Source organism: Armigeres subalbatus, chromosome 3, assembly GCF_024139115.2.
Source record: "Armigeres subalbatus isolate Guangzhou_Male chromosome 3, GZ_Asu_2, whole genome shotgun sequence".
Lineage (NCBI taxonomy): Eukaryota > Metazoa > Arthropoda > Insecta > Diptera > Culicidae > Armigeres > Armigeres subalbatus.
This window is the reverse complement of record NC_085141.1, coordinates 143,029,664-143,133,309: the sequence shown is the minus strand read 5'-3', so window position 1 is coordinate 143,133,309 and position 103,646 is coordinate 143,029,664. Positions and strand designations below refer to the sequence as shown.

Genomic DNA, 103,646 nt, shown 5'->3' with positions numbered 1-103,646 from the left:
ACTTAGGTACGTCTATTGATTGTGCTAGCTGTTTCTTATATGAACTCTTAGGATTGATTAGGTCCAACGCTGTTTTCGGCTTGTATTTGAAAATCCTTTCCGATGGAAAATCTCCTTCAGTCAAACATGTGTTCCGGTAATTAAATAGGAAGAAGATTAACTTATCAGCAAGATCTAAATGTCTCATATTCTGATCCAGTAAAAACTTTTTCAACACATCTTTTGCCACTCTCACCAACCGCTCAGCTTGCCCGTTGCTCTGTGGGTGATACGGGGGACTTTTCAAAACACAAATTCCTTGCCTCTCAAGGAAAGAGACAAAGTGCTGAGAATTGAATGGTGGGCCATTGTCAGTTACTACAACATCCGGTAGCCCAAACCTAGCAAAAAAGTTAGAAAATTGTCTAATAACCTTGTCAGCATCAGTACCATGTTTCATCCATTTTATTTCAAGCCATTTGGAGAAGCTATCGATGATTAACAAAAAGGTATGGCGCTCAAAAAAGAAGAAATCTGCGTGAACCCTACTAAATGGCCGGGTTGTAGGAGTCCACTTTGAAGTAATGTTTTGTCCTTGTCCAACAGCCATTCTTTGACAAATACTGCAGTTATTCAAATGATCCTCAAGGTCCTTATTTATACCAAACCAGTATACGCTCCTTCTAGCCAGTTGCTTCATTTTAATTAATCCTATGTGATTGGCGTGAAGAAGCTTGAGGACCTGTTGTTGTAGTTTTTTAGGGACCAATACTCTTTCTTGAAACAGCAAACATCCGTCTACTACTTCAAGATCATGGTGCTGAGAATAGATATCTTTGAGATTTCTATCGATTCGCTCTGGCCAGCCATGCCTTATATACCAGATTATTTCTTGCAAGAAAGAGTCAACTTTAGTTTCTTTCGCAATGGTTGAAAACTCTATTGGAAACTCTGGTGAAAAATTCAAGCTATTCACACTGGGAACTTCATAATGCTTGGGAAGCTCAAGATTCAAAGGAAATCTCGAGCAGAAGTCAGCGTTACCCATTTTCTCTGAAGGCCTGTAACAAATCTCAAAATTGTAAATCGCTAAATCCATGACGAAGCGTTGGAGTCTGGTTACATAAATCGTATTCCTTCCTGATTTACCCAAAATTCCCAAGAGAGGTTTATGGTCTGTATAGACAATAAACTTTTGTCCATACAGGAATTTGTGGAATTTCTTGATGGTTGAAACGATTGCTAGAGCTTCAAGGTGCAGGATCGGATACGTTTTTTGAGCTGAGTTGAGCGAGAAAGAAGCAAAACAAATAGGCCTTTCTGTACCTTCAATTACATGGGATATTACTCCCCCCAAACCATAGGAAGATGCATCTGCACTTACTACTATCGGTAGTTTAGGATTGTACAAAACTAAAAAATTTGCCTCAAGCAACTGATTTTTACAACCATTAAACGCTTTATCACAAGCACTGTCCCACACGAATTTGGTGTCCTTTTTTAGCAATCTGTAAAGGGGGCTCAAAGTTGAAGAGAGATTTCTTAAAAATTTTCCATAATAATTTATTAACCCAAGGAAGGCTTTTAATTGAGTTGTGTTCTGTGGAATTTGAGCATTTTTAATTGTCGCTACTTTGTCAGGGTTAGGTGCTAGCCCCTTGTCCGAAATAATATGACCTAAATATGGTAAACTAGTGACAAAAAACTTACATTTGCTTAAATTTACTTTTATGTTTGCTTTTGACAAACGGTCTAAAACTTCCATCAATCTTGAACGGCATTCTTCTACAGATCTGCCAGCAATTAGCACATCGGCCAAGTAGCAAAATACAAATTCTAAATCTTTCAAAATCGTGTCCATTACCTGCTGGAAGATCGCGGCGCTGGACGAAGCTCCTTGAGGGAGCCTGTTGTATGTATACAGTCCCTTTATAGTATTAATAACTACAAATTTCTTAGAGTTTTCAGAAAGTTTCAGTTGTGTATAGGCATTCGATAAATCTAAGGAACAAAATACTTTACAATCCTCCAACGAGGCAAACAGATCCTGAGCCGTTGGCAAAGGATAGGTGTTTGGTATTAACACCTTATTAATTGAGACTTTACAGTCAATAACTAGTCTTAAAGACTCATCCCTCTTAGCTACCACCACCACTGGTGAAGCCCAAAGGCTAGTTTTGATTGGTGTAATAATTCCATCTTTTTCCATTTCATCCAATAAACTTAAAAGTTTCTCCTTCAAACGGTAGGGAACGTCATATGATTTTTTAAAAATTGGCTTTTCTTCGCGAAGGACTAAGTCTGCCTCAAAACCGCTGATGGGAGTAGAAATGTTACCATCAAAAATGTTAGTATATTTTGCTTTTATTTCATTTAAAATTATTTCGTCACGAGTCTTTGCGCCATTTATTGAGAAAACATTACATAGTTTCTGCCTCCATCCATCACAAAAAATGTCCAACCAATCTCTTCCTAACAAAGGAATGAAATGGTGGATAGTGTTCAAAACCACAAGCTCCATATGAGCTACTCTTCTGTTGAGCAAAACTTTTACCCTCGCGACTCCAAAAATCTCTAAAGATGATCCATTCACCACTACCAACTTACGGTGACTAGCTTTTATGGGAAAATTTACAAAAAGGTTGAAAAATTCTGTTTTGCCCATCACAGAGACGGCTGAACCACTATCTGCCTCCATTTTAACAGTTTTTCCCTCAATTTCTACATTAAGGAGACAAGGTTCACTTATGTGAGTAATAGATTTGATCATCATACAAGGGTAATCACCTGTAGACTCGCTCCCTGTGTCGTATTCTACTCGCAATCGTTTGAAATAATCGTGCACGCTCTCCGAATCCGAAACCCGGTCCGAACTTTCCTTGACGAAATTCACTGTACCCTTCTGACTATTCTTGAAGCGGAAACAATTCCTTTGTACGTGCCCTTTCTGCAAGCCTTTCTGCTTACAAAAGAAACACGTAAAGTTAGCGTATCTTCCTTTACCGGGAGATCTGTAATTCGAGTCAGAACGTCCACGATCATCCCTGCTATAGTGATCCCGATTTCTGCTTCGCGACCTGTCACTCCTTCCATATGCATCAAATCTCCTTTCGTATCTAGTATCACGCCGGCCTAACCGAAATCTAACGGAATTCACAGTATCCGAATTGATCGCCATCGCTCTAGCTGAGACAAGATCCCGGTTCTTAATCAGTTTTTCCGTCGATTTCAAAATCAAGTTATCCTCATTCAATAATTGCCTCTGTAAATCCTTGTCATATACACCGTAAATCAACTGGTCGCGGATTGCAGAGTCACGGAACTCACCGAAATCGCACTGCTCAGCTAACAACTTAACCGCCAAAATGTAATTTTCCCCGGACTCCGACGGACTTTGAATTCGGCACCGAAATTTGTACCGCAACACTACTTCTGATTCTATTCTGTCAAAACGCTCCTTAAGTTTCTTTGTTATTTCTGCATAACTCAGAGTCTTTAAATCAGTGGCAGGGTATAGCAATTTCAGTTCATTGAAAACTGCCATACCACACAAATTCATGAATAAATCCTTCTTTTATCCTCCGCTATGGCATTAGCCGATAAAAAATACTCAAAATGCTCTACATAATTGGAAAAAGAGGTATTAAGAACGTAAGGATCAACCACTCCAATCAGCGCCATGCTTTGGCTAAGTATTACTCCGTCTCAAAATCCGAAACAGCTTGTATTGAACTGTTAGCAATCTTTTCGCTCACCCCGGTAATCTTCCAGAACTGCCGTTAATCGTGTCGCTATGGAAGCGCTAGACACTGGTATCACAATGGCGTCGCTATCGCCCGGCTATTTCCACAATAAATAAAACACCATATGCAAATTAGTCACGAAATAGGATAATGGCTTCTTTCAAATCAATCTCTATGCTCTATTGTTCACCAAACAATTACTTTGCAATTACTAATATCAAGAGAGGTACTTCACTCACCATAAAGCTAAATAATAGCGATCCCGGTTCGTGACTACCCTGGACAGCACCACCTCTGTTTCCAACAGGCTTCCTATGGCTCGACACTCCCAATTCCCGCGGCGTTCTCGACTAGCCAGCAACGGCAAATGGCAGCACCAGCAAATGGCAGCAACAGCAAATACCCCACAAACTCTCCGGATTTCAGTAACTACTTTAAAAACACCTTTTTAAATTATCTTGTACGCGTTGTCAAACTTCACTACTTTAGTTTATCCTCGTCGCCACTATAAGTTTTCTTTTCTGAGATAAAATGAACCGTGTTGTTACTTAGGCAGTAGACGTTCAAAAGAGAACGAGCTCTATATTTTTAGCAGTATTTATGTCATTTCCATGTGTACTACATATCACACTCTTCTTCGTTTATTATTGTGTATTTCAGCGAAAGGGGTTCGGTTCTTCGAGATCGAATTGCAAAACATCGAACTGTAAATCTTACAGCCTGCACGAGAATAGCGGCCATATATAGCATCCTTATGCGGGTAAAAATGAATACCAATCTATTTTTACATTTTATTTACTGTTACTAAGAAACAGGCAGCTAGTTATAGCAATTCTATGATTAGAATCATGCTTGCTAGCAATGCGAATTTGATTTGCAAAGAGATTGAGTTATATGATTAACGAAATTATCTAATAAGAAAATTGGAAAGGGACAGGGATCGAAACCTTAATCTCCTGCTTATAAGGGATCAGAAGCATTGACACAAGGTTATCAAGCACCCCCTGCCAATCAATAGGTGTCGGATACAGAGTAAGAACCCCGGACATTTGAATATGGCAAGTAAGGTATTGTAGCAGTAAAACAAGCAGTTTTGGAAGAGTTATAGCTATTGATGTCGGATAAGCAACTAAAGTATTAATAACAGATTCAATGAATGATGAATGGCGATAATTTTTCGAGCAATTTAAACGAAGAGTTACGTCTGTTTGAATGTAATGATGAATATATTATGATTATTTAGAGCTTTTTATAATGGAATGTATTCATTTAAGACGAGTTAGCACTATCCCATTTATTTCCACCACTTTCTTGTAACTTAACTGATATGTCTTCAGTGTTTCGTGCTTGGCTCGGATTAAGGCGTGTTAAAGTAAGTTACAGAATTAGACCGAATGAAGGTAAGGATCGAGATCTAAAGCTAAAAATTGAAAAAATATGAAGGAGTGTATGTACCTAAATTGAAAGATTTTTGTAGAAGGCCATGAAGATATTTTTTCTTATTGACTTTTTATTCCAAATTTCGAAAAGTTGTTCAAGAAGGATGATATGCAGACGATGGTCAAAATACATTTATGTACAAACCGTGTCGTTTGTTATGATACAGTTCCCGCACCTTTGTTGCTTTTGCTCAAATAAATTTATTCATATTATGGCTGGACATGCCAATAATTCATTATAGTTCTTAAATCTATTGGTGGATACTTCTGGAAGCCATCAAGGTGTTAGAAAGAACATCGCTTCGGGGTGGAAAGTGAAGGCTGTGGTCGGTGTGGTGATAGCATTTCTGGTGCAGTTAGGATTTATTTTTCATACTAGCAGACCCGACGAACTTCATTTCGCCTAAAATTTATGTATACTCTGATTAGATCTCAAGTTTTGCAGAAATTTGTATGGGACCCCCGCCTTTCCAAAAGGGGGAGGATTTTGAACCACCACATAAGCATATCTTCCCTTCCAAAACATCCACATCCCAGATTTGGTTCCATTTGCTTGATTAACCCGTAAATGCCCAGGACGAACTTTTAATTTTGAAAACCACCTGTCATAAGACGAGTTTATACAATCCCATTGAATTCCACCACTTAATTGTATCTTGACAGATACGTATTTCGACCTCAAAAGTAAGGCCGTCTTCAGTGTCTCGTACTTGACTCGACCACCATATATCTCTGAGGTTTTTAGAGGTTTTTACTCGGAATTTTCACTAAAATCAAGGGGAATAGTTGTACTTTTGGGCACATGCAAACCCTCCCCCTCCGGATCCTCCCCCTTTTTATGGTTGAGAAAACTAGGTGACCCAAAAGCGTAATTTTAGGCAGTGATATATGAAACTGGCCATATTTGGAGATTGAATAGTCTGATTAACAGTCCAGTTGAATAGTCCATATAAGTCCTAAGAGCCCATGCGAATGCTCCATCATTGAAATAATTCAAATTCAGATGTTCTAGGTTCTCCAAATTGTTCTCGAGTTGATTTCAATTGGTCTACCAGGTCAACTACACCTGGTAAAAACAAAAAGCAACCAAACTTGCCCATTTAAGTTCATTGAACCTTAGCGAATGTTTCGATATTCAAATAAGTCCAAAGTAGATGTTATAGATCCTCCAAATTGTTCTGGAATTAAGGTCAATTGGTCAACCTCGTTAACCACACACAACCATACATCGGCTCATGGAAGTTTGACTGTAATACATGTACGGATAATTCCCTAAACTCCTGCGAATGTTTCACTATTCAAATAACTTCATAATAAAAGTCCTTGGTTCTACAGATTGTTCCGGAGTTGAGATCAATTGGTCTGCCAGTTCGAGTATGTCTGATACAAAACCAAAAGCAACCAAGCACGTCCATAAAAATCCCTATAAACGTAACGACTGATTGACTATTCAAATAGGTCAATTTCAGATTCTGAAGTTCAGATCATCTGGTCTACCTGCTCAATCAAAACTGGTTCTAATTCGAAAACAACCCATCATGACATGGTAGGCCAATTGAACTCAACTCCCGGACAATTTGGAGAACCTAGAACATCTGCGTTGGACTTATTTGAATGATGAAGCATTCGCATGGACTCTTAGGACATGACACGCTGGGTCGCTGTCGGTTTGATATCAGGCGTAGTTGACATGGTAGACCAATTGAACTCAACTCCCGGATAATTTGGAGAACCTAGAACATCTGCGTTATAGTTATTCGAATAATGAAGCATTCGCATGGGCTCTTAGGACTTATAAGGGCACGCTGGGTCGCTGTCGGTTTGATATCAGGCGTAGTTGACATGGTAGACCAATTGAACTCAACTCCCGGACCATTTGGAGTACCTAGAACATCTGCGTTGGACTTATTTGACTGTTGAAGCGTTTGCATTACCAAGGACCTATATGGACACGCTGAGGTGATCTCGGTTGGATACTAGTCGTAATTGACCTGGTAGACCAATTGAACTCAACTCCCGGACAATCTGGAGAACCTAGAACATCTGCGTTGTACTTATTTCAATGATAAGCATTCGCATGGGCTCTTAGGACTTATATGGACACTCTGGGTCGCTGTCGGTTCGATATCAGGCATAGTTGACATATTAAACAAATTGAACTCAACTCTCGGACAATTTGGAGAACCTAGAACATCTGAGTTGGGCATATTTTAATGTTGAAGCATTCGCTCGGGTTCTTAGTACTAATATGGACACGCTGGGTCACTGTCGGTTTGATATCAAGCGCAGTTGACCTGGTAGACCAATTGAACTCAACTCCCGGACAATTTGGAGAACCTAGAACATCTGCGTTGGACTTATTTGACTGATGATGCATTTACATAACCTCTAAGGAGCTATATGGACCCGCTGGGTCGCTGTCGGTTTAATATCAGGCGTAGTTGACATGGTAGACCAATTGAACTCAACTCTCGGACAATTTGGAGTACCTAGAACATCTGCGTTGTACTTATTTGAATGAAGAAGCGTTGGCATGGGCTCTTAGGACTGATATGGACACGCTGGGTTTCTGTAGGTTTGATATCAGGCGCAGTTGACCTGGTAGACCGATTGAACTCAACTCCCGGACAATTTGGAGAACCTAGACATCTGAGTTGGACATATTTTAATGGTGAAACATTCGCACGGGCTCCAGGGACTTATATAGATTTGTTCGATCACTATAAGTTTATGCTTCAGGCACATAAAATTTTTATTTATTCAGAGCAACTTCACCACAATATGCCAGATGTATTGGAGGCCTTAAAAAAGTTTTTGTTACATTATTTGCACAAATCTCATTCAATTGAATCATATTGAATAGCTCTGTGTATACGGGCTGTTAAACAGACTATTAAATCTTCAAATATGACCAGTTTCATATATCACTGCCTAAAATTACGCTTTTGGGTCACCTAGTTTTCTCAACCATAAAAAGGGGGAGGGTCCGGAGGAGGAGGGTTTGCATGTGCCCAAAAGTTCAACTATTCCCCTTGATTTAAGTGAAAATTCCGAGTAAAAACCTCTAAAAACCTCAGAGATATATGGTTTTTAAAATTAAAAGTTCGTCCTGGGCATTTACGGGTTAATTCTCGAGTTATGAAGAAATTGATGTTTCATTTGTATGGGAGCCCCCCTTTCCAAAGGGGAACAATTTTAAGAACCTTCCCGGTCCCAAAAACCTCTGCATACAAATTTTCACGCTGATCGGTTTAGTAGTTTCCGAGTCTATAAGGGTCAGACAGGCAGAAATTCATTTTTATTATATAGATTTATGAGAATATCTATAATAATACTAGCTATATTATTCATATACACCCCTATTCTTGTTTACGGACGAACGAAACTTTCGAACGAATGCGCTTCGTTCAAACCGTTTCTCCATTTGATTTTACTGGCGTAAACGAGAATGCGGATCAAAGTGCATTCGTAAGTAAACAAGAATGTGGGTGATAAACACAGCCGATCCTAAGACAAATCAATTAGCGAGGAAATCTTGCAAATCGGTCCATCCGTTAGTGAGTTACATTGCCTCAAAGGAAATGCAAACTCATTTTTATATAGATAGATAGATAATAATACCATGTTTATCATTTTCATTCACCATAATTATCTCAAACTCTGTGGAAACTGTGGTAATGCTAATATTTGAAAAGCAGCAGGCCAAGCTCCAGTAGGAGTATAGAGCCATTGAAGAAGAAGAATATTGCACACAACATTTAAAAAAAAAACGAGAAACCCACCTAGCGGTGATGGTGCCTTTCTCATGTATTATAAAACAAGGAAATACATGAGTAACAAGAAAAGCACATAAGAGAGGTCAAAATTGCACTTTATGGAGATAGATTCAGCTATTTTCATCAATTTACATTTATTTGCGTTCATTTGGATGCATTGCAGCAGTTTTTGAAAAAAAATCCGTTTTTCCTTGGGAAAAATAGGGGAAAGTTTTTTTAATAACTCCGGAACGCAATGGCCGATTGGGCCAAAAGCGAAAAATTAGGAAGGATTCAGCATCGAATGCAACCTGTTGCAAGCAAATCGGATAAGGCTAAGTACAAAAAAGTGTGTCACATTTTTTTGTACACACACTCATACATACATACATACACACATACAGGCATCATCTAGGAATTGAGCTCAATTCGTCGAGCTGAGTCGATTGGTATATAACACTATGGGTCTCCGAGCCTTCTATCAAAAGTTTAGTTTTGGAGTGATTATAGCCTTTACGTATACTTAGTATACGCGAAAGGCAAAAATGCGTCTCATTGTTCATCATGCTGGCGGAGAACCACAGAGATTTATTTTTTGATAATTCACAGGAAAATAAACTTTGGAATTATTTCCGAAAACTATTATAATATTTTTTTGGGAAAGAAAAGTGTCGTAATATAGATGAATATGATATTCCAACAACAGCTTAGAGTATTCCATACAAAATGAGATTAATAAACCGCACAACAGCGGGCCGAACCGATTGGCTACTTTTCACCGCTTGCACAGACACATTTCAATTGATCTATGGTCATTTTTTCTGTTCCGAGCGCAATAATGCGGTGTTGTAATATATCCATAATGCTACGTTTTGACAGGGCAAGTGAATTGAACAACTCAGTTGAATTCAATTGACTTGCCAAAAGTTGAACATGTTCAACTTTCTTTTCGTTCAAGTGAATTGAATTAAGGTGTTTACACGTTCAGTTCGCGTTAGATTCAAGCGACTTGCTCAATTCACTTGCCTTGTCTAAACGTAGCATAATGGATCTAACATGCTTGATAATAATCTTGTATGGGGCCGTACACTAATTACGTAAGCACTTATGGGGGGAGGGGGGGTCGGCCATATTCTTACGCTCCATATAAAAAAAAATTGGTTTGTATGGGGAAAATCTTACAAGGGGGAGGGGTTGAAAAATCCACAAAAATTGCTTACGTAATTAGTGTACGGCCCCTATTCAGCAACTGAAATTTGAACTTGTTCACATATTAAGGCCTACACGTAAAAAAAAATAATGTTGTTTATTATTAATATTTCTAATACTTTTTTGCCAAAGCAGGCGCTTAATGACAAGTATAAGAAAAAACTTATACATCGCAGTCACATACATTCGGAAACTTATACTTTTCATTAACTTATGAATGTTATTAGCTTTTTGATATGGGATCATTCATAAGGTAGCATAATGAAGAGTATAATTATTTTCGAATGGTTTTTTGCCATAACATATAAGGTTATTTTTTTACGTGTAATATCTTGCTCTGTGCAGGTATGCCCATATTGCCCCACACGCTTAGATCAGTTTACCTATTTATGGGTAATCATTTCACCCATATTTGAGTATTGTATACTTCACTCTTATTATCGGTAAAATTTACTAATAAAGTTGGTAAATTTCACCCATATTATTGGTACACCGCGCTTTACTTATTTATGGGTAAATGAGTTTACCCATATTTGGATGAAAAAAAAAAAATATTTGGATCCTTCAAAGCAGAAACTTCATCTGTATTTGTTGCGAAGGCATTCGTTAACCATGGTTATTGCAATAATAGTTAGTAAAATACGACCTCTTATATCTATTATGTTTCCTGTACCATGGATGTACCGCAGCTAGTGTGGTCCCCAGCGCAGCGGATAGTGGACATTGAACTATTCAGCAACCCAACCCCGGAGCTGTGAATCCAGTAGGTAAGTTTTAATAAATTTCACTAATTTGAACAGTGAACACCTTTGTTCCAATCCGTATAATGGATCATTGAACCACAGGCGGAGGTTGAGAGCATAATGTCGCTCAGTACCAGCAGACCACCAGTTAGCTGTCGGGTTCTCCAGCGGCCCCAGGGACAATGGCATGCGGTGGACAACTGGCTTCCAAATCTGCAGTAAATGAGCTCCCCTTATCTGGTAAGTTTGAATATAATTCACATCTATATTCTCACAGTGACAAATTTTATCCTCGCAACAGTTGGTTCGACAATGAGGTCTTCAAAACAGCTGTTTTCATGCACCGTGGCAACCATCGATATCCAACTGTATCTGCTATTTCAACGCGTTCCAACGGGCGTTGGTTTTTATGAACAAAATGCCCTGTATACGAACGGATTATTGCTGGCGAGATTGTTGGTTTATGATCAAGCAGTGCTGGATTACGAGCACCCGAAAGGTAAGGTATTTCTTTATATCGAACAAAAACAATAATGGATTGCTTTAAAAAATAATCCTCAGGTATTCGACAGAACGGTTCCCGCATACCCGATTGTACTGAATCAGAGAATATGGTCGCTATACCTTGAGATTCTGGAGCAATTATTTGATGTTCTGATTCCCTTTCCAACGCTCAGATTCGGTCAGTTCCTCCATCAGTTCAACTTGCACCGACTGGTCCAGTACAACGCTAGCTGCCATTCCATTCTAGATTATATCATGCTTAATTGTATTTATTTCATGTATTGTAATAAATTTGTTTGTTTTGTAGTTTCTATTACTGTTATTTATTATAATACATATATATTTGAAAGTACATTCTGAATGTAAAGCACAATAAACGACGAAAAAATTACCCAAATTTGGGTGAATTTGACCAATAAATTTGTCCTATTAAAGTACCTATATATGGGTGAAATCGGTTCACTCATATTAGAGTCCTATAAGAAGAGTAACGTCATGTGCCACGTTTGACAGGTCTCCTGCTCGTTTGGAACGCGCATTTGTATGGAACTGACAGACGATTCTGTTCCAATTCTGACACTTGACGACACTGTTATTATAGTCACTGTAACTCATATATGGGTAAAGGGCATTTCACCCATATCTACACACAAAAAAATAACGTTAATCGAATTAAAAAAACCGTTGGTTAAAACAAAAAGTTGCGTTGGTTCTTTTTCGTAGAGAGTCGCGCATTATCAAAATAAAAGTTTATTAACTTTCGATTCATAAACGGGCTGCCATATATGAAATTAAAAGTTTGAACTTTTAAAAATAAATTTTAGAACTGTCAAACCGAAACTACGAAAAATGAAAGTACGCATACTTTTAAATTGAAAAATAGTAAGTTTTATTTACAAGTTTTTAATATTGTCAAACCATGATAGAAAGAAATTGAAAACTTTATGGATTCTTTAAATTGTTTGCCTTTATTTTACATTATATAATATTTTAACTTACATAATAATGAATGTTTAGGAGTTTAGTTCTAGTTGTCCATTACTTACTCCGCAGATATGTTGATGAAATATACTGCAGGTAAGGCGGCCGGTGCAGAATAGTTCGGCGTTCGATTTCGCCATCCCAATCACAGAATGGAGCAAGATTTTCTGTCCGAGACGAAAAAGAAATTAGTCACTGCTACTCTTGTACGGCATCTCTAGACATAATCTTTGAACAGTTCAAAATAAATGACGACTTACCTTATAATTGCGTTTCCCGCCGATGTTTTGGAACTGTGTTAGCATTGATGAATGTTATTATTTTTGTTTTGACATCTGATCTGAGCAAAGATTTTTGTTGAATCTTTTCGATCGATTTGACAGTTCTAAAGTTTTGAAGCTGAAAGGAAGAACTTTCAATTTCATATTCAGAACAGACGTGAAATACTTTCAAACCAAGCACAACACTTTCATAGAAAGTTTTTCAACTTTTATTTCCAAGAATATGTACAACTTTTCAGTAGTAAAGTGCATAACATTCAATTATGCCAATTTTCGTTGTTTCTGTGTAGGTATGTGCACTTTTTGGTGATTTTAGGTACTCTTCATCCATATTTGGGTGAACTGAACTAAGCGTGCATATTGGTGGTTTTGGACAGAGTCTCCAGAGACCAAATTTTTAGAATTTTTTTTTCCAAAAAAAAATTGTTCGGATCGCCCCCCCCTTTTTTTTGGCTACGCCACTGCCCCGTAGAGAGTGGTTTTGTAAAAAAAAGTTTTATGATTAATTCAAATTTGTATCAGTACAAACATGTGTGCACAATATTCAATTATAATAGATCTTTTGATTGAGATAAAATTTTGACCTGAATTTTAATCAGTTTTGTGTCAAAACCTTATTTGTAAACTTTAAAATCGACAATTTTAATCTTGAAACTAAAATATCTTTTGTCACTAGTTACTAGTTTGGAGATGGCGCTAACGATGTGGAAGTAGTGGTTGCTGTGGCTGCTTTTGTTGCTGCTCCTGATTGCCATTGGTTCTCAGAGCAGTTCCGTTTCCATTCAGATTATGTCCATTTGTTGGCTTGACGTTCCGGAGATTATTCGTTTTGCCGGAATATGTAACCGATGGGCTGGAAAGCACCAGAGATTTTTAAAGTCATAAACACAATCTTGACAATTTCAGAAGTAGCTCAGAATATTCTTTATGAGAAACATTAATTGAGGATGACTAAACTACAGAATTATGACTAACCTTCTTTTGTAGCTCGCCTGCAGTAACTTCCCATCACTGCGGTTTCACCTTCCTCATCGTCTTTATCCTCACCGGTGCGTTCGTGGGAGTCTTTGGTCAAATCCATCCACTTCAAAACACTTCAGCGAGAAAATTAGCTCGAAGATTTTGTCTTGATCTACAAAACAAAGAGGTTTTCCGGCCGCATTAACTGTTACAGCTTTGTCCTTTATCCGTTTGCTGGGCGAGTTCAGGTGTGTCAGCCTGCTGCTACCGGTGAGGTAGCTCAGAGCATTCTGAATGCGGTTGTTACAGTTCCAGATTGCAGAGGGCCGGTAGCTTGGAGAAGCTCCTCTGTGACACTTTATGAGTAGCCCGACGTTAATCGAACTGAGCGCTTCCAGCGCTTTGAAGCTATCCGCAAGGCCTTCGATACTGGTGTGGTGCAACAGCAGTTGTCCAGGGTGAGTTCGGAAATCTTTTCATCAGGTGGTGCTGGCGATCATCACGACTTCGTTTTTCCAGAGCCATTCTATTTTCAATTTTTTGTGTGACGTTTTCGATTTACTGAGAGTCTGTCTCATTTGGAGAATTAAACTTAAAAGTGACAGTTCGAAAATTAAAAGAATCACCCGTCATAAGAATGGCTGATGCTACCCAGCAATTCCAATATAGGACATCGATGGAAAATGATTCGATATCTGTCAAAAGTAATCTTGCTCTGCGAGCAGGGTTATTCGATAATTAGCGAAATGTCACTTTTAAGTTTAATTTCAGTTTAATTATCCAATTGAGACAGACCCTTAATGCCCAACTATAGCAACTTCCTATCCACAAATTACTAAGACGATCCCCACCAATGTGTATCCAAATGAGTGTCTAGTATAGGAACGAAATGCGTTCATATTTTATTTATGCACTTCTCGGGAACTTTTTCAAATCGGCGTATGTAACATTTTGATCAAACTGAGAAAATGGACTTGGAAGTTTTCAGATTTTATTTTTATTCCTATTTAGAAATTAAACACATTTATCACAATTGAATTCACCTCAACGATACATTATGGAAAGGTTCATCGTCACTGACTCTGAAATCTGCACTGCGTGTGAACATTTCAGTTATTTTGATAAAAATATATGTTACAACGTTCTGCAACAGATAAATCACATACGTCGTTTTGATACGTCAGCATGACCGAGGTCATGCTACTTTCGTCGAAATGTTACGCTGCTCCGTACGCTGCATTGTTGATACGTCGAAATGTTGCGTCAAGTTGAAACGTTTCACCGCACATGCGACAAAAAATTGCAACACTTACAACACGACGTAACTACATTTGCTGCAGAAAAACAACGTAAAATGTTTTTCTTAACGAAAATCAGAACATTCAAGCAACATGCTTAGTTTTGAAATCAGTGATGAAAAGTACAAGCAGACGCACGTTTTAAACTATTTAGTTATTCGAAAAAACTTTTTAAAGTACATTTTCTGCTAAGCGGTGTATGTGCAATATTTTCAACAAAGATGTTTGTAAAAAATTGATTTACACTTTTAATAACACATTTTCATGTAGTTTTGAAGATATACACATTTTTAGATGAATTTAATGCCATATGCTGTTGAAAACGGGTTTGTTTACAATTTGCGACATACGCCGTTTTGAAAAAGTACCCGAGACTTGTTCTCGCACCGGTTGTTTCTATCAAGGTTGTTGAAGTGCAATCATGCTTCGCACCGGTGGTGAATATCCGGTTGCTATTGAGGCAAACACGGAAATAAATAAAATCAGGAAAAAAATATTATTTATTTTCAGATATTTCAGAACGCGCGAGCAACTTTTGTAATATAAATATGTGCGTAATACATTTTGTGATTATCAGATTAGCTAGACACACATCTGCTAGGTGGCGCTAGCTTATATGCAATAATTTAGTGAGGTGGATATCTCGAGATCTATAAGACTTAGAAAGATTTTGTCTTCTACAACGTTGTTCGTGTAACCATAACATTTATGATGGAGACTAGTTTAGTTTGGAATTCATACGCATAGCGGCGCTAGTATATGAGAAATAACATGTTAGGTTAAATATTTCTAAATCCGTTAGAGTTAGAAAGTGGCCATCTTCTACAAAGTTATCCGAATTATCTGTTAGGTTGGTTATTATGTAAGATTTAAAAGGGGAGTCAAAACCAGAAGTTTAGTTTGAAACCGCAATACTCGTTGGCGCTCGAGTTGAGTCGAATCGAGTCAAGTACGAGACACTGAAGATGGTCTTACTGTAGTATCTGTCAAAGGTACAACCAAGTGGTGGAATTAAATGGAATTGTACGAACTCGTCTTATGGCAAGTTACTTTGTAGAATACGGCAATATTATGAAAATTCCAGATTTTGAGATATTTAACCTATCAGTTTATTTTTTATACTCTAGCGCCGCTAAGCGATTGTGTTTAAAACTAAACTTGCTAGCATCATGACGGTTTTTACCATTGACGAATACATAGACGGAGTGGTGGCCATTTTTTCGGGCACCACTATATACCCCTGGGGAGTGACGGATTACAATTATTACAATCACTCGACCATTGAGAAGCCCCTCAATTCAAATCACGTCAGTTTGACAACAACTGTCATTTCCATTTTTGTTTACCTCCTGTTTCTGATTCAAAATGTTCATGCACGGAAGAAAAAAAGTACCCAAAATTGAGTATTTTTAAACTTACTTTTGAGTTATTTTTTCTCTTCTCTTTCATCTGGTTTTGTCAAAAACAAAAGAGCCAAACAATCCAACGACGCCAGTTCAATACGGGAAGCCAATTTTGAGTTTTATTACCTGAGGTCAAAATTGAGTGAATTAAACTTACATTTGGGTAAATAAATTTTCCGTTGGGTAATTTTTTAACATGCGGTAGTAAAGGCAAACTATATAGTATACTTCGATCCTATACTTACTCAATTTTGGCTTCCCGTACCCGGTAAAAATCGTTTACTCATTAATGGGTACTTTTTCTTTGCTATCTCTTTCCCTCTGCTGAAAAATTTACCCATTTTGAGAGAATAAGTGGATCTACTCATTTAAATGAGTAAATCCACTTATTCTCCCAAAATGGGTAAATTTTTCAGCAGAGAGAAAGAGATAGCAGACAAAAAGTACCCATTAATGAGTAAACGATTTTTACCGGGTACGGATGTTCGAGGTTGGGTGAATTAAACTCACTATTGGGTAGTTTATTTCTTCCGTGCAGAGTTCAAACAGGCATTCGCATCCATTTTCTTTGTTGATGTTTACATTTCTTGAGAAAGAAAAATCGATTAGAAAATGACTTCGCAACCAACAATATATGGTATTCAAAGTACAGCAGGGGCTGTTCCTATCCGAAACCCGAGAGGTAAGCATTAGCATTGATGACCCCAACTATGTCTATTGACTTGTGACTTGTAGGTGAACTGTCCATGCAAAAGGTGAAAGTTCACCGATATGTATCGGGAAAACGTCCGGAATACGCCCAACATTCCAGTAGCGAAGAGGAATCTGACGAGGATGATTTCATCGACAATCGTAGAACGGCGAAAGAATCCTATCGCGAATCCCGTCGCCACGAGGAAACGGATGGAGGAGATGACATTCAGGGAAATATGGACGATCCTCGTATTCGGCGCTTGCATGCCATACGGAGTGCAGCGGAAGCGGAGGAGATTGAACGTGAGCGTAGAGAGCGTCATCGGGTGATTCACGAACCGGAACTTGTTCAATCAGAAGAAGAGGAGGAAGAACTTGGCCAACATTTGCGTCACCGACACAGACCGGAGGAGTCGGATGATGAAGAGGAAGACGAGAACGTACCAGGATCTGGGGAAAATCTCACCAGGATGCGGCGCATTTCCATTGGTTCGGAGTCGGAATCGGATACGGAACTGAGCGATTCCGAGATTGAACGTAGGAGAAATATGTTGAGACTGAAGATGTTACAATACAACAGAAAAGGAAGAGGAAGTTCTTCAAAAAAAGGATGAAGGCCAATCGGACACATCGGAATCGGAAAGTTCAGAATACGAAGAGACAGAGAGCGAGGAAGAGAATGAACCAAGGTAAATCAAAGGTAAAATCTGGTCTAGCAAATTGGTAGGGGGAATGACGGCTTTGGCAGGTTTTGTTCTATTATTGGCAGGGGGTTTTTTATGACTGACTAGGCTCAAATTTGGCCTAAACATTCTTTGCATATCAAAGAATATTGTGGCCAAATTTCATAAAATTTGGTCGACAAAACCCCCCTGCCAATAATAGAACAAAACCTGCCAAAGCCGTCTTTCCCCTAATTATTATTATTTTTTCTAGATTAAAACCATTGTTTGTACGCAAAAAAGATAGAACGACGGTGATCGAGAAGGAGCGCGAAGCCAATAAACAAAAACAACTTGAGTATGAATCGAAAAAAGCTGCCAAGGAGCGTCATCGACAAACCTTGAAGCTAGTTGAAGACAGCATCAAGAAGGACATGGAAAAGGCCAAAGTGGATAATGAGCCAAATTTGAACGATGTCAATACAGATGATGAGAATGATGAGGTTGAATATGAAGCGTGGAAACTGCGGGAATTAAAGCGTATTAAATGAGATCGTGAAGAGAAGGAGTCGCTTGAGAAGAAAAAACTGGAAATAGATCGAATACGAAACATGACGGAGGAAGAACGCCGCCAGGATCAACGACTCAATCCCAAACAGGTTACAAACAAAACTGTCAAAGGAAAGTATAAGTTCTTGCAAAAGTACTATCATCGCGGTGCTTTCTACTTGGACCAGGAATATCAAGTGTACAAGCAGGACTTTTCCGCTCCAACGCTGGAAGATCACTTCGACAAAACCATCCTGCCAAAGGTCATGCAAGTCAAGAACTTCGGGAGATGTGGCAGAACCAAATACACCCATTTGGTGGATCAGGATACCACAAAAGCCGAATCACCTTGGTTTGCAGATTCAGCTAATAATATTAAAATTTACAATGAAGGCTGGAGGAATGCGTCAAGTTTTTGACAAACCATCTTCTTACAAAAACAAACGTGACATCTAAATATTTAAATACATACAATATTATCTTTTTGTTGTAGTTTAAAAATGGTATATATATATATATATATATATATATAAACTTGCAAAATAACAGCACATTATTTTATACCGTATTATTCGCTATTTACACTACAATCATGATATATATCTTATCTAGTATCTTGATATTGAACGTCATATGAAACAAAAATCCAATTTTCATGATCCTTAAGTTCGTAGGCGATAAATTACTAAATTTATCACGTGATAAATTTGGTGGTTATTTTTTTACGGTGAGATAAAATGTTCAAGACTGTATCCTATTCAGTATTTTTAATTATTACGATTATAAATTGATACATCACAGGTATATGGAGTTAGACATCAAGATGATTATGATTAAAGAGATAAGATCTCGTTCGCCGGAATCGTGAATAATCAATAAGGATAAACACGATGTTAGTTTTTATTACTACTGTGGCTGTGGGAAGCGTGTGAATAAGCACATATATGCCGATAAAGTAGCCTGAAATCTAAAAATAACATGAACATTCGGTTTTGCAGAATGAATATTAAGTATTGCTCAAAAATGCTTATAGATGTCGCTGCTGCTTGTATTCAAAAACACTACCAATCAACCAGTCAACCAACCAACCAACAATGAAGTAACCAATCAATCAACCATTCTTCCAAATAACAAATCAAGCAGCAACCTACCAATCCTAATCGTACAGAATGTAGGCCTGGGTGTCCCCTTTGTTATATTCGATCTTTTTGATGGCACCAAAACGGTCGAACTCACGCTCCAACTGAGTAACCGAAGTCCATGCACCAAGACCACCAACCCAAATTCTGGTCGTCGGAGTAGCTTTACCGTATCCTATCTTGCACTGGAACTTGCCAATGTACTGACCGGACAACTCAACCTTAGCTCGGTGAGCCATGTCCAACGTTTGGTAACGAACAAAAGCAAAACATTTCCAGTTCCTGGCGGTGGACGCTTGTTGTCGATGTCCTCAACGATACCATACACGCTCGTCCGGCTGAACTCAAATTTGGGTCAGATTAACTCAAAATCGTAAAAACTGGCTCAAGACAAAATTGAGTTAAGGCCCCTTAACTCAATTTTGAGTAACGACGGGAGATATGAATTTTGAGTGACGTTTACTCAAAATCATAAAATCAAATATTTAGAATTTTGAGTTTGTCAAATCTAATAAAAACAATCAGGCGCAGTATAAAGAAAAGCTATTCGAATTAGATTCATAAAACAATTTAACATTTATTACAGCTTAGTATAATGAGAGGTTATAAACTACAGAGAAAGGTCGGATCCTGGGTAGGAACATCTGTTGCTGATTTGTAATAGCTACAATAGGAATTACATTGCAAACTTATGTGCCCAAGTATGTACCCCAGGAACGAACTTTTCTCACTTTTCTCTAGTTCATATCCTCTTTTATAATAACACATTTTTAAACTATTGTTTTATAATAATAAATAGCGGTCCTCAAATATCTCCGGCGGTCGCTTGTGATGGTACGTCTGGGAGCTCGTCTGGAAGTTAAAAAAATGTGATATAGGAGACATTCTCTGCTATGGTTCTTAGCGCGGACATGGACAAACCAATAACTGCCTGAAACTTCTTACCTGGTATAAGATCTCATCTATATTGTTGAATCTGACCACAACTGGTAATTACACAGCAGAAGAAATTCACGAGGGCAATGACGAAGTCTTGAAAACTGATGTACACTGTTCTAACATCTTGGTAATGCTCTTCAAAGCTCAGTTTTTTCTGGGGTGTTTCCAAACGTTGTTTCGAGCGTGCACTTGTCCTCGTCCTCGTCGTATAAAGCTGGAACGAGAAATGGATAAATAATCTAATATTTAGAATTAGATTAGTAAATTAGATTTAGTAAATCAAAACTTACATGAAGATCTACCAGCGACCGTTGGACTTCTGGAAATTTTCACGGTGAACTCATTTTTGAGTTCGGGAACTATTTATGCAAATATGAGTCAAAGCTACTCAAAATCATAACTCTCAGTTACTCAGAGTTTGACGTCTCAATAGAAGTTATTATTTTGAGTTATGCTGACCCAAAATTGAGTTCAGCTGGACGAGCGTGTACTTCCCAAAAATGCGACGCATTGTCACGTCATGTTTTCTATACGGATTCATATTTTTATGAACGATGCAAAACAAAAACGACGTCGCAATGTGCGAGGGAGAAAAACAAACAGACAAACTGTCAAAACGTCAAGAGGGGTAAGTCAGCGCTCGTAAAATATTTATGTATAATGTAATTCGTCACCCACGAGGGGTATTTTCTTCAAAATGAAGAAGAAGACATGGTGCCCGATTTTCTGATGGCTTTGTACCGGACATTTAGGTCTATGTATTCGTCAATGGTTTTTACCATCCGAACAACTTTGTGGAATACGGCAATATTAAAAAAAATCAGTTTTCGAAATATCTAACCTAGCAGGTTATGTCTTATACACCAAGCGGTTAAATCTTAATCTAAACCTGCGTTGGTCATAATGGTTTTGACCACCCGAACAACTTTGTAGAAGGCGGCAATATTCTAAAAATTACATATTTTGAGATACCTGAACTATCAGGTTATTTCCAATACACTAGCGCCGCCAAGCGGTTGTATTACTAACTAAACTTGCTTTCGTCATGATGGTTTTAATCATTCGAACAATTTTGTAGAAGACGGCAATATTCTTAAGATTTCAACTATCGAAATATCTAACCTTTTAGGTTATTTCCAATTCACTAGCGCCGCCAAGCGGTTGTATTTCAAATTAAACTTGTTTTCGTCATGATGGTTTTGACCACCCGAACAACTTTGTAGAAGACGCCAATATTCTAAAATTCCAGATTTCGAGATATCTAACCTATCAGGTTATTTCATATGTACTAGCGCCGCCAATCAGTTGAAATCCAAACTAAACTGACCTCCATCACAATGGTTTTGATGATTTATACCCGAACAATTTTTCAGCAGACGGCAGATTTTTTATTTATGGGTTACTTTATATTTCCGTGTGATGGTTTGGCAACGGTTGGAGCGGGTCGCCAAATTTGCCAACTCGCTATTCACCGAAGGTTGCGTTTACATTTCCCAAACCCGTTTACCAACACGCTTAGTTCAGTTTACCTATAAATAGGTAACTGATTCACCCATATTTGGGTATCTTATAAGGTACCTATAATATGAGTGAAATTTACCAAGAATATTAGTAAAGTTCACTAATATTATTGGAAAATTTCATTTACCTATATATGGGTAACTTGATTTACCCATATTTGGATGAAAAATAAAACATTTCAAAATTGATACTTGACAATAAATATCAATTTTCTTCCGTGATATTTTCCTGACATAGAGTGTGTAGTTTTAACAAAAAATAGTTCCATTATATGCTAAAAAAAGATTATACGTTCGCTTGAGTTATTGCTGCAGTCGTTCCCAGAAGATTGAGAACGAAAACGGCAAAAAAACATATCGGTATGGAAAAAAGACTCTTGAAACTGGTGTTGGCCGAATTGAAGAAATGCGTGATCTATATGTTGTTTACTATATCGGTAAGTGGGTGTAAATTTACTGGTCAAAATTATTGTTATTAAAAGATCAATTTTTCTTGTTTTCAGATTATGTTGAGGCAACTTTTTCGGAACTGCACATACACAGCGATTTGTTTCCCTGATGCTCGTTTCCGGATAGCATCAAACCCGCGTTGATTTTACCGACCTGTACGTACACCGGACCGGTGAATGCAAGCTCATCTGGAGATCTTTACAAGCAGAGCTATCGATAAAAGAGCTACAAACTGATTAAAGCGCTGTGGACGCAGAATGCCGAAAATACGAATCTTCTCCGGAACCTGGAGTGTTTGCATGCAGTAAGAGGAGCTACAGGTTGTTTCCGAGAGAGCACACCGTTTCGGACTTCACAGAAAAAGGAGGAAATCTAAAAGTAAATCGTGATACGTGAAGCTTGCGTAACCCGTCGTGTTTTCATAGGTAAGTTTAATTTTTCGAGAAAAAAAAATTTCGTCTAAAAACTGTTTCGTTTGTTACTTCCAGTTCATCAATTCCATCTGGGATGAGATCGGCACTTATTCGGCATACCAGCCGATCTGCTAAAATCCGGAACTTAAACGAAAGCATCATCTGTAGAGGCGTGGAAATCCTTTGCGTAGTGGGTCTTCAAGCGGGAATATCCGGCAGTATAGCAGCGGTGGCGTAATTCCCATTATTCTGTCATCAAACAGGGTGAAGCGCCTTTAATTGTGTTTCTTGTTTACATTGTTATTAAATAAAATCAAAAACATGTTGAATAAATTATATCAATTATAAATATGTTGTAAATAATTTATTATTGCAAAATATTTTAAGATCCCAAATAAAAAACACGAAAAACTAACCCAAATATGGGTGAAATTCACCTATAATTTGCTCGTATTAAATTACCCAAATATGGGTGAAACCTCGGGTGAAACGAGTTTACCTATAAGTAGGTAAATGTCAGTTTACCCATAAATACGTATGTGCACTTTTTGATGATTATAGGTATTCTTCACCCATATTTGGGTGAACTGAAGTAAGCGTGAACGACCGGTGCGCGTTCGCGTCATGATAGAGGTTGCTAGTTTGGCTTTATTTACGCACTGGTGGGCATCGTCTAAGGCGACCAAAACCATAATCCGGAATTTACGGCGACAGTTAAAAACAAATTAACAGATTATACGGCGCACAGTAGGTTGCTTCCGGGCGGAACCACCAAGGGGTCGTTCAACAATGATGTCACAGGTTTTAGGGGGGGAGGGGGTCTAAGATTTTGTGACACTGCATATACTAGGTATACAAAAAGCATGACAGAGGGGGGAGGGGGGGTCTTGAAATCTCAAAAAGTAGTGGACGTCGTATTTGAATCGTCCCCAAACTCAAAATATTGTGTTGTGCGTTTCAGATAAAACGTAAATAATAAAACGTACTGCAGTTGAGGTTAGGAATCTGTCAAAAAAAGTCTACACTTTCCAAAACACTTTCAAATAAATTTACCATGATGTGAGTAAAATACACTAGCGCCTCTGGCGGTGCTGGTCTCGTCAGCTCATCTGGGTTGCATGAATTTTAAATCGGTTCTTCGGGACTCCGATGTCCCGGTTATTAGTTCCTGGTTTTACTGTATCGACAAAAGATAATCGTTGAATTATTGAGTGAAGATTAAAATAACTGCCCCCCATGACGACAATCATTCAACGACGAAATGTTTCTAAGATGCTGCCATACACACTTAAAATTCTAAGTTTACCGATTGCCGAGAATCCAACAGCCGAGATATTGGTAATAATTTCGACGAATTTCGGTAAAAAATTTACCGAGATTTCGGTAAACTTTACCGAGTCATCGGTAATCGTTACCGAGATCTCGGCAAAAAATCAACTTTGCCGAATTTCGGCAAAATATTGACGAAATTTCGGTAAAGGAATTACCGAATTTCAGTAAAAAATATTACCGAGATCTCGGCTGTTGGAATCTCGGCAAAAATTTTGCCGAGGTCTACAAAATAATTTAAGTGTACCACAGTGGTGATCGAGGTGAGGTGCATCAATCAGAAACTTTTCACGCAGCAGCAGAGTCGCCATGTCTGCATAACTTGTGGAGAAAAGGAGAAATTTGCGGAACATTATCACGGTAAGTCAGAAGCGAATAATATATTTAAATAGTGATCCGGAATCGTCAACTCTATCAGCAAAACATTTATTTATAGGAAAAGTGCATCATGTGTCGTCATAGCGGCAGGAATCATGAAGACAGGTAGCATCGAGAACTTTCAGGACACCATCATGGGAACAGTAAGCTGCATACTCGCTACTAAATATCGGGCCAATTTATTCAACAGTGCACCAAGAATAAAACACCGAGTGATTCACTAATTGCTTATTTGCCAACGGTGAGCATACACGATGGAAACATTTCATCGCCACTTTAACAATCATAATAGCTTAAATGTCACCCGTTAGAACAACTCTATAATGTACATATGTAAAAACATGAAATGCGTGTATAAAAATAAAACAATAAGAAAATAATTATGTGTTTAATTTCTTTAGATTCATCCTCTGATTCACCTCTATTTCTAGTAATCGAAAAAGTAATCGGCTTGAAAGATTCATTCCTTCATTTTCGAATTATATTCCTTTGAAAGGCGTTTGCATCACACTCAAAAACAATGTTTCTTACCATACAGTTCCAATAGGAAAATCTTCCGATTCCCATATGACTGTCTTATGAATGTGTGTCATCCACCATCAAATCAAACGAACGACTATCATCCCGAAAGCGGATGACAATCGTTAAGGGGCGGGGGCAATACAATTTTCAGTCGTTCTTGAGCGGATGTTTTGGTTCAGTGTACCATGGTACTTGTACCACGAACTAATAACCGGGACCTGACACTCGGAATTTTTCGGTGTTGCGCTTAATTCTAAATCGGTGTGTAGGAGTCCTACACGCTTACTTCAGTTCACCCAAATATGGGTGAAGAATACCTATAATCACCAAAAAGTGCACATACGTATTTATGGGTAAACTGACATTTACCTACTTATAGGTAAACTCGTTTCACCCGAGGTTTCACCCATATTTGGGTAATTTAATACGAGCAAATTATAGGTGAATTTCACCCATATTTGGGTTAGTTTTTCGTGTTTTTTATTTGGGATCTTAAAATATTTTGCAATAATAAATTATTTACAACATATTTATAATTGATATAATTTATTCAACATGTTTTTGATTTTATTTAATAACAATGTAAACAAGAAACACAATTAAAGGCGCTTCACCCTGTTTGATGACAGAATAATGGGAATTACGCCACCGCTGCTATACTGCCGGATATTCCCGCTTGAAGACCCACTACGCAAAGGATTTCCACGCCTCTACATATGATGCTTTCGTTTAAGTTCCGGATTTTAGCAGATCGGCTGGTATGCCGAATAATAAGTGCCGATCTCATCCCAAATGGAATTGATAAACTGGAAGTAACAAACGAAACAGTTTTTAGACGAAATTCTTTTTCTCGAAAAATGAAGCTTACCTATGAAAACACGACGGGTTACGCAAGCTTCACGTATCACGATTTACTTTTTAGATTTCCTCCTTTTTCTGTGAAGTCCGAAACGGTGTGCTCTCTCGGAAACAACCTGTAGCTCCTCTTACTGCATGCAAACACTCCAGGTTCCGGAGAAGATTCGTATTTTCGGCATTCTGCGTCCACAGCGCTTTAATCAGTTTGTAGCTCTTTTATCGATAGCTCTGCTTGTAAAGATCTCCAGATGAGCTTGCATTCACCGGTCCGGTGTACGTACAGGTCGGTAAAATCGACGCGGGTTTGATGCTATTCGGAAATTTTCCCTGATGCATCGGGGAAACAAATCGCTGTGTATGTGCAGTTCCGAAAAAGTTGCCTCAACATAATCTGAAAACAAAAAAAAATTGATCTCCTAATAACAATAATTTTGATCAGTAAATTTACACCCACTTACCGATATAGTAAACAACTTATAGATCACGCATTTCTTCGGCTTCGGCCAACACCAGTTTCAAGAGCCTGCTTTTTTCCATATCGATATGTTTTTTGCCGTTTTCGTTCTCAAACTTCTGGGAACGACTGCAGCAATAACTCAACCGAACGTATGAACTTTTTTTCAGCATATAATGGAATTATTTTTTGTTAAAATTACACACTCTATGTCAGGAAAATATCACGGAAGAAAATTGATATTTATTGTCAAGTATCAATTTTGAAATGTTTTATTTTTCATCCAAATATGGGTAAATCAAGTTACCCATATATAGGTAAATGAAATTTTCCAATAATATTAGTGAACTTTACTAATATTCTTGGTAAATTTCACTCATCCCGAATAGAAATAAATCGTTCGCCGAATGGTTGATATCATTAGCTTTCCATTCCACTTATCATCATCATAAACTTTATGATAGTTGTACAATTATATGATTAATAAAAATAACAACCCGATTATATGCAATAATAAGCAGATTATACATGTTTTAATAAGCATTACCTGATATCATTCCATTCACACTTAAAATAAATCGCAGATTTCTGTGAAATTTCACCGAAATCTCAACAGCAGAACTGTTCGGTAAAAATTTTACAGATTTTTTGGTAGTTTTGACAGTTGAACAATGGAAAATATCGCAGAAATCGGTGAAATAATTACCGAACAAATCTGCTGTTGAGATTTCGGTGAATTGAAGCAAAATTCACCGAAATCTGTGAAATGATTTAAGTGTGTTGTAAACGTATCTTACCATGAATAATATAGAAAGATATTTGGCAACTTTATTTTTCAGTGTAGTAGTGGGAATTGAATCGGAAACAGCTCCGACTGCCATTTCATTTTTTTCTTCCGAAGTCAACGGCGGTGTGGATAAAGAATTGTACCATTTGTATTCAAAATACAAAAATAAAATGGATCAGACTGCAAGTAAGTGCAAACTATATTACACAAAATATAAATGATATATATATTTATTGTTTATTTACAGAAACTTCTACGGGAAAACAGTACGCTCTGAAAACCGTATGCCATGGAACGGGTGGATTTGGTTGAGCCGCGGAAAACAGGCTTGTGAAGGTAAGAATAGTTTATGATAAGCTTAATGTATGTGATTCATAATTGATCCGATAATTGGACAGTATTGCGACTGGCCGTATCATAATCCATACATTAATGATTAATCTATACAAAATGACTATAAAGGCACGTTTCAGATGGAAATAATTATGAAGCAACTACTTATTTTCAATTAAAACGTGCCTTTTTAGTGAACATGCATTCAAATTACTTTCATTGATGCTGAGAGGCATAAGCCCTCAATCTAGCAACAGGAAATGAGATTTTCATCCTCAAACAAGACCATTCGTATGAAAAACAGCGCTGACGTTATTATTATTTCTGGGAGTCATTAAACATGAATAATGCTCATTCAGGACTCCATATTTATAATTTAGTCATTCATTATTTTCTTTGATTTTTTTTATAGGAACAAGTGGCACCATAGAAATCTGCGAAGAGTCACGGGTGAAAGAACATCAGATCTCATGGACATGGATAAAGTAGCTCAATCTAAGTAAGACATAAAACGGCAAAAAGTTTTTAAGTGACTATGAGGGCGAATCCCAATGAAATATGAATTCAACGTATATTTATGGCGAAATTTAAGGCCTATAATTCCCCAATACAAAATTTTTGTTGTTTGAAAAACTACGTTGTAGAGATATTTTCAATAATATTTAGTTTTGCTCTAGGATGTTTTGCTTTACCAAAAACTTGCCAGAAAATTGGAAAAAAAATGAAATAAGAGGCAATAAAAACATAAAAATACATAATTTATCAAGATACAATTAGATATCTGATGCAACATAGATAATAACAATATAACAATAACAATAAACCTGGTGATTTTTTCGAATAAAATAAGAACATTATTTTATTATTATATTTGGAACATTGTAATTTATATATAATAAAAACATGTTTTGTGCTTAATTATTTAATTAAATATAAAACGAAAAAACATAATTAAAGAGCAATAGTAGTGACCTTTAACTATCTTATCCAGTATCATAGTTCGTAAAATAGTATTATACATCCTATAATACAGTTATCATATAATTGAATGTTTATTATACATCTTTCGATTTGAATTAATCACTGAATCATTATTTCATCTCCAATTCGATTTGAGAAAATCATACTATTAATCTTTTCGTTCGAATCAATGATAATCCCAATAATAGCTTTTGAAAAGACATGATGATAAGCTAATGATATATGGTAAAATCGCTTAGCAAAAATATATGGAAAAGTTAGCTTTATTGAATAATAACGATACTTAACAACCCATTCAGTGTATCGTTCAATACCAAATTATTATAACCCTATCGTAAATATTATTCATGGTATAATTGTTGTTCGATATTTTTTATGATTCCATTAAAAATTCAATTACAATTCACTATAATCAAAAAACGATAACTAGAAAAATACACGTATAATTTTAATCTATTCGGGATATTATAGGTACCTTATAAGATACCCAAATATGGGTGAATCAGTTACCTATTTATAGGTAAACTGAACTAAGCGTGTAGGTATACAAGTGAAAAGACACTAACCAGATGCTGTCAGTTATCGGATTCCGCATTATTTTTACCGTGCACGCATAACTGACAGCATTGATGGTTTGTTTTTGTTTTTCTTCCAAACTGTCCATAAGTTTTGTTCGTTTTGTTAAATTTGGGAGTGAGATGCTGTTCAGAACCACCAAATGGAGCCATTTGAATGCCAAATCCGGGACTAAATTTGTTGCTAACATCTGCCTTGCACGAAAACCTTCGTCACCGACCAGATGCGACGGCACTATGATCTTGAGCACGGGAAATTTTCGGCAAATCATGGACCTGCAGCGAGCAATTTGGGTCCAATTGAAGCACAATCTGTTCCGCCTTGTGTTCCGCCATACGGAGCAGTATTCGCACCGATGTGAGTACGGTGTTAAGGGTATTACTAACCATTGCAACATCAGACAAATCACGTGATTCGTGTACGTCGCGGTGGACGGATTTGGTCGCTCATCGGAAGCGGCAGCACATTTGGACATTTGTCGGAAAATTTCGCTCGAGAAGAAACCTCAAGCTCACGTCCGGAAATACGCACGCAAAAACTTTTTCCCGTTGTCGTACTGGTGGCTATATCTCTGCGATCAGTGGTGGTTCGCTATAGTCTTCTGGAATTGTCACAATCGGTAATAGGTCATTGCGCGCAGCAAACCTAACCTCACTATTTTGACAGGTACTGGTCCTGTTGTTTACGTTTCGGACTTAGAATTTTTTTGATCCAAATTAAATTTGCATATTTCACGATGTTGAAGACATTCCGTACATTCCGCATTCAAATATTGGTAATTATCGATGAGCTCAGGTGATCAACGATCAGAAAATCCAAAGAATGATAGAAGTATCTCAAAAATAAAATGAAGTCGTCTGTAAACAACAGGACCAGTACCTGTCAAAAGTCGTGTGTGACGTCACTGTGCAATGGAGTATTGATTATGGGAGCAGTGCCATATTTATTGATTTTACTTACCTTCAGTAGAAAATGAACACACCAGCTGGTCCTCCATAAAGCGGCTTCTATGCTCCTTTGGGCTGCAATATCAAGAGATTAAAACATGTTTTTGGCTTTATGGGGATACTTCAAGCTTATTCTTAATACAACTTACCTTTAATATCCACAACGATTTTCCGGTTATTGCAGATTAATTCAAATTTTAGGAAGAATGATTTTCAAAGTCCTCTTTCTTTATGTCCTCACTTTGATGACAACTTAAAATTTTCACTCAATTTATCTTTTCTGCATTCATAAATAATATGACTATTTACTACCCAATTAATAAAATTAATTTACTCATTTTTTGACATATGACGCGAATTTACTAAATTGAGTAAAAGTTAAACATGAATTGAGTGGAATCTAATGGGCGTGTACATTCCGAAAAGCGTGTAAATTTTTATGAGTGTGGATGGTTCTTTTCAGTTTGGTTTTCACTCACACACAACTGCTTTGTTTTCGCGCTTTCTTGTTTTCACATGTTGACTGTGTTTAGAAAGTTTAGTTTATCACAATCGCAACAACTATAAACCGGTACTTTAAATATAATTCTATTCAATTCTAAGGCAAATCCTTTTAAACAATATTTTTAGGAGATGTTTAAAAATCGAAAATCGTCTTTACTGGCAAAGAAATCTTCTGATTTAACGACAATCCGTGAGAACATCATTGATACCACAGTCCGCTCCACTTCGCCATGGCAAAAGGTACGACGATTGGAAAGTGCGCCTGCACAGGCTGCTGAAGCGGATGAGCCCTTCGGGAGCAGTCAATTTTCCGTACCGGCGAGCCAGATAAACAGCCAGCGAAGGTATCTTTCACAACGAAGTAATCTGCAAAAGTCACAAAGCGCTCGGACTTCGCGCCGAATGCCTACCAACTATTTTGAAAGTGTCCTACTCAAGTGCCAGCTAGAGTTGGACGATCCGTCGTCTATCGTGCTCCGCTGCGAACCGATTGGCTTTGTGCGAACGCTGAGGACCCTGCTTAGAGGAAGTGGGGACTATCCGAAGAATCTGAAGGATTTCGTGGCTGGGGTTGAGCAGGTGAGTAGGAACAGGGATGCTTTTCGGAAGCTGCTGGAATGCTGCCAGTTGCAAAGTCAAACCACCGGGGAAGTGAAAGCGATTCAGGAGAGTGTGATGAAGATGTTGCTGTGCGTGGAGTTTATGCAGGAGGATTTGATCCGGCTGCTGTTCGATTATGTAGAGCGCGCGACAGATGAGGAGATCGGAATGAACATGATTGGCTTGGTGCTGTCCCAGATCAAATTTATTGACCATAGTGTACATGGGACGCTCGTATTTAACAAGTATTTTGAGGTGCTTGGTCGCAAGAAGAGTGCGCAACTTTTAAAGGAAGCGATTGGGGCACTGGAGGATGTCATCGATGTGTCTAAGCAGAACATGGCCTTTCGGAAAATTTTAGAATTGTTTTCGGTTTTGGGTGATCTTTTCACAATAGCGAACGTGACTGTATTTTGTGAGATGAGTCTAAGCGGGACAACACTTAAGTTGGCCAGGCAGAAGATGGTAGAATTTGTGGAGAGCGGATGTGGAGCGGAAATCTATCCGCTATTGGTACGGTTTATGCTGAAATTCAATGGCAATGAAACTGATAGTCTTCACGAGAACATCCGAGAAATCCGTTTGGTCATAGACAGTCTAGTTCGAATGGGTAACGATTCAACTGTAAAGAAGAGTCTGCGAGAAATTTTCCAAATCATCTACCAAACGTTGACTGTATCAGCAGTACTGTACGAGGCGTGGGTGAAATTTTGTCGACTTTTAACCGACGAGGAATCTCACATGGCTTTGGATCTTCTAGTCCTACTTATGATGCTTACCGTTAATGAGATCAAGAGTAGTGGTATACAAAAAATGCTGATCAACAAAATCAAGAAGGGTCATTTGAAGATTGCGCAAATGCAGTCATTGACAGAGGATTTCGAGTCTGTGTTGAACGCCCATATGGATTGCGTCTTGGACTTCGTAGAATCATGTCTTAAGGAGAAGCAAGCAGAAGTTTGCGAATTCGGCGTATTGTCTATGAGATATTTGTTCTCGGGGAACAACCTGAACAATCGGTTGGTTCTGAACAAGCTGGTTGGCTTCATGTGCGAGATGGCGTTGATAAACGAAGGCCAACGTAACGATTATCTGATTGCTACATGCATGGATGCCCTGTCCAGCATATACGAAAGCTTTCCAAGCGACATTCAGAACAATGCTCATATTTTACTGAAAATAATGGATATTTCAATGGACCTAAATCTGCAGCAGTATCGAACTGCGGTCAGTCTGATTTGCGAAGCGATTCATGTTCCGAACAGACCTCTATCCGACAACGAAACATGGGATAGTCTCAATATCGTGATCAAGAAACAACTACTGAGTAACAATAAGGTCGTCAAGAAGAAAGGAGTGATCGGAGTGGTTCGATTGATTAGACATCTATTGAAAACATCAACTGAAAATGAAGAACTTACGAGCAGCTTCGATTCTGATCGGACGATTGATACGGTTAGCAATATTCCAACAGCAGCTGGACGAGAGATCGGTAATATGATCAACTTGTTGTTCACTTCGTCCAACGAATCTTCTGATATTTTAGCACTCTGCTACGATGAATTGGCAGAAATGCTACAAGATTTTGAAAGTAATGTTGGCAAACCTGAAAGAGCCTTCTCTGTATGGCTCTGCGATGTTCTAACAAATGATTTCCAGAATTTTTCATCATTGAGGAAATCCCATCCGGTGAAATCGTCCAATATTCCAAAAAACTATGCATCAACGACGCAACCGAGCTGGAGAACACTAATGCAGAGGCATACGCAATAGCGGTCAACATTACGGAGAACATGTTGGCCTATAACAGTCGTTACTCCACAATGTGCTTCTTTCTGTCCATGTTCAAATTGATGAAGGTGCTGCAACTGATCCGCTACAATGGAAATCTGGAATCAATCAATGCTCTGTTGGGATGCGCCATTGTTGTGCCCACTTTTACGCCGAGCCCGATGAGAAGCATCTCGTTGAAACATACGAAGAAGACATCTGCCGACAACTTCTGGATGCGTATTTTTATATCGCCAATTGGTTCCGTGAACTGATTAATGCCTTCCTTCTACAATCGGACAAATTAATACATCGGAAAGTGATCGAACGGCTAACTGCTCTGGTTCAACTCGAACGTCGTCTAGCGGCGCTACTCCGAAATGTGGACTTTGATTATCAACCCCCGATTTGTGACTTTTCCGCCGATACCAATAAGAAGGCCTTGCGATCAGCTAAACAGTCAACATCCAAATCAAATCTTACACTAAATGCTACAAGGAAATCGCAATTTGATGCCACGACCAAACCTCGCTCATCAGAGTCTTCCGAGTTCGACACCGAGACGCTTTTCGTTCGCTATCGGCGTGGATTTAGAGCCATGGACAGCCAGGTAATAAAGCTTTTACGTGAACCGGTTTTACTGTGCCACACATTGCCGATTGACAAGGTCGGGGAAAGCCTAGGCCTAATCGAGTATCGTTTTTGCTGGAAACATTTGTCACTGACATTGAATCGAAAACAGGAACTCGCCTCAAACTCGATGATCTGCTAGAAATTGTGCCTTATGCCGTTAAAATTATGTCAAAATTAACACCAAACGACAGGACCTTCATACTTCTACAGAACCAGAACTTCAAACTGATTATAAAGTCCTCACTTGTTGTTCAAATCTGTCCCTGCGAATGTTTACGGGTGTTCTTCTACTACTCAGCAAAGCAAAGCATGAAGTACGCCACAAAGCCTTGAAGGTCTTTGATAAACTCGCAACTTCCCCAGACCAAAGCCGGCAATCCGAAGCAGATAATGTCGAGGTGATCCTGACGACCGAGCTAACACACAAAAATGCTTTCAAAAATCTACACAACGCTCATTGTCTCTACAAGTTTGGCTGCGCTCTGCACCTCGTCTCTCCAAACTCAGCCAACACTTCCATAATCGCCTCATTCTGTCAAAAGTTCATCTGTTCTCATTTTACCGCTAAAACCGGAAATGCCGTTGAGTTATCCCAACTGCTTCAAGGAATTTTCATTGTGGTCGACTTCCCGAAAATTAAAAGACTGACAAAAGCGCTTGCTGATGACCTGACGTCCTCCAAGTCCGATGCAAAACTCTACTCCGGCCTTCAACGATGCCATTACGCTTTATTGTTCAAAGAACTCAGCAAGGCCTTTATCAAATGCATTCAATCGGAACTCCGCTTCCGGAGCACTACCGTCCAAAGTTCGTGCTTTGGGAGCAGTCCTCCGAAATCCTCAAGCAGTTTTCCGAAGTAGCGAAGCACGCTGACAACTCCAAAATCTACTCGTGCTATATGCGATATTCCCACACCTACCTGAAGCTCTTCCAGCAAAGCGGTCTGAAAACAATGGAGGATATCCTCAAGGTCACGGCCGATCGGGTTAGCCACCTGCTAAGCACTCTGCAGCACAACACACGTTACCTGCACAACATCTGCTGCCACTCGAAAAACACTAAGGACAACAGTCTGGTGGCGCAGATTCCCTTCATTCGCGAAACGGTGGAAACTCTAATCTATAGTGTGAAGGCCGTCCTGGCCGCGAACAACTGCTCCTCGGTGTTCTGGATGGGGAACCTCAAGAACAAGGACCTCAAGGGGGATCTGATCGTTACGCAGCTGGACGAACTCGAGCAGGAAAGTGAACCGGAGTCCGACATAGCCGATTTTCTTAGCGATGACGACGAGACTGAGGGTCGACCGGTTCCTGCGGCAAGGTTGGGAAAGGTTTCCGAAGCCAAGACATCGCAAAGCAAGTGCTTCTAATGGGATGACATGCCGTAAGTAAAAAGGTACATAGATAGTAGCTGAATGCAATTATCGTTTGTATTCCTCTTTTCAGATTATATTTTTAAACATAGGGGAATTGTTCCTTGAATTCATACCATGTACCCAAATCAATACCACTCGAAAACAAAGAATTGGTGAGCTAGTTGTTATATTTCTCATTTTTGTGAATTTTTTCAGCAGTGAGCACGCCGGAAAACAACAAAACACGACACAAATTAAGCCTGAATTGCCTGTTCTGCGAATGTTATTGATATAGGAGCATGTTATTAATAATGGAACAGATACCCTATTTCTTGTTATGTACATATCTAATTCATGACTGAAGAAAGTTACAATATTATTCTTTTCTAAAGTAAGGAGAATTTGGATACTGAAACGTGAAATAAACTGATAGCGCAATGGAAGCTGGACTGGAAGATAAGTACAAATAACGAGTCCTTGACGACCATTTTGAGTAATTATCATAATCCGCAGTTATATCACGCTTCATCATACTTCAAGATAGCCTAAACCTAGTTTTGTCGTCAAACTATGAAACAGTTCGGATAAAAGTTACCTACCTTGTCAAAATATAGAAATAGCTATGAATGTTTATTCACCAGAAACAACGTTCGATTCTGACTTCACTTCAGCATCATCATCTTTTGCTTCCTTGTTTTCCGTTTTTTCCTTCTTGAACTTTTTGTTTTTGAAGTCAAAATCGTCAACGTCTTCCTCCTTGCAGTTACCGTCATTGGAACCCTTCTTGTTTTTCTTAGAAAGTTCGCGAATAGTCTTCGAATAATGTTTGTCCAAGTGTTTGACGTCTTCAGTAGAAATAGTCCACTCCAACGAACACGGTTCCGCTTTGGTGGGGTCCAATTCCTTTGTGTAGTTTGGAATTTCCACTCCTAAACGTTTAGCAATCTTCTCGATAATTGTGTCTACATAGGTTGATATTTTTAGATCGGCTCTCTTGTCCTAAAACGATAAAACGTGTGTGCCTAAATCAAACATTGCCTGTGCCTAAATGCTATGTTTGAGCTTATTCTCCACAAGGAAAATGATAAGAGAACATCTTATGTCTACAATCAAAATTACTCACATGCTTCGTCGGTTGCAAGTTGCATATCACTAATTTACCACCATAACGCTTATTCCGAAGTGGCAGATTGCCACTAGGAACGATCTGCAGCGTTGTCCCGAGGCAAATATTCAAATCCGCCAATGTGGAATGCATAAATGCCAAATCCAGATCACTCTCCGGTAGATCGTGCTCCCAATCCAGAATGTTGTCTATGAGATTGCCTCCCCGGCATGCTCGGGAGTTCTTTGTTCCCTTGCATAGCTCCCCGGTTAGTTTCTTCCCAACGGTTGGTGCCGGTTTGTTTCTGACATATTGCCGTCTGCATTTGAGGCACTGCTCGATGAACATGTTGCCGTGTAACTCAGCCAGATATTTGCGTTGCAGTCCTGACCGCAGATGCAGCCCATCGATATTTTGGCTGATGATGTATTTCACGAATCCAGCCTCAACCAGCGTTTTGAGTCCCATGTGAGTTTTGGTAGGCAGAGCTTCATCGAAAGATACATTTATTGAAGGTTTTTCACCCTTCTTTTCCAATGTCCATACCCTTTAGGTCCCGGAAATCCGGAATACCAGCACTGGTACTGATTCCAGCTCCGGTGTGAACCACAACATGTTTGGCACTCAGAATTAATTTGGCCAGTTGTTCACATTTTTTTCCACAATTTCATCGTCGTCGAATATCTGTGAAACATAGATACATATTGTTTGATCTGGATTTATAATAAAATTAACTTACTTCGGGAACTCCCAGGACACCTTTATTTTGGTAATCGGATAGTCCATCAGCATAATTACATGACATGCTTATTCCTGTAACGAAGCACAGAAGTAAACTGGGAAAATTTATGTTTTAGTTATTTTAATATTCGTAATATTACCCAAGATTTTTTTTATGTACATTTATGTACATAAAAAAATCTTGGCGTGAACTACAACAACAAGAAAGAAGGGGGAAAAGCGTAAACAAATGAGAAGCATAAAACATAAAACTCACCAATGTTAAGAACAAAAATTGCTACAAAGCATCAATGTGTTGTTAAGAACAAAAGTTGTAATATTTATCAGCATTACACACGGAAGAAATAAACAACACACTTAAAATAAATCGCAGATTTCTGTGAAATTTCACCGAAATCTCAACAGCAGAACTGTTCGGTAAAATTTTACAGATTTTTTGGTGATTTTGACAGTTGAACAAAGGAAAATACCGCGGAAAATCGGTAAAATAATTACCGAACAAATCTGCTGTTGAGATTTCGGTGAATTGAAGCAAAATTCACCGAAATTTGTGAATTGATTTAAGTGTGAACCCAATAGTGAGTTTAATTCACCCAACCTCGATTCTCGAACATCCGTACGGGAAGCCAAAATTGAGTAAGTAGGGTCGAAGTAGTTTGCCTTTACTCCCATGTTAAAAAAGTACCCAACGGAAAATTTATTTACCCAAATGTACACGGTAAATAATCAACACGCTCAATTTAACTGTTCTATCTATTGAATGTCCAACCTTACAATCACTATGATTGGTAGTGATATTCTTTTGATTTCAGAGTGATGTCACACATTTCAAAAGTGTATTAAATATAGACAATTCCAAAACAACAACACTATTGATCAAAGTGCTTCTCTCTGGGAGTTGAAATGGTTGGCACTTCGATCAGCACCAATAATCTCTTCACTAGATTTGGAAGTGATACGTTATTGAATTCAGAGGTGAAAGGTTATTGATTTTAAAGATGATCAATATTGGTGCAGTTCTAAAAATAGATGACAGTTTGTATCAACTGTTCTGCTTTCTTCACAAGTATATTCGAAGTGTGAGATGGAGTCATGGTAAGGTGTAGGACTTTCAAGCGACGGTACGCTAATCAAATCTAGGCTTCGGTGATTATTTTTTTATTTTCCTAGTTTTACAATCAAAATAGTGTGCACGTCAAATGGAAGTGCTGGTCTTTGAATTTGAAAAGGTCAGCTATCAATATTGATTGGATTCTGAAGTAGTGCAAATTCAAATGTAAAACAATTCTCATGGACGTGTATATTTTTTAACGTGTAAGTTTAATTCACTCAATTTAGACCTCATAGGTAATAAAACTCAAAATTGGCTTCCCGTATTGAACTGGCGTCGTTGGATTGCACTGTGCCAGCAAAGTACTCTTTAATGGGTAAAAAAGTACCCATTTTGAAGTTAAATAGTTCAACTCATTAAAAGAGTAAACAGCGTTTACTCATTAATGAGTAAAAGGCATGTACGTCAAATTCGGGCGTACTTTTTACCCATTATAGAAAACCAAATTTTTGTGGAAATGGGTATTTTTCACCCTTGATTATTTAAAAAAATGGCCTTAATGTAATGGTTTTCATCGAACAAGTGACGCAATTACAAGGTATATGTAAAATAACTCTTTATTTCATTTATTATTTCCGGATGAAGATATATCATATACATAACAAGACATATTTAGAACAGCAACTTTGTTTTGTTTTGCTCGCAAATCTTCGGGTCGCACCGAGGAACCAATTGGACGAAAAGATTCCGCAATTAAAGGAAGAACGCGTTTTATTCGTGGGTTTTCCCACGGAGGCCGCCTCTGGAACCAGTCAACCAAATCGATGGCATTGTGCCAACCATCTCTAGCTATGTATTTCCGATCGTCGCAACTACGGAATCGCCAGGGGAGTGCGTATTTGAAGCTGGCATCCTGCAGACTGTGCACTGGCAGTACCAATTTTACATCCTCGATGTACCCAAGCACGACACAATCCATATATTAACGCGGACCAATCCATCACTATCCTCGTACTGCGGCCTGCGGGTGAAAAAAATAATTATTTTGTGAAGGGGGCCGGGTTATGAGGAACTTACATTGTAATCACTTCCAAAGTCCGATTTTCCTGTAACATTGTCGGATCAGTCTGGATGAATACAGCAGCATATCGTTGTTCCCCTTCATCACGAGCAGCATCAAATGTTTACCGCAGTCCGATGATACTATTCTGGAAAGAAAAGTAAAATTAAAATGGAAAGGTTCGGCGCATCCAGCAAGCAACTTACAATCCTCATGAAGGTTCTTCTGCGATTTTGGCAATCCTTGTCTTGGGAATCACCACATGATGGAACAGCTCCTAAAACCTGTTGGCTTATGTGTAAGCCTTGGCCATTCATGACAGGGTACCGCGCGTAATAGTATATTTCTTAATATTTTAAATAAATTACCCAAACAAACTAGCAAATATGCTGCAATCGACAAATCGTTTGTTTGAAAGTATATTTTGTTTTTCACTCATTAAAGGGTATAAACAAGGAACTTGAAAATGGGCATAAAATACTCATTATGCAAAAAAAATAATCACCCATTTTTTTGACAGTTCCATATATCACCAGAAAAGGGGTGATTTTTACTCTTTAAAGAGTATTGTCGGGTTTACAGTGTGTTCGGCTATTTTGTTTTTGACAACAAAAAAAAAAGAGTTAATGAAAGAGAAGAGTAAAAATAACTCAAAAGTAAGTTTAAAAATACTCAATTTTGGGTACTTTTTTTCTTCCGTGCACGCTCATTTGAATCTACTCAAAGGCTACTACTAAGGCATTTTATGAGACAGATTGAAACAGCTGTTTTTCTCGTGTTTACTTTTACAATTAGTGGGAGCCCGTTTGTTTGGTTAATACGCGCTGAACATTCCAATGGGTCGGATCATCAATTCTACCTATTTTTCTTTTCGGTTTCTAGAGCTTAAGAACAAAGCTTTTCATACGATTTCCTATACGTGTTGCTAGATTATTCATACTATTGCATTGTTAGCATAAAATACTGAAGAAAACATGAAAGTAAAACGTTAGAAAAATTATTTTGTGTTTGGACCTAACGAAATGTTCACGCAGAATCATACCAAAACAAAACACTAAATGTAAATAATCGGGCCGCCGCGAAACGTCTCATAAAATACCTAAAATACCTTCTTCAGCATCAGAGTCTATTATAGATAGTGGAATCTATACACACCAAATTTTCATTTCTCAAACCAGCAATTTGATTTGCTGGATATGTCCAAGCATCCATTGAAGTTCTTCGTGTCCAACGACAACCCAAAATGTGTTATTTTTCATCAACAAAGAAATCCACTCGTGTATCAATATTCATTTTTTCTACAATTATGTTTATTTGAAACATTTTAACTAACGAATGTTTTATTTCAGATAGTGTGATGATTGCGTAGTTGTAGGGCAGCGAACGATGATCTTTTTCAATGCTGGTCCTACTTAATATCTCTCTACTTTACCCGAAGATTTGCGTTTTTGTTGCGTTTCGCGGTTAAATATATGTTTGAACCAAGTGTCCCTTTCGAAGGAAATTTTAGTAGTTCTTGTCCATCGCCGAACAGTCAAAAGTTCAATGTTATCTTCCCAAATAACGCCAACACGGTTTTTGCTTAGCATATACCGTTGCTTCGCCGACGAAAACCACCTCTGTTATGGAACTAAAAACTAAACTAGGGCTTTGGTAGATCTTTCTCCGTAACACACTGTGTAAAAGTGATCTACTCAGAGTTAGGAGGTACTAGCCCTTATTAGAAATTACGTATAATTTGTATACGAGAAAGGCATCCATTCTCTCATGTGTAACACCAAGCTTTCGTCAACTTTCAAAATCTTATTATATTCGTCCTCATCGTGCAAAAACAAAAACGTTCAATGTATACCGAATAAAAGGATAATAACACAGTTTCAGTATGCAGATTGCCATGTCGAATAGTAAATATAGAACCTCTACCAGTCCTCTCAAGAATTTCTTCATCAAACTTGACTCAATGATGTTAATGATATGATATGTTTAACGAAAAAACTGTCTTATAATCATTAAATAAAAGCAAAAAACATGGTTTCTGGGGTTATTCATTCATATCATACGTCGATCAAATAACATCCGACAGCAAAACATCATCCGGAAGAGTTCTCCATTTAGCGGCGAGCAAATACAGATATGTATACAGAACATCTTTCTCCGCTTCAAAGGTGAATTTTCTTTGCCCTACGAGACGACTAAGCGATCATCACATCGTACTGTCTGAAATAAGCATTCGTTAGTTGGTATATTTGCGAATCAAAAGAATAGTAGAAACTTGTGAATTACGATACTCGAATAAATTTCTGTTGATGAAAAAATAACAAATTTTAGGTTGCCGTTGTCAACAAAGACTTCAATGGGTGCTTAGACGAAAATTTCAGTTCAGTGTCTGGAAGCAGTTAATGTCAAACTGTTTATAGCATCCGCCATTATGGCGAGCGTGGAAAGCTGGACTGTCAGCTGCGATATGTGTTGGGGCGCGCGTGCAGTTACTTATATTTCAGTACGCGCGAAATCACGCATCGCAGGCACCTTTGATTGCATGCATATGTTTTCAAGGCAATTATTAATGAATTTCAAAGTGCTCATCAATCAAACTCCAAATAAATCAGCTAAAAACTACTTTAAAGTTTATTTAATCATAGTAGAATTTTATCAACAATCAATATGAAACAGGCGATATTTTTGTGGTTCCTGTTTCGTAAGCTATGAACGATCTTTGGTACCCAGCAATGAAAATCGTCGCTTCAGTACGTAATCTTTTAATGCTCCATTGCAATACATTTTAGTACTGCTGTCATAGCGACATTTTCAAATTTGTTTATTTTTCAAACAAAAACACAGTACGAATATTATTAAACTCGCTCAGAAGGAGTCGTTGGTGAGAAAATTGTCGGCCACTAGGTCATTTAATTATATTTATATCACCGTTTTATCCATGCTCCCTCTTCACTTAATCTACAGCAGGTGCGATTAAATAGAAAACATTGAGGAGAAGTCAGCCAATCGCCAGTTCTATTGACCAAGGTGGACTATAAAACGATCGAGGTAAAGTCTACTGTACTGGTGGGGGCATAAGGCGATGGAGGAAGTTGTTGGATTGGCTTGGAGGTTTGCGGTGCGACTTTGGCACAATGGTGACTGCAGAGGTGAGGTTGTATCATTCTAATTGTCGGACTGTGCTGGCCAGGGTCCGGGATAGCCCAATCAGGAAACAGGAAACGGTGATGATCTGACGTTTTTCAAGCGAATTTGCGACTCAGCTTCCGAGCTCGCATGGTGAAAGCCACCGATGGATGGTAGTCTGATGGAATTTCGGCAGGAGTTGCAGGGCAACAATGCTCGTGGCACAATGGTGGCCTGAACACAGAGGTACTAATCTGCTTTACGTCGTAGGTCTGCGACTAGGCGCGATGGCGACTGGTGACATAGTACCCACGCGTCGGAAGGGCCTGGCCTGCTACCCGATTGGTGCAATGGCGGCGAGTGAAAACTGTGGCCAAACGTGGGGATGCGTGTAGATTAGCCAAGAAACCACAAGCCACTTACAAGCGATGAACAATGAACACATTTTTTAATATTATAAAACTATGTGACCAATATCCCAGGCAATTTTTAACATTTTTAGAAAAGAAAAAAAAACAATTTATAACTCGCTAGTAGAAAAATAAAATCTATAAAACCACCCCCCTATCGTCGTTAACTGGGCTCGATAACCGATAAAGTAAGGAAACACAGGTTACCAATTGATGAATCTGCCAGTTTATTTCGGAGTAATCCGTTAGTTTGGTTTGGTTAGCGGAATAATATATCCCGTAGTGACTCGAGGCAGTGAGCTGGAGTCTACGTCGACGTCCATCGAAGGTCACGTAAGCCAGTCATGTTAATTTTTGTAGAACACTTTCACAGTGAGTCACGTTCTAGCCATATACAAGAACCGGCCACTCTTGGTACTTCTTCATTCAGTAAAAAGCTCTGGACGGTAATTGATTAAAGAGGCGGAAAACGGAAACCCTCACTTACGAAAAGCTTTAGAGCCGCTGAGTCAAATGAATAGCTCATGATTCATATTATAATTAATGTGTGTTCTATTTAGTCTGCCAACAATTTATAAAATCCTAAAACAGCTCATTTTAAAATGCAACGAACTAATCTTTTAGTTTGTAAATGACCATCATACGCTATCTGAAGTATATCTCTGCCATTTTCCATATTAGATTCAGCTGAAATTTAAATGATTCTAATCCGGTTAGGTAATCTTGTTCCCATTCAACCATAAGACTGTCATCCAGATTTCATCTGCATATTGTTGAAGAATGTTAGCGAATAAGGTGGGTTCTGGGTTGATAAATTGATTTGGTGTGGATGGTGGAGGCATAGACCAATGCATAGACGGAATAAAGTAACCCTAAAAAACAAAATTACATTTTAGAAACTGCTCAAGCTGCAACATCAGCTAGAATCACTGGTCAAGCGACTGTGTCTTAATTACTCAGTTTCTGATTGCATCCTGTTTTGTATTAGTGTGCTTGAAATACGCAACGGAACGCAGCATTTTCTTGGGTTCCCGGGCGATGAAATTTAATGTTTCCATCTACCTACGGTGCGCAGTTAAACAAAATTTAACTTCCGTTTTCTTCTGGTGGTAGTTCGACTGAACAACGGTAAATTCTTCTCACGGAAACGATTCACTGCGGAGGAAACCTGTGTCACAAACACACAAACATAGACACCTCTTTCTCCAATGTAAAAATACTTATGAAATTTCTAATTTTCCAAAGGAAATGTTTCTTAATCTGAAAACAAATATAAAGTTTATAGGCTAGTTAGGAAAAATCCAAATTATCGTTTTCCGCAAACCAAAGGAAAATAATAAATAAACAGCCAGGGGTGATAACCTTGACAACAGTAGAATATTAGAACAGTTCAAATTTATGTAGAAGCGTTGCTTTGTTTTACTGGGTACCTAAATCTTAGAACATGGAACCACAAAATGAGTACTAATTTGTTCTGACCCCAACATCTTGATTATTATATCTATGATTTTATGTCGAATTGTTCATTGGCATGTTAACTTCATTTCCTGCAAATCTGGGCTCAATCGGGCTTTTCCATCCAATTTCCTGTACGAAATAGTAACAGAGATGTATTTTCCCATATATTTCGGCTCAAACCCCCATATTAACTTCGAATCAATTGCGCCAGCTTATGCAATAACCGATCAGGCTGAAATTTTCAGAGAATGATTTTCTTACCCAAAGGCAAAGTGCTGCGGGGTGCCCCGTAGAATCGGACGACTTTTTTTTTATCCTGGGCTAATCTAATCACCAGTCTGAACCTGGTGTGAACGTCTAAGTTTTTAAGATGATATTAGCATTTCCATATCATTGTAAATCTTGTAAATCGTTTAACTTCACGTTGAAGTAAATACCCGAATAGATTAAAATTATACGTGTATTTTTCTAGTTATCGTTTTTTTATTATAGTGAATTGTAATTGAATTTTTAATGGAATCATAAAAAATATCGAACAAAAATTATACCATGAATAATATTTACGATAGCGTTTATAATAATTTGGTTTTGGATGATACACTGAATGGGTTGTTAAGTATCGTTACCATTCAAAACAGCCAAATTTTCCATACATTTTTGCTAAGCGATTTTACCAGATATCATTAGCTTATCATCATGTCTTTTCAAAAGCTATGATTGGGATTATCATTGATTCGAACGAAAAAGATTAATAGTATGATTTTTCTCAAATCGAATTGGAGATGAAATAATGATTCAGTGATTAATTCAAATCGAAAGATGTATAATAAACATTCAATTATATGATAACTGTATTATAGGATGTATAATACTATTTTACGAACTATGATACTGGATATGATAGTTAAAGACCACTACTATTGCTCTTAAATTATGTTTTTTCGGTTTATATTTAATTAAATAATTAAGCACAAAACATGTTTTTATTATATATAAATTACAATGTTCCAAATATAATAATAAAATAATGTTCTTATTTTATTCGAAAAAATCACCAGGTTTATTGTTATTGTTATATTGTTATTATCTATGTTGCATCAGATATCTAATTGTATCTTGATAAATTATGTATTTTTATGTTTTTATTGCCTCTTATTTCATTTTTTTTCAATTTTCTGGCAAGTTTGTGGTAAAGCAAAACATCCTAGAGCAAAACTAAATACTATTGAAAATAGCTTTACGACGTAGTTATTCAAACAACAAAAATGTTGTATTGGGGAATTATACGTTGAATTCATATTTCATTGGGATTCGCCCTTATAGTCACTTAAAAACTTTTTGCCGTTTTATGTCTTACTTAGATTGAGCTACTTTATCCATGTCCATGAGATCTGTTGTTCTTTCACCCGTGACTCCTCGCAGATTTCGATGGTGCCACTTGTTCCTATAAAAAAAATCAAAGAAAATAATGAATGACTAAATTATAAATGTGGAGTCCTAAACGAGGTCCTAAATGAGCATTATTCATGTTTTATGACCTCCAGAAATAATAATAACGTCAGCGCTGTTTTTCATACGAATGGTCTTGTTTGAGGATGAAAATCTCGTTTCCTGTTGCTAGATTGAGGGCTTATGCCTCTCAGCATAAAATGATCCGAAATTCCAATCAATGAAAGTAATTTGAATGCATGTTCACTAAAAAGGCACGTTTTAATTGAAAATAAGTAGTTGCTTCATAATTATTTCCATCTGAAACGTGCCTTTATGGTCATTTTGTATAGATTAATGTATGAATTATGGTACGGCCAGTCGCAATACTGTCCAATTATCGGATCAATTATGAATCACATTAATGAATGTTTATCATAAACTATTCTTACCTTCGTAAGCCTGTTTTCCGCGGCTCAACCAAATCCACCCGTTCCATGGCATACGATTTTTCAGAGCGTAATTTTTTCCCGTAGAAGTTTCTGTAAATAAACAATAAATATATATCATTTATATTTTGTGTAATATAGTTTGCACTTACTTTGCAGTTTAGTCTGATCCATTTTATTTTTGTATTTTGAATAAAAATGTTCTGTCTAATTCTTTATCCACACCGCCGTTGACTTCGGAAGAAAAAATGAAATGGCAGTCGGAGCTGTTTCCGATTCAATTCCCACTACTACACTGAAAAATAAAGTTGCCAAATTTCTTTCTATATTATTCATGGTAAGATACGTTTACAATGGAATGATATCAGGTAATGCTTATTAAAACATGTATAATCTGCTAATTATTGCATATAATCGGGTTGTTATTTTTATTAATCATATAATTGTACAACTATCATAAAGTTTATGATGATGATAAGTGGAATGGAAAGCTAATGATATCAACCATTCGGCGAACGATTTATTTCTATTCGGGTAATACACTCAAAATCATTGGTTAGTACTTTTTTTCCTTTTTCTCCGTGCATGTAATCGCGCCTACCCGGACCGGTGGGCTTAATCATCTGCCGGCGCGGGTAAACAAAAATCTGTCAAATTCTCCAGTTGACCTAACGTTGTAGACCTAATACGACCAGCACCGCTTGGCCTCGCCGTCAAAATGGCAGTGCAAGTTGAAAAATTTGGCTCGGATTGATTGTCGTCAACAAGTTTATTTGTCGCAAAAAGGTGAATATCCGTTTTAAAAAGTATCGAAAAAGTGTATTTCGTGTGGAGAACATAGCGTGGAAGCTAATGTGTTGGGAATTGGGTTCAGTGGTCGCCGTCCAGGTTTGTGTTTGGCAAAAGAAAAACACCGCGTCCCTGGGGTGCTTTGGGGCTCTGGTGACGATCGAAGAAGGCGACAGAAATTTAATTCGCACTAACCCATCAGTCGTATAAGAAGAAAAAGCTGCGACCAGAGAGGACATTGTTGGGTTTTGAGGGTGATAAGTTTTTTTTCTGAACTGCATTGCTCGATGGCCGATGTTTCGATTAACTAAACCGTAAGTTTGAATTTTCTATTTTTTCCCTTGATCTGCTGGATGGAATATCCATTAGGTACCTACATAGAATTAAAAATGTAATGTTCCTATCGCTCTTTGTTACGACGCTAAATAGCAAAAAAAAAAAGTTTTCATCTGACATTTGAAGGTGGCTACTGTGTTTCGGGATTTTGGGTGAAAGGATTAAACAGGAAATGCAACAACAATTATTACCTACGGGACAAATTTGGGTATCGTGCAGTGTATTTAGTGTTCCCACTGTTGACGAGATAGGTTCACAAGGGTTTAACAACTAGGCATAATATTCTACGAACATTTTACAAGCTTTAAAATGTAGCAAAGTATCTAAATCAACTACAGAAATCTTTAATATCTTGCTTATCAAATATTATGATCGTTTGTTTCTACATTTTTGAGCGCTGCTGCAGTGACGTGGAGAAAGTCTTTGTTCTACCAGTGCTCCTATTGCTATTACTGACCCAAAAATATTACAGCCGACTTCATATTTAGGTATTAAATGTGTAAATGAGATGATATAAAATTAAAGTTGTTATAAAATTAGCTTGTCCGTTTGACAATCCTTTCGCTAAAACTGCTCTACAAAACTTTCATTTATCATATATTCATAAATCGTAATGCATCCAAATCTAAAATACGTTCTGTACAGTGTCATCTTCTTCTTCTTATTGGCATTACATCCCCACACTGGGACAGAGCCGCCTCGCAGCTTAGTGTTCATTAAGCACTTCCACAGTTATTAACTGCGAGGTTTCTAAGCCATGTTTACCATTTTTGCATTCGTATATCATGAGGCTAACACGATGATACTTTTATGCCCAGGGAAGTCGAGACAATTTCCAATCCGAAAATTGCCTAGACCGGCATCGGGAATCGAACCCAACCACCCTCAGCATGGTCTTGCTTTGTAGCCGCGCGTCTTACCGCACGGCTAAGGAGGGCCTCCAGTACAGTGTCATACTTAACGTGAAATATAAGATTTAGTGGCAAATCTACCACATGCCAATACAATACTTATAAGAGTTTATCCAAATAAAAAAATATAAATTGAATTTTGGCTTCAATAAAAACGAACAAGTCAACATGTCCCACTGTGAAGCAAATTAGTATAATAATTTTATTCATGATAATTGTTTTTCTCTCAAAACTCGTCATCTAGAACATTTTCTGAAATGTAGCATCCTTGGACCTTTTGTATCTTATACATATACCGTCAAGTCGCCATTCACCGTGCATTTTAGGCAATTTAGCAAATCGTAGAGCTCTCCAAATAATTTAAATTGAAAATTATACTCTTGAACACCGTTACGAACCTCAAATAATTGTTTTAATTCGAATGAAAACTAGAAACTATCTGTTTTTGGCAAGATAGATGGATGTAGATAATTTTTCAGTGATATATTAGGGTATCCTTTCTCCGTGTTAGGGCACCATTCACCGTGTGGGTAGGTACCCATTCACCGTGCATAAGAACTTTTCATTTAAATTAATTAATATATGAATTTAAACATTGATTTCAAAATGTGTTTTTCATTTAGTTAAGCATAAACATGTGAAGTTTATGTGTTTTAGTGATTCCGATTCCGATGGCCGGTGAATTGACACAGTTATTTTCTGGGGGATCCATTCGCCGTGCATTTTCATTTGGTGGAGAAATAAGTGTTACCGACATTTACGGCTTAATTTTATACGTAAAATCAAAATACAAACCTGACACTTCAATTGCATGGACATTAGGAGATAAAGAACAATAAAACATTCACTTTTTTCACTGATATTGAGCGAGCGTAGATTATACTTGATGGCTGAAAACAAAGATGGAAGCAGACATCCGCAGGATGTTAACAAACTCTAACGTTAAAACAGCTGTTGGAACAGTTATATTTCTCAGTAATTACTCGGAGAGGATTCTTTTGAACTTCTTTAATGATGCTAATGTTGAAATAAAGTATTTTTCAATATTTTCGTAAACATAATGAAAATTACTTTGAACCCCACGGTGAATGGCGACCTGACGGTACCTTTTTTGAAAGTGAATCCTTGTTGAATCAAAGAAAATTTCTTTGTTGGGCAGCATATAAATAGAATTTTTTTCGGAATGTAAATTATAACCAGTAACGGCCTGAGTGAAATAAAATCAAATTTTTGCCATACCCCATACCTTCTGACCATAAAGACAAGAATGATATCGTACAGATCAATCTATATGATTAAGAATGAGGTAATGGGAGAGTATATTTATCAAAATCTTTTCTTTCTTCTTCTATTTTCTTCTTCTAAATATATAAATATATAGTTTGAATTTCCTTTGAAGCAATATAACTCAAGAACAGGATGACCGATTTGCAAGATTTCCTTACCAATCGATTCGTCTCTGCATCAGCTGTATTTGTATATACTAAGAGTTGGCTAATTTGACGAGGGAAGTTGAGAAATTTTCGAAATACAATATTAGGGCGAGATCGAAGAGGTTTTCATCGATCGCAAAAAAAATATCTAGAATGCGGCGCTGCAATGAACTCACAATTGACAGTTAGAACACAAAATAAAACAACTCGAGCAAGGTCGGGTACGTTCAACTAGTTGTAAATATGATGTCTTTCAAGCCAGTTCAACAGTGTCCTTATAGACGACATGATCCTGCTTCAAAAGTTATTAACTTGTCATCTTTATAAACTGGGGATTAAATACTTTCTTATCAGTACATTCAAAGTTAATTGTCTATATGCCGGGTATAAAGCCACCCGGAGTGGAAATTAATTATTATGTCTGAAACTCGATTATGCATATGCACAACATGTGATAGATTTAGTTCGGAAAAGGTATTGGAGGGTAACCGCCCCTTCGGTGGGGTTTGATCCCACGGCCCCAGTACGCTAGACATGTGCTTTCCCTACTAAGCCACGAAGGACCTCCGTCGTCCTCCGCAGCTTAGCGGGTACTGATGAAACCAAATTCTCAGCACCGGGCCACCAGCCAAACTCTCGCAATATGTTTTCAGAACTAACTCTCTCATATGTATTTTTGTACACATGTCAACCAAGTAGGATGAGTATTTAGTATTGTCCGGCTCCTACACACTTGCTTCATCAGCAACGGCGATCAATGAAGTAGGGTTGTGTAAGGTTGTGCCAGTTGGTCGTCAGATCCCGACCCGACCACACAAGTGAAGAGTTCGTCACTCGAGTTCAGTACATTCAAAGTTAATTGCCTATATGCCGGGTATTAAGCCACCCGGAGTGGAAAATAATTACTATGTCTGAAACTCGATTATGCATGTGCACAACATGTGATAGATTTAGTTCGGAAAAGGTATTGGAAGGTAACCGCCCCTTCGGTGGGCTTTGATCCCACGACCCCAGTACGCTAGACAGGTGCTTTTCCTGCTAAGCTACGAAGGACCTCTGTCGTCCTCCGCAGCTTAGCGGGTACTGATGACGGAGGTCCTTCGTAGATTAGTAGGGAAAGCACCTGTCTAGCGTATTGGGGTCGTGGGATCAAACCCCACCGAAGGGGCGGTTACCCTCCAATACCTTTTCCGAACTAAATCTATCACATGCTGTGATATGCATAATCGAGTTTCAGACATACTTTCTTATATTTGATAAAAAACTCCCGATTCAGTTTCTACGAAGAAGGGGCAATATGTTCCATGTGAGTCGAAAACACTGCTTCGGTAGATTTTGAGCGCCCATAATGGCAATAGACGTCTAAATAACATAAAAACTGTCAAAATGATTTGGCTCTGACAATAAAATGACAACAATTACTTTAAAATACGAAGTTATTTAGCATAAGACCTCGTAATTCCCTCCTAATCAGTTACAACAGCGTCTTCTTGGACAACATGTTCCGTGTACGGCTGGCAAACTGCTTCGAAAGGAATTATCTAACAGTATCATCAAAGAGGTTCTACCAGAGACGTAAAGATCGATAATAAGACTTCCTTAGCCCATCATCAAATTGAAGCTTATGTTATGTTTCCTAAGATGTTCCAATCGAGCTTAATATTAGGTTATATCTCGACTGCATAGAGGGGAGTGCGAAAAGCTAATAAAAAGGATAAATCATCCTCAAAATCCTTCAGACCAATTAGCTTATCGTTCATCATATTAAAAATAATGGAACAAACCAATAGATGAGCATATAAAATCATCCTATTTAACGAAAACTCCTCTGAGCAGAAATCAGTTCGCGTATCAGGAGGAAAAATCTTTAGTTACAGCGCTTCACAGGATAGTTACAAAATTGGAAAGATCTTTTGATGCAAAAGAAATTTCACTTGCAACGTTCCTTGACATTGAAGGAGCGTTCGATAACACATCTCACTGTTCCATGAAGAATGCTATGTTGAAACGAGGTTTCGATGTATGCATTGTTGACTGGATTGGTGAGATGTTATCAAAAAGAGAAATATCAGCCAACCTTGGAAGCTCATCAATTAGTGTGTATGGTGGCCTAAAACAAATAGGGTGGTGCACAAAAAGTTGGAAAAATTACAAAGGTTAGCTACCCTTTCCATAACGGTTGCAATGAGAAGCACGCTTTGCTCCATGTTCTTCTTTTGGATCAATTTATTCAATCAGAAGCTGAGAAGAGTGCTTTGAAGATCAGAAAAGATTCAAACCTCTTCGATGGTGACCTGAAAGGACATCTAAGTTTTCTAAATAAAATAAAAAAGTATCAGCTCACTGATCGCTAACAATAATGACTGGATGAGGAAAAGAAACAATTTTTCTCGATGTTTTTATGTAATTAATCTTAAGCGAAGTATATGGACAAATGGTGGACTAAATATTCGCTCAGGATCAATTGTGTTTCACACCGATGGTTCAAAACTGAATTATCAAGTTGGAGCAGGCAAGTGGCCAATTGTTTTCCAAACTGAAGGCTATTCCGAAATGCCTCAATTTATGCTTACGTCGAAATTATAGGCATTCAAATATTTGCATAATGCCTGATTTTTTTTTGTTGGGGCGAAGAACCACTGCGTCCATTGAGTCGAACTTTTGTGGTATATCCCTGATTACTATTAACTATGTATTCGCATCTTGTAGGTTGATCACCATTTGTCAAGTAAACAACCTAAGACGCGTTTTATCCCAGTCCGGTATAATTGAGTTAACAAAACCCACTACCATTCCAGGATTTGCAGTCCAAATATCTCCTAGTTGCATAAAGCCACTATTTAGAACTTTAAATCTACCCTTGTACAATGCATCACAACTGCAAAGCAGATGTTCCGAGGTTTCACGTTCCATGTTACAGAAACGACAGATATCATTCTGAATCTGGCCAATATTTTTCAAGTGATATCTGCTCGGGCAGTGTCCGGTTATTAGGCCAGTGAAGGTGCAAAGAGCCCTCTTGCTGAGCTTCAAGAGCTTTTCGGTTATTTTAACATTGGGAATTATAAATCTCTTTGATTGAGCACACTTTTCGGCAACCAACCAGTTGGTCATCAACCTTTGTGCTTCCCATGATTTCAATTCCATTTTTATAGTACAGTATGATATGCCGCAGAAAGGTTCTGGGCCAATAAACTGTGTGTTTGAACCTCGTTTTGCAAGCTTGTCTGCCTTTTTATTACCTTCAACGCCACAGTGTCCTGGAACCCAGTACAGATTTACGGAGTTCTCTTGGCACACTTTTCGCAATGAAAGAATGCAGTCCCAGACAAGTTTTGATGTACATTCAAAGCTACTCAATGCTTTGAATGCCGCTTGACTATCTGTGAAGATACAAATATGTGCATATCTATATTTCCTCTCTACACAGATATTAGCACATTTCATTATAGCAAAATCTCCGCTTGGAACACTGTTGGATAGTTTTCCATTGCCACTGAGATCGATATCGTGTTGATAATGTCTGATAGTCAAGCAGCATTGAACGCCTTGAAAACAGCAACATGCACGTCTAAACTTGTTTGGGAATGTGTTCAATCACTCCAAACCTTGGCCTGGAAAAGTAAACCTGTATTGGGTTCCCGGCCATTGTGGCAACGAACAAGCTGATATGCTGGCAAGACTAGGAACATTAAAAAATAGAGGACATTTGGAAAAACGCCTTAAGTGCGAGGCAGTTAAGACGTTTTATTAAACCCAACGTATTTAGTACTCCCGCAACATTGTAGATTTCCAAAAAAAAGATCTAAGTACTTGCGCAGGTGAGGGGCCCTTCTTAGCCGTGCGGTAAGACGCGCAGCTACAAAGCAAGACCATGCTGAAGGTGGCTGGGTTCGATTCCCGGTGCCGGTCTAGGCAATTTTCGGATTGGAAATTGTCTCGACTTCCCTGGGCATAAAAAAGTATCATCGTGTTAGCCTCATGATATACGAGTGCAAAAATGGTAACCTGGCTTAGAAACATCGCAGTTAATAACTGTGGAAGTGCGTTTTCTTGAAATGAGCTACAGAATATGTAGTGGTTGAAACAAGTAAATTGGACATTTTTGATAATAGCTTAGTTAATGGTTCTGAACTTTGGCCTTTGATTCAGTTTCAGAAGCTTACACTAGATAATCTTCGAAATTAGGCGTTTAATATTCATCAAAATCTAACGCTATGTTATTGTTTAAAATACGTTTCCATTAGTATTCTAGTTCATCAACTTATAAAAAACTGACTTTCGAGAATGATGATTTACTCAATACCAAATGGTCAGCGCGACTCAGTTTTTGTTGGCGGGGATGCAAACGTCGATTTGATGAGTCTGATGGCACGACGTTTGAATTTTTGCCTGCAGAAGCGGACGACCCATTAAAATTGGTATTGACCTAATACAATTTTCAAACGATCTTTCTGAGCTTCTTTTGTATGAATATGATTCAAACGCTATTAATGGGAAACTGCAAACTACTCCGGCACAAGATCTAACTACTATCTAACTGTCTATAAAGCCCGATGTCTGTCCGAATCGTTCTGTAACTACTCTCAACTAGACAAAGACTTGTAGTGTATGGCATCATCAAGAGTAACATAGACTGTCCGGACTTGCTCGTAGATATTCAGTTGAGCATACCTAGCCATAGTCTGAGTCACGCTCAGATTTACTCGCTGTCTTAACCCACCGAACAACGTACGGATACAATAATCCCTTTAGGTTTTTAATAATGTTTGTAATTTGTTTTAAACTATGAGTGTTTACCCGGTGAAGTTATTAGACTTTCACTAAAGTGTGGTTTGAGCAAGTTTCGTTTCTTTCACCCTAAAAAAGGAATAAATTCACCCATAGCACTAATTCACTAATATATCACGTAAAAGAGTAGGATGTAATCTATAAAAGGCGTCGACATTTCCATGAAATATCAAGCACCATTCCAATTGCCGACTATTTCTTAGTGTATTTATAATTATCAAAACGGTCTACAATAACTTTGCCTAATAAACTCTAACTTTCTAGCTGTTTTCGGCATAACATTCTGTTTTTATTTCTACAAGAACTGAATGGGTATCATAGTTCTTCATCGTAAATTGTGCCATCTAACTGCAAATCACTGTATACATTTTTCCATTTAAACTTTCAACGAGTTTAACCCCGCCCAAACGTTGATCGATTTGGTTAAAATTTTGTCCAGAGCATCAGGGAATCAAATAGAACAGAATAAGAATGCGGCTCATTAAACAAATTGAGAAAAGTTTTTCTTATACCAATTTGATCCACCCTAATATGAAATTAAATGCAACTCCATTATTATTGACGACGTTCTTTAGCTATTGATCCGTTTTAAAATGTGAACCAAAGGCAATGCCAAATAATTCGTGATTCTGGTTTGCAAGTTGTATAGCGAGATTTGCAAAATGAAAATAAAAAACCCAGATTAGTTCACCTAGCTGTGCTGATGCCTTTCTCGTGCATCGTAAAATGTAATAAAAAAATCACGTAAGAAAGGTAAAAAAAAACACTTGAGGAGAATAGATAGAATTTTTTCAATTCATTTTTGGAGTAATCCTATAACCTTTCGATAAAACTTTGTTGTACGAGAAAGGGGAAAACCGTAGAATAATAAAAGTGACAGTTGTGCATGCCTTCCGTTTCGAATGGGGTGCCCTTGATAACGCGAGTACTTTTAAATTCGGGTTCAGTGAGGAATGCCCTTAACCTTCAGGGACTCATACCGTTGTGAAAAGTACAACACTTTCGAAAAAAGCACGCTTGTCGCTCTCAACAGCGGCGGGACTGCGTGAGTGATCCAGGGCCATGCGAATCCCGGAAGGTTAATTCACCTAATAGCAGTCACCTTTTTGAGTTCGGTGCACCATTTTCTTCATTACTTCAATATGCAATGGACGATTGTTATCAAAATTCAATAGCGATCTACAAGGCTTCACCACCTTTCGGATCCAACTTGTTGTGAGAAAATTGGTGAGAGATTACTATATGTAAAACTGGTTACTTTTTTGTTTTGTGCACACACGCACACACATACACACGGACGGACAGACATTTGCTCAGCTCTACGAGCTGAGTCGATCGATATATAACATTATGAGTCTACGATCCTTCTATAAAAAGTTCGTCTTTGGAGTGAAATGATAGCCTTTCGGTACAACGTACAACTTTGTTAGCATTAGCATTAGCATTGTTACGGTGTAATTCGTAGAACTTTGTTGTACGAAACTTTGTTGTACGAAAAAGCAAAACATTTCGCTATTCTGCGAAATACCAACTTTGAGAATATTGTTTCAAAGTTGGATCTCAGTTCGAACCCCTTCTAGGAATTAACAAGAATTCTTAAAAAAAACTCAAAAGCCAAATCCAGCGCTTGAAGAGGGAAACCTTTTTTTCTTCTTCTTATATGGCTCTACATTCCAACTGTAACTTGGCCTGCTTTTCAATCTTTTTAGTTATTTTTTAACAAATGTTTCCAACCGCCATTATTATTATTTATTCAGACTACGGCCGAAGTGGCCTGTGCGGTATTCAAGAGTCTTCTCCATTCGGCTCAGTTCATGGCTACACGTCGCCAACCACGCAGTCTACGGAGGGTCCGCCAGTCATCTTCTACTTGATCAATCCACCTTGACCGCTGCGCAACTCACCTTCTTGTGCCCGTCGGATCGTTGTCGAGAACCATTTTCACCGGCTTACTGTTTGACATTCTGGCTACGTGCCCGGCCCACCGCAGTCGTCCGATTTTCGTTGTGTGAAAGATAGATGGTTCTCCAAGCAGCTCATGCAACTCGTGATTCATTCGCCTCCTCCACGTACCTTCCGCCATCTGCACCCCACCATAGATGGTACGCAGCACTTTCCTGTCGAAAACTCCCAGTGCGCGTTGGTCCTCCACGAGCATCGTCAAGATCTTGTTGCTGTAGAGGACTACCGGTCTAATGAGCGTTTTGTAGATTGTCAGTTTGGTACGATGGCGAACTCTATTCGATCTTGCGGAGTCCAAAGTACGTACGATTTCCAGCCACTATGCTTCTCCGAATTTCTCTGCTGGTATCATTTTCGGCAGTCACCAGTGAATCCTTGTACACAAATTCTTCTACCACCTCGATTTCGTCACCACCGATGCAAACTCGAGGTGGGTGGCTCACATTGTCTTCTCTTGAACCTCTTCCTATCATGTACTTCGTCTTCGACGTGTTGAAGACTAGTCCCATTCGCTTAGCTTTCCTCTTCAGTTTGATGTAGGCTTCCTCCATCTTCTCAAAGTTACGTACCATAATATCTACGTCGTCGGCGAATCCAAATAGATGGACAGACTTATTGAAAATTGTACCACTCGTGATAATCCCTGCTCTTCGTATTATCCCTTCCAAAGCGATGTTGAATAGCAGACACGAAAGACCATCACCTTGCCGTAACCAGAGTGTAAAATAATCGAACATTTTTGGTGAGGTCAACCTTTCTTCACTTGTCAGCTCACTTCTAGACACATTCATAGTCGGCTCTGGCCTGTCAATATTCGGTTGAATATTATTCATTGAATATTTATGCACATTCTACAAATTGATAAATTATCTGAATTCTGAACATGTTTTGAATGAGTAAAGTAATTTATCAAATAGAACTGAATCCGAATTTCATCCGCGAGGTACTTTCAACGGTAAACATCAATATAAACAATGTTAATCATGTTTTTTTCTGCACATAGTAAACACACTCAGTGACAGTCGAATGAATGAGTTTGTGGAGTAGTCGTCTGACTATGTCATTCTATGTTTTGAATAATCATGCGATGTTTGTCAAAATTCGGACCGAAAATACTTCATGAAAATGAATAATTTACGCACTGGCCGTAACCCTCTGCGCGTTTCGAAGCATTAGCTCCCATAGCTGGTCCCGATCGATTGTATTATATGCGGCTTTGAAGTCGATGAATAGATGATGTTTGGGCACGTTATATTTGCGGCATTTCTGCAGTACTTGGCGAATGGCAAACACCTGGTCCGTGGTGGAGCGTTCGTTCATAAAACCCGCCTGGTACTGCCCCACAAACTCCCTTGCAAGTTTGTTTGGTGCTAGTCGACGACATAAAATTTAGGAGAGTATCTTGTAGGCGGCGTTCAGCAATGTAATTGCGCAGTAGTTGCTACAATCGAGCTTATCGCCCTTTTTGTAGATGGGAGATACGACACCTTCCATCCACTCCTGCGGCAAAACTTCCTCCTCCCAAATCTTGGTAATGACCCAGTGCAGCGCTCTAAGCAGTGCCTCACCACCGTGTTTAAATAGCTCTCCTGGTAGTTGGTCAACCCCAGGGGCTTTGTTTTTCTTCAGCCGGCCAATCTCCTCCTGGATTTCCTGGAGATTCGGAACCAATAAAATTATGTCCTGCGCGCGTTCTCCCAGGTCCATCACCATACCGCCATCTTCGTCTGCCACATCGTCATTCAGGTGTTCAGGTGCTGCCATCACCTTTGGATCACCTCTCGTTCGTTCGTAAGAAGGTTCCCGTTTATGTCCTTACACATATCAGGCTGTGGCACGTGGCCCTTACGCGAACGGTTCAACTTCTCATAGAACTTGCGCATGCTGCATTCTTCTCTTCCATTAACTGCTCACATTCGCCGTCATACCAATCGTTTCTCTGATCCGGGGGCACCGTGCCAAGTGCAGCGGTTGCGGTGCTACCAATGCACAATGGTCCACAGAGCGAAATTAAGTGGAAATTAGTATTTTGAGCCTGAAATAGCAGAGTTAGAAAAAACCTTTGTTCCACAAAGTTGTTCCAAATAGTAAGAACTTTATCCGGATGTTGATGAAAATTAGGGTGGTCCTCATTTTCATGGAATGTAAAAATCTACTTTTTTAATTGCAAGAATAGGGGTGAACATTATTCTGTAAAGTTGTAGCCTAGCTAATTCCAATCATTTTGCTAAAAAAATGTTTTCTGTAGCTCTTAAATTGACGAATTTAAAGCATTTTTCTCATTTAGACTTAGGGTGGTCCCACATAAAACAGTTTTTCTTCAAATTTCTCAGTTTAGTCGTCTTCGGACGACTTTTAGCGCTTTTTGAGACGCAACTTTTCGTGATAGTAGCTTGTTGATATCTTTTGCAGATGAAAAGTTATTCGCATTTTGCCAAAAAAAATGGGTTTTTTTAAATGGCAATATCTCTGGATGGCGCAGCCATAATTTCAATCTTTTAACACCATTTCAAAGAGTAAGCCCTAGAGTATATCATATCAAAAAATCAGGGAGGTGTTTTTCTTGTATCTGAAGTGACATCGGTTTAAATTTGTTAATTTTGCCTTTCTCGTACTTCAAGGTGTGACGAAAATACTCCAAAGACGATTTTATAATAGAGCACCAGAGATCCTTAGTGTTATAAACCAATCAACTAAGCTCGACGAGTTAAGTTGATGTAATTGTATGTTTGTATGTATGGCAAAAAAATTGCATTCACCTTTTGGGTATTTATCCTTGACCTTCCGGCACACATCGAGTAAAAGTGAAATATCTGTTTAGTCTGGTGACCAAGTTGAACCAAACCACCATTCCTCACAAAATTAGTTCTCTATCAATTGAGAAGATATTAGAAGTGATTAGATAGAAAACTCCGATAAATATGACTAAATAAGAGGATCAAGGTGCACAAGGAAAAGTAATTAACAAGGTGGCTCAAAAACACTTTTTCAAATTTTTTGATTTCATGTTTTGAATTTAATTTTTTGTAATTTATTATTGGAATAATAATAAAGTCATAAAGTCACTTGTACTAATTGTATCAGATAGAACTAATTTTCAATAACTAACTGCATTGCTTTATCTGGTAATTCTGAATAATCTTTTCTTGAGACAATTCCAACATTATTCATCGACGATAACAGCAACCTTCTGAAGACGTCTTCGATGTTTACCATTCTATTGAATTTTCTGGAGTGGAACTCTCGATATCTTCGAATACTTTTGTTCCTCGTTTCTTGTACTTCTTCGCTACACATTCCAACCGGAAGTATTGTGTATTTTATGATTGCCGCTCCATGTACCAACAGTTTATGAACTGTTGGGGACAATGTATACCAACCATAACGCTTCTCATACAAAGCTCTTGTCTCTTCTGCGTAAATCTCGAAAGATTTGTGATTGACTTTTGATTTAGAGTTTATAACGGTAAGAAGGATGAAGAAACGCTCTAACAAGCTCTCATCCAGACCGGTAATTTTCGCAGTGATTTTCCATTCACGAAAGAACTTGCGGGCTGTGTTCCTGTCATTTGAATTTCCACCACCGGGAACAGGTTCACTAATGCGTAATCCTGTTGCACAAAAGGATGGATATAACTTAATCTACCGAATTACTAATATTTGTTATTACAGTACGTACCTAGTTCCGCTCGCATCTTGTTTCGAATTTCCGTTTCTCTAATTTTCACCGCTTCATTCGACTTGCTTACACGCCATGTTGGTTTATCAAGGGCAAGTCTATAGGAGACCTTTAAAAGCATTTCCATTGTTCTGATATATGCATGAAGAGGAGAAAATCCATATTTATATTTGCCTGGATCATCAGAATCTGAATCAATTCTGGAATTGTTCAAACATTTTCCTGACCTTCCACAGATGTAACAAGCTTGCGAATATGTTCCAGTTAAATCATTGACGACCTTTGTATCCATCATCGTAAACAGCATCTCTGTTTGAACGGATACCTCTCGATCCGCCACAGTTAATTTAATGTTTTCAAATTTTGAATTTGCGAGTTCATCAACGAAACCTCGCGTTTCGTTAATTCGGCTGACTCTTTTGCAAACATTAATTTAATGGGTCTGCACAACGAAACGGATGAGGGCAGGTCATTGTTCCACACAATTTCATCAATTTCATCTGCTTCACGATGGCCAATCAACCTTAAAGGAACCATCGAGAAGGCGAATATGTGTGAATCGGAATATTCGTGTAATTCCTTATTCTCGTCTTCATCAAAAAGCATTGCTTATACCTGGCGTGATTGCTGCTTCCGTCACAGCCCCACTTATAAATAATTGTGTACCCATCATACGGTCCACTATTTGAAAGTAATTCTTTACTATCCACGCTTTCCAGAAGGCGCTTCGAGGTATGCTCGACAAGCTCTTGTAACGGCACTTCTGCAGCTGATGGATTTATAGAAAGACCTATCAGAAATTTTCATTAGTATTTATCATGTACTATGGATTAGTTATTTTGTATACCTGTAGGATAACACAACTTTTTGCTTCGACCAGTTTGTTATACGCTGCAAATATATCGACGCCTTTGACGATAGTTTGCTGTCTGATATTCGAATACTGAGCTTTAGAAAAATCATTTTGCATAAAATGCAAGAGCTTCCTCCGCTGTTAGAGCTACAACATCTTGATTTGAAAGTTCTGCCGAACGCTGCAGCTCGAATGCTGCATCAGGGTTTTCTGACAATTTTTGAATCAATTTCCCAGCTTTACGAAACCCTGCCCGGGCTACGGAAGTCGCAGCAGCAAACAAAATCTCCTCCATTGAAAATTGATTAAGTATGGACTCAATCCGCTTTTTCTTTGTTTTGGATGTCAAAGCAGCGAAAGTTTTTGAAGTACGGCAGCCAGATGATTTTGAAGGAGAATGGATATCGACTACAAATTCTCCTGCGATCCAAGCTTCGTTCAACTTGAAAAAATGGTCCCGTTTCCGGCCAGCTTCTCGCCATAGCTTTCGGAATTTCAGCAACACGAGGCTTAGCTTCTTTTCACCAAATTTTCGTTTACTTCTAGGGAAATTCGATTCTTTACAAATTCTAGTAAATTTTTCAGTGTGTTTCCTTCAAAAGAAGGAAGATGAGATCGGCCAGCTGAATCACTGTTGAAAAAGTATTATCGTTATTTGAATGTCAGCTCTCCAGAAAGTGACCTTACCTTGCTTCATTATGTAACGTTCTGACAATTCTGAGTGGAAAAGATCACAGCTTGCTATTATTCATCACATTCGAGATCAAATATACAGTTTTGATGCAAATATCAGGCACTTGAAGCTACTAAAGGGTCTTAATCAATAGAAGTAATCATACTTATGATATGCATAAAAGAAATATATTGTCCAAGATAGGAAATTGTAAATAAGCAATAAATAAATAAAGTAAAAAAATCCCATAATTCAAAATTTTTGGAAACATAAATAATTTTAAAAAAAATCATAAAAGGCATTAGTCATTTTGAACTGAAAATAACAATTATGCAAGAATAATTTTCCACAAAGAAATCGAAATTCTTCTTTGGAAAAATATAATTTTCTTAATTAAAACAATAAACAATTGCAAAATTTTCCATAACATTTTTTTCTATATACATTGTAAACATTCCACAAAAAAAAAATTATATGGAGAAGAAAATAGGAAAACTACATAAAAGATAAAAATCAATTAAATAAAATCAAATTTTCCTTAAACAATAAACACTCCCAAAGCAGGGATCATTCATGCAAATTATGCTCCGTTTTATTGTTTTCTGTATTTTCAATGAAAATTTTATTTAATTTTATTGTTCTTCATTGATTTCAGTAATTTTTTAAAATTTTTATGGAATATACAATCATTTTGTGGAAATTTTAGCAGTTTTATTTCTATTCTGGTTTATTTATGGAAGTTTTGTTTTTTTTCTGGAAATTACATAAACAATAAACACTCCCAAAGAATGGGTCATTTATGGAAAATACGCTCAGTTTTATTATTGTACATTTTTCCTACCACCGCAATTTTTATATTCAAAATTGCTAATATACCTTGGATCTTGGAAAATAGATAGAGATTGATAATTTTGTGAGGAATGGTGGTTTGGTGCAACTTGGTCACCAGACTAATCAGATATTTCACTTTTACTCGATGTGGGCCGGAAGGTCAAGTATAAATACCCGAAAGGTGAATGCAATTTTTTTGCCATACATACAAACATACAATTACATCAACTTAACTCGTCGAGCTTAGTTGATTGGTTTATAACACTAAGGATCTCTGGTGCTCTATTATAAAATCGTCTTTGGAGTATTTTCGTCACACCTTGAGGTACGAGAAAGGCAAAATTAACAAATTTAAACCGATGTCACTTTAGATACAAGAAAAACACCTCCTGATTTTTTGATATGATATACTCTAGGGCTTACTCTTTGAAATGGTGTTAAAAGATTGAAATTATGGCTGCGCCATCCAGAGATATTGCCATTTAAAAAAACCCATTTTTTTTTGGCAAAATGCGAATAACTTTTCATCTGCAAAAGATATCAACAAGCTACTATCACGAAAAGTTGCGCCTCGAAAAGCTCTAAAAGTCTTCCAAAGACGACTAAACTGAGAAATTTGAAGAAAAAAAGTTAGAACAGAAAAACTGTTTTTTGTGGGACTACCCTATGTCTAAATGAGAAAAATGCTCTAATTCCGTCAATTTAAGAGCTACAGAAAATATTTTTCTAGCAAAATGATTGGAATTAGCTAGCCTACAACTTTACAGAATAATGTTCACCCCTATTCTTGCAATTAAAAAAGTTGATTTTTACATTCCATGAAAATGAGGACCACCCTAATTTTCATCAACATCCTGATAAAGTTCTTACTATTTGGAACAACTTTGTGGAACAAAGGTTTTTTCTAACTCTGCTATTTCAGGCTCAAAATACTAATTTCCACTTAATTTCGCTCTGTGGACCATTGTGCAATGGCGGATCGAATATCTCTCCAGCCATCTTCAAGAGACGCTGCGCCTAGTTGCTTTTCCGTTGGGAGTGCCACTTCCAGCTGCTGCGCGTATCCTTGGGCTAGTCTACCGTCTTGTAGCCACCCAATCCAACCGCCATACTTTCCTGGTAAATTGAAAAGCTCCAAAGTTGTTACAATCTTGAAGCCGGACAAAAATCCAGCTGAGGCTCCTAGTTATTGAAATAGGATTTCGGATTGGTACGGAAAAACGGAAATAAAAGAATACTGTTTGAAGAGACAAGATTAAACACGTTTATATTGTTCGGTATGATTTTACATTATGCTGAAAACGAGGGAAAGGTTGACAGCTATCACAGTGACGCCTATCCGGTAGGGGCACACCACAGTAGCGGCGATTGCATAAGATACAACCGGGTTGCCAGATGTTGTTCTTTAACAGTTATCGCCCAACCAGTTTGCTTTCTTTAATAAGCAAACTGTTTGAAAAGCTTGTTTTATATTATAGAATGATGTTTCATATTTATGACAATTCTATTTTTGCTGATGAGCAATTTGGTTTTCTTCAAGCGCAAAAATTTTCACGGAGTTTATTCAAAAGCTCTTCAACGAGTTCCTCAGAAAGCTCGGCCACAAGTTCGTTAGGAAGTTCATTTAGCAATTCTTCTGGACATTCCTCCGAAAGTACTTCTGGGAAGTTCCTTTAGGATTCCTCCGGAAGTTCCTCCAGAAATTCTTCTAGACATTCTTTCAGGATTCCTTCAGATAGCTTCTCTAGGAATTCATCGGAAAGTTTCTACAAGAGTTTTTCCCGGAATTTCTAAAAACAATCCATTTAAGGTGATTATACAATAAAGCCAGAAATCGGCCATTTTGTAAACCACGTGCTTTTCCAATATTTTTTTCAAGAGCACGAGATGAAAGAACCATAACGCGTATGGGTCTGAAATAATTTTAGATCGTTTGCATAGTTATGCTGAACAATCATAATTTGATTTTCGGTACTGTACGAAGACTATTACGCCAGATTTGGTCTTTTGGTAATGTATGTAGATAAACGTGTGGTGAATTTGATAATCACCACGGGCTTCATTCTATAATCACCTTAAATTTATTCAGCAACTAGCGAAAGAAACCCAGCTTTGCCCGGGTGTTGAAAATGTCACAATGAACTATTTGCAGCACCGCACTCTAGATCAATTTCCGTGCGTTTGTTTTGTTTTCCTCAACAGCTGACCCAAAATAGTATTCTAATGATTTTTTACATTTCCCCGTTAAATTCACCAACTTTTTGTATATATAAACCTTGCGGTTCCCAAAACGAATCGATTAGGGAAAAAATCTTGCAAATCGGTCAACCCGTTTAATCTTCAGGAAGGAAATCTCAACTCATTTTTATTATATGAGATTTCTCAGGAAGTTTTTTCAAGAAATTCTTCTAATGTACCTCCAGTAACTCCTCTGGTAATTCCTCCAAAAAATAATTTGAAAGCTTCTTCAAGAAGCTAAGATTTTTTTCCGGAAGTTTCTTCAGGAGTTCCTCCAGGAATTCCTCCTGATGTTCCTCCATGATTTTCTTCAGAAGTTCCATTAAAACTACTGGTTTAATAATCCTTCAATATTGCTATTCCAGAGAAAGCTTTCCTTTTTCCGGTTCAACTTATGAACTACCGCAGCTGTCACTTCATACCTATTCTCTGTCCTTTTGCATGGCATACTACGATAACAACACCAAATTTCAGGTTTTTGTTTCAGTGTGTCAAAGATTTTCAGGCCTGCGGAAGAACTTTGACAGCTGCGGAAGAACTTTACGGAATCCGCAAAATGGAAAAATTTCAAAAGATCCGCAATAGTCATCGGCGCGTTGAAAAATATTCGACGGCGTGAGAAATTTCTATGCGGCGGCTCATTTTTGGCGTCGGCGTGGCGCGGTGGCGCACAGGTCAATTAAAAATATGTTTATTCCTAATGAAGCTTTTTTTTTTTTTTTGTGTCTTTATTAGAGAGACTTTCAGCACGAGGCTGGCTCGTCTCCGACCTAATGAACCTTCCCGTAGCCAATGATGTCAGTAATTTGCGTTCGATCATTTAGTAGTTTGCCAATAACACATTCCAGAGACTGAATTTCAAAATATGTTGTATGGTGGACTTCTAGTGCGAAGATTTTTCTACAACTTTAATTAATGGTTCGTTATTAGAATTCAACTATTAACGGAGTTAGAGCGCTAGTTGCAGTAACTCAAACTAAATGATTGGAATTTTGTTATCATTTAGTCTAAGTTACTGAAACTATAGCTATAACTCCGTTAATAGTGGAATTCAAACAACGAACCATAAGGCAGAGTTGTAGAGAAATCTTCGCACTAGAAGTCCTCCATATTTTGACATTCAGCTTCTGGAATGAGTTATTTGTCAATAGTAAAATGAGTAAATGATCGAACGCAAATTACTGAATGATCGTTAACATCCTTCCCGTAGCTAATCAACTTTTGATTTTAGGTAGCTAATCAACTTTTTATTAAGGTGTTTTTTTTTTAATTATTGATTAAGTTCAACACCGGAAACTTTTGAAATTATTTATTTACTCTTAATCCAAATTGCAAATCTATAATCGTGTGATAGCAATGTATACTTTATAAATAATGATGTTGATCAAAAATCAATAATAAATTGCAGAAAATTAGTATATTTTGCTAAAAGATTGCATAAAATGAAAACAAAACTACAACTTGTTTTTTTTTAGAAACTGAAAATGGTTCACTTACTACAGATGTTTTTCCCCAATTTAATATTATTTAAGAGAAGGAAGGAAGACCCAATTCACTCGTGGTGAGTATCAATGCCAGTATCAGTGCCATAATATCATTGTCGTCGGCGAAGTCAAATAGCTGAACGGACTTCGTGAAAATCGTACCACTCGTGACAATTCCTGCCCGTTGTGTTACTCCCTCCAAATCGATGTTGAATAGCACGAAACTCCATCACCTTGCCTTGCCTGAGCGTTTCAAAGGGACTCGAGAATGCCCCTGAAACTCGAACTACGCACATCACCTGATCCATCGTTACCTTGACCAACCGTATCAGTTCATCCGGAGATCCGTGTTCGTGCATTATCTGGCATGGCTGGTCTAGAATATCGATCGATTGTATCATATGGGGCTTTGAAATCGATGTATAGATGATGTGTGGTCACGTTGTATTCGCGGTATGTCTGCAATGCTGGTCCGTGGTAGAGCGTTTACCCATAAATCCTGCCTGGAACTGCCCCGCGAACTTTCTGGCAGTTGGTGCTAGTCGATGACATAATATTTGAGAGAGCACATTGTAGGCGGCGTTTAGTAATGGGATTGCGCAGTAGTTGTTACAATCCAGCTTATCGCCCTTTCTGTAGCTGGACACTCGACAGCTTCCATCCACTTCTGTGGTAGAACCTCCTATTCTCAAATTTTGGTAAATACCCAGTGCCAGGATCGTTCGTGTAAATATACTCTATTACTATATTTGATTCGGTGTTCTTCATAGTGCTACCACCATCTCTGGATCAACATCACGATTGTTAATAGAACCACAGTTGTATCGAAACATTTAGTAAATGTGTACGGTAATTGGGTCGATTTTTAGTAAACACAATCGTAGCCATCATCGAACATAGCAAGGAGATAATATCTATTTAATAATAATATTATTTTGAGATAATATTATTTTACCACATTATAGTTTATTTTTGATAGCAGAACTTACAGTTGGTCGGGGTTCTGCCAAACCGCACCAAGCGGCGTTTTGACTGACTTGCGATATTTTGTTCGTAAAAAGAAAATGAAAGTCATGTTTTATCAAATACGTATATTTGTTGTAGGATATCCTCAGTTATGGGATTGAGGGATATCCGATTCGATTTGGGATCAATTAAATTTGTCAATTAAATTCGTCATCGCGATACAGGTTAGAGATCATGATCGGAGCCGAAGCCAAAAAACATCCGTCCCAACCCAATGCAATTAATTTTAAGGAGATTGTTGCATCCATAATTTGTGTCTATATTCAAAAGTTATACACGTTCCACAACACGATTCGACTTCTTCGATTATTTTAGTACAGCAAAGCAAACATCATATTTATAACTGGGCATAATCGACATTTGTTTCATTGTATCAGGATTATTAAGTGAATCAACCGCGGACGTACATTCCGACACATTTTGTGTAAACCCCGGATTCAGTACCACATTGGCTGACAACTTGGTCGATCGGAGACCGGGAAGTCCCAAGGCTAAATAACCGCTCCCGAACATGGATGACGATGGGGAATACAACGACGGTGACATAGTCTGGGTGAAGCTCAGCTATTGTTGGTGGCCGGGTGAGGTGTTGGGTGGTGATCGTTTGACCGAGGATTTCATTTCCACGTTGAAACGCCGCCCCTTGGCCGTTGTTAAGTTCTTCGAGGAAGATTCATAGTAAGTGTGAAAACTTTGATATGGTCCTGCAAGATAAATTAAAACATTGTACTCTCTTACGTTCCAGTGAATATGTCAGAAATACTAATTTTATCTATAAATATAACTGCGGTAGGAAACACGAATTTCTTAGAAAGGGCTTGGGTAAGTCACTGAGATGAAACGATGTTCAACAGGAAAATAAAATGGATTTTTTTTGCAGAACAATACCGCGCCAAAAATAAGCACATGGAGAAATTTCCATCTGACGTTATGCATGCCGAACGCGCAACAGGAGGCGACCCAAACATTGTCAACTCAACCGACTTTTTGCCTCAAAAGCGCGAAAGCTATGCGGACATCTTTGGCGATAGAAACAAAGGCAAAGGTAAGGTAGTTCTATCATGTAATATTTAGTGTTCTGACATTTTTGTTATACGCAGGTAAAAACACTAGCAAGAAAGTCGCCTCTCCTAGTAAAGTAGTACCAGTGATTCCTGTGAAGAAGCACGAGGTCAGGATACTGGGACAAGCGACAACATCGACGGGACTGAGCGTCGGAAGCCGAAGTCTATCATCGTCTCTAGCTTCGGCTTCATCGCTGTCATCGACTCCGAGATCCGCATTCAATGCGTCTTCGCTGAACTCATCGGTAGATGTCACCAACAACAGCACGATTGGCTCGCCGATACAGAACTATCGTTGCCACAAATGTGGCTTCGAAAGTGGGCGACAAAATGTGATTGTTCTCCATACCAAGTATTGCCGCGCGATACCGCTGAACTTACCTTCGGTGAAAGGTAAGTGGGTTGTTAACAAGTTTATGGAAACGGTTGTATGAAAATTTATAGTATACTGATAGTATTGGAAAGTTCTGAAATTTAAACATAATCAGCGAAACGGTATCAATCATAATGTTTCATACAATCTTCAGACACATGACTGTATTTAAAATATTATTCTTTTTTAGTAACCAAACCAGTTCCAATAACACCGGAGAAACCCGAGCCAGACACGACCCAAACAGTTGTAGAGTCCCAAGGCAAATTGGTTGCTTCCACTCCAAAAACGGACGTACAGGAAAAGATCGAAAAGATTGCCGATGGTGATGAGTTAGTAGAAGTGATCCAGGTTATTGAGCCGGTAAAACCTACGCGTGGGGGACGCACTCCGAGAGCGGCTGCCCCAATTGCCAAATCTACACCGAAAAGTACCGATCGCCGACGAAACCGAACAAGAGGTCGGGCAGCGGTGACTACAGCGGATGCCGCGGATGATGAAAAAGTGGAAGTCTTCATGGAAGTAACCGAGGAAAAGGAAGAGATAGTCAAAGAAGAAGATAAGCTTCCGGAAAAAGATGTAGAAGTAGTGAAAGAGGATGAATCAGTCGACAAAGATGATTCGAAGGGTTCCAAAGGAAAGATAGAATTGAAGAATGAACTTTTAGCTGATTGGAGTGAAGACGAACAGGATGATCAGAACGACTCTGCGAAAGAAGAGGTGACTGTTAAAGACGAAGAGCCAGTTGAGAAGCTAAAATCTGTGAATACTGCAACGAACTCGCATGATACGAGTTTGGAGAAGTCAGTTGATTGTTCACCCCAGTTAGCGTCACCAGTGTCGTCAGGAACGACAATCAAGTATCGAAATATTCCGAAGAAGCAAAAGCGGGAGTTTATCGAGGTGACAAACGATCAACCAACTGCGCCAGTGGCAACTACAGTGGAAAAATCTTCTAATGAAAGCTGTATTAGTACGACAGCAGCGATATGTGTTGGAGATACTTCATTAAATTCATCGGACAAAACCCTAGCATCGACCGAGAATTTCCCCGATCGACCAATAAGTGCAAAGCAACGCATCCTGGATAGAGCAACACGTGGATCCAGTAAATCGATCAGCAGTGATGAAACAAAGCGTGAATCGCCGGTTAAAGCAATAGCGCAAGAATCTCAGTCGCCCAAGGACGATGACTCGAAGAAGGAAACTTCCTGTTTCGATTTTAAGGAAGACGAAGAAGAGGAAGTAGTACTAAATAAGTCACCCCGGAGATCACTTTCCAATAAACGTGACCCTTCGCTGGAATTGAGCACCAACATTGTAGATCCCATCCAGGAGCAAGAGGAACTGGAGCGTGCTAAGAAGGATGCGGAACTTACGAACAAAATAGAATCGCTGCTTTGTGAAACTAGCCTACCGAGCTTGCCGGAACTTCCTAAGATCTCAAATACCCCATCCCCGGGACCATCATCGTCTACGGAGACAACACCCCAACTCAAAGAAGAGATTGAAAGGAACCGTACTTTACCGCCGAAGGAACGTGGTAAGCGTATCTTCAAGACGCGCAACAAAATAATCGAAAACGAAGCGATTGCGCTTGAACAGTCAAAAGCGATTGTAATGGATTTTGTTAAAAAGTCCCACGAAGAAGAGCTTGCAGAGCTGCTGGAACAGCAAAGGGTCGAGACCAAGCTGAGTTCGGAATCACCAACGACTACTAACGATGACTCACAGGAATCAGTTGTGTCAAACGAGCCAACTCGTTTCGAAAATTCAGAATTCGCAGCGATCAAATCCAAGCGTACGAAAATTTCACAAGCAGAAAATATTCTGGCCCTGAGTGCTCAAGCAAACATTACACAGGAGTCATCGGTTAGTTCTTCCAACGAGATGCCGAAGCCTACGGAAGCGGACTCTCTACCGGTGTCAATAAGTAAGGAACAGTTGGAGCTAAATTCGCTAAGTACTGTTGATGATACACCCAGAGGTGGTCGGAAGAGCAAACAGAGGAAATCCGGTACACCAGTAATTGAAAAAACGATTGAAGAAAAGGCAAAGCCGGAATCACAATCACCCGTTCCAGACGGTGCTACCAGGAGTCGTAAAAAGAAAAGCCTCGAGCTTCAGGTTTCAGTTGAAACGCCGAACTCGGAAGAAATCGTAGAGTCGGAACCACAATTACACCTTGAAGATGTAATTCGCAAAGGACGAAAGAAGCGAGGCGTTGAACTTCCGCATTCAGTTATTGAAAAACCCAGTACAACCATGGTCAATGTTGAGAAAATGGCCGTGGAAGCACCAGAACCAGTCGAAGAAACTGTTAAGCCGGAACCACAATCCACCCATCGCAGTATGACTCCCAAAGGGCGGAGGAAGAGGGGTATGGAGCTTCAGAGCTCAGGTATGGTTGTGATTGAAGCACTTAGCTCGGCCATAGTTGCTGAGTCAGAAACACACACATGCTTTGAAGATGTGACTACTAAAGGACGAAAGAAGAAGGGTGTAGAGCTTCAAAACTCTGATGAAGCAGAAATGTCTATTTCAGTAGAAATGGATATAACTCCAAAAAATCAAATAAAGGAATCCGACTTGGTAGCGATTGGAGCCCATAGCTCTAAGGAAGCAGTAGTGTCGGAAGCAAATACACTCATAGAAGATGCGCCTGTCAAAGGAAGAAAGAAACGGGGCATAGCGCATAGCAGTTCAGCAGTTGAAAAGCCTAGTTCAGCTTCTTCTGAAGTTGATAAAAAAATCAATGAAACTTCAAAGCAGAACGAAGAGCCAGAAGCAGCCTTAGCAGTGAATGCTCCGAAGGACCGAAAGAGAAGAGGCGTTCATCAGAGATCAAACGTGGATGAGGATAAGGAGCTCAACTCGGAACAAGTTGTAGAGTCAGGAATAGATTCACGCGTCGAAGATGTGGTTCCAAAAGGACGGAAAACACGAAGTGTGGAACCTATTAGCCCAGATATAGGGGAGGTTACACAGGTGATTGAAATCACAGAGCCGGAGGCTCCTAAGACTCGAAGAAAGAGGGGGGTGGGGCTTCCAAGCCCAGTAGTTGAAACCCCAAGCTCTGCTACTGCCGAATTTGAAAAAACGGTTGAGAAGATTTCTGAACCGGTCAGAGATACAACACCCAAGGGTAGAAGGAAGCGATTTAATGAGCTTCAAAGCCCAGATCAGAAGATTGATGACCAACCTTGTACCGGTGCTTCTCATACTGAAGAATCAGTCGACAAGGGAACGACTTCGGAGCCACATGCTGAAGCTGCCGTATCTAAGAGTAGAAAGAAGCGAAGTGGCGAATTGCACAACTTGGAGCTCCCAGCGTCGCAACGTTTTGCAACTGTGGTTTTAGAAAAATTAACCGAAGCGACCTTAGAAGCGGAGCTCCAATCAGAGGTCCCCGACATCACACCAAAAAGCCGCAGGAAGAGAGTTTCAGAAGTGGTTGCAGCCGATGATAGTATCGAAAGCCCGCTCGAGGAAGCACCTAAACTAAAAGAAATATGCCTGGAAGTTAGTGCACCCAAGGGTAGAAAGAAGAGAAGTGATGAGTTTCAACATTCAGAGCAGTTGGGTCATGATACACTTCGGGTAGAGATTGAAAAACTAGTACAAGAGATTCCGAAACAAAAACCACAGCCAGTTGTTGCAGATGTCACACCCAAGAATCGTAAGAAGCGAGGTATGATAGTTCAATCAGTTGACCTTGATACGTCTAATACAGTAACATCCGAGGCTGATGTGGCTCCTGATTCGGAATTAGTATCAGCCGTTGGAGCCAAGGGCAGAAAGAAGAAAAATAGTGAATTGCGAAATGTCGATCTAGCGACGACCGATTCGATTCGCACAGCTATTGAGAAACCAGATGAAATTCCGGAATTAGAAGCACCCCAACCCGTCGCTGATACTGGTTCCAAAGGTAGAAAGAATAAGGGAAGAGAGCTCCAAAAGTTAGAAGTGCCTGTTGCAGGTCCTGTTACTAAAGTGTCTGAAAAATCAGAAGAAACAATCGAAATTCCGAAGTTTGAAACAGAATCAAACCTTGCAGAAGCTACTCCTAAGGGTAGAAAGAAAAGAAGCAGTGTCCTTCAAAGCTCAGATCTTACCATCCTCGATACGCCTGTTTCTACTGAACGATTGGTTGAAGAACCAGTTGAAGAAATTCCAGAGCCAGATCAAAACACCAGGCTTCCCAAAACAATCGAGGATATACCCCAAAAAGGTCGAAAGAAGAGAGGAAATGAAATTAAAAGCCCTGAAGCGGTGGCTTTGGATAATGCAACTTCTGAAGCAAAGAAACTACTCGAGGAAAGCCCAAAATCGGAACTCGCATGTATCGACATTGCTATTAATGAGGAATCGGAGAAGAAGAGCGATAGGCTTCCATCTGAACAGTTGACAGATGCTGAAGTGGTCGAAAAACCGATGGAAGATATTAAAAAAACAGCAACTGAGCCACGTGCTAATGATGTATCTCCCAAGGTGCGAAGAAAGAGAGGTGGTGAACTCGATAAACTCGATCTGACTGCTTTAGATATTCCTCGCTCGCGTCGAGGTAAAAATATCAAAGTTGATGAACCAGTTGTAGCGTCTCAAGAAGTCGAAACCTCGAAAGAAGAGCCGATTGTGGTGCCAACTTCGTTTGAAAAACATCGTAAATCTAAGCGGCCGAAGAAGGACGAAGAAGTAGTAGAGGAGCATCTTTCAAAAACCGAACAAGTCGTATCAAAATCAGAAATATTGTCGTCTGTTGTAGAGGAATCTAAGGAAGATACAAAAGTGGTCATATCTAAACGCTCAAAGCAGCCTAAGCAATCGTCGGCAGATTCAACCGCTGAAGATATTCCAATGGTTACTGAACCAACTGTTTGTACAGTTGAGAAAGTGGAACCCATTGCTCCTGAGCAACCCGATTCCACGCCTTTCCATAAGCTGCAGCCCATCAAAATGATTATAAAATCCCGGGGCAGAAAGTCAAATTCAGAATTGCTTTACGAGTCCACTGAGGTATCCTCGGAAACAAAAGAGGATGAGGTTAAAGAGAAACTTCCCAAATCTCCTAAAAGCTCCAAGAGGAAAAAGACACTGACTGAACCAGTGCCAGTTGAGGACTTACCAATACCAACGGAGATATCACCGACTGAGAATGTGGAAGAGCCCACCAAATCTCCCAAATACAAACGGCCGAAATTCATTCATGATCAGTCGAAGCCTACGAAAGATGATAAGGTTTCGGAAGAAGCATTACAAATTTGTACTCCGACAGATCCTACTGACACTGTTTTACAAATTGCGGAAGCTTTGATACATTTACCAGACGCAACTCCATTAAAGCCTGCCGTTGTTGACTCAGACAAGGTAGATCTTAAACCAAACAGTAGTTCGCCCGCACCCAGCGCAAAGACGATTAATCCTAGGAAGCGGCACCTTCAGACATTGATGAGTAGCCCTGAATTAGTGGAACAACCTAAACAATCGGAACCGGTTGAATCTGTTATCATTCCAGAGAAAAAGAAACGTGAAATTGATGAGGTTGCTAGCGAAGTGGCGCCTGTAAGCACTGCCGCAAACGAACCTGTCGTATCGGAAAAGAACCATACTCAGCGATTAGAGGAAGATAAATTCGACATCAACAACATCCCGATTGTTATGGATGATAGTGAACTTCTGGACGAATCAAATATTTCAACAACCACAAATACCCAACAGCCAATTGAAGAGACTCTTCAAATTCCTACGACGAAACATTTGACTAAGAAAATGGTCGTCGCAAAAAGCAGTAACGGATCGGAATCCGTTCCGAAAACTACCCCTCAACAGGATTCCCACGAGACACCGTCTTCTATACCGGATTTGTCAGTCGAATCTACTAATCTTTCCGTTAAACCTACAGTAAACGAACAGTCATCTGCGAAATCGGTTCAATCACGAACACATTCACCCACAAATCGTGGAGCAACACAGCTGGTACAGGCTAGCAGCGTAGGACAGATTGTGATAACTAGCAAGGGCACTGTCTTCACAACACAATCGCCCACTACTTCCACCGCAAAATCTAGTCGAAGCGGATCACCCAAAACCCACGTAACTCCGGCCAAGGTTAGTAGAAGCATAGTTTCGTCCGTGAGTAGCGTGGGTACCATCAGCAGTTCCACTTCCAAACCATCTCCACCTTCTTCTTCACCCACCAGTCATAGTAGTGCAGACGAATCGACTACTAAACCTCCTGTGAAGATATGCGTACAATCGCAGGAAATCCTGTACTCTCCAACAAAGTCGCGATCATCAACGTCGAAGTTAACTGACACGCCTATCAGTCACAAGAAGACATTCTCTAGTAGTTCGTCGCCAAAGAAACTTCTCGCGAAAAAGCACGCCGATATCAATTCACCTACCACTAGCGGTAAACCTCTATTCTCTACGTCCAAGGGAGCTCCGATTACACCGCAACCCGCCACATCATCGGCAGTAGGCTCAGGAAAAAAAGCACACAAAGTCATCAAGATCTCGCCACAAAAGCTCAAAGAGTTCACACGATTAGGAATGGTAGAAGACAAAGGGCAGGGGAAAGTACTCACAGCCAGTGGCATGAAGAAGTTCCGTCAGGAGCAGTACCAGTTGCAGAAACAGCAAAGATCACGGTCGGATGAACCTAAGAAACCATTAAGGGCAGACTCGGTTGATGAAGAACCATCCACATCTACTCCAACCCCGCCTCCTCCAAGCGAAGCTACGCCGGAAGTTGTGATAGCTGCTGCAGCGGATTCTTCAGTGAAGGAAATCACAACTACTCCAGTAGAAGCGGAGCAAATTTCCGAAGACGACGTCGTAACAAAGTCTACAAAAAATTGCATTGAAACTGATGCGTCGATGTCGGATGTGGCCGTCCTGCCAGAGCCTTCATCCACCGAAGAGAATGAAGCCGATGCCACTGTGGATGAAACAGAAGCGGAGAGTAGCAACTTCGAAGGTACGGAAAAGGAAGTACCTTCCCACCAGTTGAGGCTCTCGAACCAATCGAATCTTCACCTGTCGTTGCTGTGGAAGCAACACCTGAAGCGTCCGAATCCGGTTCAAACGTGCAGGAATCGTCACAGCTAATTGCTGTTCCAGCAGAAAACTTTGGTGGGCCACCGAACTTATTCTATCTTTGTGCTGTCCGAGAAGAGGGTTTCGTTCCGGTAAACAATGAACTGTTGTACTTGGATTCATCCAATCAATTGGTAGCGCTCCCGGAGCATGCTTCCATCGAGGACATTGTGAACCAGGCGGAAGTGTTAGAGATCTCAACGGGTAGTGACCAAGGAACGGTAGTAACGGCAGCTGCAGCCATCGATGGGGAAGGTGCCATCGAAGTTGGGCAGCAAAAATATTCTTTGAACACACAGGATGGTCAGCAAATTATACTGGACCAGCAAAGTTTGATGGCGCTGGCCGCCGGAGGTGACACATCTCAGTTACTTACGCCCGATGGACAGCAGATTTTATTACAGGGTGAGTAACCAAACGGTGTTTTGTAGAGCTTAGTTTTTTAGTGCATGACCATTGACTAGACTTGTACCTACAAGTGAATGCCTGCATATATATAGGTTCGAAATTTAAAGTTTTGGGTGAAACCAATTAATTTTGACACCGACTTACAAGGAAGACGTCTGACTAAACAGGTGTAAAAAATTACCATTGAAAAACGTTATACAGGACTTATATTGGTGTTGCTGAATCCGTTTCTCGTGCTTATATATTTTTTTAATATTGATTTAATATGCATCCGCAAGTGGCTACAAAAAAATAGAATAATTTGGGTTTAACTTGGGGGACTTACACATAAGGTGGAAACCTCAAAAGACTGAACACGAAAGGCTGAAAATTGAAAATCTTACATAAGGCTGGAAAATGGCGAGAAACAGATTTTAATGGAAGGATTCACATATGAGGTGAATGGGGACACAAACGGAAATAAACCGAACTATTCTTGCGACTCCTTTTTTTTCAATTTTGATACAGATTTTTTCGTCCGTACTGCACAACAAATTTTAAGGTAACTTAGAAAGGAACCAGAGTTTATTTATTGTTCTTGGTTCATGCATTTGGTCTTTGATTCTTGTCAAGAATACTTCAATATGTTTCATTCTTTATTCTTCGCTCTTCCTCCTCCTTCCTTCTTTATACTTCTTCCATCCGTCTTCCTTTTTCATTCTTTCTTCTCCACTCTTCCCCCTTCCTTGTTACTTCTTCTTTTATTCTTCTTTCTTTTTTTTCATCCTTAGTCTTTTCTTTCTTCTTCCACTTTGCTTACTTTATCCTTAGTTTTTCCTTCTTTCTTTTTCCTTGTACCTTCTTCCATCTTCGTTTCTTCTTATTTTCTCTTTCTTCTTTTTTCTTTCTTGTTCCTTGTTCTTCATCCTTCTTCCTGTTTTCTTCTTCCTTCTATTTTTTTTTATTTCTTCTTCCTTTTTCCTTTTCTTTCTTCCTTCTTCTGTTTCCTTTTTCTTTTTTGTTCCTTCTTAGCTCTTTCATTTTCTTCTTCTTACGTTTTCCAACTACCTTTTCCTGGCTACTTCTTCTTTCTTCTTTCATCTTATTCCCTTCTTCTTCTTCCCTGTTACTTCTTTTCTCTTCCTCCCATGTTTCTTGTTCCTTAATCCTTATCTTTTTTCTATTTTCCTAAAAAATAAAGAAAAACGATTAAAACATAAAGATTGAAAAATAAAAAAAGAAGAATAAAGAATTTTTTTTTTATTTTTCAATCTTTGTTTTATTATTTTTTCTTTATTTTTTATTTTCAATTCCTTATTTTTTATTTCTTTTTATTATTTACTTTATTCAACGACTCAACTTGTACACCATAGTACGGTTGGGAATCATTGCATCACATCAGCCTTTCGATACATTTCAACCTTCTTATACTTTACAGCCTTTTGATACTTTTAGCCTTGTGAGACTTTCAGCCGTTCGAGATTTCAGCCTCATGAGGATTCAGTCTTATGTGTTTCAGTCTTTCGTAGGGCACCACCGCACCAGTGACCACAAAATCAACATTTCAAACGACAATTTTGGAAATAACTTCATTCGTGCATAATCCCTTGAAATGCTAAAATGCAGGGCTCTTATAAAGTCGCGGATTTCACGATATTCGCGAATTTCGCGGTTTTATCTTTCTATTCGGCGAAAATCGCGTTTTATTATTTTAGGCTGAAAACAGATTGCCACTTTTCATGACGAGCTCGTTGGTCTAGTGGCTACCGCTTCTGCCTTATAAGCAGGAGGTTGTGGGTTCAGTTCCAGGCTCGTGCTTTCCTACTTTGTATTTCTATCTTAGCTCATTCCGTGTTTCACGTTCTACCAAAACGATTCCTACTATTATAATAACCTTACACAAAATTCCAAAACCTCCCGTGGCACCTATGAGAGGTCGTAGAGTTCTCTGCACCTTTCTTAAGTAGTCCAACTAACCATCCTTCCCCTACATCAGCATTCGCAAGAACGTGGCCAGGACAGATCTCGACCACTGGAGAGTGCATTGCTTCCATCTAAGAGATAGTGATTAGTCCCAAATCAATATCTGTAGTAACGGATAAAAGTGATGCTACTCTCATACAATAGTCTTGGCTTGTACCACCTACGAATTTATGCGAATTGTTCAATGCTTGCTAATGCTAATTCAGATTGCCACTTTTCATATGGGCGTTTTCTAAAATAAGCAATCCGTTAAGATCCAAACACTTAGTATTTCGACCATTTTAACTACTGACTGGTACTTTTTCACACAATTGTTGCGAAAATTAGGGAAATTTTTTCACGATTAAGGGTACGACACCTTATATACCATGCTCTGCATAGAAAATGGGACAGAATTGATAACTGATTGCACGGTCATATGGCTACCGCTTCTGCCTCATATGCAAGAGGGCGTGGGTTCAATTTCTTCCACTAATCGCTAGAACTGGAAATGGGCTTTCATACCGTTTCCTATCTTCTTCATTCCTTATATCTACAACTTGATTAGTTCTAGCAGGCAACTGTTAGAATTCGAAATGAGCGAAAAAGCTCGTTTCGACATTCAATTAGAATATACCACCGTTTCATTACTATCATATTGGCAATCCGTTAATCAAGACTAACATCTGCCATAGAACCTAACCCCCAGATTCCAATCAAATTCCGCATAAACTCGGGGCGAGTGCAGAGGTGTTCTCGGCTTGCAGTGGGCGAGTTATTGGATCATCAATTGTTTCCCATTCGCGACTGAGCGTGAGGACGTGGCCAGCGCCTTCATCGACCATTCAACTCTCGGACTTTGCACATTGAGGTTGAAGAGTAAATCCCATGCTTCCATCCATTGGTTCCATCAATTACGGAGTAGCAACTACAAAATGCACGGACATCATGCTCATGCTTATGCTCTCATGCAGAATTGATAACTGATCGCACATCGATCAGTTGAGCGATACACGAGTTTCTTTATTTGCCGACCATCTGTAGTGTCCAGTTTTGTACGTTATCGAAGTTGCGGGCATCGAATTCAAATCATCTCGTCTTTTGGATGGATTATAAGTTGAATTGTTGAGTAGTGAATAATGAATAGATATTAAAAATAAAGAATATAGAATAAGGAATAAATATTAGTAACAAAGAACAAAGAATAAACAATAAAAAAGAATAAATAAGAAGGAAGAAGAAAAACAGATGAAGAAAGAAGGAAGAAATCAGAAGAAAGAAGGGAGAAAAAAAAGCAAAGCAAGTAGCAAAAAATAAGGAAGAAGGAATAAAGAAGAAAGAAGAAAGAACAAAAAGAGAAGAAGGAAGAAGCAAAAAAGAAGACAGAGTGATGAAGGAAGATAGAAGAAAGGTGAAAGAATGAAGGAGGGAGAAGAAAAAAGAGAGAATAAAGGAGGAAGATAGAAAAAGGAAGAAGGAATAGGGAAACAGAAAGGCGGAAAAGGATAGAAAAAAGATAAACGAAGGAAGAAAAAAAATGAAAGAAGCATAAAGAACAAAGAGTGAAAAAGGAATGTGAATTCTTGCATTGAAAATTAATCCTCGCAATTTTTCAGCTTTTTGTTATTTCAGCCTTATGTAAGATTTTTACTTTTTCAGCCTTTCGTGTTCAGCTCTATGAGTTTTCAGCCTTATGTGGAAGTTCCCAATAAGCACATTTTGTTGCTTCTTTCTGGCAGGACTCTTTCCGATGTCATTTAAAACATTTATCACAACGCGGTTTGTTGTCACAAAACTCGGCAGTGTGACCTAATTGATTGCAGTTGGTACAATTAAACACCCTCGGTAAAAAAAAGACCCACCTTAAGCAATATATTCTCTATATTGACATAGTTTGGAAGTTTCGAACCGACAAACGTCACAAAGTGCTTTTCAACTTAGTATTCTTTTTAGCATTTCCTCAGTTATTAATTGAAAGCTTTTCTATGCCCGCCATTGCATGCGAATATATCTTGTGTTGCAAGTACAATGGATACACTTATGCCCAAGGTGTCGAGAAAGTTTCCAACCCGAAAACATCCTGGACTAGATCGAGAATCGAACTTACCATCTTCGGATTGGCAATCCTACGCCTTTGCTTGCAAGGCTACTGGAAACTACTGGAGTGTTTTTTTCTCATTACATTTTATAATTCACGAGAAAGGCACCATCACCGTTTGGTGGATTATTCTAGGTTTTTATGCATATGCTAAGCTACAGTGCAAGTGTTGTCAGCATTATTATCACGTTTTCATACGTTGCCATTTCAGTCAGTTTTTTACTCCGCCGATCTGTGGTTATGGTGATTATAGGATTGCTAATCGAGTTTATGTATATTTATGCAACATATGCATAAGTATGCCAATTAAAAATGTAATACCAATCTAGCAATCATTAACATTGTTGTAGTTCTTGTGTCAGTATCTTTTGTTACTCTTCCGCTCGCTGTTCATCATGAATCAGCACACATCATCGTATTCATTGTGAACTCATTTGTTGTAAATTAGAGTGTTTCTAGAGTAGATAGATCTTCTGTTTTAAATTATCATTTTCAAATTTTGGTACACAGTCCTCAATCAAAATTTCTTTTTCTTTCTCCTTTATTGTTTTTGTTTTGTTTTCTTGTTTATAGGTAGCATACTCGCCGCTTGCGATTCGATCGAAGACATTGATCCAGATTCGGCTTAATCAAAAAAGAAACCCGTGCTTATATTTACACACTTACATAGACGTTATTGCACTTGACTATGCTTCCTGAGCCATTTATTTTAGCTTTTTATGTGAGTAACTCACCTGTGTGTTTGTTGGTTCTACATGTATGTTTGAGTTTTTCGGTTTCTTGATTCTGTTAGATATATTAAAAATATAAATATGCTCTGTAATCCTCATTGAATCAAAAGATAATGAAGATAATGTTTGTTATGTAAAACAAGTGATTTTAATTATGTTGGATCTTTTCTACAGTATGATAGCTAAGATTTGTGGCATATTGGAAGCATTTTAGGCTTGTGGATAGTTTCTGGTTTTGCATTCATAATAATACATTAAGTTTATTTTACAAAATAATATCTATGTAATTAATTGTAAAAAAAGAGATTGTGTTATAAGAAAATGGAATAAAGCCAATACATTTTTATTTAAATATTTTGTTTACTTTTATTATTTATTTGATAACTGCATCTATTCCAAGATGCATATCATTAGTAGTAGAAATTAGGTTAATAAGATCATTGGCTTTGGCCTGTTGATGGATAATAATACTCAAATAATTCGAAGCCTTGGGATTTTAGTATTCATAAAATTTAGGCATCGTTCTACATGGTTTCATTCCTCTGCCAATAATACCTTGCAAATTATTAGGTGTATGATATATTGCTATTATTTCCTGGGTACCAAGTTGGCTGCAGCGTCGATACACATTCGCCTGGCTTGTTGTAGAGCTCAATAATCGTCGGTCTTATTCGATGTTCCTCTAATGAAATCAGATTAAAGCGTATTAGATTTATAGGAAAATTTATCAAGTTATCGAAGAAATCGCGTCGTTTTCTGAAACCTCTATTATTGCTGTAGAAATAAAAATACAAACGGCAAAATGGTACGATATCTGGCGATTTTGTTCTAAAAAAGGTTTAATCCGCCTTGTTGATAACTGTTGCAGAAAATTTCATCGGTACTTCTTCTAAATATACAACAGACAAAAAAGGGGGAATGTATACCGCAAATACAGCTGTCGCATATTGGAATTGATTTCATATCAATGTGGGAGAGCTAGCCTGGCGGATGCAGAATAAGTGATAATAGAACTTTTTTAATAACTCAAGCTCCATAAAGTTAGAGAGTATGTAGGTAGTTTGGGAAAGATTGCTAAGAAATAACGATTGGAAATATCTCACGAAATTCTGGATCTGGCGTCTTAGGCTCTGTTGATTTAACACATCGTTTGGTTGTTTCGTTTCGAAACATAAGCTCGGGGCCCCAACATTGTGTCGCTTGTCAACAATAGCAGTCCGAGTCCGAGATATGCAACTTCGGCTTCGTAGGATAACGTAGTCCGAGATTGCAATTTCATATTACATTTTGGCACTTCACTAAGAACATTTTTTGTTAGTCAGCTAAAGTGTTGTATTCTAAAAGACGGGTTATTGCTCCAATTGAGGCCGATGTACGTATCTGTATAAATAACAATACGTAGTGGAATAAAATGGAAAGTACTAAACTCGTCTTAGACAGTCTTAGACATCTTTGCTGGGTTTCCTATTCGTCCCATGCGATTCACGGCAGTGAAGACATTACACTAAAAGAGCTCAAATATTTTTTCTAATTATTATGTCGATCAATGCTAGTTGCAGAACACTCGGAACCTGTTACAAATTGACCAGTGAGTCTCACAGTCCTCAAAATGTATCTTTAATATAGATTATACCTATATAGATTATAGATTATATCATTGAGTCATTACGCCGTCATGAAGAAGTTGAAGTTGTACACCCGGAATTGATCAAGGATCATCTGCTGGCTAAACATCTGATGCGTCGTTGATCGGCCATCACGAAAACCTGCCTGGTATTCGCCGAAAAAGAATTCCGCAAGTGGTCTCCGCCTGTTAAACAGAATATGCGATATAATTTTGTCCGCGAAGTTCGGAAGGGCAATTCCCCTGTTCCGATTGATGCAGCTGCTCACTTCCAAGTTTGAGAATCTCGACTGGATCTCTTCCTTCCGAGTAACTTTACTGTTTTCAGCTCATTTAGAGCCTTCTTAACCTCATCCAGCGTTGGTCGTTCCACAGCTTGACCGTAGTCGATTATGTCCATCCTGCTCATTAATACACCTTAGTTCTCACCTTTTTTTACTCACGACAGGGGCGTAGCCACGGTGGGGGGTGGGGTGTTTGGTCAAGTCATAATTTCACTTACGGGGAAATATTTACAAAACAATTAAAATCGTCGTTTCACCTTCACACCCATTTTCATAGTAAAATCTGACTGACAAGTTTGACACGTGCTTTTTGGTGTTTCCCTCGCAATTTTCTTTCTTTTTTCGGTGATTTGACATCTGTTTTGACAGACAAGGAGTAAAAAAAGGCAATCTACCGAAGCAAGAGAATCGACCTTCGAATCCACTGGTCAAGTAAATCCACATTATACAAAACGCTACACGATCGTTCGCTGTATATCAAATTCGTTTCCTGTAATGCGATGCGCAGGAATCGATGAGGAAGAATGCGGAAGAAGAATCCGGATTTTTTTTTGTTCAGGTGGGACGTCGGTTGAAGTTTGGATGATTTAATCTGCCGCCTGAGATTAGAGATGAAAGCGTGTCGCTCGTGCTCGAACTATTTGATAAGGTAGATTATGTTGTATAAGAGAAATTCCCTTCGGAATTGGGTATGAGACACCTGTACCTTGGATTTCATTTTGTACACATGGAGGCCGAAAAACTTTTCCTCCGTCCATAGATGTTTCCGATTTGAAAGAAAAATAAACTGAATAATCCACCTAGCGGTGATGATGCCTTTCTCGTTTATTATAAAATGTAACAATAAAAGCACATAAGAGAGGTCAAAATTGCACTTTAGGAGATAGATTCAGTTATTTCCATCAATTCACATTTATTTGCGTTAATTCAAATGCATTGCAGCAGTTTTTGAAAAAAAAGGTTTTTAAATTTGTTTTCCAAGGAGGGACCTTTGTGAAAAATGGAGAAAAACAATGTTTTTTAATAACTCTTGAACGCAATGTCCGATCGGGCTAATTTTCAAAAGGGTCAATTTGCGTCGAATGCAACTTGTTGCGAGTAAATCGATAATACTGAGTACAAAGTTTGTCTCACAATTTTGTACACACACACACACACATACATACATACATACATACACACATACAGACATCACCTCAATTAGTCGAGCCGAGTCGATTGGTATATAACACTATGGGTCTCCGACAGTGGCGTAGCCAGAAAATTGGTCTGGGGGGGGGTTTCTGAACATTTTTTTTTTCGAAAAAAATTTCTTCTAAAAATGTTGTCTCTGGGGGGGTTTTATGCCCAAAACCATCTCCCTGGCTACGCCACTGGTCTCCGAGCCTTCTATTAAAAGTTCGGTTTTGGAGTGATCATATAGTCTTTACGTATACTTAGTATAATACGCGAAAGGCAAAAATCTAGGACGGACTGAAGGATACATGCTTCTTGTGTCAAGCAATTGGTCATCTTTGAGATTCCTGCCATAACCATACTCGAAAGAAGCCAGGTATCCAAAAACAAAGTATGGGGAACTGCTCCGTTAACCAAATCAAATACCATTCCATTGCTTTGTTATTCGTGGGATGAATATCGGAGCTATGAGATAAAGTCTAGGAGCAGTAATCCTACAACATATGCTGACGTTATAGCTGAAAAGAAAGAAGAATAGGTATCGGAAACCTCGCATGAGGATTCAATCAAAGTTCCATAGGAAAGTTCGAAATCAGGAAACCGGTTGTGCGTGACAACAAAAAGGTGAACAAAAAATGCCGTTGTAAGGGAGGTTGTAATCGTAACAAAGGAAGTCGTATCTCATCCACCTGCGACCCCTTAAAAAGAAGTGCGCCCGGAGATCATATTATTTGTAATATTTATTTTATTTGATAGTATATTTATTGTAACATCTGGAGAATTTAGGTGATACACGCTAATGGAGGTGTATTGAGGCCGTTGAGAATAATAGCAAGACATTATGTAGACCAGAATAAAACACGTCTAGTTTAGTTCACATGCAGATAACTTCTGTTTTATTTACAATTCATGCTTCTAAAGAAACACAGTAGCTCAGATCTCTTAATCTTCATTAGAGTCTGGCTACTACATTTATATTATTTTTGCTCTCGGCTCCTTAGAGTTTTCTCAAAACAACTGAGCCTAATAAATTAAGAAATGTAAAAAAAATACTAAATATATCTGAAACTCAATTTGTACAATTGCACAACATATGAATGATTTAGTTCGAAAAATGTATTGGAGGGTAACCACTTCTTAAGGAGTGGGGTTAAATCCCACGAAACCAGTACGCTAGACAGATACGCTACGCTAGACAGATGTTTTTCCCTGCTAAGTTACGAAGGCCCTCCGTCGTCCTCCGCAGCTCAGAAGGCTACTGATGAGACCAAATTTCCAACACCAGGCACATAGCCGAACTCTAGCAATCTATTTTTAAAACCAACTTTTCACACGTATTGTTTTTGTGCACTGCCAACCGAGTAGGATGAGTATTTAGTTATGTCTGGCATCCACACACAGCTTCATCAGCAACTGCGCTCGATGAAGTAAGATTGTGTGATCATACCAGTTTGGTCGTCAGATCCAATCTTGCGAAGAAAGAGATCGCCACTCGAGTTCAGTACAATCAAGGTAATTGCCTATATTCCGGGTATAAGCCACTCGGAGTGGAGATTAATTACTATATCTGAAACGCGGTATTATGTCTGAAATCTCGTGCAATACATTTTTCGTACTAAATCTTTCACATGTTGGACAATTGCACAAATCAAGTTTCAGACATAGTAATTAATGTCCACTCCGGGTGGATTATATCCAGAATATAGGCAGCTAACTTCGATTGTAATTTTACTATAATTAGGTACGGAGCGATAATGGCAAACAATAGTTTCTAAAAATGTTGCGTAATCAAATATATACTACTGAATGTTCAAAATATATTCATATTCTGTCATATTGCTTTCATATCATTGGCAAACTAATTGAACAAAGTTTAATGATATTTCCTTTTTGAAGTTTTGTCAAAAATATGTACCACATTTATTTATTTATTTATTAAACAATAATAATTCAAAACTATATAAGTAATCTTCTAACTATTTTCTATGTATATGTGGCTATGAGCAACTATATATTGATAGCAACGTCTTTTGATCAACACCATTGTACATTTCAATACCGATTAAAGTGAATCTTGATCTTGTTCTTGAAAGCAGTTGAATTTCTTTCATTCCTGCAAATAACTGGCAATTCGTTCCAATATTTGACTGCACGATGACGAAAAGATTCTTTTAAATAATTCGAGCGATACCTAGGGACAGTTAACAGGCAAGTAAGGGATGATCGAGTAAATGTGAAAAAGTTGTGGAGGTAAACAGGTGGTCGGCTCAGTACCAATGAGTACTTTTTAGTTAGAATCTGCAACACAGAGCAGAGGCATAATTATTTGTGTATAATTTTGATTTCTTCTTGTGGGTAGTCCAATTTGCAAAAACAAAAAATGAATAAATAATTGAATGTTTTATAGTCAAATGTGAATAATTCAAAGTTTCTTTGATGGGTATGGGTATTTTTTTGCAGTTTGATAAAGCTCAATATTGCGCTTACTATTGAAAGCTACTACGAAGAATCATTAAATTACGACTAGGACAACAAACAGGACATATACAAAGACTAGCAACAGTTGTTCATTTCTCAAAATGATCGTATTACAATACGCCTACGCTTACAATATGCGGCTGTTTGTCGGTAAGCATTCAGTATGAATCAATCAAAATCTCTTTATTTCAATCGCAAATAGGTTCGGCGCAAGAGCTGCTGGCAGCACTTGCCGTAAGTCAACCTGGCCTTGGAATCGTTGCTGCCGAAGGAACTCAAATAATTGTTGCACCAGAATCGTTGATCGATTTGCAAGGTATTTAGTATTCTGTTCAATCATTTTGCGTTCACTGATCTGTGCTAAAACAAACAGATTGAAATCTAAGTGTAGATCACTGTGCGTAAATAGGGAACCATAAAACTGATATTTAAATTTAGGTTTGTACTTTCTAGGGATATCATTTTAAATTTAAATAATATTTTAACAAACCATTTCTTATCGGTTCAGTAGCTCTTTGCTTCTAGATTATCTTTTTCTTATCTCCCAATTTTTTATTGTCTTCTGCTTCCAATACCTTTTTTTAGATATCTTTTTTATTTTTTCATAATTTTATCATTTTTGTTATTAATTTGAAACATTTTCATCTGTTTTGGTTATTTCTCAAAATTTTAAAATCTTCATTCTTTTTTATTTTTGACTCATTCTTTCTTCTGACTATATACGGCACCTCCAGAAATATTGTTTCACTTCTTTATTTCGTAGGTAGTGTTCTGTTCTCAAAAAGAGATAAGTCGAAAAAAAATAAAAATAACCTATTTTGAAATGGCATGTCGCATAATGCTGAAACATGAAACTATTTCCCAGGAAATAACTTATCGAGAAGAAGTTTATCTTACCATTCATGCAATATGATTCTGATAACGTTCTCCTTTTTTTCTAGATCCACCGCTTCCTGGTGAAATCATCCAGGTGAATCCGAACACAACCGTCGAGACCAATGCAGTTCTCACGAAACCACCGATCATGTCAACGGTTGAAGTTCCCACCAAAAATGGGGCCGAGCCATTGGTTAGCTCTCCGGAGCAAAAACTGCTGGAGGTCGCCGCCCCTACGAATCTCGACGAAAGCTTGGCCGCCGTCATTGGCGTCCCGGGCAACCCGAATGTGCCGACGTCGCTAGAGCTGCCAATAACCGTTACGAATCCGGTGATAGCCAAAACGACCACCAGTAAGATCAATCCAATCTATCCACCAACGACGGCGATATCCGCTATCGCTCTTGATTCAGCGGTGGCGGCGGCGGCGGCCGGATCTGTCATCGGTCTTCCAACGGTAGCACAAACAGGTACAGATAGCTCACAAGATGAAACACACGAGACTACTAGTTCTAGCGACGACACAAACAGTAACAAAACCGAGCGTCATCCGATCGATGTGACAAGATCAGAAAAGGTGAATGGTAAAAGTATTGATGATGAAGATGAGGAAAATCGCGACTTTAATGCAGAGAACGATATCGACGAGATTATTCCCAATACCCCCGAATCTCAGATGAATAGTCATGCCGAAATATCGTCTCAGTTCAGTGACGACGAATCCGAGGCCCCAGTGCCTATACCTAACGTAGATGTAGATGATGAAGATGACAATGTTTCTGACTGTAGCGAGATTATTCCCATCCAACCTAACGTTGTAATATTGAGGAACATTAATAATGAACTGATGAACAATAATGACAATGACAACAGTAGTGATATGGAGATAGACAACCCAGAACCGACTTCCGGTAATGAGGAGAATAATCCTCATCATTCGTCGTACACGGACAGCGCCAATAATAACAGACTAGTTGAGAGATAATATCTAGCAGGCACTAGCTTAGGTGGACCGTTTGTAGATTTCAGCTCGTTGGCACAGGCTGAACTGCACCAACACGGTCACTTTGAACCGGCGTCGACCGTCGAGTTACATTTCGTTGCGCCACCGCCACAAATCCACCATCCTTCTGGTCAGCATCCACGGCCCATGCTCAGTCCTGTCGATAGTAGTTGTTCACACGATTCATTCTCATCTTCATCACCATCATCACTTTTGTCGGTCAGCAGCAGCAACAACCATACTGTCGCTATTATCAACAGCAAGTCTAACCATAGCAGCGGAAACATCACCGGTACCGAAAACGACACAAACAGCAACATCATTTTTCCTTCGTCATCACAGCATCTGTTTTTCTAAACAGCATTTCGAGCTCGAGTGGAGCGTCGACAATAGGTACTAATTATGGAATGTAAATTGAACTTAATCTTTGGTTTGATATTTTTGGGGTACGGTTGATTTAGAGATTTTGATTAGTACTTGGCTTGTAGAGGAGGATTTGTTGTCCTGTAGTAAATGTTCATTCCATTCCAAGATGGGTTAGACCAAGATGAATACACAGCTAGGTGTTTCAATCTGACCAATTTATGGACGAGAAGAAGGCGGGGGTGAAAAATTCATTTTCGGTGCAAAACATAAACAAACCGGCTGGCTCTCCCATACTAAAATCCAAGATGGCTGAATAGTGAATTTGGCAGATTGGAACACCTAGTGGTGTATTCATCTTGGGTTAGACTGCACAGCTATTAATAGGGTAGGATTGGGCAAGATGGGTCGCCTAAGGCGAACACTCAATTCTTTAACACAAAAACATTTTATTTAAACTTTTTAACATGGATCTATAAAGATAGCTCATAACATGTATGCCATGGGTACTAGAAAATAAAAATGAGTATTTTAATTTTATTTTGAATCATTAAAAAAATGTCTATTTTTATGTCAATCAACAAATGACGGAATACGATTGGTCGCCGGGTTCGCCTAAGCCTTGTGGTAAGCGTCAGATGCGATGCGTGGCTCAGTTGGCACGCATACACTATTCTAGTCGGACGCGTTTTTCACTTCTTTCTTCACATTTGCAGTCATAGATTTTGGTGTTCTTCCAGTTTGTCCAGATGCTAGCAAAGTGAAGTTGTTTCTGGACAACAAGATAAAACTTCAATATAGTGACGTGAAAAGCATACAGTTGCATAATGCGCGCAACTGTGTGCTGATCGAAATGAATTCCAAAGAAATTGTGTCGCGCTACCAAGCGGACCACAATTGGAAACGAACAATGCTTTGTGATTATAATTGTGAGTTTCGTATATCCGTATATGTTGATTGCCATCCAGTGGCCGTTCGGGTGCACGAATTATCTTCGTCGGTTTGTCACTCCACCATAGCCGACTTCATGTTAAAGTTCGGAGAGGTTATTTCGATAAGAGACGAAATGTGGAAACACTTACCACCCGGAATACCACCAAACGGAGTACGAGTGTTACGAATGAATTCGCTCCAGCATATTCCATCGTTCATCAATATCGAAGACGAGACTATAATGGCGACACGCTTGAATCAGCTCAAATCCTGTCGGCAATGTGGCCATCCGGCCCATCAGGGAAAAAAGAAATGTCATGAGTCATCCGCCGCGACCGAGAATAAAACTCAATCATCCATACCCTTAACATCAAAACCAAGCGACGAATCGAATCATTTGTTTGAGAAACTGCATAAGTCCATTTTACAAAATTTCGAGCCAAAAAATTTTTGTTTGTTTTCTGCCAGGATACGTATTTTTGGACTAGGATTCAGAATATATAAAAATCTCATTTTGGCCAAAAATGTTACATAAGCAGTTTCTCAAGCAAATGGTTCAATTGTTCTTCTTCTTCTTCATGTGCATTACGTCCCCCACTGGGATATTGCCGCTTCGCTGCTTAGTGTTCGTTCAGCACTTCCACAGTTATTAACCGCGAGATTTTCAAGCCAAGCTACCATTTTGGAATTCGTAGGGAGTGAGTGCTAGTAATGAACCCCTTAAGGACGGAAACTTACTTCAATCGCTCCGCTAGAGTAAGACTCATGACAAATTGCCATTCTGCAGAACTAGATGACAAGCAACAGGTATCAGCATCGCGTTTCGTACATAACACATGATAAAACATGCATTTTTACTTCTAAAATATGTATTTTAAAATTATGTAGCCAGGTTGCCTATTATGGCCACCCCAGTCCATAATACGCAACATCGAGTTTGTTACATACGTATTATGGTCCCCATTTGACTTACATGTTCCATTTCCACATGTTCCTGTTACCTATTATGGACCCCCTTTCTGTGCTAGTAATGGACCCTCTAGCGCGTTTACATTCATAAATTAGTTAATATAACTAAATTTCAGTCTCCCAGTGCAAAACAATTGTATGGAACTAATACCCTGATAAGTGAAGCAACTTTATCCTATGGAAGTTTGCAGAAAATAGTAGATTCAAGCGTAAACTCTCGGTTTTTTGTTCAGGGGGTCCATTATACGCACAGGGTCCATTACTAGCACTCACTCCCTATATCATGAGGCTAACACAATGATACTTTTATGTCCAGGAAAGTCGAGACAATTTCCAAACCAAAAATTGTCTAGACCGGCACTAGGAATCGAACCCAGCCACCCTCAGCATGGTCTTGCTTTATAGCCGCGCATCTTACCGCTAGGCTAAGGAGGGCCCCACAAATTGTTCACTCAAGCTAATTTCCCTCCGATCAACAACGAACTGCAAATACCATCATTCTTCAACAATCGAAACAGACGAATCAATTGCTGAAGAACGGAACAAGACGAAGAATGGACCGACGTAGACGACAATAATGCTGTCCAATGAGCAGCTCGAAGTAGCTCGAAGTTATTCCCATCCTTCTAGTGTCCATTTGTTGACAAAAAAGAACGAGCAGGACGGGAACTACTTCGAGCTGCTCATTGGACAGCATTAATGTTGAAAGGATGTTGTGCTTTATTTTAAAATTAAAAATTCTAAATTATTTCAATAGACATATGCAAAGTATAATGACTAGTTGATAAATTAATCATATTCTTTTAATTCACAGAGTTCAAAGTGGTAATAAACACAAAAATCAAGCAGATATTGCACACTTTAATGCCCTGTCAATTTTTTGAGATTTTTGTAGCATGCCATTCATTCTTCGCGTTGCTAGAGATATTGAAAAGGGCGCAGATATGTAAACATCGCATGACATCTCTCATTGAAAATGAAAATTTCCAGTACTAAGTCAGAATCAGAACCAATTGATGTGTCTTCAGTAGATTTCGGTTCGCTAAATCCGAATCTATCTGTTCTCAGATATACTCCAACACGTCCAAGTTTTGAGATATAGCTAGATGAGTAACGTTTTGTAACTTCTCGTAATGTTTTCAAACAACATGCTGTTGTTTTGATAAATTAAGAAACATCAGAATGCAGAATTGGTGGATCAAACAACCATATGCTCGGGTAACTGATGTTGTGCTCAAATGTTAACGATATGCTCCTGCAATATTGACCAGGCAGATTTTTTTTTAATTTTCCAAACCATAGGGTTACCCAAAGGCATGTGTTTCGAGACTAATTACAACTAATTAATTGACTATTTATCCTTAATAACTATTGTGTTGAATTCTTGTTTCTTTTGTCTCAAAACCGTTCACAGAAAATAACCAGACTTGTATACAAGTCTTTGAAGGTGGCTTGCATAAATCATATTTTTATATAACTTTCACTAACTAAAATTGTAAAAAAATCACACTTATTAAGTTTAAATTGCTCAAAACTCACCACATTTCGAAAGATTAGATGGGTGTGCTCCATTTTGGACCTTGATGAACAAGTAAATAGTCATTCATTTTTCGACATTTATAGAGGTATATCTCAAAATCTTGACGTGTTATAGCGACACAGCGGAGTATGAGGGTTCGAGTCCCTCCAAGACAAGTGGATTCTTTTTCGCAAGTTTTATATCAATTTGTCCATTCTCCAACATGTGTTGTGCATAAACGCAGCCAAGATATTTAACAAAAATATATTTTTTCATACCAATTATACAATTATATTATATCCTTGCGAGAAGTTGTTGTTCCATAGCTAATAACGATGCTATATCAGTCAATTCGGTCAATTCCCCGTATCCATCGAATCAGCTTTGGCTACATTTCAAACCTTTTCTCTTTACCAGGGTTTGCAGAAATCGCTCTCAATAGATATTACGGAGAAAAAGAAAAATTAGGATCGCTACGCGGAAATAACGCGCAGAGGTAAATCCCCGCACAGAACAAATCATGCATAGTGTGCGTTGAATTGAGTTCAAACATTAGAACAAATCAACTGTCACAAGATTTAATAAGTTGAACAGGTCGTAAACATTAAATGACTTCAAAATAAAAATTAAGATGAATGTTACGCATAGATTTATCATAAAGTTCTTATGCAGTTTGTAATGATTGGTCTTACATGTGGCTTATAGGGTCTGCACAAACATCCTATCTTTCCGGTTGCCGTTGTATAAGGTCTGTTTAGAGTCCCACCCACCACCAGGGCTTGAGTTTGTATGCTGTGAGCGGCACACGGTCATTTTGATAGTGCCTACATGCGAATATATGTATGTAGCTTTTTATGTAAGCCAAGCCCCAAATTCGCAGTGACCAGTGCAAGGACGCCAAGCTCTTGGACCTAGGATCCCCGTGAAGTGAAAGTATCTTTTATTCCGTGCATTGAATGGCTTTACTCAAAAACAAAGTTGGATCGAGAGCTTGACCAAAAGGCTTTAGGATCCCTCCAAAACCGAACTTTTTTATGTTACGCAATTGTTCATTCCTCGCCAAATGATTAAGGGTGAAACAAATATTATTTTAAACTTGTGTCCTCTTCCTTGAAGTTCGCTTTTCTATTAAAGCTCGGGCCTAAATTCCTTAAAATATTCCCATTAATCCTCATTTTTTTTCATAACGATTTTGGTAGGTGTCATAAAAATAAACATAAACAAAACATTGCAAATTTAGCATAGGCTGCCTTTGATCACTACCAAGGAAAATTTTCATTGGAAGCGCATTCAATTTTCCTGTATTTCAAATTTTTCTTGCAATGCGTAATAACGAACAACGATAAAAGAGAAGCAAATACCTCTCCGAATCATAACAAGCCATGAAAACAAAACTATCGCATTTGTATACAAGTTGAAAAAAAAACTGATTCGAATAGGCGGCGCTCATTTTACGTTGGAGATCATATTTTTTCGCACAGCTGTGTAGTAAAACAAGTTGAAATGCATCTTCAGAACAGGTGCCCCCCCCCTCGAAATTTGGCGGTAGTATTTTTTTTACGCTGATGCCTGGTTCTTTTTATTTAAGATTTGTGCCTCTGAAATCTCGAAATAATTTTCTGCTTCTCAGGAACGTCCCATGTTTCGAATTAATCTTATACTAAGGGGCCGTACACATATTACGTAAGCACTTTTAAGGGGATGGGGATCTGTTGTTTTCTTACGCGCCATATAAATAATAAATCATTTGTATGGGGAAAATCTTACATGAGGGGAGGTGGGGTCGAAAAACCCAGAAAAATTGCTTACGTAATAAGTGTACGACCCCTAAACTTAAAAGTGACAATTCGTAAATTTAAAAATTACCATCACGTAGTATGCCATATAGATCATAGCGTCTAAACTTCCTTTCATTAATCATTATTCTATTTTTAATTTATTCCTCAATATTCACTAAAGGACAGATGTTGAACAAAGTTAGATACCGCCACTCTACCAGCGTGGAAATTTGCTCATATAAATATTTTTTATAAATTTGTTTGAATCATGAATGCTGTCCAATGAGCTGCTCGAAGTAGTTCCCGTCCTGCTCGTTCTTTTTTGTCAACAAATGGGCATGAGCAGGACAGGGAGAAACTTCGAGCTACTTCAAGCTCTCATTGGACAGCACTGGACATTCCGGATACCCCCTCCACTCTGTTAGTAACTATAGATAGTGGAATATATAGATGAGCGAAGATAAATCCTCTGTCTCCAAACGAACTGTCAAACGTGTCTCCAAACGAGCATGACCTCACGATTTCAATGGAAATGTTAAGGGCTGTGACGTCATATGCGCGTGTGCACGGTCAAAAAAACCGACTCAGCCATGCTTTCGCTCATCTATCCAATTGTCCGCGAGCGGTAATGGCCGCCAGCATGCCTGCGGGTTAGTCTCTGGTTTGACGTTTCTGGAGGTCAACTGCACCCACCATTCGAGCATTTTGATCAATGTGGTATATAAAAAGGCTTGAATTCACTGAATCAGTACCTTTTTATATCCCTCATTGGTCAGAATGCTCGGGCAATGAGTGCAGTTGACTTCTCCACAGACGTCAAATCAGAGACTAACCCGCAGGCATGCTGGCGGCCATTACCGCTCGGGGAAAATTGGATATTCGTAACTAACTAACAACTCTAGAGTTGTCCACATCCCCATACGGATAGCTCAATAACCAAATGTTTTGGATTCTACGAAGAAAATCTTCAGAAATTTTCCATCAGAATGTTTACTCGTTCCATATTCCCTAATTCTGCGGATACTTAATTGTCTAATATAATTAGCGCATTTATAAACGGCAATAGTCTCATTAAACATCAAATAATATTAAAAGCACTTTTGCACCGAGGTGTTTATTCAAAGCCGAGTTTTCGCCATGGAACGCTTTGAGAGAGCAGAAAAAATGTTTTTCCAACGCCTCTCTTCTCTTTCGCATTTGTTTCGATCACGCGCATCACCGAATTGCGCATGACCTACACATACAAAATAATGCGTGTATGATGCATGCCATGTGGTAGCGGTGGGTCGCTTGATATCGTCGAGTAAAATATAACGCGCCTCCATCGTAGCATTTTGGTTGACTTACGGCACATGCTGCCTATAAAAAAATCCGTGTATATATTCCGTTTATGTATCTAATCGTCAAATTTGTACAAAAACAAAACATATATCAAATGCATACAATCCAAATATTTATTTGAATTAGAAAGACAAGAAAAATCTATCAAGATTTTTAAAACTGGTGACAAAATTGTCACCTGTGCAGTGCACAGGTTGCACATGCGGACGGGATGCCTCTGATTCAAACGTAATCAAGAATATGGGATTGACTAGTTTTTTTTTCTACCATTTATCAGTTGACATCTGCATAGGATACTAGTTGTGATACTAGCTAGGTCATTGCACTAACCACAACACACTATTTTGTAACATAGATAAAATCTCTTTCCCTCAATATATTACTAATAAACTCTCATTCATGTTTCTCTTCTGTTTGCAGACTCTCTGACTACCATTAAATCCATCTGGGATTGAACATTCAGCAGTTTAAATCCGAATTAGTTTGCAGCGGATTTAGCCGTTTTCCTTCAATGAAGCGGCGTGGCAACGAACTCTACTACCTATTGTTAGCTTCAACAAATGAAGCCAAAATGTACATAATACTTTTAGATTGCATATATAGCTCTTACTAGTGGATAGATATGTAGATTGCTTGTTAGTTGATATTACTATGATTATCATGCTACAATTATACAGCTCTATTTTGTTACTGAGTTTTCTTCCCACTTTTATGTTTTATGCGTGTGGTTTAGTCACTCTACTTTTAGATAAAATTAGCTGAACTTTCGATGCGAAAATGGTCTACTCGTTTGAATAAAATTGTTTATTTATACCTAGTACTATCATTATATGATGTTGGATTTTTTATTTTACAATCAAAAACACATTTTATCTTAATATACAAAATTGTCCAAACGTTCAAGGCGTCAAGGCATGTATAGAAGAATGAGCGAATTTCGTTGACGGGGCTGCAAAAGCCCATTGCAATAGATAGGAATGGTTCAGTGAAAACGAGCAACTGTGAGATTTGTGACCGCGTTTGTTAGATTTTAAACAGCAAAGAAATTATTTAAGCTAAGCGAATAAAAAGGGACTCGTCGTCTTGTAAGTTTAGGAATTACTTGAGAACAAAACCTATTGGGAACTGCGAATCCCTCGTAGACAACATGAGTGTGTATTTTTCACCTTGCTGTGGCGAGCTAAGGCAATACGCTTCCGCCAGTGAACTTGCTTTCTTGCTGCTGTATTAGAAGTTGCACATTTCCCCATGCATTATATAATCCACGAAGAGCGAAACTCCATTTGTTAAGTTCTAAACTATCTATACCTATACATAAGCCAGTGCTAGCGCTAGTTCTTAGCCACTAGAAGACATGTTCTTGTTCGAACAATGTTGTATAACAAATTAATCGAAAAAAAAAACATTACGAGCTATTCACGGTTCGGTACAGATGGCTGTTGTGACGAATGATGATTGGCCTCATCAGTGGATAGAGGTTGATGGTGGAAATAGAAAGCCATTTAAAAATATTTTTTTTCTCTTGTCTATTGTATGAATATTAATTATGCAATACACGTACACACATATATACACACACACTTTCAAATGATTACTGATATGTATTTTAAGCGTACTACTGATAGTAATTAATACTGTAAGTATGATAAATGTTTAGCGAATATAATGAATCAAATACCGTTTGTTTCACTCGTGATAGAATGGTAAAGAAACTAGTATGAAAAATATATTGCCTCGGAGTACTTGCTTAATTAGAGGTAATAAGAGGTGAGGGGCCATCCAGAAACCACGTGGTCATATTTTTTAAGATTTTTAACCCCCCCTCCCCCCATGTGGTCTGTCGTGGTCATTTGGCAGACCCCCCTCCCCCCCTTTGACCACGTGGTTTTTTTCAAGTACAACAAATTAAAAAAAAAAACTCAATTAACTAAAACATATGGTTAATCCGATCAATTTTGAAGATAGACGATCTCAATTTTTTTTAAATTTTTTTTTATATTTGTTGTCGGTGATTTTTTTTAAAAAAGGTAATTATGAAGTTCATCACTGAATATCCCTATACTGCCGCTAAACGCAAGTCGAGCACATCTGTATATGGGCCTCCATATACAGATGTGCTCGGCTTGCGGTTAGCGGCAATATAGATTCCTAAGAGTATTTGGGAACTTCCGTAGCTCTGGAGGTACTGGAAATTCTTAAGATATATTAACCTCAGCGAAGAATCTGAACTGAACTCTTACAACAAAAAGTTTATCAGAGAATCACAAAGTTATTATGTAATCTTAGAGATGGGAATAAAACCTCCTACTGTTGTTTCTTTTGAGTAGCATTCCTGTAGAAATTCCAGTATTATTTTCAGAATCATCAAATTAGTTTACCTTTCAAAATTAATAGGTTTTTCTAAGGGTATACAAGTTTTATTCAGAATCTCAAAACTCTCTTCATTATGCCAAGATTCTATGATTCTAATCAGAACCGTAACACAATATCCTTTATATTCCTTTGTCTGAATTATACAGTTTTGGCTTAAAATGCAAGTTTTCATTTTAGATCTACAGTCTTTAATATCTTTGGGTTCCTTTTGGTATTCTAGAATTTATTGTTATATTTTGGTTAACCCTTTCAGGAATTTTTTTTACATGGATTTAACGTATTTAGGGTTTTCCACTTGATCTTGCTAAAACTAGTATAAAAAGAACTGGAAAGTCGTACTTGTTTCGGGTGTCATAGGCCAAACTGCTCTGAAGTACATATCCTCGAAAGTATCAAAAATCATGTCAAGAAACAAAATGTCCTAAGACATGATATTACGGAATTTTGAAACGACCCAATCAACCAAGTCCTGAACGATGTATCCGTGCATCGCTAAGCATCCAAGCAGGTCCATTGAGCCGATGCGATTTCATTTATTACTCAGCCTAAAAAAAATTAAAAAATTTCCATAACAATTAGGAAATTTCCAATAAAGAAATGGTATGAGCAATAAAAAATATTAAATTTTCTACAAATAATGCAAAATTTCCATAAACAATAAAGAATTTTTCACAAAACAAAAATAAATTAACACTTTTAAAACCAAAATTTGCAAACATAAAACAATAATTTTCCATAAAGAAATCAAAATGTTCCACGGAAAAAATACAAACATTCCATAAATAAATCAATATTAGAAATGAATAATTACAAAATTTTCCACAAAATAAATATTTTTTTATTAAATTTCTTATGAAATTTATTAAATTTTATTAAATAACTAGTCGACCCGGCAGACGTTGTCCTGCATAGTAGGCGAGAATGTGCATTCCGAACTGCCCATGCAAAGTTCGCATAGGAATCACATTTTTAGTTATTCACGGTTTGCTCAACTTTACTCGTAATTTTCCCATTATGAAATATCATATAAACCCGTCGGAAACTATAACGAATGTTTCTGCTGAAGAAATGAAAAAAATCCATCCAGCCGTTTTCGAGTTATGCGGATACGAACACAGACCATTTCATTTTTATATATAAAGATTAAAACCTTTCCACGAAGAAATCAATAAACAGCATTGAAAACAAAAGGAAATTTTCCTTTAAAGAATAAAAAAGCAATAAAATTGAGCATTTTTCCATAGATTACCCCTTCTTTAAAAGCGTTTGAAGTTCATGGAAAATTTTATAAATTAATTGCTTTTTAGTATTTTTTTAATTTTCTTATTTTTTATTGCTCTTTATTGATGTGAAAGAAACCCAGCATTGCTCAAGTGTTGCAATTGTCACAATGAACTATTTGCAGCACCGCACTCTAGATCAATTTCCGTGCGTTTGTTTTGTTTTCCTCAACAGCTGACCCAAAATTGTATTTAAATTACTTTTTTACATAGTCCGGAGACGAGCCAGCCTCAAGTCTCCTAAATAAAGACAAAAAAAAAAAACTTTTTTACATTTCCCCGTTAAATTCACCAACGTTTGGTATATACAAACCTTGCGAATCCCAAAACGAATCGATTACGGGAAAATCTTACAAATCGGTCCAGAGCCTGGCAATGTGGTCGGCCTGCCGTCAATATATGGCCTGCTGTATCCGAATAGAATAAAAATCTAGTTGGTTCTCCAAGGTTCTCCAGAAATTGTGTCGGTTCAAATTTTATCGTAAAGTGAGTTTGCCATACCGTGAAGTACCCTAATTTCGCGCACTTAAGATCTGACAAAGTTAAAACGTTCTTTGAAAAACATGTAGTGGCCATTTGGGAACATTTGCTACTGCATCGCGTAGTAGAAGGATTCTCGGTTCTCAAAAAAAAAATTGCTGCTGTTCAAAAAAAATTGCGGTATAAATTTGAGACCGTTGTATGCTCCTTATTTCGCGCATGAAAATAGGATAGTTCCTAATTTCGCGCAAAAGTGTTCCTAACTTCGCTCATGTTTGGAATGGGATATCGTTATTGGTTTGATGAAATATAATCAATTGACCAATAGAACCATGCATCCATTGTTCAAAATATACAGATAACGGTATCAGACAGCCGTCAGTGACCCATTCTTTAGTCGAAATGGTATGGCCCTATATTTCGACCCTCTGGAGCTTTGTTTAGATTTTACTTCATGAATTTTAGTTGACACAAGTCATAATTCCCAATATATCGTTTTCTTCTGAAATATAAATCGTATTTCAGGAAATAAGACATTGTATCAGCAATGTTTATTAAGCAATGCGCATTAAAAAAAAAAATTTTCGAGACATCATGTATGAAAGTCTTTAATTCCGCTATCTCATACTTAGACAATCTTCAAATATGTGTTTCATATAAGACATTTTCAATATTATCCAGTATTTTGCGCTCCATAATGGCGGCGTGAGTTCTGTTCAATTTGACATTCAAGAGGTAGAAAACATTAGAACTCATCTAGTATGCATTGATGAAAAATAATTTTAGGAGAGTAAATAAATAAACGTCAACTACCTCTCATAACCGTGGAATGAAGAAAACGTATTTCCTGCATGTTATGATCAAAATATCATTCATGCTTCCTTTTATTATTTCAATACAAGATTAGAAAGAACCGTACTGTAAATAATATATCAAATAGATGCTTTATTTAATTTATGGAAGTATAAGTATTATAAGCATAAATGTCGTGTTTGACCGTTGGTTGGTAATGTGGAGAAATTTGAGACATCGATTCGGTGGTTGGCTAATTGTTAGGAAACTCTTAGGAGGGAAGGGACTTTAAGATGATCACGTTTAGGTATTAGCCGTTAAATTACTTGTATTGTTGCACTGATTGACGAATGATACTTTCGAACGAATGCGATTCGTTTGAACCGTTTCTCCATTTGATTTTGCTGGCGTAAACGAATATGCGCTTCAACTTTCGATCGAAAGCGCGTTCGTACGTTGTAACGGCCATTCGGTCCGTTACAGTTTTGTAAATATTTTGTATAATTTAATAATTGAAATATAGAAAGTAGTTTAGTTAATAGTTGTTGTAAATAGTTTCATAAATTTATCAAATATTAGCAGTCCAATACACCGCGTTTCAAAAGCTCTTTTCACGTTGAATTACTCTCGCGCTCACAGAACGCTAAGAATGTTCTAGACCAACGTGCATGCATGCACGACCATGCATGCATGCATGCAGACCATGTGGCGAGCGCGTGTGACTACGTCACCGATTCGGGTGGCGACCATCCACCTGGGGAAAATCCCAACAATACCCTTTGATAATTTTCGGGAAAGATCGGCAGGCAAAATGGGCTGCAATCCGAATGGATCAATTGCTTCCTGCACTTCGATCGTTAGGAGGGGGAAATGCGATCTAGGGACTTCGTGAGGTCAAAACCGAAGGCCAAGAATTAAGACAATCTTGCATTTGATCTGAGGATTCTTGACTATGACTCGATCACTTTGATCTGGATTGTGGAAGAGGCAGGAGTAGTCCATTTTAGTTCGCGTCGTGAGGTGATTTTCCAGGTAAAACGTAGTGACATGGAGGCCCCTTGAACTTGCTAATTCGAGTTAAATTTCTCTCTCTTAGCTAAACGGTCAGTCGATCAAATTATTGTGCAATCAAACAAGCGTGCTAGCAGTAGGAAGTGTGCGAGTGTGGAACAAATATCAGGTAATTCACGTGCTTTACAATGTGCTTTTTGGTGGGATGGTAATAGCGTGGAAAACACGTTTCGTTCCTAGATTTGTGGCAAGTGTACGAAAGCCCTATACCTCACCAGTATCAGCCAGCGACAACTCCTGACCCCACTCTGCAGCGTCAAAGTTTCCCGGCGGTCCACTTTGCCGGAAGGGGCCGCGACCGTCAATTTCGCGCCCAGGCAGGGCGAAGGCAAAGTAAGTCAGCAACAGCAACCGTTTTCCCGCTGTCGGTGACGACCGAGAGCGCAGCAGCAGCAAAGTCCACATCTCGTTGGCGAGGCGCCGTCGGCGCATGAGGACTACCGTAGCGTAGTAGAAGGAAGAGCGCGCACCGCGCACCGCGGTGTAAGAGACCGGCATCGTGTTAGATGAGCCGTAGGTAAGCGTCACCTTCTCCACCATCCAGTAAGCACATGGCAAGCGTCGCCATCTCCGTCCGTGGAGCACGTGCGTAGGCGTCGTCCGCTCAACAGGCCGCCTGCGGCACCGCACCGTTCTTCGACCGGTCAACAGCATCGTCCAGCAAGCGACCGATAGCAGCGTCCCCGTCGGGGAGAACAACGCCGACAAAAGTGATGGTCCGTAAGTAAACGCATGCATGCAAATTGGAATCGCCCAAGCGCGCTTGGTGAAGAATATTTTTTGGATTTGCCTGCTCCCAATTTTGGTTGGTGATGCGTGGCCGTGAGAGGCTCTTTCTATTGGCGATTAAAGGTTGCATGAAGAAGAAGAAGTCGAAGGATGATATTAGAAAAATATTGCACGGGGAAGCATAAGGAACATTTTTTAAAACTCTTCTCAAAAATTCTAGAAGCGATTTAATTAAAAACGGAAAGCAGTACGCGGTTGGACTTTTCTTTTACTGTGTATCAAGTATGATATCATAAAATAAAATTTGAAATCGAAAAATTGCGTTTATTATGCAGTAGAAGGAAAGTCCAACCCCGTACTGCTAACCGTTTTAATTAATTGCTCTAAAAACCACGAGAAAAAAAATTTTCAAATATTTCAATTATCGTTCGTTTTTGTGGTGTAGCTACACCGGAAAGTGCATAATTTTGCACCACATAAACGAACATTTTCAGTGCAGTCCCAATAAGATTGCGAAAGTATGTGTGACATCGGTCATCTTCCATGCTTCTGTCATATTTGTTTTTGTTCTTGCTGCCTGCTTTGAAATATGTATGTTATTCCAATAATTCTTGTTGAAAGGATCGCGGCCATCTTGAAGAGTTAGCACGCTATTTTTAGAAGCGCGGTGAAAATTCGATAAAAAACGCTAAATAACAGTAAATATTTATCGGTAGAGTTTGTAAAGAAAGGTTTAAGTGCCTCGAGTGAAGTGAAGAAGAAGGAGTAAGGATGCCGGCCGACGATGACCCTCCCGGAGGCGGAGGGAATCAAAACGGTCCGAAACCAAGAACTATATACACATACAACAACACGGACAGCGGGCCCTATCGAGTGTTGGTAGAGCTCACGAATAACAACGATGGAAACCTCTACATCAACAAGCTATCGCTGGGAAAAATCCTGTGCAAGAAAGCAGACTACAAGCAAAAATGTGATCAACGTCAAACCACTAGGTCGCAGGAAGTTGATGGTACTGATGAAGACAGCCCAATCGGCCAATCTGTTACAGGCAGACGAATCGCTGAAACAAAAAATTACACGTCGTACATTCCGAAGCATTTTCTAACAGTATCTGGAGTGGTTTCTGGAGTACCAGTTGAGATGACACCGGAGGAAATCATGAACAACATTAGCAGCACAGTCCCAATACTGGAAGTGACGGAGACTACATCGCTACTTGACGACCAATCAAGTGAAAATACCGGCCACTCGGATTGGGGAATTTACCTTCCGCAGTAACCAAATACCGAAAAAGTAAGGATTTTCTATTTTGCACAAACACATTTTGCAACCATTCGTAAAGCAAGGCTGTTTTCTGTGAAAAATGCCTAAGGTACAACCATCGCACGCAGAATTGCAGATCCACGACAACGGTGCACAAGCTGTACTCTGTCCCACGACGAAGAAGGTTTTGAAGAATGCAGAACTCAGTGAAAGTGCCTGCACTGCAAAACAGAAGGGAACCACCGAACCGGAGACTTTGCCTGTCCGGAAAGGAAGCGACAAAACAACCTAAAAATCATCCTATCAAAAACCAACCTGACGATGCAGGAAGCCAGAGAAATGTACCCAATCTACACAGAGAACCAATACGACGTGCTGGAGAACATTGAAGATTACCCCACTCTACCGGAGACGTACGCCGAAGTAAGTCTGAGCAAAACAAGAACTAAACCGCAAACAAACAGAGCAAGAACATCCCATACCACGAAACGAACATCAGAGGAAGTCAACATTGGAGAAATGATACCTATCTACAACGAAAACAAGAAACGGAAAAACCAGCAAGAGGACGGAGTGGCGCTTTTCAACCGCTACCGAGTAAACGAGTTGGAGAAACTACAATGGAAAGATCAACCAGATGCAGCAACAAACGGAACAACCAGCACAAACGCTGCAAGGGAAGCGAAAACGCAGAGATGGATCTGAACAGCGATTGCTCGCAGGTAAGCCAGTCAGTTGTCACAAAAACACTAATACGGAAGAAAGCTATGATAAGAGTCTGAAAATAAATAATTAGCCTATGGAATCAGTTAAACTTTTTTCAATGTAACATACAAAGTATATCGAAAAACAAAAATGAACTAACGCGAGTGTTAATACAAAGAACAATATAAAATAGCATTAATTTCAGGTGCTGGACAAAGAAGGAGTTAGAAAATGACAAATACAAGATACCAAACTACAACAACTACTACAGCTCACGAGACGACGGATTACGGAGGAGCCATGATGATTCTACACAGGTCGCTGAGAAGCAAACACATCGAGTTGAAGAATACGAAGAATATACAAGCAGTAGGAA

General features: G+C 38.6%; 4 protein-coding genes, 5 long non-coding RNA genes and 1 pseudogene across 10 annotated transcripts; 6 read left to right on the top strand and 4 right to left on the bottom strand.

Moving 5' to 3' along the window:
* The first annotated feature begins 10,555 nt into the window (after positions 1–10,555).
* On the top strand, positions 10,556–11,677 carry LOC134224887 (uncharacterized). The gene is made up of 4 exons (XM_062704525.1): positions 10,556–10,892; positions 10,971–11,108; positions 11,170–11,367; positions 11,430–11,677. Exons 2-4 carry the CDS (start codon positions 11,051–11,053, stop codon positions 11,495–11,497), a joined length of 324 nt encoding a protein of 107 aa, XP_062560509.1. The 5' UTR covers positions 10,556–10,892; positions 10,971–11,050; the 3' UTR covers positions 11,498–11,677.
* A 1,451-nt stretch (positions 11,678–13,128) lies between these two features.
* Positions 13,129–14,151, bottom strand: LOC134221752 (uncharacterized). The gene is made up of 2 exons (XR_009982377.1): positions 13,610–14,151; positions 13,129–13,487 (listed from the first exon to the last, which is right to left on the bottom strand). It is a non-coding gene; the product is annotated as an uncharacterized LOC134221752 (long non-coding RNA).
* A 2,690-nt stretch (positions 14,152–16,841) lies between these two features.
* LOC134221218 (microfibrillar-associated protein 1-like) lies at positions 16,842–19,085 on the top strand (annotated as a pseudogene).
* Positions 19,086–20,106: 1,021 nt separating this feature from the next.
* Positions 20,107–21,482, bottom strand: LOC134221221 (uncharacterized). Of its 2 annotated transcripts, none has more exons than XR_009982266.1 (3): positions 20,568–21,482; positions 20,284–20,516; positions 20,107–20,190 (listed from the first exon to the last, which is right to left on the bottom strand). It is a non-coding gene; the product is annotated as an uncharacterized LOC134221221 (long non-coding RNA). The 2 variants fall into 2 exon arrangements; XR_009982265.1 differs by having other exon boundaries at positions 20,284–20,491.
* Positions 21,483–22,066: 584 nt separating this feature from the next.
* On the top strand, positions 22,067–22,990 carry LOC134224870 (uncharacterized). The gene is made up of 3 exons (XR_009983088.1): positions 22,067–22,234; positions 22,301–22,672; positions 22,736–22,990. It is a non-coding gene; the product is annotated as an uncharacterized LOC134224870 (long non-coding RNA).
* A 1,243-nt stretch (positions 22,991–24,233) lies between these two features.
* LOC134223463 (uncharacterized) lies at positions 24,234–24,747 on the top strand. Its single transcript, XR_009982588.1, has 2 exons — positions 24,234–24,349; positions 24,426–24,747. It is a non-coding gene; the product is annotated as an uncharacterized LOC134223463 (long non-coding RNA).
* Positions 24,748–30,276: 5,529 nt separating this feature from the next.
* LOC134227049 (Fanconi anemia group D2 protein homolog) lies at positions 30,277–35,155 on the top strand. The gene is given in 7 exon segments (XM_062708260.1): positions 30,277–32,589; positions 32,592–32,861; positions 32,864–33,400; positions 33,403–33,489; positions 33,492–34,133; positions 34,136–34,715; positions 34,778–35,155. Coding segments are annotated over 6 exon segments (4,233 nt in total). The 5' UTR covers positions 30,277–30,458; the 3' UTR covers positions 34,702–34,715; positions 34,778–35,155.
* Positions 35,156–35,295: 140 nt separating this feature from the next.
* Positions 35,296–36,709, bottom strand: LOC134227050 (NAD-dependent protein deacetylase Sirt6-like). The gene is given in 6 exon segments (XM_062708261.1): positions 35,296–35,685; positions 35,810–36,335; positions 36,337–36,451; positions 36,454–36,475; positions 36,531–36,604; positions 36,673–36,709. Coding segments are annotated over 6 exon segments (1,128 nt in total). The 5' UTR covers positions 36,695–36,709; the 3' UTR covers positions 35,296–35,316.
* A 1,475-nt stretch (positions 36,710–38,184) lies between these two features.
* Positions 38,185–38,897, bottom strand: LOC134225764 (uncharacterized). The gene is made up of 3 exons (XR_009983320.1): positions 38,850–38,897; positions 38,661–38,791; positions 38,185–38,604 (listed from the first exon to the last, which is right to left on the bottom strand). It is a non-coding gene; the product is annotated as an uncharacterized LOC134225764 (long non-coding RNA).
* A 7,428-nt stretch (positions 38,898–46,325) lies between these two features.
* On the top strand, positions 46,326–88,330 carry LOC134221216 (titin-like). Its single transcript, XM_062700413.1, is given in 9 exon segments — positions 46,326–46,614; positions 66,895–67,195; positions 67,263–67,339; positions 67,398–67,562; positions 67,618–67,974; positions 68,145–74,951; positions 74,954–75,457; positions 85,995–86,108; positions 86,734–88,330. Coding segments are annotated over 8 exon segments (9,111 nt in total). The 5' UTR covers positions 46,326–46,614; positions 66,895–67,028; the 3' UTR covers positions 87,654–88,330.
* The last annotated feature ends 15,316 nt before the right edge of the window (positions 88,331–103,646 follow it).

Excerpts from the sequence above, each read along its gene's own strand:
- LOC134224887 (XM_062704525.1), top strand. The coding sequence starts at position 11,051 with ATGGCATGCGGTGGACAACTGGCTTCCAAATCTGCAGTAAATGAGCTC. Across the intron at positions 11,109-11,169 it reads AAATGAGCTCCCCTTATCTG|TTGGTTCGACAATGAGGTCT; the intron begins GTAAGTTTGAAT and ends TCCTCGCAACAG. Across the intron at positions 11,368-11,429 it reads GGATTACGAGCACCCGAAAG|GTATTCGACAGAACGGTTCC; the intron begins GTAAGGTATTTC and ends AATAATCCTCAG.